This window comes from Juglans regia, chromosome 5 (assembly GCF_001411555.2).
Source record: "Juglans regia cultivar Chandler chromosome 5, Walnut 2.0, whole genome shotgun sequence".
Classification (NCBI taxonomy): Eukaryota; Viridiplantae; Streptophyta; class Magnoliopsida; order Fagales; family Juglandaceae; genus Juglans; species Juglans regia.
The window spans coordinates 16,976,058-17,120,236 of record NC_049905.1 but is presented as its reverse complement, the minus strand read 5'-3'; the positions used below and the strand labels follow the sequence as shown (position 1 = coordinate 17,120,236).

Genomic DNA, 144,179 nt, shown 5'->3' with positions numbered 1-144,179 from the left:
AGTATAGATGACACTATATATGATACTATATATATGTTATATATAGTCTAATATATTAACATAATATATTTTAGTTATAGTCCAATTAGATGACACTATATATGCTAGTACTATAAATGAGACAATATGTTGATACTATATATATGTTACTTATAATTTAATTAGTATGATATTATATATTCATATATACTTTACTATAATTTAATATATAATATGCTCGATTATATATTATAATATGATATTACTATGTTACTAAACTATAGTATCATCTAATATGTCTATATATATTAATGTTATTCTTTTATTTAAAAGTATAATGTAAAAAAAAAAAATATTATTAAACATTTACCAAACTATTCGAACTGTTAATAATAATCGTTCGAATATTTATGAACCAGAGCGGGAATGCATCCATTACCGTTCGAACGTACTATTTATCCGTTCGAACGGGAAACTTTAAGAGGGAAATTTTTGCCGCTTCATAGTTTCACGTTCGAACGGTTAGTAAACAGGAAATGTTATGCAAATACACGACAAAACCTCACAATCTCGCTTTCCTCCCGCCACTCTCAGTCTCTCACAAACCAGAGCTCCTTCGCGAACTAGCGCCATTTCCCTCAATCCAACCCCCAAATACTACTAATTTTCATCTCACTCAATTATTCTCAGATTAATTCGTTATTTTTACTACTTTTTGGGGAGCTCCTTCACATTGGGTACACGGCATATAATCTAATCTCCTTGCCTTTTCATCTCCCAAAACCCAGGTGTACTTTTTATATTCTCATTTTGGTTTGAATATGATATTTTGCAATGTTGGAAATTTGTTTGTTCTTGATATTGTTGTTTGTGTTGTTGTAAGTTCGTGATTAATGGCATTTTCCATTGTTAAAGACGACTGGATAGGCATAGTTTAACACTGTTCGAGCGGAAACTTATACATCAATGTATTTACAATTAGAAATTAGAATGTATAAGGATAGTTGTCCATAATGATTATTCAAAAATAGTTTAAAAATACTTAAACTAAATACAAAAACAAATACTTAATACTAATCTTTAAATTAAAATACAAATATTTAAGACTTAATAATATTTAAATACTTAATATTTAAATTTATAAAATGAAGTATTTTAATAAAAATACTACTAAATCTTTAAATACAAATAATTAAGATTTAATAATACTTAAATAGTTAATTCTAAATTAATAAAATGAAGTATTTAAATTAAAATACTACTAAATCTTTAAATTAAAATACGAATAGTTAAGATTTAATAATACTTAAATAGTTAATTCTAAATTAATAAAATGAAGTATTTAAATTAAAATACTACTAAATCTTTAAATAAAAATACAAATAGTTAAGATTTAATAATACTTAAATAGTTAATTTTAAATTAATAAAATGAAGTATTTAAATTAAAATACTACTAAATCTTTAAATGAAAATACAAATAGTTAAGATTTATTAATACTTAAATAGTAAATTCTAAATTAATAAAGTGAAGTATTTTAATTAAAATACTACTAAATCTTTAAATAATACTTCATAATTATGTTTTTTGTTGTATTGTTGTATAAATAATATGTTGTTATTGTTTACATATGTTAACATATCTTGCATTGTTTATTCATCAAAACAAACGTTAGACCCGTTCGAGAGTTATCAATCCGGATGAATGCTTGATAAATAACTCTTGAATTGTCCAGAGTGGACAGTTTGGGATTGTAAGATTATTCTCGCAAACTATCGAACTATATCTGTTATCATCCAACATTATGATTTTGGTAGATTTATCCTTTATTCTCCGAATATGCAGTTTCGGTGATGGTACAACGACGTGTTAATCGTCAGTACATACAACCAAACGAGCATATTTGGAGAACTATGGGGAGATGCTGCTGAAATTTTGTTGGACGTGATAGATAATAGATCATAGGTTGGCGACTATGATCTTACAATCCCGAACGGGATATGATCAACTACCCGGTGAAAGGTGGCATACTCCTTGATTGATACATGATACATGCTTGTTTGTTGATGCACACGCGACTGTTTGTAATGAAGATAGTCGGCATGGATCAGAGTTGGATACGAGTTAGCAATCGATTGGGTCAGAATTACAATGTATATGCTAAAGGTGTTAAGAAATTCTTGGAGTTTGCATTGGGTACATGCGATAGTGATGGGCGTATTAGATGCACATTCAGAGAATGCAGAAATTTGCGTTCTCAGAAGATAGACTTGGTGAGAGAGCATCTGTTTGTCAAAGGTATTGACAAGGGTTATACTGATTGGACATTACACGGCGAACCATATCCAACTTCATTTGAGGCTCTACATGAAGAAGAAGAGATCGATGAAGATATACAACCAGAGGTTGATGGAGATGAATACGATGAGGATATGGAGCAAATGTTAGGTGACATCCGTGCATGAATGTTTATGGATGAAGGTGACATGGACATATCAAGTTCAAATGACGGGGGCGATAACACTTTTGCACGATTGTGGAATGATTCACAGCGTGAGTTATATCCAGGATGCAGAAGACACAGTAAGTTGTCATTTACCATAAGACTGCTTCACATAAAATCAATGTGTCGATTATCTATTAAGGCTGTCAATATGTTACTTGAGCTGTTTAAAGAGTCACTGTCGACAGACAATACTTTACCTTGTAACTTCTATGAAGCAAAAAAATTGAAACGAGGACTCGGATTTAATTACAACGTAATACATGCATGTAAGAATGACTGCATATTATTTTGGCGAGAGAATGAACAGTTGAACGAGTGTCCCATATGCCACGAATCAAGATGGACCTCAGACAAGCAAAATATGCCGCAAAAGGTCGTACGCCACTTTTCATTGATACCTAGATTACAACGATTATTTATGTCATGCGCAACAGCTGTAGACATGACATGGCACTCATCAGGCAGAGTAAGGAACGATAATATTTTGTCATATCTTGCTGACTCCCAGGTGTGGAAGGAATTTGATCAAGAACACACATGGTTTGCTGAAGAACCGCGTAATGTGCGACTTGGGTTGGAAACAGATGGATTTAATCCATTTGGGAACATGAGTACTAGTCATAGTACTTGGTCAGTTGTACTTATGCCGTATAATCTACCACCGTGGAAGTGTATGAAAGATCCTTATTTCATTATGAGTTTGCTTATTCCAGATCTGAGATCACTAGAAAATAATATAGATATACACTTACAGCTATTGATTGCAGAATTGAAAAGATTTGTGGGAAAATGGAGTTGTCACATTTGATTTATCAACATGCAAGTCGTTCAAGATGCATGTTGCGGTGTTATGGATAATAAATGATTTTCTCGTTTATGAAAACTTGTCAGGTTGGAGTACTAAGGGAAAAATGGCATGTCCAACTTGTAACAAACATACCAAATCTGAATGGCTTACGTACGGGAGGAAATTATGTTTCATGAGTCATTGTCGATTTTTATCTGGTGACCATAGATGGCGTGGAAATTCTAGAATGTTTGATGGAACTGTTGAATGGGGCCAACCTCCACCATATTTGTCTGGCGAAAATGTACTTGCACAATTTATAAATGTTGGTTATAATGAATTTGGTAAAAAACAATGAAAGAGAAAATGAGTTACGAATGAGTTGAATTGGACAAAGAAGAGTATATTTTTTGAACTTCCGTTCTGGTCAAAGTTAAAATTGCGACATAGTCTTGATGTTATGCATATTAAAAAAAAATATCTGCGAATCCGTATTGGGAACATTGATGTCAATTGAAGAAAAAACAAAGGATACATTAAACTCAATGAAGGATCTGAAGCGGTTGGGAATAAGACCGGAAATGCAATTGCAAGAAAATGGTTCATCTGTCTACATGTCGATTGGGTGATATACATTGTCAAGGAAAGAAATGGTTACATTTTGTGAGTGGTTAATGAAGATTAAATTACTGGATGGTTATGCTTCGAATCGAACAAAGTGTGTGAGAACAAATGGTTGAAAAATAACTAGATTAAAAAATCATGATTGTCATATCTTCTTACAGCATATCTTGCCTATTGGTATCCGTGGGTACTTGACGAGAGACGTGCGCGTGACTTTGACTGAGTTTTGTACATTTTTTAAATACTTATGTGCTAGGACGTTGAATGTATAAGCTTTAGATTGAATGGAATGGGAAATTACCATAATATTGTGCAAGCTAGAAAGTATTTACCTTCCGTCATTCTTCGACGTCATGGTTCACCTAGCTGTTTATTTGCCACGTGAGGCTTAACTTGCAGGACCAGTTCAATATAGATGGATGTATCCCATTGAACGATAACTTGAAAAGTTGAAACGTACTATGGGTAACAAGGCCCGCCTAAAAGGATTAATTGCAGAAGCATATATTGACGATGAATGGCATACCTTCTATTCAAAATATTTCCACGGAGTTGACAATAGGTTTGATCGGCCGGAAAGAAACTTTGATGTTGACCGAGTAAGACAACGGAATGTGTTTTCTATGTTTTCCCAACAAGTACGTCCAATTAGTGCAGTGCGTGGTTATGACTTGTGTGGAAGAGAGTTCGAGAAAGTTAGTGGTACGTGCTAAACAATTGCCCTGAGATAGAGAACCACTTGAAGTAAGTTATAACTTTTTCTTAATTTAAATTTGCTCATTTACTTTAAAAAAATTCTAAGAATATAAAGATTTGTGGTAATCATCAATTTCAGTGATCATATTAACGTGCTCAAGGAACTGGGAGTAAATGATATAAATCAGAAAATGAAGAGGAGTTCCTGAGATGGTTTGAAGAACGGGTAATGACATTACATATGCTTTACTCAATAACCAATGAAAACAAATATTGATTTAAATTTTGATATAATATATGCTTTACTCAATATGTAGGTTGTACAAATGCATGCGAATAATCCAAACGATATATCGGATGAACTGTATGCATTGCCGCGTGGCCAATCGAGACACGTTGCTCGATATTCTGCATGTATTTCTCAGGTAAGTAGGTATCATATAATGGATCAAGATTGTTATAGGAAAACCCAAAATAGTGGTGTCTTAGTCGAAGTAAGTCATGATGGAGAAAATATTGATTTCTATGGGGTTATTGTCGATATAATTGGAATGAAGTATTTGGGGGAGCTTGCGGTGTATCTGTTTAAGTGTGATTGGTGGGATTTAAGCAATTCTCGAACTGGAGTCCGTGATGATAAATATTTTTTTAGTGTTAAACATAAAAAAAATGGTATAAAGATGATCATTTTATTTTGGCTTCTCAAGGATCTCAAGTATTCTACTTAGATGACTTGGAGTTAGGAAATCAATGGCAAGTAGTACAAAAATATTCTCCAAGAAATATATATGATGTTATCGCTCAAGCGAAAGGACATGATGAAGAAGAAGATGACCCATTTACTCAAGAAGTATACCAAGAGAGTCAAGTCGCCTTAAATTTGTTTGGAGATTTGAGCCAGTATGAGATGATTCCATTTAATAGAGAAGATATTGAGGCTGAAATTGTTGATGCGACAATTGAGGAAAATGTTGAATTATCTGAAGTATCTACAGATGATGAGAGCGAATTGTCAAATGAAACTGATACAGATTATGATTGACCAATTATGTGTTAACATTACACTTGATGACAAATATTTTACTTATTAAATGTATAATTGGTTTAAAATTATGCCACCAAAGAGGAAGGAAGTTCGCAACCCATCTCCACATATTTCTAGCTCTTATTCAGACTCACCATTAGAGATTGATTCTACAGAATAAGGTAAAAATCTAATACTCATAAAAGTTATTAATTAAGGTCATATAATAGACATATAATAGAGATTGATTACAATATTATATTTTATAGAGTCCACAGTATAATCTCGTCAAGGTCGAGGCACTACTAGAGGCGTGACGTTGGAAAAATATCATAAGGTGGGTAAGATCAAGGTTAACATTCCTGAAGAACATACCGGAGGCGAAGGACAACCAGCAGCTTGGCTTGAATCGCATGTGAGTGCTCTTACACGAACTTATGCATATTTGGCAACGACTTCATGAAAGAAAATCCCCCAAAATGTTAAAGAGTTTATCAAGAAGTGTTGTTTGGTAATGTTTAAAATATTGATTTAGTAGAATAAATTTCTATATTTTACTTAAATTTAGAATATTATAAATGATAATATGTTTATGAATATTTTTTTCAAGGATGATTTCGAATTAAATTTTGGTCGGAGAGAGGAGCGTAAGACTGTGGAAGAGCTTATGGGTAATGCATTCCACAAATATAAGGCGAGGTGTCATGTGCATTATAATAAGTTTGAGAACAAGGAAGATGCACGCCAACATCATTTTCAGGATGTCCGACCTTCTGAGTGGGAAAAACTTTGTGACGTGTTTGAGGATCCATCATATCAGGTATAATTAAATTAATTATTTTACTTGTCCTATTTATCATTTCGCTTCATAATATTTTCAACTTCTTTGCAGGAGCGAAGTTCTATAAACAAAACAAATAAATCAAAATTGAAGATTAATTATCATGCAGGCTCAAGATCTTTCCATCGCCTCTCTAAGAAATTGGTATTGCTATTTTTTTTATTGGATATAGTTAATTATTTGGATGAATCATAATGACTTTATATCTTAACACATATTTATTGTAGCAAGATTCATATACCAATTATGATCTGACAAAATTATATGCTGCATCGCACACTAATCGTAATGGAAAGTGGACTCATCTTGATGCCCGTGAAAATTATGTAAGTATTATAAACTATTTTAATTAAATATATTAGAATATTTATGATAATATTAATTCTTTATCTTATATATGTCTAGGATAAAATAGTTGCCCTACGTGCTGAGTCTGCGTCAGATCAAAATTCCTCAACAAGTGATATTGATATTTTAACACAAGTTCTGGGTCAACGTTCAGGATATTTGAGGGGTTTGAGTCGCTGTGTAAAGCCTTCTCCCTCTTCCTCTTCTTCCGGGTTTGCCTCTACGACTTCTATAATACTAGAGAATGCGAATTCCAAAATCGAAGAATTGACTGCAAGGCGCATGAGTTAGAGACTCAATTGGCAAAACAAGTAGACATGGAGATGCGCATCAAACAGCATGAAGAACAACAAGAAGAGTTCAAGAGACAGATGCAACTTCAAATGCAGCAGCTTATGCAACAATAGAGGCCTCCAAGCAACTGTTGGTTTTTTACGTACAGATTTTGGGATTATCTATTTATGTACGAACAATGCCAGTCTCATGGTTATTTTTTAGTCCGCACTTATTATAAAACTTTTGTGAGTATTAATCAGTTTCTAATATATTTTTTCCAATATTATGAATGTCTATTTGGTTTTTAATTATTGAGTTTAAATAAAATAGTTATCGTTCGAATGACCACATATCATTCGAACGCCATTTATTAAATCGTTCGAACGACCACATAACATTCGAATGCCATTTATTTTCGTAGCCTTCGAACATAACTTTTCCCTCGTTCGAACGCTTATACCATGTCCCTATAACGTTCGAACGGAAAGCTATATTTATACCGTTCGAACTGGTATCTAATGTATTTTTGTTTGAACGTATTTTGCAATTGTTCAAACAAATTAATACAGTTCGAACGTAAAATTGTAACAGTTCGAATGATATTCTGGAATGAATTTCAACCGTGACAAAAAAATTTCCCGATTCGAACGGTTTCCTTCAAATTCATCCCAAAAGATATATTTTGGGACGAAATGGTGATTTTCGTCCCAAAATATCTTCTGAGACAGTGTTGTTGGAACGAGCTCAGGACGAAATGACTATAATTTGGGATGAAAAATTTCGTCCCTAAAGAGCATTTCTATTGTAGTGCATGAGTTGCTCAATCCAAATTAATATTCTTATAATTTCCATTGAATTTTATTCTGAAGGCCTGATCTATTGAGATTATGATGTAGGAGGATCCGAGTCATATTGTACATTGATTGCCCTAAAATATCTTAAGGTGGCAGATCAGCGCAAAGATTGCAGGAAATCGTGATCTTTCCTTGATTTTGACAGTTTTGGACACATTTCGATATTTTAGTCATAACTTTGACTACAGGTATTAGAATCATGCATATGACCCCACTTTAGAAAGCTCTTTTCGGTGTGCACATCGTGGTCACCCAGCTATGTTCGGTGCGCATCTTTGTCAAGCCCAAAATCTATTGTTTTCCCCTATGAATCCATATTTTTAGTTATTTTTTTTTAATCTTTTATGGTAATATTTTATTTATCGTTTAGGAAGTGATTCTGAACCCGATTTGGGTAAGATTTTTGATAAATTATTTATTTTATTACATATTTATTTTTAGTGTAATTATTGGGATTTTGCTATTTTTGATAAAATTCTAATATGATCGATTTTTAGCTATTGCAGCCCGGCTTGTGGGTTGATTTTGTGATTCTTGGATTTTGAAAATTTTGAATTTGACATTAGAGTCGTTTTCTCTGTGTTTTAGGCGATTTTCTTGTCTTCCTTTCCTACAAATTATCTGTTGAAACTAACCTGCAGAATCATCTTTATTCTGTTCGGCATTAGGTTAGTTCCATTGGCTAAGTACCGATCGATCTATTTGGGCAATATTGGGTCATGGGTTCTGAATTATTAGTTTTGACATTTTGTAACCAAGAATTAATTCATGTCTTATTATATAATATTGTTCTTTTATTTTGATAAAATTAAAACGACGTAGCTAGCTAGCTATCAAACTTTCTCACTTTGACACACGCACACGTACATGACATGCATACACAAACAAAAACCACATGTACTATAGCTATATATAGCTAGCATGCAGCATGATCGATGCATCATGCATGCATATTGAATGCACGCATACAGTCTTCCTCATATAAATTATAAATACATGCATGCGCTTATATATAAAAGAAGAAAAACACGTACATGATCAAAGCAATATGCATGCTGACTAGCTAGCTAGCTTGTAATTGCTAGTTAGTTATATATAACAACTACCTGAAAGAAAAGAAAAAAAAGATCAGGATCCAAAAAAACAAAAAACATATCATATTGTATTCTTGATCAAATTGGTTGATATAGTTTGTATCTAATGATCTTAAGGGGCATCATCTTAAATATTGAATAAATGTAATTAGAATGATGCAGCTTGAAACATGATGCCTGTATTGAAGCAGAAGTTTGAATGTTAGATCATAATATATAATAGTTTAGCAGAATTAATGACAAAAAGTCAACCAGATTTAATTAATCCACAATTTTTAAATAGCTATTTATTAAAATATTTAAAAAAAAAATTCTTTGAGTGATTTTGTTTTACAGCTAGCAGCACCAGTACTTCTCATAGTGCTTGGTAATGTTTTCTTGTAATTGGGTGAAAAAATAGTGACAGTACTTGCATGATCATATATATATATATATATATAGTGACAGTACTTGCACGGTTACAATTTTTGTTCGAACGTATTTTGCAATCGTTTAAACAAATTAATCCAGTTCGTACGTAAAATTGTAACTGTGCGAACGATATTCTAGAACGAATTTCAACTGTAACAAAAAAAATTTCCGATATTTTGGCACAAAATGATGATTTTCGTCCCAAAATATCTTCTGGGATAGTGTTGTTAGAACAAGTTTGGGATGAATTTTTTTCATCCCAGAATATATTTTGGGGCAAAATGACTATAATTTGGGATGAAAACTTTTGTCCCTAAAAAGCATTTCTGTTGTTGTGCATGAGTTGCTCGATCCAAATTAATATTCTTATAATTTCCATTGAATTTTATTCTGAAGGCCTGACTTATTAAGGTTATGTTGTAGGAGGATCTGAATCATATTGCACATTGATTGCACTGAAATATCTTAAGGTGGCAAATCAACGCAAAGATCGCCGGAAATCGAGATCTTTCCTTGATTTGGACAATTTTGGGCACGTTTTGATATTTTAGTCATAACTTTGGCTATATGTATCAGAATTATGCATATGACCCCACTTCATAAAGCTATTTTTGGCGCGCACATCGTGGTCACCTAGCTATGCTCAGTGTGCATCTTTTTCAAGGCCAAAATATACTATTTTCCCATCTGAATCCCTATTTTTAATTAGTTTTTGCATTTTATGGTAATATTTCATTTATCATTTAAGAAGTGATTCTGAACCTGATTTGGGTCAGGTTTTAGATAAATTGTTTATTTTATTACGTATTTATTTTTAGTGTGATTATTGGAATTTTGCTATTTTTGATAAAATTCTGATATGGTCGATTTTCAGCTATTTCAGCCCGGCTTGTGAGTTAATTTCGTGATTATTGGATTTTTACAATTTTGAATTGGACATCAGAGTCATTTTCTCTGTGTTTTAGGCGATTTTCTTGTCTTCCTTTCCTACAAATTATTTGTTGAAACTAGTCTGCAAAATAATCTTTATTCTGTTCGGCATCAAGTTAGTTCCGTTGGCTAAGTACCGATCGATCTATTTGGGCAATATTGGGTCATGGGTTATGAATTATTAGTTTTTGACATTTTGTAACCAAGAATTAATTCATGTCTTATAATATAATATAATATTGTTCTTTTATTTTGACAAAATTAAAATGGCGTAGCTAGCTAGCTATCAAACTTTCTCACTTAAACACGCACACACGATGCATGAAATGCATACACAAACAAAAACCACATGTAGTATAACTATATATAGCTAGCATGCAGCATGATCGATGCATCATGCATGCACACATGCATACTGAATGCACGAATGCACTCTCCCTCATATAAATTATAAATACATTCATGCGCTTATAAAAGAAGAAAAAACACGTACATGATCAAAGGAATATGCATGCTGACTAGCTAGCTAGCTTGCAATTGCTAGTTATAACAACTACATGAAAGAAAAGAAAAGAAAAAAAAAAGGATCAGGATCCAAAAAAAAACTTAAAACATATCATATTGTATTCTTGATCAAATTGGTTGATAAAGTTTGTATCTAATGATCTTAAGGAGCATCATCTTAAATATTGAATAAATGTTAGAATGATGCCTGTATTGAAGCAGAAGTTTGAATGTTAGATCATAATATATAATAGTTTAGCAGAATTAATGATAAAAAGACAACCATTAATTAATTCACAATTTTTAAATATAAGCTATATTTTATTAAAATCTTTTTAAAAAAAAAAATAAATTCTTTGAGTGATTTTATTTTACAGCTAGCAGCACCAGTAGTACTTCTCATAGTGCTTGGTAATGTTTTCTTTTAATTGGGTGAAAAAATAGTGACAGTACTTGCATGATGATATATATATATATATATATATATATATATATATATTTATATTTATCTTAACTAATTTATTAGACTAATTGTACGTACGCTAGCTTAATTACCAATTAAATCCTTAATTTAATTGACTATATGAATTAAATTTCCTCTAATCACAGGCCGTATCATTGAAATGTTGATCAACTTCCATATTGTATATATAATAGGCAGCCACAGGCTTTTTGATTGTTAGCGTCTTGACATGCATGCATGGCATGGATATTTTATATATATAGATATATATATATATATATATATATATATATATATATAGTTGTAAGGAAAGAGCTAGAGCTATATATTAGCACTTTAAAGAACATATATAACATATGCTGAATTTACAGATATAATTAATATATAATACACTGGAACTTTGATTTTCTAATTTTTCCTCATTCTTGAAGCAAGTAGCTAGAAAGCTTTCTCGATCGTACGTACTACTCATAAAATAAATTTACATGAAGAAGATGATCATATATAACATTTCTAGATCAAATAACACAAGTTAATTCAAAAGAAGAAATTATGTCCTATCTCCTGATCGAATATCTAAAGTATCTCGAAGAAATCCCAACAGCGCGGCCATGAAAGAAAAATCAGAGGATAAGCAGGATTTCTCCATTGGACTTAGCATCAAAAGTTTGCGAAATGATTCTGCGAAGGATGATGCACAATTTGCAAATCCGTGGTTGTTTGGCACGAGATCATATCTTCACTCATCAAGCTCCTGCATGCATGCATATATGCATATATGCGCAGGTACAGAAAATAATTAAGAGATCATAATGTAAGAGAAAATGTAGAAGAAAGATTAGTTAAAGTGCACCTTAAGTATTAATTATGTCATCACGAATGAGTAAATATTGTAACGTACACTTTGTTAAAAATATAATACAAATAATTAAATTTATCTATTCTCATCAGTTTAAACTTTTAGGACAAATAGTATTGATTTTATATGGTATCAGAATATAAGAGGTCCTGAGTTCGATTTGATCTGACTAATCTATATTTTACTTTATTTAATTAAATATTTAATGTGTTGATATCAGCATACTTATTAAGGTAGCCGGAGTGTTAAGAATATAATATAAATAATTAAATCTATATCTTTCTATCACCTTAAACTTTTAGAACAAGTGGCCTACTGATTTCACATACTTGATTTACAAAGCACCAATAAATATTCCCGGCTGATCAAATGATGATATATCATATCACAAAATCAGTCACTGCTACCTTCATTAATTAATATTATATATATTGAAAAACTATAGTCTATATACCAATTAATATTCTTTTGATCATTAAGCTGACAAGCAGACAAAGAAGAGTTTATAAAAAATTAAATTTTCTTATTATCTTTAGAATTGTTTACTCTTTGAAACATAATATATAAAGAAATTAAGTATTCATCATGTATTAATTATATATATATTTCAAACTAATTGAGAATAGAATAATATATATTCATTAAATTAATTAATGGGGTGTAGTACGACGTTTGATCTTACGTACTCTCGAGGTCGAGATGCCCAAAGGGAACTAAGGGCTCGAAGTCGGCCATAATACTCTGCAATTACAAGAAAACACCGGGCTGCCTGTCGGACAGTCAATATGTGACGCAATTGATGAAGGGTTTGCTGTCTCAAATTATCAGCCTGCAGATAGATCAGTTTTCAAAAAAGAATGAACAAATAATAATTATTAGCTACGAGTTCATCGATACATTGTGTATATATATATATATATGAATTATGATTAATATGAATATCCAAGCAAACAAAATCCATCATTAACACCTATATATACATATATTATAATGCAAGTGGGGCTAGTAGTCATATATGCAAGGGCACATGATATATAGACATGATCATGATAAACTATACATGCATAAGAATTTCAAATCAGGTTGAAACTGATCATGAATGCGTCTGAATTATCTGATCTGGATTTGGACTATTCCCTTTATATATATATATATATATATATATATATAAATAGAAATTTTATAATATTTTTTGTTAATTAATTAATATTGATAAAGATAACCCACATGCATGGATCATTATTTCTAAAGTTTTGTTGATAAGTCTGGCCGCTAGGGTTTTTATTTCAACGGGCATCACTTTCAGACCAACTTTTGATAGAAACGTCCTTTAATTATACAATAAGATGAAAATACCACATCAAAACCCTAGCAGTCAACATCTTGCAGATGAACTTCTTATACTTAATTCCTATGGAAGAAGTAGTAGAAAACCCACCACATTATATACAATATGGCAGATCACAAACATGTATAAGTACTACTACTGGAATTTAATTAGATGATCAACCCTGAATTACAAATTTACTATACATATATATATATATAAATATATATATATATAGGTCGGTTGTGTTTGGATGTTAAACTGAGTTGAATTGAGTTGAGTTGAGATGATAAAATATTGTTAGAATATTCTTTTTTAATATTATTATTATTTTGGAATTTGAAAAAGTTGAATTGTTTATTATATTTTATGTTGAAATTTGAAAAAATTGTAATGATGAGTTGAGATGAGTTGAGAGTAGTTAACTAACCAAACGAAGCCGTAATGAACTTGGGAAGTTTGAATCGCGACAAAACAATTCTAGCTAGCTAGGATCGATCGAGACAAACAAGCTGCATGCTAGCTACGTATAATATATAATATTATAATAATAATAATATATATATTTATATATATATATGAACTTGAATATTATTTTAACAACGTAGTTAACCAACCAAATTAGCTTCACACACAAAAACAGCTAGGAATAATTATATAGATGTACGATTTAAGCAAAGGAGTAATGATACCCGGCCACACAACACATTTCACATTAATACATGTTGCAAAGCTAGCTAGCTTAATCAAGTACTACTTGCCAGCTCCATGGATCATGTCCATCGATCCATCGTGGGCATGCAAGCAAATGCTAGCTAGGCCGTGAGATCTAATTAATACCTTAATTTTTCTCTTCTTATATAATTAGGGGCCAATATGTATTAACGAGGCAATCAAGAGGGTTTAGGGTTAATGGAGGTGGGCGGGTACTGCAGCTAGCTAGCTAGGAAGATTGATGAGTACTAATATCGGATCTGTTTTGAGATGAGATTGATCATTCTACAAGAAAAATAAGCATTTATAACGAGTTATTTGCGACGAAAATGACTATAAAATAATTACAAGTACTTTAATCCATGATACTCATGCATGCATGCATCTACAATTTGAATATTTGCTGGCCATTATATATATAATTATAAGAAATTAGCTAGCTAACTGTATATACTAGGACTTTGATCATCAAAGTTTTTGAAAATTTGAGAACTAGTTAGTATACGTACGGTACCTAAACCGGGCTTATTTTCAACCTGGCCGCGCGGGCAGTGCATGGGCAGTACCAGGTCTAGCTATACGTATGAAATCATTTTCAGAGTCTCAACTAATTGTGAACAAAAAAAAGTAAATACATCTTTTTCTACAGCTTGCATGCATATATATTGGCACGTATAGCTAACCTAGCTAGGTCTCTACGTATACTAAGGAATTAATTAAGAGCATTGCTATTTATAAGCCCTACCCACCACAATATTTTATTTTAATTTTTTTTTTGTTTCATTATTCTTAAAATAATTGAATTATTCTACTCATTATCCATATAATACACATTTTGTAAGGAAAAAAAAAATTAAAAAAATCACAAAAAAGATGTATGGTATGTAGTTTATGAGGCTTATGAATAGAATTTTTCATTAATTAAAGGTCCTGCATGCTGATTGTAACATGATATATATATATATATATAATTAGTTTCTAAATTAACTTTGGTTTTGTTTAGATAGATCGAGCAAATTTTAGTACTATAGCCAGGTAGCCATGCATGCATGATTTTCTAATCAGTTTTAGTACTTTAGTAATATTCCTAATAATTTAATAAAATTAAAATTTACGAGTTATCATTATATTTTGATCAAAAGAGATCAGGACATCTTATGATCAATATCTATTAAGATATAAAATAAATAATAAAATCTATCTATTCCTATCAATTTAAGTTTTTGGGATAAATGATAATTTTATAATATCTCTCAAAATCGTTTAAATTTTAAGAAAAATACAGTACTTAATTTATACTTCTTCGATTAATTATCACTCTTTTTGCAATAATCTACTAAATTTCAAATTTGTTACATGCCCGGCCCCCATTCTTCAAATCCCACCATCCATTTTGGTATTCCGAATAATTTTCCCAAATTTTAAAACAAGCAAGCATATACATACATACATATAAATATATATATATATATATATATATATATAATTACCATGAGACGGTCTCTTCATCTATCGTTAAAGGATGTCATGATGACTAGCTATGGGTAGTACTATTAATTACGTATTGATCAGAAGAGTAATTATATATTTATGTCCTAACTAAATTCATGCACGTAATATATATATATATAAGAAATAGATCCTCATCAAGAAATAAATTTATCAACAATAATAATGATCGAGGTGGTTTAATTATTAATATTTAATTACCTGCCGGATAAAGCCTTCAAGATTGGCAAGCTTGCCCAAGGCAACAGCCATCTGCTGCATGCCGTCGATGACTGGCCCGGCCGCAATGGTGTCGATCAGAGACTGCTGGAGCTGTTCCTGGCCCTGGGAGAGAGCCTCCTCAGCCTGTTGTGTGGAATGTTGCAGCCGGGAAATTCCCATCACTTGCTGTTCTGTTAGTGGGTCTAACTGACCTATCAACATCTGATTAATCCCCAAAAAAGGTTTAATAAATTATATAAATATAAATCTATTTTTTTTAATTAAGTTTATATATATATATATATTATATAGCACATGAATTAATTAAAAGTATGGACATAAAATAGAAAACAAATATATATATATAAACCGTGATGAGTTCAGAGGGCCTGAAACCGCCTATCCAGAGGAAGCAACGCTCAACTGGAGACATCCACTGGCCAGTAATGAGGTGAAATACATCAGATTTGGCAGCCACTCCCTTGAGCTCGAAAATCTCATCGTAATGACAAACATATCCGTCAACTATTATTCTAAGATCACCGTCTGGCAAATGTGCATGCAGCCCCGTCCGAAGCTCTGCCATCAGCCGGTGGTCGTCCTCTATCCATCTTGCATATTCCATGTCAAATATTGCAGCTCCTACAATATCATATATATATATATATATATATATATACAGATCATTGTTTCTCGCAAATGGGTTACCCTTGATCATCATCTTCGATCCACTTATAATATTTACTCAACATGTACTAGGATACAATTACATTGTGAAGTGATCATGGATACATCATCCACGTGTTATAATTTTATTTTTCAAATTTATTTTTTAAATTAAATTATGTCACGTGGATGATATGTGATGTAAAGATTTTTAAATAAAATTATTCTATCCTATTTTTTATCTTTTACATCTAACAGTTTTCATGTGGACAAACGTACAAAAGACATGTACATGTATACACACATGAAAATGTTGGAAAAGTAGTACCGGCAGCTTTTAGTATATATTTGCATTTTCCTAAGAAGAAAATATGTTTTGTCTCTCACATTATTGTTGTTGACTATTTGTAGTATCGATTGGTTTAGGTTTGACTGTTAAGATCAATAAAAATAAATAAATAACTAAAAACCTATATAATCTTGAGTACGATTTTAGCTTGACAAAAGATTTAGGGAAACAAAATGGTGTTCTTTACACGCACTCCTTTTTACCTAATCACTAGCCACCACATGGTGTCTTCTTTACAAAATATATATATAGAGTAATGCTATACATTACACTCTCATCCTATTTTAATCATATTAAGTAGTATGTGGCACATTTATTACCATTAGATGATAAAAAAATATACAATAAATGATTATTTAATAGTGATAAATATGTCACATCATACTTAATGGTCGATGAAAATGAGATGGTAATATGGTGTATAGAATTTCCCTATATATATACATACCACAAAGGGCATTGCTTCTTGGAATATTCCATTAATTTAATATAAAATACATTGATCATAAGATAATTAATGTATCTTTAAGAAAACTCACCAGAGCTTAGATTTCCACAACCAGCCAAGAATAGCCCACCCTATAATTATAGTCAGACAACCCAAAATAATAAGATTATTTAATATTAATTAATTTGTCCATAATTTGAAACACTGATTCTTTTTTTTAAAAAAAAAACAAAAGAATATTTTTCAATTATTTGTAAATTAATATTGTAACAAATTAATTAAAGCAAGTATACATGAACCTGTGCTCGTGCTCTTTGTAGGTCTTGTTCAATCTGAGTAAGCTTTATTCTACTTGACTCTAGCTGTTGCACGTAAGCCTGGAGAGAGAGAGAGTTATCAGATTCTAACGTTTGAACCCCAAAGTTGAAGAAGAAGAAGAAGTGTACAGTGAAGTTAATGTTACACTTATGATTACCTTTTTCCTGAGGCGGCTTTTCCTTGCAGCTTCTCTGTTTTGAGCTAAACGTCTCAATGTCTGAAAGCATTAATGCTCAAGATTTCAGCTCAAAACTTCAATGCCATGGAATATAAAAGTTTTGAAATTTAAAAAAAAAAATATCAAGGAAAAACTTTTTATTGTATTGATGGAGGACCTTAGCATCAAGTTGTTTCTCAGAAGTTGAACCGTCTCCATTCCTCTGCAATGAAAAACCAAAAATATGGAAAAATATTAAATAAGAAAAGATCATATAATATGACAAATGATCATTTTTTTAAGGAAAATTAATTGTAAGAGCAGAGATGATATCAAGACTATGGAAAGTGACTGAAATAGATATTTTATATGTTATTTTAGTCTTTAAATCATAGGAGAGCTCACAGAATTTCTTGGAAGCATTTCTGATTTCTGATACAGATTTGAGCACTGGCCTTGAGGCAGGTAATCATCAACATAATAAGGATAGCAGAAGACATCATTATCTGCCATTTTTGTGTTTGGTGTTTTTTTGTGGTTTGTTCTAATCCCAAAACAGATGTAAGGCTAAAAACAAGAAGGTTTTTCAGATTGCTGTGATTTGGTTCCTATTTCCCAAACAGATCCAGGGATTAAAACAAGAAGTTTTTGGTTTGAGTTAAAGGGGTTGAATGAAGGGTGTCACTATATTATAACGAGAAAAGAGTGGTAACTACTGTGAAGATTCTCTCTTTTCTTTTTCTGTCCACAGTACTCTCTCTCTCTTCATGTCAGACATTCTTCAGAAAATCATTCAGAAATCAGGGAAACTCTGCACTTCTTTGATTTTCTGAGAGTTGTTGGGATCTGTGCTGTTTTATATGAAGATACGCCGAGAGGGGAGAGAGAGAGAGAGAGAGAGAGAGAGATCAAAACAGTAATAATAACAATAAAGGTACGACTTTTTCCAGAGTTTTGGGATATGGGATAAAGAGAGAACTGCAAGATTAACAGTTAAACGCAGAAGGTTAAGAACCTTTTCTAGGGATGCTTTGACAGCTGATTGATTCTGCGATGGTCCTGTTCTTGATATATCATTTGACATCTCTTGGTGTAGTTGTTGTTGCTGTTGCTGTTGCTGTTGAAGCTGTAGATGCTTCTGATCAAAAGCCTGCTGATCTGAGGAATTAGATGCCTTTCTACTGATGGGAGATTCTGGTTCGAACTGGGCCTCAGCTTTGCTTGAAAGAGTGTTCACTGCTGAACCTGAATCGGTACTCTCACCGCCTGATTTTGAACTTCCCTGTTGTAAGAAACGCACCAAAAAATAAATTTCTCACATGGGAATCGAGCCCAGAAAGAAGCATAGTCCCCACAACAGACTCACTTGCAGACAGGCCTGTATCTAAGAATCCATCCCAAACAACACATAATCAACTTAAAAAAACAAGTTTTCAAACGAGAATTTGAAAACTGTATCATGAAAGTGAAATGTTCAAATTGTCTATCGGGATGTTCTGCTGTGGTTGAACTTTTAAGCATGTTTATCTAGAATTCATACGACAATAGATGGTCAAAGACGGAGAAAGTAGACTATTACTCTTGGGGTGGTCTGGAATCTCATTGGCCATGAAGGGAACATTTCCAGCGTGGCTGCAGGCCTGCCTGTAAATAAAGCTGCAAGAATCACAAAAGCCAAATCTTCAGAGGATCACCAAAATTAAAAGGGTCCAAAGACTTCAAAGTTCCAAAAGGTAGAGGAACCTAATCCCCCCCTCTTTTTTCTGCAGTTATGGAGTCAGTAAATCATGCTGGGGAGGTCAGGTTTCTAAGTTTGCAGCCTCACGCCACCCCAGTCTCTTCTCTAGGAATCATTACAGTATTGGAAATGGTAAACCCCCCCTACTCTCTCTGCCTTCTGTAGACATATTCAAACCTCACTTTCTAGTCTCTATGCTTTTAGGAGTTGGTTATTGCCATCATGCGTCACAAAAGGAGAAATGATAGATAGATAGATAATAGAGAGGGAGAAGCATACGTGCTTTAGCTTCATCATTTCTTATCTTAACTCCTTGCAGCACAATTGCTTCTTCTAGCCCTCCAAAATCGAAAGCTGATCCTTCTTGATTGCTAAACATGAAAACAGACATGAGCAGAGAAGCAAACAAAGCCAAATCAATTTTTTACCGAGAAAAGAAGGGATTCCTTTTAGGATTTTGCATTAATAAATAAGATTTTGATGGGAAAACAATGAAGAAAATTGTCATCATACATGAAACTTGTGGAAGGAGCATTAAATCCATGAAAAACTGCATAAGGGAGATGGTGATTTGAAGGTCCTGAGTCCGATAAACCAGTCTCCCCAACTCTATGGCTCGCCATGCAAGACCACCTCAGACTATTTTCATTTGGAAGGAACTGAAAGGGAATTACATGTTGCAGAAACAAATACCATAAGAAAAACAATAAAGATCAGGACTTGGAGAAATATTCCCAATCTTTCATTTCTGTTTTACCTCAGTTTTGTGGAAGTTCAAAGAAGAATTATTATGTGCAGCAGAAGCCAGCTGAGAGATAGAAAGGGCGAGAGGGAGAGAGAGCTAGAGAGAGAGAGAGGAAGAGAGAGCAGCAAAGGATCAAAGATATCTTGTCAAAGTATATTTAAGTAGCCTTAAGAGGGTCCAGTCTTTTTCTGAGATGATATTTCTCTCTCTTTTTTCACCTTTTGATCTTTCATGCGGGGTGTCTCCATCTGTTTCTTTCCTCCTCTGTGAAGAAACCTGAGTGATTAGTCTGTTTAGGCTGCTTTATCATCCCAATGGTCATAAATATTTATGAGACTTTGAAACTCATCCCCACCGTACAGAAAATCTTGTCCTTAGCACTTGGCAGCCTCTCTCAGGTCCTCCCAAAGAAAAATTATTATTATTTTTTATTTTTTATTTTTGTAAGCAAGGTGATATTAAAGCTACATTACAAATATTCAGCATTCATCATAATCTAATTATGTAACACAGGTGGATCTGGGGAAATTCAGTAAACTTGGTGGAATTAGGATTAGGGAAATATTTTCAAGGGCCTTCATAGAAGCTGCCCATTGCGCCACATTGTGCGCACATCGGTTCTTTGTCCGATGAATTTTTACTATAGACCAGTTTTCAAAGCTCTCGAGGTTGTGCTTTATGTCATTGATAGTAGCTTGCATGGTCCAATCCTCCAAAGAAAAATTATTAGCTGAAATATGAATGACATTATGTAATTAAAATTGTTTAGATAAATATAAAATTAATTTTAAGAAAATAGACATAATGTATGAGGACAAAAGTGACACATGTCTGTATACTTGATAATTAATTCCTCTTGGTGTGAAAAAAAAATGGAAACAAAACAAAGGGTGGGGTCTTTGGCAGGAACCCACGAGAATCACTGACTCCTACTCCACTCTCTCTCTCTTCCAACCGCCTGTGTTTTGTGATTGGTTCCTTTACAGGGCTCTTCAGGGCTGCAAGCACTTGCAGAAGAAAAATAAACTTTCCAAATAAAAGTACAATAAATCCAACATTGAATAGGAGATAGAGACAAGGTTCTCTTACACAAAAGATGGTAAAAGAAGGGCAAGCAAAAAGCTCTAAAGATGTTTTCATGATCTTTTCACACCCCAAAGAGGGATATTGAGTTTACTTTTGACAACTACTAGATATATATATATATATAGAGAGAGAGAGAGAGAGAGAGAGAGAGGTATTTTATTATTATTTGAAGCTTCTGCTCATACCATTTCAACCATAACAATAGAATAATCATCCACAAGCAAAAACCTCCACTTTTTATAATATAATCCTTGCTATTGATCAGATGTATTTGATTGGAATTATCCCTTTTGTTGATGGGTCAACATCCATTTCCTGTCATCACCTAATACCATGCCATATTACTATTCCTTTCCGTTTGTAGAAGTTTTGGCATCCCTGTAGAGCTGGCCTGAAGCTGCTGCAGTTCTCTTCATGGCAGACTACTGTTTTCATCTTTTTCCTTGTTATGCTCGAGCTGATTCTGCATCAGGCCTCGTTTCGATTCTTTTCCATGTCCTAAAACATTGTTTCCTTTCATGAGAAACCTGATTAATTACTGATCATTTAAATTGCATCTTCTTTTCTTTCTTTTTTTTTATACATCCGGGAGAGGGGCGTTTCGAACTCCAAACCTCTATTTTTTAGGTTGAAGTTTATACCAATCAGACCACAGGCCTTTGGATTTTTGTTAAAAACTCTTACTAAGTTGTTGTCTAAAAATTAAAGGGAATAGAAAGAGATGGATGGATTAACTATATTATTTCTAGACTTGTTATATATTTTACATATCCATGGCCAGCATTATTGAGGAATATGTATATATATATATATATATATATAGAGAGAGAGAGAGAGAGAGAGAGAGAATTTAAAGTAATGGGAGTCATTATTTCTCATATTAATATAGGTTGGATGGAAATATTTTATGTTGTGCTCATCTACTACCTTTGTAGGTAATATGCCTCCTACCAATTATTCTTTTTATGATGAATGATTGGCCTAAAAAAAAGTGTTTGTTTCAAATAGAGAAGTGTTCATGGATTAGGTTCAAATTGTTTTATTTTTGTTTTTAGGTGCTGCCACTTTTGTTCCCAATAAACCTTACAGCATGTTCTTGTTATGGAAGGATATGCTGAGGAGCCTTAGATTTCTGTATCCATGGAGTTCCTTCCCTACTCTATCTGCAGAAAGGTGATTGGTCTGGATCAAATCCAAGAATTTATTATTATTATTATTATTATTATTATTTAAATTTTGATTAAACTGGATTAAGTCATTGCTTGTCCTCTAAGGAAGGAACTAAAGCTTATAATATTACTCGTTTACCTGTTTTACACTTGCTTTAATCTAGAGCAACTTGCATTTTATGATTAATTTACATCAATCCCACTTTTGGGTATCCAAGTTTTTTTAGAGTGCCATCATTTCAGCTCCTAATAAAGGTAAATGGAAATTGCAAATTTGAGATGAAATGCCATGAAGAGAAGCTAGGATTGAAGATAAATCATGGTGTTGACCTTTCACCTATAAGAAAGATCTTGGTGGCCAATGATTAGCAATGGACCCCAGATGGTAGTGAGAAATTATGATCAGTCAAGAATGAAAAAAAAAAAAAAAAGTAAATATCTAGACAAAGCAGTCCAAATGTCAAATCTACATCCAAATCACTCACAAAATTTTCAGCTAGTAATGAATGCAGATCAGTCAATTCCTTGAAATTGAGTCATTCCTGAATTATTCACGTTTGATTAGGTTGGTTAAATGGTGAAGTTGCTGACTCAGAGCAGCCTAAAATCAACAATTCAGTCACGGGGTGGTGCAACAATTCCTACTAATATATGGGATCGAAATGATAATGGGCGAGATGAGTCATGTTATTTTCCATGGAGAGAGGCCAGCTGAGCATGATAGGAATACAATTTGCAGAAAGCAGCAAAATTGGAAACTAGGAAGAGCATACCATATGTAACTATTTTTTACTTGAAATGATATTTGTAATTATGAAGTGTGTAAACACCGTATAATCTTTTTAAAAAAATTGAGTAAATACGATACTTATATAAAAAATAATACTTTTTTAATACTTTTTTTCATCCACGACTGTATGTAACGTTACTTTTTACTTATTGTTGCCAGAATTTCAATTGTATCACCGGATGATTTGGTGCTTCGTATCATCACAAACTTAAAAAAAAAAAAAAAAAAACGGTATCTCAATTTTATTATTTTTCTTCTATATTTAATTTCATAATTTGCAGTTGGTGTTCGTGTGGTAATGCATGTTCAAGCCCTGCCTACCATTTTGAATAGTGCAATGCATCTTCACTATGTTTTCTGAGGAAGAGAACGGATTATTATAAAATAAGACACGAATATACTTCTTTCCATCGCATGAGATGGGTTATGTGCTTGCTGCTGCTGCCTGCTGGTGATGTATTAAACAAGTATAGTTTCTTAGTGGGGTTGGTTTCAGTATTTGATACCTCTTAACTACTATGTCTTGTACCTAAGGACCTCTTACAAATGAAAAACTCAGACATTTGAGACCCTTTTTTAGTCAGATTCATCAGAACCGTTTATCTATTCACCAAAACCGATCTTGTCCGTCCAATCTCTAACAGAATATATCCAGTGATTTTTCCAAAACTCAGATATACCCATTCTCATTCATCAAGCCTTAAGCATTGCTGTTCCTAGACCCCACAACAGCTACTACCCAGATTTTCTGCAGTTTAGCTTCCAAAAATCCTGCAACTTCAATTTTGGTTTCAAGCTATCAATAAGGGCACTCGAGGTTCAATCTTTTCTTAAAAAATAGCTAATAAACCTTTTCCTTTATCATAACTGGCCAGCATTCCCCTAAATTTTGCTACCAGATTACCTTAGAAAAACCATGTCAAGGCAGATTCAACAGCTCCACCATTGTTACTCATCTTCTGAACAGCTATAACTTTCTAGCAAGGTATCACACTGGACTTTTCGGTAGCAACTTATAGGACTACACTAAGTTGAATTATAAAAATTTCCTGGAAAAAAATACATGATAAATTTCTCAAAAGAAGTTGCTATCAAAATGAAATTGGAAATGAGGGGAAAAATAAGTTAATTATGAAGGCATAGCATAGAAGTATCTTAGTCAAGCAACGTTTAGAATAATGCATACTAGTTGTATTGGTGAGAGCATAAAAAATTTTAACTAATGTAAATGGATGAATGTAAATTCGAATCACCGAATACGAACAAGTCATGTCGAAAGTATGGAGAATTAATAAATATATTTTCACCATCATCATCACCACAATTTGACACATTAATAAATATGTTTTCACCTACTAGTTAAGATGAGCGAGACAAGAATCATAAATCCAAACTCATTTCAGTTATTTCCTGGTCCAAGCATCAATTGTGGCTCTCACTCTCCCAGACAAACTTGCATCTTAGGTATACATGTAAATATAAAGTAGAGTTTCTCTATTCATGTAGGTATACATGTAATTTTTGTCAGCTGGTCTTGGTAGGGTTTAAGAGCCACCATCCACACAATGTTGTCCTAAATTATCAACTATGTTCACCTTTGAATGAAATATCAAGTTGCTGCTTTAGTAAAAGTGTTCTTTTTGTTTTCCAACAACCAACAATTCTTTGGAGGCTGAGCAGCTGACTAGTAATCTTGATCTCAGCATGCCATAAAAGATCAAGGCCCTAAGAATTGATTGGTCATCTTGGCCATTGCCATGAGTTTTGGTGATTTATGTACGCATTCAACAAATCCTGAACCTAGAACCTCACTCTCTCCACTCCATTCTCATGAGTTAAGTACCAATGAGCTAAAGCAACATAGGACCTCAACAAGGCTGCAGCCAACTTAGAATTGAGGAAAACCTCTTCAGGAACTGCAACATAGCAACACCGCCGCTGCCGCCACCAACCCCCCCAAAAAAAAAAAAAAAAAAAAACAGTGCAATTGAGAGATTTGATGGCCGACGTAAAACAATGAATCTTTGCCATGGCAAGACACCATAAGAAGTGTTTGTGTAAACATATCAATGGTCCATTTCAATTGCCCTGGCTAGTTTAGTTCACTCAATTTTTTATCGGCACCATGTGAACAAAGTCCCAACTAGTCCCGAGAGTGCACAGGCCCTCCTCGACAAGGAATTTTCCACAAGTGCACTTCGGAATTCAAAGAAAAAATTGTCCCAGTCCAATGGCCCCTAGAAATTATTTGCAGCCAATAGGATTCGAACTTTAAACCTGGAGGGAGCAGCATATCACCAAAATCAAGGCCCTCGCCACTTGAACCAACCCCTAGGGGTTTCATTCATATTTTTTATAATGCAATTTTTAGCTTTTGCCTATTGAAAAATGAACAGAAAGCGCGCCTCAGCTGCACTTTAGTCGTGGTACTTGGCTTTAGGTATCAGGGGCAGTACACTCTTACAGCTTCTCACTTCATGCATTAAGCACGTCTAGACTTTTAACAACACCCCTCAGTGCACAACATCTATTCTGATACCAAACTCAAAGATGACTCCACCTGATTTACTAGAGCACATAAGCAGATGATTAATTTCTCTGCCAAGGAGCAATCAAATTAACACAAATTCTATCATTGTTACTCATAAACTCGACCTGCTTTTTATTATTATTTTTTTATAGGTAAAAAAAGTGTTATTGAGGCAAGTAACAAAGGCATAGCCCAAGTATATAGGAAGTATACAAACAAATGCGGAAACCTAATTACAAGTCAGGAAGTAGAAAAAGACTTTTTATTATTTTATCATTGTTACTCATAAACTTGACTTGCTTTTTATTAAGTTTCCTTAAAACAACACTTCTAGCTATGCCTTTTACACATTTTTTAATTGTAAGTAGTTACTTTGTGAGCAGCTTAAAGATACAAAAATAGCCTGTCTTTCTATGTAGTCAAACAAATAACTCAATGAAAAATACATAATTAGATCAGCATTAAGTTGCATGAAGATTAGAAAACCTCATGATCAATCATATCATTTAGAGAGATACCAATGAAACTCATGAAGAAACATCACAAATGAAAAAGATTAAACAGGATCGAGTCAGCAAAGAATACCATGGGGAGGGGGAGGGGGAGAGAGAGAGAGAGAGTGTTGTCCATAGAAATTTAAGGAAAAGGAAAATAATCGAAAATATATTACTTCATTGAAAAATACTAAATTAATTGAATAGAAGAGATTGGAATTATCATGTATCAATACAATGCCCTGTCTCCATATGATGCATAATGTACCTGCATATGTGCCTAAGGCCCTGTACACAACAGACCTGAACCAAAAATCGAGTTCCAATAATGGCATTTTGCATATTTCTACTTAAACTCAAACCGCACCTCTAAATGCATGTATTTTCTCATGAGCTCAACAATGAAGGTCGTAAAATTTGCCAGTATCTGGTAATCCTCACGTCTGGCCTCTGAAATAAGCCCATGAATGACCATCTTCTTCAGATTTGGGAATCGTTTCAGCATCTCCTCCACCCAAAAGGAGAAAAATTCATCAATTACAATCCAACTAAGCTCCAAGACAGTCACATTTACCAAGTCAGAAGACCCTTCCAGATACGAGAGAGCGATATTATCTCTAAAGTCATACCTCAATGAAAGGTAAGTCAGCTGCGGGAAACAAACAGCAATTCTTTCCAAATCCACAACCTCATCTTCTTCATCAAACACCACTTCACAAAGGCGAAGCCTTCGTAGTTTCGATGATCTCAAGACAATATTGTAGAACTTCGGCCACCAAATTGAGAAGTTGCTGATATCTACAATCTCAAGATTTTCAAAATTCTCGCCAATATCAAGATGTAGCACACTAACATCATCAATCTTGAAGTGCTTCAAGGTGCCCTTTCCGACAAGTTCAAAAACCTCAAGGGCACAACCTTTCAAGTGCAAACACTCAATGCTATCTGCCTCCAATACAAACTTGTCCAAACTGACTGCTTCAACATAAATACTTTTTAACGTAGGACTGCTAAGCTCAACTGTCACTTGTGCATCTGACATTGCAATCTCTGGATTGACAAGTTTCAAAGTTTCAATCTTCTGGCAGGAACTGAGCAGAAGACTCAGATCCATTGCTGAAATACTGACATTACTTAAAGATAGAGATTTCAAACGAGGAAATCTTTGAAAATTAGGTTCAACACCAGTAATTGAATTATGGGCCAGGACCAACATTTTCAATTTTTGCCTGCCACATATTTCAAGAATGTTAATGCTTGGAGTAGTTTGAACATTATAAACCAATCGGCGCAATGTTTCCCTGGTATACATGAGCCAAGCAATGACAGTGGATGCCGAGAACTTATCAACACCATCCATTAGAATATATAGACCTTTTAATCCCGTGGTTTGAAATATCGTTTGAGTTATCAAGATTTGAAGTTGGCTAGTCTTCATATCTCGATAAACAGGCCAATCGTTGGAATTGAATGAGAGTGTGTGAAGGTGTTTGCGGTAAGCTTCTCGCCATTTACAACAAGTTGCAGATGCTATCACCACATCTCGTGCGGCTCCAAGCCTGGATAGTATGTTTCCAACAACTTCAACAGGAAGATGCTCCATAACTCAAAACAATATTAATAAGTTATTATATAGATAATTAATCCACCCACGGGCTTCCCACAAAAGATCAAGCAAAAGAAAAACGCTTAACTTGCTAGAAGCAAACAATCAACTTCCTTACAACTTTTGATAAACCTGGAAAGCCACTGCATATATCTTCTTTGCACACTCACTGACACAGAAGGTTGGCCCAATTAGCAAACAGAACAGCTACAACGGGGGAAACAATCAATTGATCTACCGAACTTAATGGGATCCTGAAACAAAAATTAAAAAAATAAAAAGGAAAATAATAAGCACATAGGTGCTTAAGAGATTTAAGAGGTATACGCTCTAACTAAATTCAAACCAAATGAAACCCTCAAATATATCCACAAAACTCATCACAAACCCAAAACTCAGCATCTGGGTATTCATAATAAATCAAAAACTAGCACCGACCACATTCAAATGAGTTGATCATAATCATCCAATAAAAATAAAGGTTGTAAAAGTCATTAAAACGTAACAAATTAAAAATGCCCAGATAAAAAAATATAAACGAATCAACGGGATTACCAGAAAAAATAAAAAAGATGGAATAGATCGGCTCCAATGGAACGGAATGGAAGATCGCTAGTAGACGGGTTACTTTTTTTTTTTTTTTTGTGGGCAAAAGTACAAGTTGTAGAAGGGGATTGATTGAGGAAGAAGTCGAGAAGAGCTTGATCACGGGCGATGCCAATGGGAGAGAGATCCACCACCCGGCAGTGCAGAGATAGAGGGGCAAACAAAGAGGCCCAAAACGAAAAGTAACAAAACCGGTTTCGGATTTGGGGGATTCGAATTCGACTGTACCCAAACCCAGGAAGAACGGAATCGAGTCTCGAATTTATTTGTGGTGTCGTTTTATTCAGAAGCAGCCCACCTAACCGAACTTGAGTAATGATTAGGGTGTAAACCGTCCGGTCCGAATGTCTCTACGGTCTGATATGTCCGTTCGGTTTGACTTAATTTTTTTTAAAATTTTAAAAAAAAATAAATTAATAAAATTTTTTATTTAAAATATTAAATTAAAATTAAGTAAATTATTAATGTGGATTACATTTTTAACTTATATAATTACTATATAATTAGTTAATTGATAGAATATTAATTTGTTAATAACACATTTAAAATTTTATATTTTTAATGGTGATAGGTTAGATGAAAATTACATAATTAATTATACAATTATTATATAAATAATATATATAATTTTAAATTCAGTCGGTTTGGTCCAGTCCAGGGTGGAAAAGCCATGGATTGGAACAGGACCGACACTGACCGGTCTTGGTCTAGGGTCGATATGGTCTGGACTGGACGGAACCAATCGGTCCGGACGGTTTCTCCGGTCCGAACTGACCAACTTTCACACCTGGTAATGATGACTAATGATAGAGATAGAACCTTTTTTTAATTATTTTTTTATGATTATATTTTAAAAAGAGTTATTCTGCTCATCATCCTTACATCACATACATATTAAAGGAAAAAGATAAAAACAAGTGAATGGTGTATGGATGATGAATATAATTTTTCTTTTAAAATAGAGATATTTTTATAAATAATAATAATATCTTGGAAAATGATACTATGCCCCCTAAGTTTACTCTCTCAATTTAACCGCTCCTATATTTTATTTTATTTTTAAATTTTTTTTACTTAATAGTTAAGGAAGTAATTATTAGTGTATTAGTATTTTTTTTTAATATTTAAATATGTTCAAAAACTGTTTAAAATAAAAAAATAAAAGAAAAGTGCAATTTGCACTAGGGGCACACTAAGTGGGCAAACTTGGGTGGCATAGTAGCACTATCTTAATATCTTTAATTTAAAACATAATTTTTATAAAATAAAATAATTTTATTTATTATTTATTTTTATGGTTGATATTCGAGCATCATATCAACGCCTAAGCCACCATGATGGGCCGTTCAATCGCATTGCTGGGCTTTGGCCATGCCGAAAAAATGCACCAATAGTTTGGCGCCGTCTGTTGGATTCAATTTATCTCTCTCTAAAAAAAAAAAAAAGAGGAGCGACGATCTAGCACACAAAAGTACCTCCAAAAAAGCAGATAAGCTTCCTTGTTACTCCTCTTTTTATCATTCATGTGGATTTTAACTATGCAAGGACCATCTAAAAAAGAAAAATATGTATAAAGGGCAAAGTGGGCTGCATGGCGTGTAGGGGTGCTACATGCACCTCTCGGGTGGCCAACCCCCAGCCCCACCCCCTCTGGACGGGTACCCCCTCTCATGGATGCTGAGGGGTGGATTGGCCCCAAGGGTCGTCTGCCCACCGCCCACCGTGTGGTATCGCACAATGAGAAAAAGACTCGGGGAGGGGAGAGAGAGAGAGAGAGAGAGAGAGATGCTGGGGGCAAATATTCGCTCACCCACGACGAAAAACCAAAACCAAAACCAACTGCGTGAAAAACAACAACCAAAACCAACCTAGAGAGAGATATACTCATTGAGGGTGAGTCACATGGCGAGAGGGAGAGAGAGAGAAGGGGGAGAGAGACGCAGAGGGATTGGCCGGTCTTAAAACAAAACCCTTTAATAAAAGGATGTTATTTTATTAAAGAAGATTTGTTTATTTATATATAATCTGGTGGACAGGGGTAAATCTCGGGAGGGCTTGGGTACAACCTAGCCCCCATCCCCCAAGCACTCAGATGCATGCGGGCATTCGCCCCCATGCCTCAAATTTATAGACAGGGTTCCAGGCAGGGGCTGGACCGGGAGGAGGTGGGGCCCCACCTCCCAGGTTACAAAGCAGGAAGGGGGTTTGTTTTAAAACTTAACCTAAGACAAAATAATATTGTTTTATTAAATAAAATATTTTATATATATATATATATATATACATTGGGCCGGTTAGACAGGTGAAAACCTGGGCATCTCATTAAGGTGAGCATCTGCCCTTCCGCCAGCCATGTGTGGGTGGATGCCCTTGCCTGCCCTAAGTGGGGGCCAGATGGGTAGGTCGAATGTGGGAGCCCACTCAGTTGGCCTAATGGCATGCACTGTGCACACCCAGAGTTGTATCAAAGTGTGAGTTTTCCCAACCGAGGAACTCACGAGGGCAGTCAAGTATATATGCCACCTCCTTTGCAGGGTGCAGGCCAAGTCTGACCATCCCATCGAATGGCCAGACAGAGACAACGGAGGTTTTACCACCGATTCCTCTGCCAAGTGTTCTAGAAGCTGATGGGAAGAATCTCGTCAGCCACCCATGAGTGCATGGCATATCCTGCCATGGGTGTTTGTGTGCGCATGGAGGCATGACGGACGCAGATCCCAAGCGCCAGTTGGGTCCCTTAGGCACAGTGAGCAAGGAGCCCACCGACTACCACACTACTTTTGTTCGCTGCCAACCTCTTAGGCTGAGCGGCAACTCCCTGGTTGTGAGCTTGTGAAGCCATAGACCCATCAACATTTTTTATCATTGTCATGCACCTAGGATGAACATTAGTGGGTAAGCAACTCGCCAACCATGAGGCCCCCTCGTGGCAGCCAATAAGCATGCCACCCAAAGAAAGCAGTGGTCAAGTCCTGGGCTTGCCCAGCGTAGCTCACCCATCGTGACAAACAAGGCAGTTGAGCACAATGCTCACCCTCTTAGCTCTCGACTTGCCTCAAGGGTGTAGCTCGTCCATGCCGTGAGCTCTCACCTTGCCAAGGCTTATAGGTTGAGCTCGCTAAGCTCTGCAGGGTGAATCTACCTCGGGCATGGCCACACCTCGCCTAATCCAAGCGAGCTCCCCCACTGTCTCACGATTTGTTTGTCAAACAGACAATCACCGCCTAAAACCTCACACCACCGGTGGGAACTACCTAAGTCACTACCTCACTTTGCCTTTTGGATCGGATTTGTGGCACAGACCCGAGCATAACTCACCACCATGGCAGTGCCTCGCCCTTTCATGCCTAATGTGTTTGCTAGCCACGGGAGCTATGCCAGCCACCATTGCTCTCCACCAACATTGTCCACTTTTTTGTAGGTTGAGCCACTGTCATCTCAATAAGCTACGTGCACCATTGCCTCTTGTACAAACCAATCCACTTTTGGCAGTGCAATGTGCTTCAAGTTTCCAACTATCTCCCATTTCTTTGGAGTAGTGGAGGGCAAGCACGAGACCATGCACAACCACTGTGCGTATGCTACTTAGCTAAAAAAAAAAAGAAGGCCAATGACTAAAGTGGTGTGAAGACTTGTACAAGTGTGAACTAATGTGACGTCCCCAACCTCCGCTTGGGATGGAACAAAGACTTAGAGCGTTGGGACATGCAACACAAGGTTATATATCACCGTTCATGACAGTTAATATGCAATACATCTTAAGATATAACTAGCAATATGCAATAATCGCAGCGGAATAAGGGTGACTAAATAAAACTCATGCTAGAATAAACTAAAACATCTCAATATCATTAATAACCATCATAAGTTCAAACCATAAGGCAGCATATCCTAAAGTGAGGTTGCCGAGTGATGTCTAGTGCAAAAGCCAATTGGTATGGCTCTCTTTAAGGGATGACTTGGGTCAAAATTCCCATGATGACTTGAGGGGCTCTTGGGGATTGGTGGAAAGGGGTGGTGGCATGTGGGAATGGCTCAAGCAAGAGCAGAAATTCAAATGAAAAAAATACATGAATGCCACTCGGTTGCTTCAACTAAGTTTCTAATGGAATTGGTTGGGCTATGGTTCGATTACTTGGGGGAATTTCGCCCCAAGGCTTGGTCTTGTTCATAAGAAATGAGATAATGTGTGATTGGTGAGATTATACCTGAAAATATGATGGAAATTGCGTGGGCTAGGGGGCTGGTTTGGTGTAATGCACATGAAGGTGCACGTGTGCTGATTGGTGGTGATTGAGCATTGACATGGCTTTACTTCTATTGATATATGTTGGGTCAAGATTAAGCTTCTAATTTGATCTAATAATGATGAAAAATAATAATAAAAACAATAAATTCCATATAAGAAATGGGATAAATAATTAAAAGGAAAATTAAACTTAAAACATGGTTTATAGATCACTCAGCATGTGTAAGTTGATTAATGCCCTTAACTCAAGTTGAAAACTTAATTATGGTCAAATGGGAACCTTAGGGGCATGGGGTACCATATGGGCTTGAGGGAAACTAATGGTATGGTGTATGTGGGCTTGAATTAGAAGTGTAAAAATGGAAGACAAGGCTTTTGGGCCTTGTTGGGCATGTAGGGCCATTTGTGTAAGTCTCTTGGTTGTGGACTCTTGGTGTGAGTCATTGAGTGGACCTTATGTCCAGATTTGAGAGCTCATCTAAGGTTGCAAAGGCCAACTAATACTGGGTCCAAAAAACATGTCTTTCTAAGGTTGTGCCAAAAGCATTTACTATCACTAAGTTAGGCCCAAAGGTTTCAAGTCTTTCTCATACTTGGGCCTAATTTTTAAGACTCTTTAAGAAAGGCCTATCACTCGATTCACTCCATAAAATCTAATGGGTCTAGGCTTATGGTGCCTATTCTTGGCCCATCACATCCTTAGTGATTGATGGTCCTTAATTAAACACTCTTGAGCTCATACCTAAAACCATTCATACTTAGCCTTTGCTTAGCCCAATAATAATGCCAAGTGTCACCCCACTATTGGCTTTATGGCAAATTAATCTAAAATATAATAGTAGAACCCTTCCAAAACTTCCAACTAAAATAAAAAAAATGTGGTTTTCATGCTAAAGAATAAAAAATTCTCAATAATAACAATCTCCTGCCAACTAGGATTAAGGGGACAAATGGTTAAGTCTTAATGGCTTTTTAGGTGGGGTGTTATAACTAATATATGCCAACCATGCAGGCACGCTTGAGTCGCCACATGCATGAATAGGTTGTAAATGGTCCGCATCATTGGAGCTCAGGTGAAGCATGACACAGAGCACATGGTTGTTCACCCGACACAACCATTTTTGGGACAAAGTGCCAAGACTAGTATAAGGTTAAGAGGAACCAAAAAGACACACGAACAGCTCTTCAACAACCATTCTCTACTAGACAAAAAGTGAAAAATTTAAAGGAGTAGCCCAATAGCTCGGGTTTGTGTATCTTGACCTTACTATATAAATTTGTTCGAGCTAACAAATTTGGTTTTGGAGGTAACAAAACTCCTTAGGTCTCCATGAGACCCCCAAAGAATGAACATATGGAAGCATAGAGATGGGCAAGTGGGTAAGTGACACGCATCGCTTGCCAGTCTTAATCAACAATGTTCGAACGTTCAAAGGTCGACCATGTGTCCAAGTGCAAGCAAAACAAAAACCACTTAGAAATAGAAAATCTCCATCACAAATAAAAAATACGCAAGGATGAGCAACTTCCAACATGCAAGAGTCACTCAACAGCGAACAATATTAGTCAAGTAAAAGTTGTATGCAGTGGCTAAATGCCCCTTGTTTGCCTTTCTCAGGCTTGTTATTTGGATATTATTTTTACTAAGAAATTTTACTTTTGGAGGTCTTTCCCACAAAACTTCTCAAGATTTCAAGGAAATATCGGTGGCTAAATGTCCCTGGAATGCACTTCACTTGTTGGTCTTAACTAAAGGCAAGTTTAGAAAATCCGCATCCCAAACAAGAGCCTTAGGGCGAATAAGTAAAACAAAGGGAATTCATAATGGCGACCAACCCCTGCTAGACAAAAACTCGAAAACTAGCCTCCTCACCTGGAGAACCAGGTGTCGAGGCACCCTTGAGCGCTACTCGAGCTCCTCAGCTCTTTATCTTCGCTAGGGCAAAGGCACAAGCCGAGCAACAACTCTCACCCTAACCTACAACACTCACGTGGACCTATAACGCTCTTTCTAACTAACAAGGGAACTTTACAAGCAACAAGACTTCTCTGAGGAACAATGCTCTTCCTAAGCTACAAGGCTCTTTTGAACAACATAGTCTGGCTAGGAGCACTAATTAGAGGGTAGAAGGCACCTCAGCATCCTATTTTCATTGGAACAAACCGCCCTAGAGCACTTGCTCAGGCACATCGGATCTCCATTATCATCAAGGTAGGTCACCCTCAAGCCTCACCTAAGCATCTTAAGCCCTTGTCACATTCCAGCAAAATGGCTCAAGTTTGCAAATCTCAAACTTATGATTATCTATACTAACCAATTTGGCTTTTGATGAAGACTTCTCAAAACAATCGAATTATCCTAGAGTTAGGCACTTGGACCTTCCACCCATTTACAAAGTCGAGTGTTAGAAACATGCATGCGATCAAGGCTAACATTCGCACCTCAGGAAAGCAGTTGGGCAACACCTCCCACTATAGAAATGCAGTCGAGCAATATCTCTTGCCACAACAACGCGGTCGAGCAATGTCTCTTCCCATAGCAATGCGGTCGAGCACTACCTCCCACCCATTTACAAAGCTGAGTGTTAACAACGTGAATGCGATTAGCGGTGACAATCTCGCCATAACAATCGACCAGCAGGTAGCCTCCAGGAACGGACCTTCGAGCTCCATAACCTCCTCGTGCGAGTTGCCTTTGGGAACGAGTCAACGGGCTCAGAAACTGCTTGAGATAGACCTAAGGAGTCGACAGGCTCTCTAACCACTTAAGTGTGGGTTACAACAAACAAACTATAACCTTAGTGCCAAAACAATAAAACAAACACGAAATCACCTCGAGAGGACAACAAATCCACTAGTGCCAGCAAAACCAAAAATGGAAACACACACATTCCATGATGTCCTGTAAATAGTCACACACAACCATCAATACGCTCCGTTATCATATATATGCTTATGAAAACAAGAGTCATAAAGGCCCATACTTAGCAACCCTTACCAGGATTTATGGTATCCTCAAGGTCCGCCCTCAAAGATCTTCTTTGCATCACACTACAACGAGAAACCAAGGACAGGTTGCTAGTATTTATCTTTCTACAGCTTCTATAGACCATCTCTATTATAATTAACTTGAAGATTCTCAATGTTTTCTTGTTGGGCAAGTCAACCTTAAGAATTATGGGCATCTATTAGGTATGAAATGAACCAAGCCCAACCCATGCAAGGAAACAATTACCAAATGGTGAAGGAAGTGATAAAGCAAAGGAAGTTGGCTCATACACATAAAGGTAAAAGCAACATGAAGCAAATAGTGCTCAATTGCTCCAGGAAATAGGAAAATGGCTATAGAAAAATGAGAGATTTGGCTACACATGGATTGAGGCTCCTCAGGTCTTCTCCCTCTAGAAGAAAGGCGTCTTCTTCAACCTCTATTGTACTGAGAGATAGGTGAGGCCATGAGAAACTGTAAAAATCATCAAACATAGTGAATTTGCCCTAAAAAAACTTGTAGATGTAGGAATGAATTGTGTCTCTCCCTTATTTATATTTTATTTATTACTCATTTCTATAGATGAATGTTCAAGCACTATATTAACGCCCAAGCTAGCAGTTCAATCGCATTGTTGGGCTTTGGCCATGCCAAAAAAATGCACCAACAACAGGAATATATGAAGTACGTTATTTCTATATTTTAAATTTGGATATATTAAAAAAATGAAATTTGTGTGAAAGATAAAGCAGGAATAATATAACCTTTGTTTTATATAAGTTGGATATGAAATGAACTAGGGCCCAGCCCATTAGAAGCCCATTACTAGAAATAAAAGGAAGACAAGAAGACAAGAAAAGTTTACCAATGAAAGTGATATAAGGTAAGTAGTATTTAGCCACTCCAAAACAGGAATGAGGCCTCTATAAAAGGAAGGGAGCATTGCAAATGTGAGATGGTCGGATAACTCTACAAGGAAAGGCTTCTCTACCATCTCGGGAGACCCTCTCTTCAGAAGGGAGGCACTTTCTTCAACCTCTCTGGAACCCTAATTTCTCCATTGTATTGAAAGCTATGAGAGGCCATAAGAGATTGTAGAATCACTCAATATAGTGGATTTCACCTCCAAATGACCCATAGATGTAGACTTTTATGCCGAACCACATGAATCTCAGTATCTCTCACTTTATTTACAATTTATGTGCTTTATTCAATAGTTATTGAATGGATGAGTATGTGATAATCGTATCAACGCCCAAACATCATCCTGGGCCTTTCAACAAATTGTTCGACTCCAACCCCATCGGAAAAAAGCATCATTAGTTTGGAGTCATCTGTGGGATCTGACAAATCATTCTTAGAACAACAGGTCGCTTTACCCAACAAAAGTTAGTTCAATGCAAAGGATGCGCAACACTTAACAAAACGTTACAACAAGAGAGGAGAAATAGAATCCCAACCATTTCCAAACTCGTCCAGTAGAGACTACTCCACACACACCTAGGAGATAGGATCATTGTCAACAAACTTTGTTCACTGCCCAGAAGTTTCCCCGTGACCACCAGCAAAAGCTACAGCAACCCTTGTTTTAAACACCCAAAATCGAGCAAGTTGAAACTAATAGAAAATTTTTTCTGCATGTCCTCCTCCATGAACGTGGCCCAGTCCACACCGATCACCTCAGGCCAGAAAGCTCCCTACACCTCAAAACTAGTCGCACTGCAGCCCTTGTTTTATACGACAAAAACAAATACGTTTCATTGTTATTTATCTTTATCTTTAATTCATTAGGAATATTGTGGAATCTCAGGCCATCGCTCAGAACACCCATGAGACAGCTCAAAAAATCCTAAGTGAGCAATGAGCTAGCCCGAGATAGAAGCCTGGTGGGCACCTACCACGTTAGTGCTCAAAAACTCTTGGGCAAGCAATGGAGCTCAAACGAGACAAAAGCCTGGCAGGCATCAATCATGTTAGCTCTCGGGCATCTCGGTCAAGCTCTTCAAACATCTTGTGTGAGCTCCATTGCTCGCTCAAGAGACAAGCCTAGCAGGCACTTAACCCTCCAGCACTCATAAAAGTCCCAGGCAAGCAGTAAAACTCACCCCAAGGCTGGGTATCAAGGCAGATACCTAACCTATACACGAAGGGAGCATTTTTGGGCCAGCAATGAGCCTGCATCATGGAAGGCAATGAAACTTGCCTCGAGGCACATACCTAGCAAAGTCAGGAGTTCACGTAGCTTGCCGAGCAATAAAGGCTCTCACTGAGGGACAATTCTATTCCCTGGAAACAAAGCTCTCTAGAGAAACAAAACTTACCCCAAGCAACAAAGACACTTGTCGAGCAACAACCTTGCCCAAAGCAACAAAGACCTTGCTGAGCAACAATGCTAGCCACAAGCTACAAAGGAACTTTTCGAGCAACAATACGCACCTAAGCAACCAAGGAGCTCGATGAGCAACAAATTCCTTACAAGCAACAAAGGATTGTGCCAAGTAACAATGCTTGCCCGAGCAACAAAGATCCCCCATAAAACAAGTTCGGGCAATCCAGCTCCCAAACAAGAGCCTATGGCCAAGAAATAGAACAAAGAAGATTCACAATGGTGAACAAGTCCGACTAGACAAAAAGCTTGGAAACCTGACCAACGGCAAAGTCACCCTCGAGTGCCGCTTGGGCACCTCAGCTCCTTATCTTCACCAGAATATACTGCCTTAGAGCACTAGTTCGAGCACGCCGAATCTTCATTATCACCAAGGTAGGGCTACCCACAAGCCTCACTCTAGTGAAAGAAGGGAAAATCCCAACAACAGGTCATCTCTGAGCCACAATTGAACACTCCAGAAATCGAGCCTTCACCAAACATCAGGCCACTTGGCTCAGATCTACAAGTCTCAAACTCATGATTTGGATTATTTACACTAACCAGCTTTGTTTTTGGTGAAAACTTCTCGAAACAGCTAGGCCGCTCTAGAGTCAAGCACTCGGGACCCCTATAAAAAAGGTAACCAAGGCTCACATACGCCTTTGCCATGACTGCCAAGCCTAGCATCATGCAATATGAGCCCCAGTTAGCAAGGCACAAATATGTCTTTGCCATAAAAGCATGGTCGAGCAAGCCTTATGCCATAAAAAAGCGATAAAGCAAGCCTCTTGCCACAAAAGCACGGTAGAACAAACCTCCCGCCACAACAGTGGTAGAGTGAGCCTCTTATTGCCTCAACAAGAAGTATCATCGCAAGCACATGTGACCATGGCTACCTCTCTCGCCATAACCGCCGCCGGTGGGTCACCTCTAGGAATGAGCTTCTAGCTCCATAACGGCCTTATGTAGGTTGCCCTCGGAAACGAGTTGACGAGCTTGATAGCTGCCTAAGATGGACCTAGTGTGTTAATGGGCTAAATAACCACTTAGCATAGGACAACCAACAAAGCTTGAGTTTAACACCAAAATAGCAACACAACCTTGAAACTATCTCAGAGGCAAGGAATCCACAAGCATCAATGAAAACAAAACGATTACCAAGTACGTAATATGCACTCCTTGCTAATGATCAACAGTTAGACAAGTTACAACCATCAGTATGCTCGATTATCATATATATGCTCAAACAAACAAACATCCTAGAGGATCAAATGCCTCATCAAGGTCCGCCTTCAAAGATATTCATTGCATCACACAACAGTTGAAAACCACAGACAGGTTTCCAAATTTTATTTTTCTACAGTTTTCGTATACTATCTCTATCATGGTTAACTTGAAGATTCTCAAGGTCTTATTGTATGACAAGTCAACCTTAAGAATCGTGGGCATATGTTGGAAATGAAATGAACTAGGGTCTATCCCATTAGGGTTGGGGGTCGGCTACTTGCACTCGGCCCGCCTTGGGCAGGGTAGCCCTCCCAATAAGAAATATGGGGGCAAATGCCAAGTCGGGGCACTATCCTTGCTTGTGTTTATATATATATATATATATATATATTAAAAGAATGAAACAACATCGTTTTGGGGAGTTATAAGTTCCCCAAAGTGACATGTTTCATTTTAGGATAAATTACCCCTTTCCCATGTCTCTGTCTCTGTCTCTATCTTTGTCTTTTCTCTCTCTCAATTCTCCTATCCTCAATTTCGCCATCGTAGTTGTTGTAGCTCACACCATTGTCGTCACCTTCATTTTCCTCTTCATCTCATCTTATAAGTAACCTGAAACCCTTAGTTTGAAATTTCTAATTGTTTATATGTTCAATAGAAGATAGAATTGTCTTCAAAGGAGGATGGCGTTATCTTTTGGATGGTGTGGATTTGGTTGTGTGTTCAATTTTGGATTGATTTTGGGAGATGATTTAGGGTTTCAACTCAAAACCCTAAATTATTTTAGGGGTTCAGATTAAACACCTAGATGATTTTAGGGTGTCGGATCTGAGACCCTAAATAATTATTAGTTAGCAACTTTATGAAGTTTATTTACATTTAGTGATAAGATTTAGTTTTATATAGTTTAGATTTTCATATTTTGTATTTATATATGGAACTTTGAAGTGAAAAACATATTTGGGGCCAAAATTGGCCCAAAAATACTCCAAAAAGGGATTTTAGGCTCAAAAAGGACCCAGTAAAAGGTTTTGGACCCATTGAGGCCACATGTGGGCATATTGCTCGATATCTAAGCAAGGGCACCCACCCAAATGGGATGGGGCAGAGGCCAAGGGACCAATCTCATCCCTCGCCCATGTAGGACTAAAAGGAATATAAGGAAGCCCATTGGAAGCTCATTACAGAGAATAAATGAAAAGATAAGGAAAAAGAAAGTTGACCGACGAAAATGATATAAGGCAAATAGGACCCAACAACTCCAAAGAATGAAGGACACATTTATAAAAAAAGAAGGGACCATTGTAAACGTGAGGGGAATCAGATAACTCTACAAGAAAAGGCTTATCTACCATCTCGAGAGAATCTTTCTTCTGAAGGGAGGCATCTCCTACAACCTTCCCAAAACCCTATTTCCTTCATTGTATTGAAAGCTATAAGAGGCCATGAGAGACTGTAAAATACTCAATATTGTGAATTCGCCCCCAAACAACATGTGGGCGTAAGCTTTTATGCTGAACCACATAAATGTTTGTGTCTCTGTCTTTATTTACAATTTATATGCTTTATTTGCTATTTATTTTATAGATGAGTATGCGAGAACCGTATCAACGCTCAAACCATCATCGTAGGCCATTCAACATATTGTTAGGCTCTGACCCCGTCGAAAAAATGCATCAACAATATGAATAAGAAATTTTTTGTTCTTGTATGCATTTTCTTTATCTTATGCATTTGTTAGATTAAAAGAAAACTATTGAATTTGGGTAATTGTAGATTTGTCTTTCTTTCTCAAAAAATAATTTGTTTGTATATATATAACTGAGATTGACATTTTTCTTTTGTTTTACACTAATTAATTATATTAGTGTTGACGCGTGTTTTGTAGCCACCAAGCAACAACAATACTCATGTACTTGTGAGGGGAAAGAGAGGGTGGCGCAGGGTGGCCGTGTTACCTCTGATGCCAAAGTTCGATCTTTATCCTTAGATCTAGGAAAGGTAAGTAAGGGGATGTGGAAAGTTAGAAATAGATACCGAGTGCATAACCCCTTTCCTGTTATCAGCCTTCTTCTATTTATAGCCGATTTTTCCATGGGGTTCTTTTATCGCTACAATTATCGCTCTTGTCCCGGACAGCATGACGTCGCATTTAGTGTGGCTGCTCCTGTTAGCTATAGGGATCTGACCTCGAGGCTGGCCACTTCAAGTCGCATTTAATGTGGCCAATCCTGCAAGGGATAGGATCCCAGCCTGTCTTTTCCCCAATAATGCAAGGTGACTAAAGGAACCGTCAGCTCCTTAGGTCCTTGGGTTCGCCTGGGCTTCCCCCCACTTCGGGTCATGGGCTTCAACATGACGGGTCTGGGCCCAGCCCGACTGAGTACAAAAAATTCCCCTTTCCAGTTACCCACATCCCATCACTCCTCCCATTGGGGCTTCTAAACCACCACGTTCTCCATATTTATCCCATTTTCTATTCTTGAACATCTTCTGTTTCCCTTCCCGCTTCTACTTTTTGGCTCTCGCATTTCCCCTTTTGTTTTTTCTCTTGTGCTTTTGATCCTAACTACTTTCTAGATCAATTAGTGATGGCTTCCAAGAATTCCTCCAGCAATGATTCTTCCCCTTTCGATGGGCACGGATGGTCCACAGTTGCTAAACCCGCGGCCCTTGATGTGCTTCACCGCACTTATGGAATCCTAGGGCCTGTCATTTGACGTCCTCATCGCCCTCGTCATCTTCGACCAATGCTTCAATCAAACAGGACTCTTCCTCAGCTTTTACATCCTGCGGCATTTCTAGGTCAGCCGGCTTCACGAGTGGCAGTCTTCCTCGGCAGTCAGGAAAGGGGGAATTATGCCCCTAAGATAGAGGAACCCACCATGTCGCGTGTTCCGGGCGCTTTTGGTGCCTCCGCCCTTGGGCCTCTTGGCGGGTTGGGACCTTAGAGCGGGGATGGCACTTCATCATCTCGCATTGCGGATGGGGGTGCCGACGCGGCAAAGGTGAAGGTGATACATGGAGTGATTGATATGCTTAACGACCTCATTTCCCCTGTAAGACTCTTCCCTTATCCGTTTGATGTGCAACTTTACTCCCAGTTTCTGGCGGTCTAACCGTTTTTGCTTTGATTGATAGGGATTTGAGTTCTTAGCGACTTGGATCGTGGATGGGCAGGTTGGGATAGAAAGGGAGGTCGAGGTCCTACAAATGTTGGGTGGTTGGGCCTACCGCGAGATGTTTAGGCTCCTGACTGCCCTTGAGTGCACTGAGGTGGCCCATGTGGAAATTGAAATTGAAAACAAGCACCTACATGAGATCATCAGGGACCTTCGCAAAGAGGGTTTCGATCTTAGAGTGGGCACAGAGGTGCTGAAGTAGGAGGTGTTTGGCCTTAAGGCTGCCGCCACAATGGTTGCAGAAGAGCAGATTTGGGAGGAGGAACAAATCTTTTGCATGGAGGAGGAAGCGAGGGCAACTGAGTAACGTTGTCTGGATTATGTTGCCATCCTTGCTGAAGCCACAAACTTCCACCACAACTTGAACATGCACCTTACTAAATTCCAGTCCCGAAGGGATACATTCACGGTACAGAACGCAGCACTTCAAAGAGATAGAAAGAAGGTCGAGGACTTGTACGTGAAACTATCAGAGTCCCATTTGTAGCTCAAGGACGAGTTGAGGTCCTGCGAGGAGAGGACAAAAAGTTGAGAGTGAGCTCGCTGCCGCGAACAAGAAGCTTGCTCGGATTGCTCACTAGCTCTGGCTAAATGTCTTCGCAACTAGGCTTGGAGCAGGAGATACTCCTTGGGTTGGAGAGGGTGAGAGGTCACCTTGCAGAGAACCCTCACAACTCCCTTGGGACTTTGGACTTGGTCCGCTTCGCTCCCTTTCTAGAGGATCATGAGTCCCTTGACTCCCTAGGGTGTGACCTGATACCCAGTGTCTTTCATGATCCCGCTTCCCGCCCATGACCACTAGGGATGACCCTCTCTCCTTTATTTTTTACCTGACATCCGATGCCGAGGGGCACTTTGCATTGACACAAGTCCTTGTAAACACAAGTATTCTTATGGAACATGGCTTTTGGTGCCTTTTTCCCCTTATGATTGTGAGTTTATGAATTTTTGGTTTGCTCCTAACTTTCTACTTATCTGGGTCTACCCTGTCTAGAGCTGGGTCTGGGGTTGACTGTGCTGAGTGGTGGCCAGGGGTTGCTAAGGCCCAAGCATTACCTTGGAAACTTGGGAGAGGTGTTCCCCTTACACTCGTTGAGGTCGAGTGGGGAGCATTGACCCGAGTAACCAGGCGAGATCTGAAATTGTCTACCCTGAGTGGTAAGGGGGATTAGGACACTCGGGAGATGTGTTCCCCCAAAGCCCGTCAAGGGTCAAGAGTAGAGCATCGACTCGAGCGACTAGGCAGGATCTGAAATCGACTGCATTGGTGGCATCTAGATGCTGAGGCGCAAGCGTGGAGCATCGACCTAAGTAACCAGGCAAGATCTGCAATCAACTGCACTGGGTGGCGAGGGGGAACTAGGACACTTGGGAGAGGTGTTCCCCCTATGCCTTTTGAAGGTCGAGCGTGAAGCATCGACCCGAGCGACTAGGCGGGATCTGGAAATGACCGCATTGGGTGGCATCTAGATGCCAAGGCGCGAGCGTGAAGCATTGACCCGAGTGACCAAGCAAGATTTGCAATCGACTGCATTGGGTGAGGAGGGGGGACTAAGAAACTTGGGAGAGGTGTTCCACCTACGCCCGTTGAGGGTCAAGCGAGATGCATCTACTTGAGAGACAGGTGAGATCTTGAATCGATCGCATTAGGTGGTGTCTGGATGCCAAGGCTCAAGCACAAAGGATCGACCTAAGTAACCAGGCAGGATCTGTAATCAACAGCACTGGGTGGCGAGGGGGAATCAGGACACTTGGGAGAGGTGTTCCCCCTACGCCTGTCGAGGGTCGAGCATTGACCTGAGAGACCAGGCGGGATCTAGAATCAACTGCATTGGGTGGCATTTGGAAGTCAAGGCGCGAGCATGGAGCATTGGCCTACGTAACCAGGCAGGATCTTAAATCGACCATATTGAGTGGTGAGGAGGGACTGGGACACTTGGGAGAGGTGATCTCCCTATGCTCGTTAAGGGTCGAAGGCAAAGCATAAACCCAAGCGACCAGGCGGGATTTGAAATCGACTGCACTGGGTGGCATTTGGATGCCAATGGGGAGGGGGAGTCATCAAGCCATTCAATCCGCATGCACTTGTTTCTCTATAAAAGCATCAGTTTTTGTCATTTCTCGTCGTCGATTCTTTACATTGGGAGTCATCAAGTGCAAGAGAAGAAAATGAAAGAAAAGAAAGGGGGGACTCAGCTTGTTCAACCCAAGGTGGCATCGGGAAGCATGAGGCCAACCTCCCTCACCTATTATGAAGACTTGAGCTCGCCAGGTTCCTTGACTCGTAGTTCCTGAACGTAGCACTCCTTGGCTACCACTTGTTGACTGTGCACCATTCCTACCCCTTTCTCTGCCTAGAACTTTATTTTCAGGTGGTAGGTCGAGATAACCAGCTTCAAGCTATTCAGCGTCAGTCATCCAATGAAGGCGTTGTGTGAGGTGTAGGCCTTAACTTTGATGAAGTTTGCCATGGTGGTCATCATGCATCTTCTTGTCCAAATGGTGATGAGGTAATTGAAAGGGTCTAAATACTCCCAACGGATTGCAAGGTGTTAATATGGTCTCGGCCCCCCATAGTCTAGCAAGACCTCTGAGGCCTAAATACCCATCTAATTTGATAGAGTTCGAGCTAGACTGATAAGGAAGGTTTCTGCCCATTACCTTGGCGCAGTTAAGGACATTTATCCATTCAAAACAGACAAATAACTCTGAAAGACTGAGATTCAAGTTTCAAATGACAGATAAGGTGGTTAAACCCAAAGGATGAGAAGAAAGCGAAATGTCTATTTAAAGGAATCAAGTGCGTAAAATACTCCAGAGATCAATTGGCCTAGAATTTACTCCTATTATTACTGACTTAGGCATCAGAGGCTCTCACTCTCCACCCTGGTGCCTTTTATCCTTTGGTTGCAGGAGATCGAGGGTGCTAAGTAGTGAAACACGTCCTCATCAGTTGGCGCCATCTATGAGATCTCTATATCTTACAAATCAGCGTGTTTTTCACATACCCATCACCACTCGATCTCAGGCAACTAGAGATCAGGAAGAGACTTCAATAAACATGGAGGGAAGACTTGTAGAAATGGAAGAAATAGTGAAGAAACTCACCTCGGAAGTAGACTCGTTGCAAAAGGAGAACGAGATCCTCAAGGTGCGGAACAGACCGTCAGGAGAAGATGCAACACCCAGTCAAGCTGACATAGAGGAGACAAAGGTAAATAGTGCGGGCGCCGGTAAAGGCCATCAGGAGGATGAAGATACGAAGAAGATGCACCATGACTTACGTAGCTTGATGGATAAATATGAAGAAATGACCAAAAAGATAGGGACAACCTCAATGGTTGACCAATTGTTAAGCAGCACCAACCTACCCTACACCTCAGAGATCATGGCAGTCCCTTCTTCCACCAAAGTTCAATGTCTCGTCGATAGACATGTACAACGGCTCCAAGGATCTGGTGGAACATTTGGAGATTTTCAAGGCCCATATGACTCTCCATGGGTTCTCGAGAGAGATTGCATGCAGAGCTTTCCCTTTGACACTAAAGGGAACGGCTAGAGGATGGTTCAAGGCACTGCGACCGGGCTCCATTGAGAATTTTGAAGAACTCGGCAAGCAGTTCAGTACCCAATTTATGGTTAGTTGGCAGAGGAGGCCACCGGCGGCATACTTATTGATAGTAAAACAAAAGGAAGCCGAGAGTCTGAAGGCATACTTGGCACGATTCAATAAAGAGAGAATAACGGCAGAGGATCAGGATAAAAAATCATGTTGGCTACATTACTCGGGGGAATATGGCCGAGGAGCCCTTTTATGGCTGAGCTAGCAAGGAAAACCCCATCCACCTTATGAGAATTTATGGATTGGGTGGGTGACTTTGTGAATGCTGAAGATACATCGATCGCCCTCACCACTCGACCAGGGCAAAAAGAGGAGAATGCATCAAGGGAGGGCCCTAAGAAGACTCAAGAAAGTAGCCAAAAGCCAAGGAAGAATCAGTACGAGAAAATGCAAGAAGGCGGGAGGTATAATAGTGGTCACATTCACTATTCCAGTACACGTGACCAGAGAAAAACAAAAGAAAGTAGGTGAGATGAGGATCATGGGTGGCGACAGCAAAGGTACTGCACGTACCACAAAGCGAATGGCCATCAGACTGAGGATTGCCATACACTCAAACAAAAAATCGAGGAACTAAAAGGAAGTGGAGAGTTGGAGCTTATTGTGGCTGAGAACACATTTCCGCCATGACGCTGGAATGACAATAAGCAAGAACACGAGGATAAACAGAGTGGAAGCCTGAATAGGAGATCCCCTAAAAGGGCAAGAAGGTTGCAAGAACCAAGAAACCAGCAGCCTAGGCAAGAAATAGGTAGGCGGAGGCCACCTCTGGGAGAAATTCGTACCATAACTGGTGGATATGCGGAAGGTGGACCAACCTCGTCAGGGAGAAAGGCTTATGCAAGATGAGCAAGGTACAAAGAAATTTACAATGTAGAGAGGCTTGTTAAGCAGGCACAGACACAGAACTCACCCCAAATTTTCTTTAGCAAGGAGGATTCCAAAGGGGTGGTGTACACACATGATGACGCGATAGTAATGACAATGTTGGTCGCAAATTATACAACAAGAAGAATATTGATAGGCAACGGGAGCTCGGCAAACATTTTGTTCTAGGATGCTTTCATAAAGATGGGTTTAAATGTTAGCCAACTTCGCCCAGCACCAACCACACTAAAGGGATTTACGAGGGACCCAGTTCAACCCATGGGGTCCCTCACACTACCGGTATCAGTGGGAACTAACCCTTGCATTGCCACCAATATGACTGAGTTACTGGTGGTTAGAACTCAATCGTCATATAATGCCATAAAGGCCGACCAACATTGAATGTTTTGAAGGCGATCACATCCCCTTATCACTTAAAAGTTAGGTTCCTGACGCCATCAGGAGATGGCGAGGTACGTGGAGAACAAGTACTCGCTCGAGAATGTTATGTACAAGAGTAAAAAAGGGGAGAGTGAGATGTAAAAATACTAGAGTCATGAGAACATGGCAAGGAAGTCTGCCTGCCACCTCCACCAACAATTCTTATGATGGAAGCCTAAATGAGGGACAAGGAAGCGTTGAGACAAGGAGAGGCTAATGAACCGTTGGAAACCGTGTCTTTAGATCCAACCCAGCCAAACAATCATATAAGGATCGGGACTACGATGACGAAAGAGGAAAGAAATCGCCTCATACAACTCCTTGTCGAGCATAAAGATGTTTTCGCATGGAATCACTAGGACATGTCGGGAATCAATAAGGAAGTGATGGAGCATCGACTGAATGTCAATCCGGACATGAGGCCTGTGAAGCAAAAGAAGAGAAATCTCAGTACAAAAAAATATAAGGCTATGGTAGAAGAAGTGGATCGTCTATTAGCAGTAGGGTTTATCAGGGAAACTCAGTATCCAGAATGGCTGTCAAACGTTGTTCTAGTGAAGAAATCCAATGGCAAATGGCAAATGTGCCTCAATTTCACGGACCTAAACAAAGTACACCGACAAGATAGCTTTCCACTTCCCTGGGTAGATTTGACAGTCGACGCCACGGCTGGTCACAAGATGTTGAGATTTATGGATGCCTATTCCGGATACAACCAAATCAAAATGAGCCTTGCAAACCAGGAGAAAACGACCTTTATAACCAACCGGGGCTTATACTGTTATACTGTTCTGCCATTTGGATTAAAGAACGCAGGAGCAACCTATCAAAGACTGGTCAATAAAATGTTTAAAGAACAAATAGGCTGGAACATGGAAGTGTATGTGGATGACCTACTAGTAAAACACATGGAGTTCAAGTAGCATGTGAAAGATTTAAAGGAAGCTTTTGGCGTTATACGGCAGTACAAGATGAAGCTCAACCCGACTAAATGTGCGTTTGGAGTCGAATCGAGTAAATTTCTGGGCTTCATAGTATCTGAAAGGGGTATCGATGTGAATCCTGAAAAACTCAAAGCAATCATCGAGATGAAGCCACCCACGACTTTCAACGAAGTACAAAAACTGGCAGGAAGGATAATGGCTCTCAACAAGTTTGTGTCCTGTTCAACTAACAAGTACATGCCCTTTTTATAGGTATTGAAAAAAGTGCAGGAGTGGGATACGCGATATGAAGAGGCATTTGTACAATTAAGAGAATACCTCGCTCACCCGCCACTACTTAGTCATACTAGGCAAGGAGAGCCCTTGTCAATCTATATGGCTGCCACTCCGAAAGCAGTATCCGCAACCTTGGTCAGAGATGAAGGGAAGGATCAAAGGCCCGTATATTATGTAAGTAGAGCTTTCAGAGGAGTAGAAAGGATATACCCGAAGATTGAGCTAATTGCTTTCGCCCTTGTAACATCAGCACGACGATTACGCCCTTATTTCTAGACCCACCCCATAAGGGTTATCACTTCAACACCTTTGCAAAAAGTACTGCAAAGACGCGACACTTAGGGGCGCCTAGGGAAATGGCCTGTGGAGCTGAGTGAGTATGACATCAGTTATATCCCCAGAACTTCTATCAAAGGGAAAAGTTTGGCAAATTTTGTTGTAGAGTTAACGAATTTACTCGAAGAGACACCAAAGGCACCTGAGACGAAGTCGTGGCTCATACATGTCGATGGCTAGTCTTGCTGAGCAGGAGGGGCGTGGGCATCCACATGGTCGCAGAAGATGGTGTGGAATCATTTCATGCCATCTAACTGAACTTCAAAGTGACAAATAATGAAGCAGAATACGAAGCAGTACTCATGGGCTTGGCCATAGCTAAAGCATTAGGAGGGTAGGCGTTAGTAATTAAGGCGGACTCTCAAATGGTGGTTGGCCAACTAATGGGGGAGTACTCAATGAAGGGACCAAAGCTGGTAAAATACCTTCATTGCATCCAAGAGAAATCCTGACTATTCCAGTATTTCAAAATAGAGCGGATTCCAAGAGGGAACAATTGGAAGGCGGACCGACTGGCAAAGGTAGCATCGACAGGACAGGAGCAGGTCTTGCCTTGGGAAGTTGCCCTCAGAGAAGTAGATATGGCGGCCATAGGGGATGAAGTTTTTGCGATTGATGGAAGTTTACCTGGATGGGTAGACGACATCACTCAGTATTTGAAAGATGGTGACCTACCTGCTTCTCGGGAGAAGGCAAGGAAGATAAGAAATAGGGCAGCCCGTTTCACCTTGATAGATGGAACATTATATAGGCAGGGCTTTTCTAGCCCACTACTAAGGTGCATCTCAGAGGAGGAGGCCGAGTATGTAATGAAATAAGTGCACTAGGGTGTTTGCGGGAATCATTCAGGAGGAAGGTCACTAGCAGCCAAAATCATGAGGGCAGGCTATTACTAGCCCAATGCTTTGCGTGAAACAAAAGAGTTCATCAAAAGGTGTGCCCAGTGCCAGATACATGCACCAGACTCGAACATGCCACCAGAAGAGTTAAGATCAATGACAACTCCATGGTTGTTTGCACAATGGGGGGTAGACTTGGTTGGCCCTATGCCCCTAGTAAAGGAGGGACAAAGTTCATCATTGTTGCCGTCGACTACTTCACAAAATGGGTAGAAGCTAAGGCAATAGTAACAGTGACTACGCAAAATGTGATGAAATTCATCTGGAAGGTGATCGTGTGCAAGTTCAGGATTCCTCAAAGCATTGTCTCTGACAATGGCAATCAGTTTGATTCGGAGCATTATCGCAGATGGTGTGCGGAGCTTGGGATTAAAGTCAAATATTCATCTCCCAAACATCCACATGCGAACGGGCAAGTCGAGGCAACCAATAAAACTATAGTCGGAATAATAAAAAATAAGGTTGGCGAAAAGAAAAAGACATGGGCAGATGAGCTCCTCGAGACACTTTTGGCATATAGAACAACATCAACAGGTGAAACTCCTTTTGCTTTGGCATATGAAACGGAGGCCATGATAAATGTAGAAGTTGGGATACCAAGTCATAGAAGGCTCCATTTCAATGACTGCGAGAACGAGAAGAAGCTAGAAGAGCATCTGGACCTCCTCGAAGAAAAAAAGGGAAATGCTGAAACAAGAGTAGCTACTTACAAGAAGAAGACGAAGCATTATTTCAACAAAAGCGTAAGACCAAGATCCTTCAAAACAAGCGATTTGGTCTTAAAGGAGATAGGAGTAACACGGCGGAAGGAAAGTTAGGACCAAGGTGGGGGGAAGACCGTACTTGGTTATAGGGACCAATCGTCAGGGAACCTATCACCTAAAAGATACGGCGGGACATGAATTGCCGCATCCATGAAATGCTGAGCATCTAAGGAAGTTTTATATTTAAATATTTCATATTTTTCCTTTTTATGGCTAAGACCATTTTGATTAACTGTTATTTTTTACGGAGGTTTTCATTTCATAACATATTATGACTATTGTTTTCTGAACTCTCCTTGAAATTAAGTAGTCGGGAATCTCTCCCACCACACCGTCTCGGTAAAAATTGAGCTGTTGAGCATCTCTCTCGCCTTCCTCCAATCGGTAAGGTTACGCGGTTGAGCATCTCTCCCACTACACCTCCTCGCCAAACCTTGAGCGGTCGAGCATCTCTCCCACCTTCCTCCAATCGGTAAGGTTACACAGTCGAGAATCTCTTCCAATCCACCTCCTTGCCAAACCTTGAGTGATCGAGCATCTCTCCCACCTTCCTCCAGATGGTAAGGTTACACGGTCAAGCATCTCTCTCCGCTGCACCTCCTCACCAAAAATTGAGCGGTCGAGCATCTCTCCAGCCTTCCTCTAGTCAGTAAGGTTACGCGGTCGAGCATCTCTCCCATTGCACCTACTCGCCAAAAATTGAGGGGTCGAGCATCTCTCCCGCCTTCCTCCAATCTGTAAGGTTACATGGTCAAGCATCTCTCCCGCTACACCTCCTCGCCAAACATTGAGAGATCGAGCATCTCTCCCGCTGCACCTCGTCGCCAAAAATTGAGTGGTCGAGCATCTCTCCCACCTTACTCCACTCGACAAGATCACCCAGCTGGCCAAGACAAGCTAGGGATTTTCAAATAAGTTGAAGTCATTTTCATTCATGTTCACCTAAGTTGATTCCATTAAAATCTAGGCGAACTGTGTTAACCATTCATTTAGACATAACATGAACATTCATTTAGACACAAGTACACATCTAGTCAAAATATAAGCATAAAATCTTTCACCCAATCCATTTGGCTCAACGATAATAGAAAGTATTCCCAAAACTAGAATTTACAAAGTCAAAATACAGATCATTAAAAGGGCATATTGCCCGAAACAAAAGTAAAGACAAAACATTAGAAGTAAAATGTCAAGAAGCAGGTGAGGGAGGAGGAAAGGCGTCAGTCATCACGTCTCGCCCAATGGAATCAAAATAATGATAAGCAGCCGGACTGGCACGAATGCCTTTCCAATTTAAGGTATGGAGATTAGTCTGATGATGTGCAAGAAGAAGTGACCGCAACTGTTTGATACCAAGCTTGAAACCAATCCCAAAAGTGCGATCCCGAATGGCTCGGGTAGAGTTGATCTGAAGGATAAGGCGAGTAATTTGTTCTTGCAAAAGACCTAGTTCCCAATTTAGCTCAGAGATTCTTTGCTCAGAAGCAGCCAAGGCTTTCTTATTGCCCTCCCAGCTCTGATTCAACATCAGCAAACTACGATCGTGTTCCCTAAGGGCACTCTTGGTGGCAGCCAAGTCTTGCTCTGCCTTAGCCTTCTCACCTTGAGTAGCACTCAATCTCAGGATGGTCTCTCGCCGCGCTTCCCCAAAAGTAGCCAAACACGTAAAGTAATGAGCTTTCTCCTTACTCAAGGCCTCCACCTCTTACTCCATCTCATTCAGGCGGGCAGCAAGATTACTTTGTGTGTATAACTCATTTTCTTCAAAAGTGCTCATCAACTGAGATTGGAGGGAGGCAACCTGATCTCGATGAAGGGCTTCAACTCGAGCAAGCTCCAAAACTAGCTTTACATTCTCCTCCCGAGCAGAAACAACAACCCCATGTGCCCGACCGATAAACGAACGCATGGAGTCATTTTCCTCTTCAAGCTCCACATGATCATTCACAAGTATCTCAGCCAGCTAATCAACCCCCTAAAAAAAAAAGTGATATGAACCTGTGGGAATGAATTCCCTTGAACCCACAATCAATTTGAAAACTCCTCAAGAAAGCCAAAATCAAATCAATGGATGGAGAACCTAGACCCGATGAGAACTCGTTTCAAGAACCTAGATTATATTAAAATCTAGACCTGTTGAAGAACACGTCTCAAGAACCCAGATTACAAAGGAGGAACGCCACAAAGGTTGTGATTTACCTTTGATAAGTTCAAAAGTTCAATTAAGAACAAGAGGAGTAAAACTCAACTCACAATGAATAAATTCATCAAACTTCATAAACTGAGGCTACAAAGAGTATTTAAACCAAAACATAATTAAAACCCTAACTAAAATAAAGTCCCTTTTACCCAAAACGCCCCTGGATGAACAGTGCCACGGCTACAGTAACGCTACAGTAAGCTCTTGAAACCCTAGTTCAATAAAATAATAATTTTTCCAACATGCCCTTGCATAGGCCCCCTTAAGTCTTTCCCGTAATAATCCCAATTATTCTAAACTAATAAATAAGTTATTTAAATGAATAAAATAAATTGAAAGCCTTCAAGTGCCCAAAGCCTTTAAGTCATGTTGTTGCCCTTTCCATAGCTTATCAAATGAATCAAAACTGAATATTCATTCTTTAAGCCCTTGAACTTATAATTGACTCATCTGGAACTTGAAACATATCTTTAAGACAAGGCCCACCTTGGTTCCCATCATTCCCCCTCTCCTCAAAAGGATTCGACCTCGAATCTCCACCTGGATCAAAGGGAAAGAGGTTGGTAACATTGAAAATAACATAAACATGATACATACCTGGAAGATCCATTTTATATCCATTTTCATTAATTTTCTCAAGAATTTGAAAATGTTGATTCAAGCTACTCCTATCATTAACAAGCAAAGCATCAAAGTTAAAGGAGTAAGTGGATTAAAACTATAAACAATTTCAAATGGAAAATAAGAAATAGTAGTATGAAAGGTTTTATATGCACACTCTAATAAGGGCAAATGATACTCCCGAAAACGTCCATGTAACAATTCAATGAATGGCAAATGATACTTCCCCAAACGTTCATAAAACAAACCTAAATCTTTCCTTACACCAAAATGACCACTCCAATTATATGCAAACTCAATGAATGGCAAGCAATACTCCCACAAACGTTCATGCAACATGTTAATGAATGACAAATGATACTTCCACAAACGTTCATGTAACACTTCAATGAAAGGCAAATGATACTCCCACAAACGTTCATGCAATACATCAATGAATGAAAAATGATACTTCCACAAACGTCCATGCAACACGTCATTGAATGGCAAATGATATTCTCAAAAATGTTCATGCAACATAACAAAAGTCTTTCTTACACCAAGGTTACCCAACAAACCACCATGTCCATCAAACACAAGCAACTTACGCATAAAACTAGTAGGTACACAAAATCTATTCCATCTAAACAAGTACTAATCTAGTTTATAGAACTTACCAAATAATGTTTTCTCACATGTTCCATACACACTAGCAAAGTCATCATCATTAGCATGCAATTCCTTATCATATTCAAGTCTCAACAATTTTGCATCTAAAATGAAGACAAGGACATACCTTCTTGTTAAAGCGTCAACCACAAAATTTTTCATACCTTGTGTGTATTTGAATACATGAGGAAAAGTCTCAATACAGTCCTCCCACTTAGCATGCATTCTAGTCAACAACTTACCTTGTCCCCTTAAGTGTGTCAATGACTCATGTTCTTCAAAGAAAGGTCTGGTAGGAATTCTCGCACCTGGCACAAAATCGATGTAGTGATCTATCTCCCTAATAGGTGGCAATCCACTAAACACACTGCTAGGAATCAGGACCGTGTATCCCTGCAACAAAGAGATAACAATACTAGGCAAATATACGTCAAGTTCGTTAGTATTAAGACTCGCCTTAGCATAAAAACTCAATTTTCTCTTTGTTTTTCTCTCACTTTCTTCACTCTCTCTTTTCTTTCCACTCTCTTTTTCTTTTTCATTCTCTTTTTTTTCCTTTCACACTCTTTTTCCTTTTCACTCTTTTTTTTTTCTGTCACTCTCTTTTTCTTCATCTTTTTTTGTACTCTTGACCTCACAATTATTTTTCAACTCATACTCTATTTTTGTTGTGGTATTAGTCTCACCCTCTTCTTTTTTCTCTCTCATTTTTCTCTCTTTCTCCATTTTGGTCTCACTATTTCTTTTCTTCTCAATCTCACATTCACTCTTGTTTTTCAGCTCAATTTCACTTTCACTCTCACATTCACTCTTCTTTTTGAGCACAATCTCCCTTTCACTTTTTGTTTTTTGATCACTCTCTCTTTTACTCTTTAATTTTTTATCACTCTCATTCTCATCCTCACTTTTCACTTTCAGTTGGTCCCCAAGAACCTGCGTTGGAGTTAAAGGTGCAAGTTTGATTTTTTTTCCATCATTTTCAAAACTATACATGTTCTTTAACTCATCATGGATCACCTTCCTATCATACTACCATGGCTCCCCCAACAAAATATGACCAGCATGCATAGGCACTACATCACAAAGGACCATATCCTGGTATTTCCCAATTGAAAAAGAAACTAATACTTGCTTATTTACCCTAACCTCCCCACAATCACTCAACCACTGCAACATGTATGGTCTAGGGTGTTTCAAGGTACCTAAATTCAATTTCTCAACTAAAATAGTACTAGCCAAATTAATACAACTTCTTAAATCAATGATCATACTACATACCTTGTTGGTGATGTGGCATCTAGTATGAAAAATGTTCTCACTCTACTGCTCTATATCATCCATCTTAATTTGTGTATTGAGTGCACGCCTAGTAACAAGAGCATCACCATACTCTTCTTTCTCATACCCATTTTTTACACTAGGCTCATGCCGCCTCCTATCTCTCCCACCTTGCAGATTTCTAATCACTGCTTCTTGATTATCCATACTATCTCTCACTTCACCCAACACCAAGTTCAACCGCTCAAACTGTTGTTGCATGGCTTGCAATACAAAGGATGAGTTATCTGCCACACCCTTTGGTAATGAGTCACTTCTATGAGACATCATAATATGCTGCACAAAAACAATGTTAGTGGAAAACCTCACACACTCCCTTACGTGTTTACACTCGAATAATGGCACTCCACTCATGTGTCACTCTTAATGGCTTTTTCCCGATAATAGTCTCGCACTCTCTTGCATTTTACTTCAATAGTTTTCCCACTCAAGTTCTTTAAGAACTAGTTGGACTAAATCAAGACAATACAACCTTGTATTATTCCAACCAGTAATATAGATCAAAGAAACAAGGAATGAATAAAATGACACGAAACTCAAGGAATTTATACGAGGGAAAGAGAAATTATAAAATAAGATACCAATTAGAAAGATGTAATCAGCTCCTATGATGATAAAAGCTCAATCAACAAATACTTTATTTCTCTTTGTTGTAACTACGTAGCAACTTTGAATATGCTACCTTCTCTTTTCTTCTTCTTCTTTTTTTTTTCGATTTTTTTTTTCCTTTCTTTTCTTTTCTTTTCTTTTCTCTAATTCAATCACAAATAGCAATATTCAATTGTGAAAATCAAGCAATTGAATTCAAGCACAACAATGAAGTAGAACAGAATCAATGGAACGGCACTCCAAGCAACAAATAAACTTAGAGATACAGGAAACCCTAGAATTTTAAAACACTAGGTGATGCAAATTTCAGCCAAACCCAAAATCCTAAGAATTTCGAGAGCCTACTTTTTGTTTCTTTTTCTTTTGTAACCCTAGAATTAAATTAAAAAAAATTAAAAATTAAAAAATAGAATCAGACCTAATTGAAAACCTTGCTCTGAATACCAAATGATATGAACCCACGGGAATGAATTCCCTTGAACCCACAATCAATTTGAAAACTCTCCAAATCTTCGTTTGAACGTTAATGGACCATTGTTCAAAAGTAATGGGTATAACATTCAGACGATAGTTCGAATGTTAACGAAGAAGCGTTCAAACGCAAATGGTACTTCGGAGGTTTGTTTAAACGTTAATCGTTTAAACATTCGAACATTTTGTTCATCTGAGGGTGAGTACGTTCGAACATTGAGTCGTACGTTCAAACGTTATGTTATAATTTTGTGTAATTACGTTCGAACGTTGGTTCGAATGTGAACCAATGTTCGAACATTTTTTATTTACATTCGAACATATAGATTAGAAATACTAATTTCATAATATTAAAATTTAGACATTTCTTCAAGATCATTATCCCTCGTTATCTACTGATAGAAAGCTTGTTCACATATTCTTCTATCTCTCTCTAGTTTAACAATATAACACTACTATTTGTTTGAAATTGTTAATTCATAAAAATATAAAAATTAATATTTATGAAATCAAAACTTCAGATTTTTCAACAGGCAACAAAGTATTTTAAAGTGATTTTGGATTAGCTAGGGCTATCCTATGCGAAATATTATAATGATTGATCTCGGATTATTATTCCTAAATTATAATTTTAATTGTTATTATATATCTTAGGACATTGTTAATTAATACCTATGTAATTTTAATTGTTATTATATAAATGTTATTATATAATTTTAATTATTATTATTCCTAAATTATAATTTTAATTTTTATACTTAATTGAGTGAGTTATTTATTTATATAGATAATAAGTATATAATTTCTAATTAAACATTTATTTGATCCTTATTTATTTACTCTCTATTTTATTTCAAATAAGTATATTTATTTATTCTCATTCTCTACTTATTTGGTGGGTTCAAGATTTATTTCTTGAAGAGTATTTTACTTTATTTATTTATATATATATATATATTTAATAATATAATGGTTTAAAATCTCACAATGATAGGAATATTTAATAAGTTATTATTAATTATAGTTATTATATGTATATTATATTTTATATATAGTTTAAGTTATTTACTTATAATTTGCATAATATCCAATATATTCACAATATCAAACATCTTCACAATATTCAAACATATTCACAATCAATTATATAACATATTCACAATATCCAAGCAATATATTCACAATATCCAACATATTCACAATTTCCAAACATATTCACATACTCACATTTTCACAACAATATTCACAACAAAATGTAGAAATATAGCTAGCAATTTCCTCATAATATTAATCCCCAACAAATGTCAAGTTTCAAAAATTCTCAAGAAATAATCTTTCAAACAAAAACACAATACTAGTTAGTACAAATTAAATAATATATAGAAAAATAACAACATTCTTCAAAATAAATAAAAAAATATAATACTAACCTCACAATATTAAACTCTGTCTCTCTCTCCCTCTCTCTCACTCTAACTATCTCTCTCACTCTCTCCCTCTCTCTAACGCTCTTCTCTCTCTCTCTCTCTCTCTCTCTCTCTCTCTCACACTCTCACTCTATCTCTGTTTTAGTGAAGTAGAGTTCTCCAAGTGAAGAAGACACGGATTAAACGCCCCAGACTTGTCTGGGGCGACATTATTTTTTTTCAAAATTTTTGGTCGCTGCAATAGGTCTTTTGTACTCCAGCGACAATGTATTGAAGGCGTCCTCGAGCTATTGCAGCGACAAGTTAAATGAAAAGTCGCCGCATCAAATATTAGGTCAGTTCGTAACGTCATTATATACGTTCGCACGTTACGTGAAATTTTGGTTCTCGCTAAAAGAACCGCCTAATTTTTAACACTCACAAACGTTCGAATGTACAATAGTTCATGTGCGAACATTACGATAATAATCCCAAAACAAGCACAGATCACGCGGATTAAGTTCAAATGTATAATTCAAAATGTTTGCACGTTTTGTTGATGATTTCATAGGTGTGTGACCCATAATTCACACAGGAAAGATCCCTCCATTTTTCCATTCATGTTTGCACATATCGTCGTTACATTCGCATGTATATGCATCTACGTTAGAACGTTAAGTATACACGTTCTAACATAAATATCATCAAATAATGCGGGAAAAGATACCGCCAAATTTTTCAAAATATTCGCACATGTAAATCCACGTTCGCACATCAGTACAAAACGTTCGAACGTAGATTTGTATTGTTCGAACGTAATTCACATATTTATATATTTTTTAAACAATAGTGGGTTATATAACAATAATGGTATGCATTATATATTATTCGTTTATATTATGTTAGTACATAACATTAATTATTAATAAGAATGTTATTAATTACATAACAATACCAGACTAGCATATATAGTATATATACTATACTAGTACACTATGTACTAGTATAACTTATATACTAGTACATAATGGTATTAGTATAGCATATATTATTAGCTTATAATAAGTTAATACATAACACTAGTTGTTAATTACATTTTATTAAACTACTTAACAACACTAGACTAATATATATTGTATCTATTTCTTACTAGTGCACTATGTACTAGTATAACTTATATACTAGTACATAATGTTATTGGTATAGCATATATTATTAGCTTATAATATGTTAGTATATAACATTAGTTGTTAATTAGACTTAATTAAATTAATTAACAACATTAGACTAATATATATTGTATATATACTATAATAGTGCACTATGTACTAATATAACTTATATAGTAGTACATAGTGTTATTAGTATAACATATATTATTAACTTATAATATGCTAAACAACAAAATTAGTTGTTAATTATGTTAATTACACTTTATTAAACTAATTAACAATACTATACTAATATATATAGTATATATACTAGTGCATAGTGCCATATGTACTATTATACTAGTACATAGTGTTATTAGTATAACATATATTATTAGCTTATAATATACTAGACAACAAAATTCGTAGTTAATTACATTTTATTAAACTAATTAACAACGCTAGATTAATATATATAGTATATATACAAGTGCATAGTGTCCTCTGTACTAGTATATAAGTTATACTAGTACATAGTGTTATTATAACATATATTATTAGCTTATAATATGCTAGACAACAAAATTAGTTGTTAATTACACTTTTTTAAACTAATTAATAACACTAGACTAATATATATAGTATATATACTAGTGCGTAGAGCATAAGTATAGTGTATATATAATATATTATTTGGTATGAATTATAAAAAATTTATTATAGAGACGTTCGAATGTACAAACATAACGTTCGCATGTATTTGCCATTGAGTAGAAGCGTTCGCACGTACTAACATAACGTTCGCATGTAACGAGAATTAAGTAATTAAACATTCAGACGTTATAATTGAAACATTTGGATATCTTTCTCTCTCATCAATTGACGTTCACACGTTAACTATTATACGTTCGAACGTTAAGTGTATAAAAGATTAAGTTCGAACGCGAAACGGCACAACTCACATTTCTCTCTCACTCAATCCGTAACCTCCGTTGCATACCATCGCTTGCACCGTTGCCGTTGCCCTCAAACTCCGCCACAACTGTCACACAAGAGATAGGCATCCCTCTTTAACCTTTGGGTACATTTTTTTGAATGTTTAATGGAGATTTCGGTGGTTTCCGAAAACCAATGGTGGCCAGACCTTCATCGTCATTTTTCCGCCACTACGGATTGTCAATATCCAAATGGTCACCATAGAAAGTTTTCTTGAAGTTTATAATTCATTTCTACGGTGGCATTTAGCCAGTTTCATTGTCTTTGACGTGTACGGGAATGACTGAGTTGACTCACCCATTTCTGTATCATAACGTTTGAATGTTACGATATAACTTTCAAACGTTATATCTTCCAAATGAGAAAGACGACATACACGTTCGCACGTTAATCATATAACGTGTGAATGTTCTACAGTACATGAGAATGTATTTAGTATGCATGCGAATTTAAATTGTACATGCAAACGTACGCTTGTAACGTTCGCACGTATGATTGTTCATATTCTTGAGTGGCACATACGTGCGAACGTTAATATTATGTGTGAACATTATTTGTAATTCGCACGAATGTAAAACCTTTCAGTTGTCATAAACCAAATATACGTTTGAACTAATAGTTATGTACGTTCGCACATATTATTAAATACGTTCAACAGCTTCATCACGTGCGAACGTTATATGCTTTATATGTTCCAATGTGTATTTGAGCCGTCACGTTTGAACATTTATCATATTACGTTCAAATGCTTATACTAGATAATCTAATGTGTGAACGTAATAACCAAAACGTTCGCACGTATAAACTTATCCTTCGAACGTTAAATTTTACATTCGAACGTGTACCAGAAATAATTTAGACTAGAATACATAATATGATTCATAATATTAATATTGCTCAATGTTTTTTTTCTTTCAAGATATGGCTCATCTTCTGACTACTAGGAAAGGGGGGAGGGAAGGAACAATAGAGGACACATCTCGAATCGAGACTCAAACAATGATTTCTAAACGAGAAGTTATGATCAACCACTTTCACGAACTCATATGGGAGCAGAAGAACGTTCGAGACGTGTTCGTTATGAGAGGTTGGATGAGTATCTGCACATTGAGGGGTATACCCCTCAATGGTTCGAGAGTTTTATATGCATATGTGCTCCATGCCTAAGGATGCATCCTCTCATACTGTAACACTACGCGGTGTTCAGTTCGAGGTCTCGGTGGATGTCATTACCTAGCTTTTGGGGATCGGTCGCGTAACTGAGATATTGACTGCAGAAGATGCTCAACCTATGGATGGATCCCGAGTAGATGCAGATGTAGGCACTTTTGCATCATCTATTGGCCCAGTTGACCGGTTAGAGGCTGGGGATACTGATGAGGAGGATGGCAATCGAGATGAGGATTTCTACATCCTCACTGGGACTGACCGAGATCGGATTGATAGGAAGAACTCCTTCAGCCAGGTACAGCTCTCTCTTTTTTCCGCATGTTGCATCTTATTGTTGCAACAAATGTAAATCCTTGGGACATAAGGTCACATTTAGCCGGAAACGCGCACAATTACTTATACAAGTAGAACGTGGAAACCTGCCACTTCGTATTTTTTAGAGGATTCGTTATGAGACGAGCGTCGTCTCCACAGAAAACCTCCCATATGGAGTCCTCATTGCCAAGCTATTATTGGCCCGGAGTGTGCAACCCATGGTGGAGGAATGAAGAACAGACTAGATGAGCCCCATTGAAATTACCACACACCGTCGGAGCATTGAACAGGGGAAGGGGCATGCTCGACGTCAACCTGGCCCTGTATCAGATCTTGTTCCTCCAATCCAGTTTGAGCCACATGTTGGGAGTACTAATCAGCCGCCGACGGGTATATCTATGGGAGATGCGCGGCCTGCTTAGATTGATGCGATGATTTCAGATATTACTACGCACATAGACCGAAAGATTGAGTCAATAGAACAGAATGTTAGAGATTTTGTCGCTGATGTTCTCCATTGGATAGATATCCCAAATGCAAAGGTCAACGCATTGACTGAAGATTTTAATAAATATGGAACTAACACGTTTTGAGTATTTTGTACTTTATTTTTATCATATGTAATGAACAATATTATTGTTTAATATATCTATTGTTTTTGAATTTCAATTCCCAATCTTTTTTAATGTTAGCTTACAAAACTTTAATATTAAATCACTGCATTTCAATTCTCAATCTTTTTTAAATCAATTAACGTTCGCACGTGAGAATCAATATCGTTCGAACGTTGGCACCAAAATTTTTTACATTCACACGTAAATAAACCCCACGTTCAAATGTCTAGGGAACGTTCTAACGTGAATATGTATACGTTCGAATATAATGGTTTGGGCACTGTCACAATTTCCAAACCGTCACAAAGACTAATTTTCGTTGTAGTGGGGCAAGGTGGAGACCGTGCATGGGTGGTGGTGCTGCCGCTGGGTAGTGGCTGAAAAATAAATCAATAAAAAAGAAAATAATTAATTAATTAATTTAAAAAAAAAATAAAACTAGAAAAAAAAATAAAAAATAAAATATTAACGGTGTGTTGTGCATGTGAAGAAGCATTACACAATTAAATCACAAGTATTAAAATTAAACATAAATTATACTACTAATGAATTTACATCATAACTTGGATTTATGCCTCTTATCTATTTTTTCATCTAAAACTAATAATTAAATAATTAAATAATTAAAAATATATTGGTTCTAAATGTATTAAATATACAATAATGCAGCTTAATCAATTACCGTATTTTTCGACAAGGTAGAATCGTCCTGCCCTGACGCCACGCGTCAGTTTCTTCACCTTTTGATTTTCCGTCCTCGGTACTTGCTGAATTTGGTAATATTTGAAGTGAGGACGCTCAGCTTCTACCAACACCAGATATCTCTTTAATTTCTCACTCTTAACAACAAACTCTCCCTGCACTTGGTTTAATACCATTTGAGAATCGGCCCACACTTCGATCTTAGCGGCACCTAAAGCTCTGGCCACCTGCAATCCTAAGAGCAACGCTTCATACTCTACTTCCTTATTTGTTGTTTTAAATGTCAATTTAATGGCATAATTGTGTTCTTCTCCTTCTGGCATCACGATGTGCACCCCCGCTCCCCCTCCAGCCCGTCAAGACAAGCCCGTCAACGAATACTTGTTAGGACTTTATAGGGTGCGCACCGACGTCCATTGTCGGGAACCCGGTAAACCCGACGACAAAATCCGCTAACACTTGTCCCTTTATGGCGTTTCGAGGCACACACTCAATATCGAACTCGCTCAACTCCACTGCCCAATTCATGAGACGTCCTGAAGCATCTGGTCGTTGTAATACCTTCTTTAGCAAAGTCTCTATTAGGACTCGTACTAGGTGAGCCTGGAAATACGGGCGCAGCTTTCGCGTGGTCACTACCAACGCAAAAGCTAACTACTTTATGTGGGGATATCGGGTTTTAGCACCCCGATATGCCCAGCTGACATAGTAGACAGGCTTTTGTATCCCTTCCCCCTCGCACACCAGAGCTGAGGAAGCTGTCTGAGGGGATACGACCAGATATAGGGTCAAGGTCTCCCCGCTCTACGGTTGGCTAAGGAGCGGAGGGCTCACAAGGTACATCTTAAGGGCTTTGAATGCCTAGTCACACTTGTTGTCCCATGTCTTCACCTTCCGCAAGACTTTCAAAAAAGGTAGACACTTGTTGATTGGTCTTGAGACGAACCTGTTGAGGGCGGCGATTCGCCTAGCCAGCTTCTGTACTTCGTTTATGTTGCGTGGTGGGGCCATGCATAGGACGACATCCACTTTCTTGGGATTAACCTCAATGCCCCGTTTGGACACCATGAACCTCATAAACTTTCCCAACCCGACACCAAAAGCGCACTTTGCCTGGTTTAGCTTCATTTGGTACTGCCACAGTATCTCAAAAGCCTCTCTCAAGTAGTCCAGATGCTGCTCTAAGGTCCCGTTTTTTACCAACAGGTCATTCACGTAGACCTCTATATTTCTTCCTATCTGATCTTTGAACATTCGGTTAACCAACCATTGGTAGGTGGCCCCCCGCATTTTTTAGACCGAAAGGTATCGCCTTATAGCAGTACAAACCTCGGTCTGTGATGAACAAGGTCTTCTCCTTGTCTTCAGGCTTCATACAGATTTGGTTGTACCCCGAGTAGGCATCCATGAAACTGAGCATACGATGACCTGTCGTTGAGTTGACGATGAGGTCAATGCGAGGAAGCGGGAAGCTATCTTTCGGGCAAGCTTTGTTGTGGTCAGTGAAGTCGACACACATTCTCCATTTGCCACTCAGCTTTTTTACTAATACCACCATTGCCAACCACTCCGGGTAGTGAACTTCTCAGATGAACCTCGCCTTCAACAGTTAGTCCACCTCGCCTTCAGCAGTCGGTCCACCTCTTCTGCTATGGCGGCGTTCTTCTCCACACTGAGGCTTCGACTCTTTTGCAGCACCCCTCTGGCTTTTAGGTCCACGATTAAACTGTGATGTATGATTTCAGGCGCTATCCCGAGCATGTCCCCGTGATTCCATGCAAACACGTCCAAATGTTAGGCGAGGAGTTGTCGCATGGCATCTCGAGCTTTCTGTGTCATTTCGCCGCTAATCTTCACCCTAGCCTCTGGCCGATCTAGGTGGAGGATAACGAGTTCTAGTGGTCCAATGGTCTCTACCTTTCAGAGCTCCCGTTCATCTTGAATTTCGCTCGCAACTTCCACGCGATCGAGGGCCAAAGGCCGAACGCCGGTCTCCTTCGTTACACGTTGAGCTTTATTTATGCATGCCTAGTCTTCTTCTGTCGTAATTTTTTCGTTCCCTCATGACTGGTTCTCCGTCTGGTCTACTTCCATGTCTCGAGTCGATTCAGCGATCCTTTGAGTTACCTAGAATGGGTTACCTCGGATGAACGAAGGACACGCAAGATCTATTACGATCCCACAGACAATGCCACTATTAACGTCGTGTTTCGCACACCTTTGGGCCAAGCTCCAAAAACTCAGGTCTTCGAAAACCTGCACATGGTAGAAAATATTGTGGCTTTGAGAGGGCGGCCTTGGGGCCGATGAACCTCCAATGCCAAAGTTAGTAAATATTCTTGGAGTGTAGTAAATAAGTAAGAGAGTCTAGGAATCAAAAAGAATTTTTCGGTACCTGGGATTTGCTATTTATACCATGCCTGGGGATGGTGCAGATAGTCTTTTCCCACAAAGTTCAGGCTTCTCTTTTGGTGTCTACTGTCAGACTTTCTTTAATGTGGCGTGGCTCCATGTCGGTTTTATAATCGTGGCATGTGACTTAATTAGCAGCGCCATTAATGTGGAGTGGTTCTCTGGGCCCCGATCCGATTTATATGAACCATAGATGATCTGGTGCCGATAAATCGAGGGTCCCCCCAGTTCTCCTTGTGTTTGGTGTACATTCTGTTCCCAAGGGTGGTTGCAGTGTGTCAGGTCGTTCTGTCTTGTCGATCAGTCGGCGCCCTTCCCTGGTTGTCGTTTCGTTCCTTATTTGGATAAGAGACCTCATTAGGCTGTGTTCCTGGTCGAGGCCTCGTGGGCCTTTCCAAGGAGAAAATTCCCCTTACATATATAATATCATTTAATATATAGATAGCATAATAAGTCAATAATTTCGGTTATATAATATATTATTATCAAATATAAATTATAAATATATTGTAGCATACATTACTATATATTATATATATAAGTGTATTACAAGCATATATAATATATAAGTTATTTTACATATTATAATATATAAGTTATTTTACATATTTTACACAATAAGAATACTTTACAATATGTGTTATCATTACCTAATATAATGAAAATCATATTGTTTATATAGTTAATGATATACAAATATTGCTTGTTTAATATTCAAACCAGTATTAATATTTAGGAACATCTCATTCATTAAATGAACCGAGTATATTCTAGTTAAGCTCGAGCTAACTGAGTATATATGAGTTGAGTTCGAACTGTTAACAGGCTGCTCTGTTTATTTGCAATCCTACTCTTATATCTAGTTAACTAATAGATAATTAAAAATAATAATAAGTAATTATTTATTATTTAATATCATATTGAAAAATTAGGAATATAAATTAGTTTTTTTATTATTTCAAATCACACAAAGATGTAACATATTTAAAAAGTATTTCTCATGTATAATTTTTAACTACCACAATCATTTAGGCCCCGTTTTGATTGAAAAATGGTCATATCTTGTATCATCTCATCTCACCGCATCTCAACATTCAAACACTACAAATACAAATACAAATACAAATATAAACACTTTTCAATTTTAAATTTTTAACTTTTTTGTCAAATCAATATCTAGTCGTTACAATTATTCCGAACTTCCAAACAAAACACAAAAAATAATTTTACTTTTTCAAATCTCAAAACAAAAATAATATTAACATTTAAAACCTCATAAAAACATCTTAACTCAAATCATTTCACTCTCATTCTCAAATTTATCATCTTATCTGAACGTCTAAAAGGCTTTGCCAACTTTTTTTTTCTTTTGTATTTTTTTAGGAAAATGTTTGGGGGACTGATGAATTGGACCCCCCAAACGGACCGATGCTTGTTTTTTTTTATTTAATGATTCAGGAAGTGTTTATTAATGAATTGATGTATTTTTTAAATATATATATATTTAAATATGTTTAAAAAATATGAAAAAGAAAAAGACAAAAAAAAAAAACAAAACATAGTTATTGGTCTAGCTATGGTACTTTTTATGCCCACAAAATGTACCCATTCATATATTTTTATTATTTTTTTCCTTGATGTTAAGGAAGTGATTATTAGTAAATTTATATTTATATTTTTTTTCTTAATGATTAAGGATGTTTAAAAAATGCTTAAAACAAGAAAAGAAAAACAAAAAAACTCATTTGCACTAGTAGGGGTGAGCACCAACTTAGTTTTAGTCGGAGTTGGATTTCCCTAAATTCGACTCCGACTCCGACTTCGATTTTGTCAGAGTTTAAATCTAAACTCCGACTTGTCAGAGCAGAGTCAGATTTTGGCTTTCAGCTTTGGGGTTCTTTTTTTTTTAGCTTCATATATAGCCCATTTAAAAAAGAATTTTTTGTGGGCTTTCAAATATCAATTTTTTGAAAAAATTAAAAATTAAAACTATATTATTTACTACTAAATTACTTCTATACTAATATATAACTTATTTTTATACTAGACATATAGTATAGTGACTAATTAAATGTTATCATACTGTAGTATTACATATTATTTTTAGTGTCTAACTACATGTTATTATACTATAATATTACATATTATGATATTATATTAGTGTCTAACTTATTTATAACTGATTTCTATACTAGACTTATATCTTGTGTCTAATTACATGTTACTATATTTTAGTAAATTGGTATTATGTATTATTAACTTATTATATTAGACTTATAGTTATTTATATACTAGTGTCTAATTACATATTATTATAATTTAATAATTTAATATTATGTATTATTAACTTATTATACTAGGCTTATTTTATTATATTAGCTTATTTAAATAATAGTTGTCTAATTTTTTTTTTTTTGAGAAAAATTGTGTTGTATTCATATTCAATTAGAAGTCACTACATTGTTCAACTTATCATTAGAAATCAAACAATTAATCGAGTCGGGCCCCTCTTCCATCCAATATTGTTCAATAGTAATGTTTAACTTATTTCTATACTTATCTTTAATTTATTTATATTATAGCGTAAGTATAAAAGTAAAATTGTAAGACAACTTGTGGTTTCAGTCTCATTTTTAAGCATGCATAAAAATTCAGGCATATAGTTATGCAACACAGCTATATCTATATCATCCACATGTAAGGATTACCGAAGAAGGTGTCACACTTTTTTCTGAGATGGAGGTCTAACTTATATCATTTCTTGATGTAGCATTACTACTTACGCTCAACATCCAGGTCATCCTCTCATAAGGTACGAATGTAGTTACTTCATATCATATTTTATCAGTTTTCAAGTTTTGTACCTTCTTCCTCGACTCATTTTTTCATACTTACTTCATTATAGATTTCATATTACTCAAAATTCCTGTCATTATTTACCAACTTCCTTAGTTGATAAACATGCCATTGTGTGTTCACCATGTAATGGTGAATTGGAACAAACCCAATCTGGGGTGTTTGATATCTCACTCCATGTGCAATCGTTGGTTTCATTTGAACATATATTAGATTTATATGGAGAATGAGACAATCGATTCGACCTGGGATGGAAGCTTATGGACAGATGGGTTCGAGGATTTGTTGATAGACATGTTGTATGAAGATACCCTGATGGGTAGACTGAGGGGAGGGAGGATCACGAACAGTGATCATGTAAGGCTTGTTGAAAGGTTGTCTGCAGTTGGGACAAGAAATTTTAATTCTGATCAAGTTAAAGGCAAACTAGCTCTTCTCAAACGCAGACAACGGGAATTTACGGATCTTATGAAGCAAACTGGCTTGGGGTGGGACCTAGAGAGGAAGGCACCAATAGCTAGTGAAGAACACTGGGCAAATGCCCTTCGGGTACTACAATCTATTTAAGTCATTTTTAAATGCTTTTAGTACTAGAGATGACATCAATAATTTGATGATGTTAATTGTTAATTCTAATCACTCTGTTCTGCCCTTAGGTTAGACCATCATGGAAGCATTTCAAGACGATGGGATGCCCAAAGTATGAACAACTTTGCGCAATATTTGGTTGTTCTGTTGCGACTGGTACAATGCATCGTGTTTCGACAGATCCGGCCCCAGACAGTGACGATGAGCGCTTGCTTGATGAAGAGATGGGAAATCGTGGGACACCACTCACTGATGATCATGCCAACCCCTAGGGCGATCCCTAGGTGCAACCGAGACCCTTCTCTGCCTCCTACGCCAGCGGGTCTCGTAGACGACAGAAAGGAGGGCCCACCCCAGACCCAGCCATTCAAGTGCAAATGAGCGAGACCCTCAATGCTATCAGACCCAGTGCCAAAGCTAGAGAGAAGGCAACGATGGAGTACACCAAGTCAAGGAAGCGCAGTAAAGACAACACTAGCATGGAGTCATCTGGGGTGTTTGATCTCCAAATGCATTGTATGAAACTGCTTGAAGAAGTTGAACCTCCCCTACCGCCCGAGCAATTTAACAAGGCATTTGACCGATTGTTGAGCCCAAAAGTGCAGAGGTTGTTTGTGTCGATCTCGGATACTGGCAGAAGTCAGTGGGCTTGGAGTTTGCACTGATCGGTCACGACGGATGATGAGTTTCATTTATGAAGGCCTAACTATTGTTTTCTTTATTTAAATTTTTATTTGCGGGATGTTTCTGTTTTTCAATTCATGAACAATAACTTATGTTAAATTGCTTTGTATTTGAGTACGTCTACTCTGTTAACATGCATTGAACTTCTTCTTTCCCTGCACTTTGTGATATTATATTCCATGATGAATTTATTTTACGTGCTTATTGTGATTATGCTGATTAGGATTTTTACATAATTCCATGATGTTATGCATTTGACATAATTCCAAAACGTCTCAGAGCCTCCATATTTAAATAAGCATGAACAAGGTCAATTTTGAAAAGTAAGATAATAATTTTTTTTTTCCACAAGCATTCCATCACGCATAATGGAAACTAATAGTAGTTCGAAAGAAGCTCCATCAATGGAGACAAATAGCGAGATGGAGGATACATCCTCAAGTACTTCTCAGAGGAGCGAGGCGAACAGTGGAATCTGCCCATCTCATTCGAGTGGAGATGAATCCGCAACGCAGGAGGTGAACATCGTGTACATGATGTGGATGGCATCACAGTTGTCTAGAGGTTGAGTTCGAATGCCCCAACACAATATTGGCCTACCGATCAATATATTCAAGCAATCTTGAATGGTAACTCCAGAACTTGCAAAACAATGTTTCGAATGGACATGCAAGCCTTCCGTTATGTTTGTGACCTCTTACGAGACTCATTAGTTATGGACCGTACGGAGAGAGTGTCTGTCAAGGAATCAGTAGGCATATTTTGCCTTCTTGTTGGACATGCACAGGGTCAACGAATCGTTGGGGACCGATTCCAATATTCAAGTGAGACAATTAACCGCCATGTGAAGACGGTGATGCGGGCACTACATCAGCTTGAGAGGACTGTGATTAGGCGCACAAAGACAGATGGGGTCCATCCTTACATTACGAAGAACCCCCACAATTATCCATGGTTTGAGGTATGAACTTTTCTATATCTGCCTTATGGTTTTAAATTTGTTGTGCACGTATATTTTCCATGGTAGAAAAATATTTGTACAGTTAACGTATTTTATATGATAATGGTTATGTAGAAATGTCTTGGTGCAATGGACAACACCATGATTGACGCTGCTGCACCATCTAGGCTGAGTAACGCATATAGAAATCATCGTGGTCGAATCGCACAAAATGTACTATGCTTATGCGACTTCAATATGAAGTTCACATATGTATATACTGGCTGGGAGGGAACAGCACATGATGCAAGAGTATTCCTGGATGCCTTGAGTCGACGTCGGAATTAATTTCCATGGCCACCGGAAGGTAAATGTTGTACTTTATATGATAGCTAGTTACTTTTAATTATAAGTTGGTAGACCAATAATTGATTATTGGTGTAATTCGCGTTGGTTGTGTCAACTGTAATTATTCACTTTTGCAGGTTATTATTACCTTGTCGATTTCGCATTCCCATGCATTGAGAAGTTTATGCCTCCATATCCACGAGAGAGGTATCATCAGTCTGATCGTTATAGCGGTCGTCAATTCCGAGGATATAAAGATTATTTCAACTTCTGCCATTCATCGCTGCACAACATTATTGAACGTACATTTGAGTTATTGAAAAACCGATTTCAAATATTGAATGCGATGCCTCGATATCGCCCTACACGGCAAGGAATGCTTGTTACTGCATGTTGTACGCTGCACAACCTTATTAGAACTGTAACGCCCAATGATGAGTTCATTCAGGCAGCACTGGCGCTTCAGTTTAGTGAAGAAAATACAACCGGGAACTCTGAAGTGGTTGACATGTCCCATGAGTCAGCCGAAGCTATGGCATCACAGAGAGATGCGATTGCGATCCTATGTGGGAAGGTAGGTTTGGAGAATGAACGTGTAGAAGTTTATTTCAAAACAGTTTATGGTTTTGTAATATTTAGATAATTATTACTGTTGGGAATTTTATATTTTGGATTGATTTAAATTTTCCATATGATATATATGTAATATATATATAAATATATATAATATATGTATATTTTCATATTAATAAAATAACAATCTGTTGAAGGCAAAAGTACTAGTTATATGATATAGTAATAAAGGTACAAAGCATTATTTATATGTTAAGGTTGTCTTCAATTATTAGACCATATGATATAATTTTGAGACAAGTCGGTATATAACAGAATAGATTGTTATCAACCAAAAGTCCAACTCAGAAGCAAAAAAGTAAAAAAAGACAGTCCAAGTCAAATGTTTGGGGTGCGTTTCACCCGTGTTTAGATGCTATCCTCTACTGGGGCATACATGATAAAGTCGTTTACCCAACTTTTGAACTAGATAAATGATAAAAAAAATCCTGACACCTAAACGGTGAAAAACAACCAACCGTTACTACTTATGTTGAGCGTAGGTACAGAATAAAGTGTCTTCTGCTAACAACCGTTCGGTTTACATTTCATAATAATGATTTAATGGGAAATGATTAAGGTAGCATTAACTGACTTACATTATCATTAAGTTTATACATTTTAACACTACATAATAAGGTAATAAATAAAACCCAAGATGTGATCAACGCACATTTGTACTTCATCTTCATTGATTGAAACTTGCTATCCTCTATTCTTTTTTGTTCAGCCGCTAATCTTTGACTTCTCCGTTCTGCTAATTGCAACGTCCGCTTACAACAAATTGGTAGCGAGATTGAAACATCAACCCACTGGAAAAATTCGCACTACTTTTGACCCTTATAATATCGACAATTAAAAAAACACCTCCCAAAACTGATGGCCTTGGCCGACGTCCGCAGTTTGCATGGCATGCCACAATAACATTGAGGTATTTGTCCCAATAGCAGCTACTCTTTTGGCCTCATAGCATCGGTTGAATTTATGGACACACTGCTACTAGTTGCCATAGTTCTTGCACAAAAAGTTAAAACGAGAAAGTCAACAATGTTGGAAGGAAATGGTTTCTCACATTCCTTCCAACATATACATTCCAAACTAGAAGAATGTTACATGCAAAATCAAGAGATGAAATCACCTGGTGGGCTAGCTAGCTAGCTCTCTAGTCTTTATTTGAGCTTTTTGGACTTCTATACTACTCAAGTGGCAAAATCACACAGAGTGTTCTTCAATTGAAGCAGTTTCCAAAATGACCTTGTGGGCTAGCTAGCTAGCTATCTAGTATTTCTTTTCCTCAAATCATCTTGCTTACATTTTAAGATACATACATATATATATATATATTGCTATATGCACTACACTAATGGGTTGCACTTAATTCATATGGATTTTTAACGAGAGATTAACGTCCAGAGTATATATCATAATAATTATGGGGAAAAAATTATAAGACAGTGTGTGAATTGGAGTACGATTATGGAGTTTGACATGTCATAAAACAACAAAAGGACGAATAAAAGACGAGATGAAAAAAAAAAACTGCAACTATTCATGAGATATAGAACAGAAATTTCAGAATTATTGTATTGTTCAAGATTCCTAAAATTTCAGAATTTATTAATAATTGAGTAATTTTAGTGCCTAATTCATCAAATATAGAACTTCATCAACCAATGCAATGCAATCCCATTGAAGTCCAATAGATACATGAATCATCAAACCAACATTTGGATGAGAATAGCAATTGTCCATATATATACTACCCACTAATCTCATTTGCTTCTTTAAACCCATCTCAGAAATTTTTCTGCTTGTTTGTTTATTTTAGGGAGACCATATTCAGTTTCAGAGTAGTTTGGTGAATGAAAACATTCAAGAAGAAGCCCGGAGACAAACAAGCACCGACTCAGCCCCCAAGTAAAACACTGCTAATTAATTAATTGCATGATAAATCTGCTATTTTTAACCCAGAACATTTATATCATCCAATCTCTGATTAGAAAACCCAAAAAAGAACGATATAGATACATATGTATTTGAATGTGTCTAGATGCAAATGCATGTATTTAATAAAAACAACAAAAATGGAAAATAAGCAAGCAGCCAAATCTTGGCTTCTACTAAAGGAAAACCACAGACCGAAATACGTGCAAGACAATAACAAATAGAAAAATGTATGAATTGAGAAACCCCACAAGGGTGATATCAAAGCAGTCGAGAATCTCAAAACCAAAAAGGAGCAGAACTTGAATCTTTACTTTGGAAAACCTAAATTTCATCACAATAGAATAGTAGCAAACAATAAGATGCCTCATCAAACTTTCGTAGATTAAAACAATCAACAGAGACCCATAAACCTAAAACAACCAAAACCTGAATGTCGATGTCAAGCAAACCAATTGCATCACAATTGAAGGCTAGAAAAATACATGCAACCCAAAAATCACAATAAAGACTTGGGTATGAAGGAACAAAAATGGTCAAATGGAATTCAATAAATCATATAGCAAAAAACGCAGGTGGGTCGGGGGGAAATTTTGAGGACTCAACAGAGAACCTCTTACTGCTTCAAGCACTGAGCTCAATCAAGAAACCCCTTGTTGCTAACGAGAAACTTGTGGCAAACTCTATTTTTACTAAAGACTTCACCAATATAGTAGAGAATTGTGTACGAGGAAATCCCACTTGCTTAGCAGAGCTTCCCAGTGAACCATGTTTCAACTTCCCTGAGAGGGTTCTTAAATAGGGCTCTCCCCGTAGAGAAAATGGAAAGCAAATAAAGAATTAGCCCATTCCAACTCAAAAAACGCAAACATTAAAAGCTCGGGGAACTAAAATAAAAATGGAGCAGATACGCAGGATTCACAATCCAGGAGAAAATCCAATAAACACCCAAAATAAATAAGCATCAGAAGATTTTCATTGATCGAGTCCAATGAAGTGCCAGGGAAAAAGGGAATTTTAATAAGACTCGAATGACCCGTAGGATATGTGACAAGAATTTTGGGAAATGGTGCGCGAGCACAGACCAATTTAGCATCCACCATTAGAACCGGAACCCTAACATTTCGAGTGCACACGAGACTAGATTCCAGTTGTTGAAGACGCTCAACAAAGTATGTACAACAACAACATCTTAAAATCAGATGACATCACACTGAGATCCCAACCACTGTTTGCATTAAATCCAACCAAATCAATGTTTTCAACCGAGATTCGAAACCCATTCAGAAAACCCTAGTAGGTCGAGGGCTTTGATTTCGTTTTGCATCTAATCAAAAATAGGGGAACTTACCTGGTTCTCAACTTCGTAGTTGTGTCGGAATGATTGAACTCGAGAGTCTGCAAAGGAATCACGTGCTTGCGTCCTTCGATTCAGCTGGAGAGGGAGGGTCTTGAAACCACGCCTTGCCGGGAGTTGAAACGCTGGAGTCGCGGTTTCACTTGAAGATCAAGTGAAAGTCTGGGTCTCACTTGTGTTCAGATGAATATTGAAATGCAGGGCGCGGAACGATGATATGGGGTTGGAGGGGAGACAGACGAGATGGGCGAGGAAACTGTTTCCCTTTTGAGAGGAAAGAGATGAATCGGTGAGGGGAAAGAGATGAATCGGGAGATGTAAGGTCCCGAGGACAGGCCAGTAATGCAAACACAGTAGGACCCACGATTTTATGTTTTTGAGAAAGATAAAATTTTCATTCAACTTTACTTCCAAACACATCTAATTGTGAGACCCATAAAAATTCTTTAGATCATACAAAATTTTCACTCTTCTCATCTTTATATTATTTACAAAAATCTTAAAATTTATATCTCATCTTACCCTCCAAACCGGTCCCAAATCATGTCAAATTATTTGTTTGTCCATTTATGTGTTTAGTTTTACGTAATTATTTTTTATAGCTGAAGTATTTTTCTTTTTTTTTTAACCCACCCGCAGAAGAACACATGTTCCTTTTCAAAATTTCTCTTCCCTGCAACGCTCCTACCACTCTCTGACCTTCTCTCTAGGTCTCTTTTGCTGGCTCAAGGTAAAACCCACACCACCGTGTTCTCCGCATAAATTGTTTGCGTTTGGACTTGTAACGAATATTTTCCATCGCTTTGCTCTTGTTCGTTTTGAATTTAGTGATCGGAATTGTTGTTTTGATTTAATCTCTTTTCGAGTTGACCGTGTTTGAGATTTCGAATCCGTTGAGTATCTGTTTGCGGGAGGGATAGCATTGGCTGGTTGAAATCTGTAATGAGTTTTGATCTCTTCGGATTCCCCTTTTTCTTTAATCCTCCCATTCTATCGCTCAAAATCCTTGCGTAAAGAGAGAGAGAGAGAGAGAGAGAGAGAGAGAGAGACCTTGTAAAAAGTGGTTCAGCTTCTCGCGGAACATACGCGACACAGCTACGCCACCAAATCCAATCCCTGGAGGGAAGGTCCCAGAGCACTAAGAAGAGAGCAAGTGGGCCTGAGTGTCCCGTCATAACAGAGCTTATGACGGTGTACTGTCTGGAGGTGCTGTCAGAGAAAGGATCATTCGAGCCTTTTTGGTGGAAGAGCAAAAGTTTGTAAGAAGGTCTTGAAAAGGAAAACCAAGCCCCAAGGAGTTAAGCTATATGGTTTAGCGAGTTTCAAGCAGCTTTAGCGTAATTTTGACTTTGGCAGAGTGGCGAACTATGGCGAAGTAATTTGAGGTGTTCTGATTTGAATCTTCTTTTGCATTTAGGCTAGTTTAATGCATGATTTCAAGCTCCCATTTTGTCGACAAATCCACCGTTCTAAGATTTTTTTTTGGTTAAAATGTGATGTGATACTATTTTTCTGCTAAAAGAATAAAAATCTTTGGTTTGGCCTCATTAGTCAGATTTTAGTCTTTCTTTTGAATTTTGAGATTTTTAATTTCTAAAGCTTTCATTTTTCTATACATTTATAAAGTATGGGGGAAATGTTTTCTCTAATCGAATACATTGTGTATCTTTCATGGAAGTCTATTGGAAAATTGAATTACTGACATTGGGTAAGTTTCAGCCGAAGTTTGAAATCTTGTTGGAAAAAAAAAAACAACATTGATTCCAGTTTAGGAACTACTTAGGCCTTAGATTGCGTAATTGGATCCTAGTAAAACTTGAGGGTTAAGGACTTATAGTAAAAAGGGATTTATTCTTGTTTGTTCATAGTGCTATATTGCATAAATGACTTTAAAGTTTTATAGGAGAAATTTTAAAACATGCATAAGTTATTGTCAAATAAAGCATGTGTTACATGCATTATTTATAATGAATAGGACAATTTCTAAGAAAGGGATTATATTTTTTTTATTGTGCAAAGAAACGAAAGAAAGATGTAAAGAATGGCACGTGTTTAAGGAAAATGAATATTTTGAGATTTTAATGTCCTAATGAATAAGCCTGATATTGAGGCTGAGATGGAGTGCAACCACTACGGGTGATCCATTGCCGGAAAGAAATTTCCACCCATGTGTTAGTTTGATGGACAGGAAAGTCACTCAACCTGGGGCAAGGTTGAGAAGGGGTCCCTTCTGGTTACACATGGCCCCTGTATACAGGGAAAAATTTTATACTGGCCAAAGGTTAACAAGTGATAGATTATAAAAGTTCCGAGCATGTTAGGGAAGTAAGAGTAGTTTGTTTATTGTGGACAATGTACATTTATGTATATTTTAAGGGTCGATAAATGTTATGAGTTCAGTACTTGTCTATAATTATATGCATCCACTTCAATTGCAAAGAAATTCAATAATATTCCAGTAGGCTGTTTCATGTATGTGATGAAAGTGTTAACTTCCCCAAAATATTTTTAACTCAACTGTTTTTAATTGGTTGGGTATATTTTTACTGAATTTTCCACTCACCCGGTCTTATTTTCCTCCCCAAATGCAGGAGCATGCAAGTACGAGGCTGAAATGTCTAAGGATAGATGGGGATTTTTATCAGAAGAGCTTAGTAGGAAGATTTGTTTAATAAGTTTTGTCATAACACGCAGAGTTTTATGAGAATGATAATGTCATTTCACTCGAAAGCAATCTCTCTCTCTTCTATATCTATGTCTAAACTCTCCCAAATCAAGCTCCTGGTGATCCTTTTCGCAGCACTAAGCTTCACAGACCGCTCCGCCACAGCTTCTCCGAATCACCATCAATACAATATAGGAGATCTTGTACCCTTATATGTCAACAAAGTGGGGCCCCTCAACAATCCTAGGTACCCCAAATTCTGAGTATATCAACCTCTCCATTTCTCATCTGAACTCACTTCCAATCCTATTATGTATACATTTTGATCTTTACGTTTATTTGTGTTCTCTCGCAGTGAGACCTACTACTACTATGACTTGCCATTCTGCCGCCCAGGTTAGCTACTTCAGCATGTAATAAGATTTTAGCGATCTTTGTAGTTTCCTTAGCCCTAAATATAACTTACATATTCTATGGGTGTTTTTATTTGTTGAGCTTTGCCATGTTGAATGGCCAATCATGTTGCCCTCTGAGTCAGATTGTTCGATATGAGTAACCTATATAAAAAAAAAAGAGTGCTTGAAATGAATTCGTGTTTACATGTGGTAGTTGTTAGACTTACATTTTGTGCTACTTTTGAGTAGTAGAAGTTGAGTTTTCTACGTTGTGGCTTGCAGATCCAGTAATCCAGAAGAAGGAATCCTTTGGTGAAGTCTTGAATGGTGATCGTTTGACCAATGCTTTATATGAGTTGAAATTCCGGGAGAACATAACTGGGAAGACCCTTTGCCAGAAGAGGCTTAGAGTTCCTGAAGTTGCAAAGTTCAGGGATGTTGTCAGCGAAGATTTTTACTTCCAGATGTATTTTGATGATCTTCCATTGTGGGGGTTCATTGGGAAAGTTGAAGAGGAGAGTGAGATTCTGGGTGAGGAGGGCCCTAAGTATTATCTCTTTAAACATGTTCAGTTTAATGCTCTTTACAATGGGGACCGAGTTGTAGAAATACGCGCATTTAGTGATCCTAATCATGTTGTGGAGATAAAAGAAGATGCTGAAATTGATGTTACTTTCACTTATTCAGTTATTTGGAATGAGAGCGCAGCCAAGTTTGAGAACAGGATGGACAAATATACGAGGACTTCATCAGTGCCAATTATCCGCCAAATTCATTGGCTCTCATTCATTAATTCAATTGTTATTATTGTACTCTTGATGGGATTGCTTGCCTTGCTTTTAATGCGGCGTCTCAAGAATGATATGAGAAAGTAATTGCACTGCTCAGCCTTCTCTGTTTTGGGGGCCAGCTATGTAGGTGGTTATTTTACTTTTTCTGCCTAAACTTCTTCATTTATTTCAGGTGTGCCGATGGGGACGAAGAAGAAGAAGATAAGGAGGTTGGTTGGAAATATGTTCATGGTGACGTCTTTAGACGTCCTCCCAATTTGTCCTTGTTTTGTGCTGTCTTGGGTGTGGGTACCCAGCTGCTAACCCTGTAAGACACTTTTAACCATTTTCTTAATTCATTGTATCAGTGTATCAAAACTACATTTGTGCAATATATACTTTGAGTAGCATCATCCGGGATTTTAGGTGTCAGGGGACACCTTATTAGATAGTACTCTACTTGCCTTTCGTTGACATTCAGAGTTACCTTTATTCCATGCCCTGCGGTAATATGGCATTTTATGCCTAGTTAATATTTTCATTTTCCAATTTGATACCTCCAGAGTTCATTATGATGTTGGATGGTCTATAGTGTCTTGGTGGACCTTGATTGGCAGATTTCTTGCATCTCTATAGAGCTGGTACTTTTGCTGATGGATGTCATCTTCTCTAAGCTTTTGTACTTTGGATCCAGCTTAATGAACTGCGACTGCATTTTTTTTAATCGGTCTGTGACTTTATTAATGCATATCAGTCGGTCTATACTAACTAGCAAATCGTGATGGGGATAGAAAGGGGTGTTTCGGCACTTAACATCATGTATGCCATTCAGGCTAACAGTTTTTCAATATCTTTGACTTATGAGAATACAAATTGAACGTTTTTTTCATCTTGTCTCTGCATTTTCCCTTCAGGGTTTTTGTCTTATTCTTATTGGCATTTCTTGGTGTCCTCTATCCTTACAATCGTGGAGCTTTGTTCACATCTCTCGTCTTGATATATTCACTTTCATCTGTGGTTGGTGGGTACGTTGCTGCTTCTTTCCACAATCAATTTGCTGAGGCTGGATGGGTAAGAGCTCGATGTTTTTTCAGTGCATTGTTTGTCTGCAATTTCCTTCGTAACTTGTTATCCTTGTGACAAAGACAATATTTGATTCCAGGAAAGGAGTGTTCGTCTTGTTGGGATTCTGTATCTGGGTCCGTTTGTTGTGACAGCATCTATTCTTAATACAGTTGCCATATCTTATGGAGCCACAGCCGCACTTCCATTTGGCACCATTATATTGATTCTTCTTATGTGTACATGCGTTGCTATTCCATTACTTGCCTTCGGTGGGGTGATTGGATATCGTTTTAGATCTGAATTTCAAGCACCTTGTGCCACAAAGCGATTCCCCCGAGAGATTCCACCATTAGCTTGGTACCGAAAAACATCTTGTCAAATGTTTATTGCAGGTCTTCTATCTTTGAGTGCAATTGTCCTTGAGTTACACCACTTATATGCAAGCATGTGGGGCTACAAAATATGCACACTTACCAGCATTTTATTTATCACCTTCATCCTCGTCATTCTACTAACTTCAATGCTAAGTGTTGGCTTGACATATATTCAGCTTTCTGTGGAAGACCATGAATGGTGGTGGAGGTATGTATAGCACATGCAATATACTCGTTCCTTTCAGATGATAATTGGGTTCTGAAATTGTCACTCCATAGCTTGAAAAGTAAAAGTCAAGAATTTTTTGAGGATGAATATGGCATCTTCTGTTTGTGAGGCTTGAAATAATAAATGGTCTGTTCCTCACATCTTTTCAGGAGGGCTCAATATCAGTGGTTTGGCCAAATTTTGAACACCGTAGGACCGTAGGTCATGTTTGAACACTAACTAGATGAGGCAGAATGATAGTGAAATTTTTCCTGTTTAGAGTGAAACGGGCTGCTTGGTCTCAAATACTTCATCTGCATCTGAAGGCTCTGACCAGTTTATTATAATAGACCATTTATGTTTTAAGGATCAGATGGTCATCTTTTTATTTGTCTTTCTGGATTTTGGAAGGATTTTTTTTTTCTTTTATTGCTTCGTACTTCCTTTTTTTATCTATAGCAGTCAACCTCCTTCTATTTCCATTGCAACAAAAACGTAAATACTGTACACAATTTTAAGCAGATGTATAATTGGAGTTTTGGGATAGCTTCTTCGTCGAGGGAAAGACCATGAATCTTCTGCTTTATTTTTGCATTATGTTTAGTGTATTGACTGCATGTTTTCTTTGGCTGATGCAGATCGATGTTGTGTGGAGGCTCGCCGGCCATTTTTATGTTTGGCTATAGCATCTACTTCTATGCCAGGTCAAATATGAACAGTTTCATGCAGCTGTCCTTCTTTATTGGCTATAATGCTTGTATGTGCTATGCATTCTTCCTGATTCTGGGTACAATCAGTTTTCGTGCTTCGTTAATGTTTGTTCGTCGTATATACCAAGCTGTTAAAAGCGAATGAATATGCTTTTCTGCATTCAAGTGATGATACAATGCTCCATCTTTCTCTTCTCCCTTTCCCTCCATACATACAGGCGGATATGCATTTGCAACATTTACATAATAGTCTATCAAGATTGTAACATTTACAAAATTCATTCATATCTATGAAAGCAATTCCGTCACTCACTCACTGACACATGCATAATGCTTGTGCATAGACGCGCAGAGATCCTGCACCATGTATTAGTTTGATTGAAAGTAAGATCAATTGCACTACTTAGTTTGATTGGAGAGATCTGGTGTTTGTGCGTTGAGATCCTGACACATAAGATGAAAGAGTGAGCGTTGACCTCAGAGTAGGATCGAGAGATATTGGCTGTGGAAATTTGGGTTTTTTTTTTCAATTCTTAACCCGTTATGGAATGTGGCTAAAATGGTGAGATTTTCATGCTTATTGAAGTTGATTTTGAGACAAAATGATGCGAATGTTTGAGAGTTGGAGAGAATATGCGTCTGTGCGATATGAGAGAACTTGAAAGAACAACGAGATTCTAAATGGCCTAATATGATTTGGTTTTATTTTAGAAATGTTTTATAAGTCAACATTAAGTCCGGTTTGGAAGTTGAACTGAAGTGAGATGAATTCAGTTTAAATTGAGTTTAATATTCACATATTATATATTACATTTTTTTTTCTCTTATCAAATATGTAATATTGAATGATGAGTAAAAGATTTTAATTAATATAAGAAGAATAAAATAAAAAATAAAATATAATGTGATATGTGGAAATATAAGTACCAAGCTATATTTTTAATGGCCAGAAATAAATTGATGCAAAAAATTGATATTTGTTGTCGAGTGGGGGAAAAAAGAGTTTTATCTGAAAGAAATATACGGTTTTGGTTTTTTATTTTATTTTTCCCCTTCGTTTTATTTACTGCCTCTTTCTCTCTCTAGAAGAAAATAATTATAGGTAATAAAAACTTTCTTTGAAAACAAAACCCAATAAGTCAACATCCATTGTTATTTATTTAATTTTTTAGCTGAGTAAGAGCAACATCTCTTTCTAGGTAATATCATCACCATTTTTTTCATAGAAACTTATTTTGTTGCTTCTTTTTGTTTTTTTTTTAATCATTATAATGTACAGTTGTTTAGTAATTATCCACAAAAATTATTTTGTCCTTGAAAATAATATCTTTATTATGATAATAATTATTAAAATATATACTTTTATATTGTTTATTTTTATTATTATAAGGAGTAGTGAAAGATTAATGAATTTTTTCTGGTTAGTTTGATTTCAATTTGTTAAAAAAAAAAGAAAATATTCTAGCTATAAGAAATTACACAAAAATAATTTCACAAATTGATATGGTTTGATGTGGTTCGTTAGATTGTAAAGTTAATTTTGTTATAAAGTAGATCTAACAGATCAGATGAAACCACGTCAATTTGTAAGATTATTTTGTGTAATTCCTTTATGAATGTAGCAGTGCTAAAAAAAAAAAAGAATTTGTGATTCAGTGGTGTCTTTTATTGAAAATGTTAATATAGTTATAGAGTGTGCAAGCGCCGCATACTCATTTTAAAAAAGAATGAATAAATATAAAACTCACATAAAAATTATTTTTTTAATAGTTGACTACACTCTTCTTTAAGGGAGTCCGCGACATTTCTACACTTCATAACTATATACAATATTAATCTAATATTAATTAAATTAAATCATATTAAGCGGACAAACCTCTGAGTAATTATATTCTCTATACTACTATATATATTTTGAGATAGAATAAAATAATCTAATATAGAAGAAATATAGAATAATTATTCAAACAATCAAAACATATCAAAGCTGGGCTTTGAGACCAAATTTGAATAATATTACTCAAAGCCCACATCAGATGTGGGCCATGAATCCGAGCTGGGCTAAGGTCAAGGCCACTCACCCAATGCCCAGCCCACCATGGCTCCTGACCACTCACCCAATGCCCAGCCCACCATGGCTCCTGACCACTCACCCAATGCCCAGCCCACCATGGCTCCTGACACAAGTACATTTTTCTTAGGGTTTATCAGCCATGCCCGTTCTTCCCATTGCTATATATGCTGAATGCTTAGCCGTCAGAAATCCCGATAGAGTCGTGGAGTTCCTCTTTGTTCTGGGTAACTTCTCTCTCTCCCCTACCTCCTTGCTTCATTTCTAGATCTGTAGTCCTCTTTTTGTTTCCCGAGAAGTCACGGGAAATAATGTGTAGTTTTGAATGTTCGAGTCATGTGTTTTTATTTTTCGATCTTAAATCATAATGTATCTGGATGTATATTTCTGTAAATTGGCCTTCCTTTTGACGTTATATGGTTTTGTTTGCAGGAGGAAAAGATTTTAGTTGGACTGTGGAAAAAACAGACTTTCAAATATGAGGTATTCGAAATCTCAGCTTGTGGGTGTCTTTTTTTCGTATGCCGAATCATGTCAGGAGGGTCTAGCTTTTGGAGTTTTGGAAGTAGTAAATGTGGAAGCTTTTGTGATGATTAGCAATGCAAATTGAATAATTGATAATAATCGGATGAGATTTGATGGGTTAAGACTATTGAAATTGTATTTCATTTGTTTTTGAACCTTTTCATTTTATGGTTTTTGTTAAATAACTTTGTTGGATTTTATTGTTTTAAATACTGGTAGACTACTTATCCCATATGCAGAACATGTTTCGTCCTCTCTCACCTCTCACCGAAGCTAAACTTGCCCATTGATGGCTGTAGGCTAGTTGTAATGATCTCAATACTGTTTCGTTTTTCTTCAGTAAAGCTGCGAATAGAGGTTGTGTATGCTTGTGTTAGTCAGTCTCTTTGTTTATTGTGGCCGTGATCTGTTGAAATGTGTTGGCAGAATCATGATTATGTTGCTGTCGATTATTAGTTTTTATTAGGACTGACGTTCAATGGTGTTGCTTATAAACTGAACATTGAAGGCTAGTGTTTTCTCTTGCTCTCAGTCCCCCAAGCACTTCATTATTCTGTCGTCGTTAGTAGAAATCTTATCTTGTGATAATTATGAAGGAAGTAATCAAGGTGATGCATTTTAGTATATCTTATCTGACTTGTTTGATCCTTTACAGTAAGCTTCAGAGTGATGCTGTAAGAGAGGCTATCTCGACTCTCTTTAACGGATCCAAAGATAAGAAGCGTAATTTCACTGAGACCATTGAACTCCAGATTGGGCTGAAAAATTATGATCCCCAGAAGGATAAGCGATTCAGTGGTTCTGTTAAGTTGCCACACATCCCTCGTCCCAAGATGAAAGTCTGCATGCTTGGAGATGCCCAACATGTTGAAGAGGTACTGATACCACTGTAGATGGCTGGAACAAAAAAATTGTAGCAACTTTTTTATAGGTTCCATCTCGAACAAGGCTCCACATCTTTACTTGTTTCCTTATATCTTGTAGATTCAAGTGCCTATAGTCTTTTGGTTTCTTTGATGGTTGTACTGATTGTCGTTGTCTCTGAAGTTTGTTATGACCTCTTATTCTGAGCTTTGTCATTTATTAACCTAATCCATGTGATGGGGACGTGTTACGTGGGCCGGGGTTTAACCGGATTAAAGACATTTTGCATTTGCAGTCTCTGGGATTACTCATATTTAAAAAAATAAATGTGCAATGTTATTAAATATTTTGGAAAGAAATCTGTCTAACATTTAGAAGGAAAGGAAAGTTTTTGTACGTCATATAATTTTACATATTGATATTATGGATTTTTGCAATGTGTACTTGTAAATACTGCACCTTTTGAATTTCTCCTGTGAGATATTGTCAATCGATAGTAAACACTTCACATTGTTTTCCCATTGAGAGCATGAAGGGGAAGATATGTCTGAGGAAATTGTACATAAAAACATGCAGATGTCAATATCTTAGCAAGTGATTACTCCATATTCATGTTTGGATATCTGCTCTCCGGCAACCATCGTCCCTACCACATCCCTATTTTCACTCGTTAGCATTATTTACTTGGTTGCTTTTAGTATACAGATTTAAAGTAGTTCTGCTAATTATTGGGTGAGTGCACTGATTCTTCTCTAGTTTCAAGCTTTCTAAGTGGTGTGCATAAAATCTTGCATTTGTCTTTCTGGTGGTAAGTTGAATTTTTGTTACGTACTCTTTTCCACGCTTGCATTTATTTTTCCCATGTTTTCTAACTTTGTGTCTGCTTCAGAATAAGTTGTTTTACATTATTTACAATGTCATGCAGGCAGAGAAGATTGGTCTAGATTATATGGATGTGGAAGCACTGAAAAAGCTTAACAAAAACAAGAAGTTGGTTAAGAAACTTGCCAAGAAATACCATGCCTTTTTAGCATCAGAAGCTGTCATTAAGCAGATCCCTCGTCTTTTGGGCCCTGGCCTCAACAAGGCAGGCAAGTATATTATATAAATATATTACACATCTCCTTTTGGCTGTTATCCCTACAGGAAATTTTTTAATAATGATTTTGTTTTGGCTTGTGTATCTTTTTGTTGTTTACATTATTTGATGGTTTAAAATATAAGCAATATGGAAATTAATTAGTTATGCCTTTTTTTTTCCTTGTCACTCCTTCATTGAGGTGTTGTATTTGATATTGGAGATTATATTTTGAGATTTTATTTAGCAGCAGTAGATGCATAATATATTTTTTACCTTTTGCCTTTGAAGACTATTATTACTTGGTAGACTTTTTTTAATTGGGCCTATTGGGGTGCGATTCTGTTTGTTTATTATTGACACAGGCAAGTTCCCAACGCTTGTTACTCATCAAGAATCAATCGAGTCCAAAGTTAATGAGACGAAAGCTATGGTTAAGTTCCAATTGAAGAAGGTTCTTTGCATGGGAGTTGCTGTTGGGAATGTTGCAATGGAGGAGAAGCAGGTCTTCCAAAATGTTCAAATGAGTGTTAATTTTCTTGTTTCATTGTTGAAAAAGAACTGGCAAAATGTAAGTTCTCTTTCTCTGTATTCTGTTAACTAGATAACTGTTTATTTTTTATAAGATAACTGAATTTCTTATTAGAAGTAGACTAATTTAACCTTCTGTTTGAGTTCTTTGGACACCTCTGTCTCTTTGATTTTTTCTCGTCATCAGAAAAAAAATCATATTTTGATCTGTGTCTGAATGATCTATAAAACGACCATGTGTTGAGTCTTTTGTCTGAATGGTTCCTTATAAATGGCCCTGTGCACAGTAGTAGTCACACTGTTCACACGTTTACCACACTCTGCAACAAAACAATAAAATCCAACCACTCATTCCAAAAGATTGACCACAACTTTCTACAGAAATTTGGCTGACATTTTTATTTTAAAGCAAATAGGGTACTGTTTGTCAAGAGTGCTTTCCTCACCTATTGCCTTTTGGTAAACTAATGATTTGGCTTTATAAAATCATTTATTATCTACAACCCGGTTTCAATTGAGAACTCATCTCACAATTATTCATTACTATTCACAAATTTTAACTCACAAATCTCACAACTATTCACAAACCATCTTTACTCATCTCATCTCATCTCTCAATCCAAACAGGGCTTAATCATCTTATTGGGTACCAGATAATGCTCTGTGTTTTGTGTTTCGTCCTCCTTTTAGTTTGCATTCTTAAGAAGATCTTCATTCATGTGTTTTGACTTTAAAATTTTAAAGTATTACATGTTTCATTGTGTTTTGACATTGTTTTTCTTGAAATCAGGTGAGGAGTTTGTCGCTTAAGACTACCATGGGGAAGCCAGTACGCGTATACTGAGTTCTTGGCAAGGGAGTTTCGTAGGAAAAGCTTATGCGAGCTGTAATACTACTACTTGCAAGTAATATTTTTGTTTTTCAAATGGTCAAGGTTTCTTGTTGGTTGGCTGTTACCTTCCTCTGTTCTTCGGATAGGTAGATAACATATGGTCTTAAATTCGTTTTGTTGAACTTATGATGCATTGTTGAATGTTTTCTTGAAGTTTGGCCATTTCTACTGCATTTTTCACACCGATTCTGGACGTAATTACGACTGGAACATCCACAACTGTTATTTGTTCGGGTCAACCCGGCAGTCACAGGGTGGCCCCCAACTGCGCTACCCACGTGGTGATGGCTGCAACGGCTGAGATGGCAGCCACCACTGGTGGTTGTGTTATCCCCCCCCCCCCCTAATTTTCAATTTTTTATAGTAAAAAATTATTTTTTTATGATTAAATTCAAATTTTTTAACAATTAATTTGATTTATATTTTTAGATTATAGATGATGTGGCATTTTTTAATTGGGCGGTGTTTTCCATTAATGTTGATAGATGAAAAAGTTAACGGATGGATCTATTTCTAAAGAAATATTTTAGCCACAAGTGGATTATACAGAAGTAATCTTATAAATTGACGTGTTTTATGTGATTTGTTATATTGTAAAGTTATTCTTATTATAAAGTAGATTTAACAAATCATATGAAATTACGTCAGTTTATGAGATTGTTTTTGTGTAATTTTTATCTATAGTAGTCATTATTTCTAAATAATTGAAATTATAGTCTTATATATATATATATATATCTATATAAAGAACACATCAAAATTGGTGGGAACAATTGGTATATTAGGGTTCTCCCTCAAAGGAAAATTTTGATAATAATAATATTAGTTCATTTATAATGGTTTAAATTTTAAAATTATGAGAATCGAATTTAAAACATTAATGTGATAAAAATAGTTTTTTAAAAGTATAAGAATATCATTGCAAGGGTTTTTGTACCAAATGATTGTAGATTTAGAGAAATATGAATGTGTCAAATTTACATTAAGATCTCATTTGGAAATTACTAGTTCTAGATCTTAATTTATTGTAAGGTTGGGCTCTGATTCTGATGGAGTCGGAAAGCTCAACTCCAACCTCTAACTCTGATTGAAGCTCCGAAGTTGGAGGTCAGAGCTCTGATCGCAATGGCTTAATGAGCTGCTATTTTGGACTGGGCCAAAAAATACTAAAAAAATGGACAATGTTTGAGTGCCTATCAAATGCGCACATTAGTAAAAATGAGTTTTTTTTTTTTTTCTTTAAGCATTTTTCAAACATCCTTGACCATTAATAAAAAAAAATAAAGATATATATAAATTTACTAATAATTACTTCCTTAATTATTAAAAAAAAGTAAAAATAAATAAAAATATATGAGTGAGCTATTTAATAGCCATACTATCATTTTCCAAAAGAAAAAACACCTAAATACAATGATAGGGAATTTACATAGATTACAATTTATATATTTAAACTCAACAAAAAGTCAAAAAAAAAAAGAAAGAGGAAAAGATCTAAATCAGAAGCTCCTAAATCCATAGAATGATAAATATTAAAACACCTAAATCCATAATGTAAATTAAAAGATATCATCATGCAACAATAAAAAACACCTGAATCCAGTTTTTGTTTTTTTTTATTTTAAATAAACCTAAATCCTGTTAAAAAAAAAGCGCCTAAATTCGTAGAATCATAACCATTAAAATCCAATCATGTAAGCAGCAACACAAGATCTAAATGCGCACACTTGCAAAATGCAAACAATAAACATCACACAAGAACACACTCACTAATGAGTATTTGCAGCTGTAGACGGTTATTACAAAGTTATAACTTACAACTCCCTCCGTGACTCCCTCCCCTAATCCCATCAATTTAACAACCAAAGTCACAATTTTATATGGACTTACACTACCATCACCAAAGTTACAAAGTATCGTAATTAAGTTAAATAATTAAAGAAGTAACCAATTTCTCCAACTCTAAAAGCATCCAAAAGTATAGTCCCAACCACCACCATGGTCCACTACCAAGCACCCAAGTAACAACTCAAATTTTAAGTATCTTGCATTGTTTTAGAAATTAAACAAAATTAGATATTACACTACTTAACTAAAGGATAATACAAACAATAAAGTTGGCATAAAAGTTAATGATTGATAATCATGATTCATCTACCGGTCTCTCTCCCATAATGGTCCGTTTCAGTCCTCTGCAATTATTGTGGGGTTCATAGATAGGTTTGCAAAAACATAAGAATTATAAGTTAAATAATAAAAATATCTAATTAGTCACTTAAAAATGAAGGCTAAAAGTCTAAAGTTGCTCGACTCAAATCTATAACTATCGGCATCAAAAACACTATCTAGTCCAATAGACATTGACCTTAGCCAGTTTTGTGTGCAAATGAGGGATGACCTTCACATTTCTCGGAGTCAATGAACTCATATAAGTATCCAACACACGATTTCTGGTGCTAAACACAGACTAAAGGCAACCATAGTGATAGGAATAACCAATACATTCCGGGCTACTCGGGAAAGGACTGGAAACTTGGTGGAATGAACCGTTCACCAAGTTAAGATATCAAATGTATCACTAGGTGTCTCGACTTTCTCCATAAAATATTGTTCAATCTTAGATTTACACTGTATAATATTTCTTGATGCTCGGATTCAATTTCATGGAATATAGAAAATCTAAGATCCCAATATTTAATGTTTCATGTTAAAATATTTAACAAGTAGTAGTTGTTTTGATTAGGAAGCCTGGTTAGAATAGATCAAACAATGGACAACTCAAGAGGAATGGTATCGATGGAACCCCCTTTCAAGCCTGGCTAGTAGCGGCCATTTTTGTAGTAAGCATTCATAAGCTTTCAAGCCTAGCTAATAGTTATCGTAACATGATAAGATGCCATATCGGAAGGGTAGTTTTGAGAAGAGATAATTGTTGATCTTGATCAGCCTAGAGTTTGATATTTTTAGTTATATAAATGACTGTCTATTTAAATGATAAATATATAAAATTATTTAAAATATGTGATTAAATCTGATCAAATCTAAAATCAAGAACAGTAATAATTTTGGGAGAAAGTCTTTTTATCAAGACTATGCTGATACTAAGCTCTTCATTGGGTTTTCTAAATGACACGAGGAATGGGTTTATCATCTACAAATTTGGATTTTGATAATTGATTGTGTATTGTTTCCATTTGTGTCCTTTCGATTAGGCTTTGTGATGGCTTGAATTCTATCTGTTAACTGCTTGTACTATGTTATTTTGTAAAAATAATTTGTTGACCTTTTTTTACATACCAACATTGATTGCGTTTGAAATGAAGCCAAAGTAAAGAGCATGCAGGAGCGACACTTGAGATGCTGGCCTTCAGAAGAGATTCTTAAGACCGTCTAAGAGGAGGGTTTAATGGAGTTCAATGCCATGTCCTGGAATATATCTCACATGTGAGCCTTTTATTGATGGTTGTGTATCTTTTTTTTATTAGCACCAAGTGTCCGGAAATAGCATCCTGACTAATCTCGGGAGTGACAGGCCCTCGACAATAAGTTTTTTGTAAATGCACCTCGGGTAATTCAATGGATAAATCCTCTAGTTAGATAGCCTTTAGAGATTGTTTGCACCCAAAGGAATTTAAACCTGAAACCTGAGGAGCATACCCCCAAGCCAAGGCCTTTACCATTTGAGTCAACCCTTAGGGGTTGATGACTGTATCTTACTACCTCTGTGGTGCTCCTCCACGGTGTTCTTTGAGTGACTCAGTCATAGGTCTTTTTTTTTCTGCAAATAGAGCTTCGTTACATGAAAACAGAGTACAACATAGTTCATCCTAATTACAGCATTACATAACATATTATAGCCCAAAAGAATTAACATTAGAGACTGGTGGGTCTTTGCCACTATGAAAGTCTAGGAGGCAGAGGGAATAGAAATGAGAGGTATGCTTACATGAAAGGTTATTGGAAGCTGTCCATTGCGCAAGAGAATGCGCGCATCCATTTATATCTTAATAAATTTTTCTAGCTTGCCAGCTTTGAAATTGTCACTCCATAGCTTGAAAAGTAAAAGTCAAGAATTTTTTAAGGATGAATATGGCATCTTCTGTTTGTGAGGCTTGAAATAATAAATGGTCTGTTCCTCACATCTTTTCAGGAGGGCTCAATATCAGTGGTTTGGCCAAATTTTGAACACCGTAGGTCATGTTTAAACACTAACTAGATGAGGCAGAATGATAGTGAAATTTTTCCTGTTTAGAGTGAAATGGGCTGCTTGGTCTCAAATACTTCATCTGCATCTGAAGGCTCTATCCAGTTTATTATAATAGACCATTTATGTTTTAAGGATCAGATGGTCATCTTATTATTTGTCTTTCTGGATTTTGGAAGGAGTTTTTTTTTTCTTTTATTGCTTCATACTTCCTTTTTTATCTATAGCAGTCGAACCTCCTTCTATCTCCATTGCAACAAAAACGTAAATACTGTACACAATTTTAAGAAGATGTATAATTGGAGTTTTGGAATAGCTTGAATTCTATCTGTTAACTGCTTGTACTATGTTATTTTGTAAAAATAATTTTTTGACCTTTTTTTACATACCAACATTGATTGCTTCACAAATGAAGCCAGAGTAAAGAGCATGCAGGAGTGACACTTGAGATGTTGGCCTTCAAAAGAGATTCTTAAGACTGTCTAAGAGGAGGGTTTAAGGGAGTTCAATGCCATGTTCTGGAATATGTCTTAGATGTGAGCCTTTTATTGATGATTGTGTATCTTTTTTTTATTGGCACCAAGTGTCCAGAAACAGCATCCCCACTAATCCTGGGAGTGACAGGCCCTCGACAAGAAGTTTTCTGCAGGTGCACTTCGGGTAATTCAATAGAAAAATCCTCCAGTCAGATAGCTTTTAGCGATTGTTTGCACCCAAAAGAATTTAAACCTTAAACCTAAGGAGCATACCCCCAAGCCAAGGCCTTTACCATTTAAGTCAACCCTAGGGGTTGATGACTGTATCTTACTACCTCAATAGTGCTCCTTCGCAGTGTTCTTTGAGTGACTCAGTTATAGGTCTTTTTTTTTCCTGCAAATAGAGCTTCATTACGTGAAAATAGAGTACAACATAGTTCATCCTAAGTATAGCATTACATAACATATTATAGCCCAAAAGAATAAACATTAGAGACTGGTGGGTCTTTGCCAATATGAAAGTCTAAGAGGCAGGGGGAATAGAAATGAGGGGTATGCTTCCATGAAGGTTATTGGAAGCTGCCCATTGCGCAATAGAATGCGCATTGATTCATATCTCGATGAATTTTCCTAGCTTGCTAGCTTTGAGACCTGCTCATGAGTTTCCTTATATCCTTTATTAAAGGCTGAACAATTCAAATTGCTATGATTTTAGGATCATTCACTGCTTGTATGGTGATTAATGAGTCCCCTGCAATTACAACCTTTTCAATGCTGCTTTCCATTGCTTTCTTGACTCATATAAGCAGTGTTGTGGCTTCTCCTTGATTAGGGTCTTGGCTAGGGATGAGTTTTGTCTGGACAAAGACTGGTGTGCCTTCTTCTGATCTACAGATGGCAGCTGCTGTACTGCCAAAGTTTCTGACCGCCACATCAAAGGTTATGGTATAGTGATCTCTAGGTAGTGCTCTCCATTGGTGGCTTTCATTCACCTGTTTAGTGCCCCATGCATAACAATGCTTAGTGAAAGTTTCGATAGTGCCATTAACAAAACTACTAACACAAGGTTGGGTGTCTTTATGGACTTTCTTGTTTCTAAGAAACCATATGTTGTCCATGGCTATGATAACAAAGATTTGGAAATGATGCTCATCACTAGCGGGGATATTCAGGCTCCTATATGAGGTGATTATACATTCTAGCCAGTCTTTTATTTCCCTACTTGAAAAGTTAGTGATATCAATTAGCCAAGGTGATTGTCTCCAAAGAATTCTTGAGAAGGGGCAAATGAAGAAAAGATGGCTTTGAGATTCTTCCTCAGTTTTGCATATAGGGCATTTAGTGTCCTTTTCACTCAAGGGGATAAACCTTTTCAAGTTATTATTGGTGGAAATGATGTTGTGAATAAATTTCCAACAGAAGAATTTGAGTCTGTTCTAGATTCGAATTTTCAAAAGTTTTTTCCAATTAGTGAAATGGTCACTAGAGTTAGTGTGGACTTGGTTCATGGAGAGGGTTGCATATGCTGATTTGACTAAAAAGTTCTCTGAATTATGGTGCGTCCATCTGATCCTATCTTTTTGGTGATGGTAGTCAAATTGGGCAAGAGGTATTTTCCTAATCTCATTCACAATGTCCTGATGAAAGAGGGCTTGAAGTATAATTGTATTTCATCTTCTCGGTTCCTCCATTGTAAGTTCATAAATAGTAAGGTCAGGGCCCTGGTGAATGTAAATTGATTTTGGGCTGGGTTGATAGGATGGGAGAGTAGGGATCCAGGGGTTAGTCCAAACTTTAATACCCACTCCATTGTTGACCTAAAAACAGACACTAGTTTTTAGGAAATCCTTTTGCTCAAGGATCATTTTCCAAATCCAAGAATCAGGGGGTTTAGGACTGATATCGAAGAAGGAAGAATTATTCAAGTATTTCTCAATAAGCATTCTCTTCCAAGTGTTGTTACTCTCATTGACCATCTGCCAACCTAGCTTGTTAAATGAGAGCACTGTTAAAGTCAGAAGTGTTTCTTAGTCCAAGGCCACCTATTGATTTAGGTCTGCTGATGGTCTTCCAAGATTTAAGAGTGAAATTGTGAGTTTTTTGATAAGGGAATCCCCACCAGAGTTTCATAAAAGAAATGTCAATGAAATGGGCGACATCTTTTGGAATTGAGAGGGCGGCCACTTGGTAGGAAGGAATGAAACTTGCTACTGATCTTATTAAGGTGGTCCTACCAGTTTGAGAGAGAAGCTTAGACTTCCACCCTGCCAATTTATGAGTGATCTTTTGATGCATTTCTTCAAAGTGTTTCTTTTAGAGGCTTTGAAAATGATGGGCAGACCCAAGTATTTTATGTTAGAAGAAGTAGGTTTGAAATTTAGGATATCTTTCACTTATCTTCTGGAGTGAGATGGGGTATTGCAATTGAATTGGATTGAGGACTTAGCTGCATGGATTTTTTGGCTAGACCAGAGGGAGTATTTATCAACGCATTTTTTGAAATTTTGAGCATTGTTTTTTAAGGCTAAACCAAAGAGGATAAGATCATCTATAAAAAGAAGATGGGATATTTTGGGTCCATTTCTACTAATAAAATTCCTCTGAGATGGCCTAGACTTTCCACTCTAGTGATCATTCAAGTTAGTACCTCAGTACCAAGAATGAAGAGGAAGGGGGAAAGAGGATCCCATTGCCTAAGACTTTTGGATGGATGAAAATAGCCAAAAGGATTGAGACATAATGCTAAGAAGGAAATATTACTCCATGAAGTCAAAGACTTTTTCCATATCTATTTTAATAGCCATAAACCCTTTTTTTCCTTTCTTTTTCCTCTTGATATGGTGGAATATCTCTTGAGCCATTATATTGTTTTCCTGAATAATTCTCCCTGGGACAAAGGCTGTTTGGTAAGGAGAAATGATTTTGGAAATGATCTTTTTCTGCCTGTTGGCCAGTAGCTTTGCAATGACTTTGTAGCATACATTGGAGAGACTAATTGGCCTAAACTGATGAACAGTATTAGGATTTTTAGTCTTTGGGATCAGAGCAATGTGTGTGTGGTTTCATTCCTTGAGCAACTTCCCATTGATGAAGAAATTCTTAATGGCAGCATTAAAGTCATCCTTGATTATCTCCCAGTAATGTTTATAGAACATACCTGTAAATCCATTAGGGCCAGGAACTTTATTTAAGGTAGTTTGTCTCAGGGTTGAGAGGATCTCAGGATCGGAAGGGATTTCACAAAGGGGCTGGTTCTCCAAGTCACTGGTTTTGTTAGCGAAAAGGTCATTCAAATCAATGTTTAAAATTGGATTAGAAGTAGTGAATATGTCCTTAAAGCGCTCAAAAAAACTTATTCTGGATCACAGAGGTCTCAGTTGTCTATGTTTGAGGGTTTATTTTAAGGCACTCAATGGAATTGGTGCACCTCCTATGGTGGTGGACATGTGGAAGAACTTGGTGTTTAGATTAGTTGTGGTTAGCCAACTTAGCCTAGCTTTTTGCCTCCAGAGGGTCTCCTATCTTCTAAGTTGTTCATTGAGGTTAGCCTTGGATTAGTTGTGGTTAGCCAACTTAGCCTAGCTTTTTGCCTCCAGAGGGTCTCCTATCTTCTAAGTTGTTCATTGAGGTTAGCCTTGATTTCATTTTCTTTGCTCATGGGCTAAATGGTTGGATCTTTGGATTGGATTTGTGAAAGTTCCTGTATGAGGTGTCTAATGGCAGTTTGGATATGGCCAAAATGGTTCCTATTCCAGATTTTCAATGCCCTTTTTACCTACTTCCTTCAGTTTTTTTGAAAGAGTGAAGCTAGGTGATCCAGTGAATTAGTTGTTCCATGCCTTTAGGATTACCATCTAACAGGAGGGAAAATTCTTTGAATTTAAAGGAGGATTTGTGTTGTTTTCTCCCCGAGGTATCAAGTAAAATGGGGGAGTGATCAGATGCACTGATTGGGAGATGTTGTAGATTTGCATTAGGGAAAAGGTTCATCCATTGATGGTTAGCAATCCCTCTATCAAGTTTTTCCCTTATGTTACCTAATCCCTATCTGTTATTAGTCCAAGTGTACTTGGGACCATGGAATCCAAGATCAATTTTGTCAGTGTTATCCATATAGATTCTCAATCCATTTCCTTATGAGGAGCAGGCAAAGAGTCTCCCACCTATTTTTTTAGTTTGGCTTAGAATTGAGTTAAGATCTCCAATATCTAAGATAGGTCCATTGAAATTATTAACAATTAGGTTCATAGTATCCTAAAACTTCCCTTTTTGACTATTTTGAGTAGGGCAATAAACGAGATTAAGAAGCCAAGGATTGTGAGTAGGGTCAGAATACACAAACAAAGACATAATACTTCTATTAACATAAACTAATTCCATATCTAGGCCATGCTTCCATATGAACAAAAGACCTCATTTTCTACTAGTGGGAGGAACTTCTATATACATGGAGAACTCTAGTCTATTTACAATGCTAGAAATATTTACATGCATCAAAATGGTCTCCGAGATAAAGATAGCATCATGATTGTAGGTCCTGATGTTAGCCCTCAAGTTCTGATTGCATGGGGTTGGGCTATATCCCTGCAATTCCAAGAAAATAGCTTTATTTATGCTTTGATGGCAGTTTGAGCCCTGCCACACCAACCGTATCAAAAAAGTGAGTCTGAGTCTTATTACCAGATGGGTGGTCCTCTTTCTGATAGGGAGAGAACTTGAGTCTTTTAGATTTTCTGCAGTTGGCCTCATTCCTCTTATTCTTTGCTAACTGGATGTACTTAGCAATGGGCACATCATTTTCCTCTATCTAAAGTTTGAGTCCCTTCTGTTCAAGGTTGCTCGAATCCCCTTGTTCCTCTTGAGTCGATACCATTCCTATCTTTGAATTTGATGGGTTATTCAGGAGTGAGTTGATGAAAGTTGGTTTGTTTGAGGAGGTATTTTTGTTACAATGTGGGTCGAACAGATTGAGCTTTTGTGTTGGATCAGTTATGTTGTCTGTGTTACTGAGGATATTTGCGGTGGGCCTGATTGCTAGGCAGGACTTGCCAGATGGGCTAACAAGGAGTGAAATTGAGTCTTGCTTTGGGTCCAGGTTTGTTGGGCTTTGAAGGTTCTCGAATTGAGAGATGATTTGTTTGAACATATTGGAATCTGAGGTGTTGTTCTGCTCAGTGAGGGAATTAGTTGAAGACGAAGTGATAGGTGAGGAGACTTGTGGGCTGAGTTTTAATGCATAAGGCTTGATGTTGGCCATTGCATCACCAATGTGATAGGGAGGTCAGCTTGTACGATCTGGGTCTATCTAGGGGACTAGATGTGATAGTTTTTACTGTTTTTAAAAGCATGCTGATTGTTTGTTTGCTAAAATGGATACTTGGCACGTGCCACTGATTGCAGTTTAGAGAATCCCATTCCCATGTAGGTTTGGCTTCCATGGAAGGGTGCACCTCGAGCTTCTAGCTGGATGCAATGTGGTCTTGCATCAATATTTTAATCCTAGCATAGATTCTGATTCACAGTATGACTTGCTCCTCTTGTATCCTACCATTTCAGCTGATTGCATTCCTACATGCTCATAATGGTTAGCAAAGATTAGGGTTCTTCTAGGAAGGAGGGGGGGTGTTTCTTCAAGAGGCTGGATCTACTCGCATCTATGGTCCAAAATTAGTGACCTCAGTTTGAACTTGGAGGAGAGAGCAGGCTTGTTGGATATGGCCTAAGCTACCACAACAGTAACAAAAATCTGATAGCCTCTCATATTTGAAACTTATCCAAGTGGCAGGCTTTCTTTTTCTTGCTAGAGGAAATCTATCTGGTAGAAGGTTTTCTACATTAATCTCAACTTGTATCCTCATGTACCTTCTAAAGACTATGCCTGGGCTATATGTTTGTTCCACTTGGATGAAATTTCCTAATTTTCTTCCTATCTTTTAGCATTTGGTTTGTCATTAACACTAATGGGATCCCATGGATTTGAATCCAAAATACTGGCGTTTTTAAATCTAATTCCTGTAAACTCAAACCTGGAGGCCAGTCATGTATCAACATGTGAAAACCCTTGATGTTCCAAGGTCTATGATCCATCACTCGATTCTTCTCTTGTTGAGATGAGAAGGTAAACAAAAAAGTGTTGATGGTCATGTCTTCAATGGTTAGTCCAATAGCAAAGCTCCAGATTGTCTTTCTGGTAGAATGAAGGGTATTCTAATTGAGAGGTTTGGATGACACTATCCTACCAATGAGTGCATAGTTGGATAGGTAAGCAACAAGTTCAATTTTTGGTTCCAGATTCAGTTCTTTCCAGTTTGGGGTTATGGATGTTGAGGACTGACATTCTGTGTCAGGGGTGGAAGTCATTACTCGAGGTTTGGGTTCTGGAAATCTGGTTGTTGATCTTTTGGTTTCTTGTGAGTGGCAAATTGAGAAGTTCGTGTGTGAGATTCTAAATAAAGGTGGTAATGAGATGTGGTGATTAATGAGGAATGCCCATTTTGGGGTAGTTAGTGAGACTTCAATGCTGATAAAAGATCTGAGGAGGTGGTTGGTGTTATTTGATTGAATTGGTTTTGATCTGGGGAGATTTGGTTGTTGGGAGATCCTTAGTCTGCAGCACTTGGGGGCAGTCATTTTCTTTTCTGGTTTCTTGTGAATGACAGATTGGGAAGCTCAGATGGAAGTGCTAGTTAATGGTAGTAATGAGATTTGTTTGTGGTGTTTAATAAGAAAGGTACTTGTTTAGTGTTGTTGGTGAGGATTTGTTGCAGCAGCGTGATCTGAACGGTTGTATGGGAGGACTGGTTGGTGTTGTTTGGGAGAGCTTGTTCTGAGCTGGGGAAGCTGGTTGTTGGGAGATCCTTAGGATGGGTTTGACTCACTAGGGAGGTGGGGAGAGCTCATCTTGGAGGTGGCCAAAGCTCCAGTCATAGGTCCTGTTTTGCTATTGTTTAAGCAATAATTCTCAATGAGTTTCCGTTGGTGGTAGCAGAGAAACTTTAGTAGTTTGTAAACCATCGTCTTAATACTTCTGGCCTGGCCTCAAGTGTCATGTTTTGTAGTTCACATTATAAATCTTCATGATATTAAATTATTAAATTTCTGGATGGTGATTTCATTTTTCTGCAGAAGTTAGCATCATTAGTACAATACATTCTCGCAGTTCACAAGTTTTATATTATGAAAAAAGTTGCCGAATGTCTTTTCTGGTTTGTGGTTTGATTATGCCATGCCGCTGGACAAGGACAAAGACGAGGAGGGTAGAGGAAGAAATCCTTTTGTTGAATCCAAATTAATGTGTTTTTTCTTTACCCCTTTCTTTCTACTAAAACATGACATTAAACATGATATTTAAGATAGTGGGCAACAGCGCCAAGAAGACATTCCTCTCTCCAGTAAACAATACTCTTTAAGGTATTTCCCAATCGATATAGATATTAGATACAGAGATTCCCTTCAAATGCCAACGAAAACTTTCACTTCAATTTCCAACTTGGCCAGTAGCTAGTCTACATCTTCATCATCATCTTCAACAATATTTTCCTCATGATCTTCCTCATCTTGGACAATATCTTCCCGATCTTCATCCTCGTCTTCCTGGTCTTCAGGATCTTCCTCGTTGTCCTGCTTTTTCTTGCCATCACCACTTCCTGAGAATAAGAGGGGAAGAATAAATGCAAGTTCTTGACAAAGATCTAATAGACTAGAAATTTTCAGCCAAGGGCAAGGAACAGAGGAAGAGTGATATGTGACAGAAGTATTATAAAGAATAAATGAACAAATAACAGAAGAATAACATATTCATTCATATGTCAAAGAAGTATAACACTAATATGTAGAGGAAACAGGTAAAACCAGAACAAGGGAGAGCCTACGACAAAGATCATAAGGTGCCAATTATCTGAAATCCTGGCTGATTGTACAGGATGATAAGGTTTAAAGGGAAAAACAATATGCAAATTGGAGAGAGATGAGAGCAGTAACAGGCAAGTAATCAATGCTCTTAACATGGGACAAATAGGTCTTGGGAGCCAATATACAGATAGCAAGCCTCGAAAAGAATGGGCCAAGGCAGGCTCCGAATCAGGAATTTTGTCTACAAATGGGGAAGCAATTTAGGTAGTATGTGAGGGCCTCAAGGAAATAATTGTATGCAACATGAATGAGACGAAATCACCAACTCAGCAGAAAATGATTGGTGGTGGAATGGCAAGATAAGATTATGGAAGACCAGCAGAAGGACTTTATATGGCATTCGTGTAGTCAATCATCCATTGACGTCATATTCCAACTGTGTTATCATGTTTCTTTCGACCATATAAATAATCTCCTTGCTAAAGGAGAAGGAAAGTAACATGTTATAAAAGAGAGAACATACCATATTCACTGAAGATGACTCCACCAGAACACAATCCTTCCTCAATCTTGATGAGTTGAAGCGTCATTCTGGGTCCAATCTCTTGAAGCTTGACAGCACTTTTTGTAGATGCCCGATTAACTCTGCCAAGATCACTAGCCAGAGTCACAGTCGCTGCTTCATCATCTGCTTCACTTTCTGATCCATACCCAGCCCTAAGTCACAAGGAAAATAAATATAAACCAAAATAAATAACCAAGAGTAACCAAGAGATATGTATATCTCTCTTTGTTTTCATTCCTTCTCTATCTTCCAATTGGTTTTTTCTTGTATTGATGTAAATCAAAGATGATGAATAAAGACCACAGTTGACCTCAAAAAGAAATTCGGAAATTCAAAGCCATCCTCTGATGTGTCATCAAACCATTGCTCTCGTCGAAGGAATTAAAACAAGTATAAAACCAGAACAAAATTACTGATAAAAAAAATAACAAAATTCAATGCAATACAAGAAACTAAAGCTTTTTAATTTAAAGAGGATGTCCGTATCTTTTTCTTCATCTATTCTAGCTTTGATTGCCTTCCCCTTATTCCTTATCAGAGAATCAAAATAAAATTATAAATGGAAAAAGGAGAAAATGACACTTGGCCAGAAATCCTTATTGGAAAACTGATACTCTGTTCATACACCCTTACAATAATAATATGAAGAAATTTTTCTGGTTTCTTTTTTTTTTTTTTTTTTTGCTGGGGTGATTGTAGTCTCTAGCATAGACCTCAGGAAACACAAACAATGGATAGTATAATCTCTCAATTTCAATATTAGATGCAAACGAAATTTCCTTCAAGAAGATTAAAATAACAAGAAAGACTCCTTACTTTGTGACAAAGTCACTCACGTCTTGAAGATTCCTCAAATCGGGGACTTGATGGTTCTGCACAAACTTCCTAATTCTACGGGAGACACCAACAGGCTGTAATCTTATGGAATAGTGCCGAAAATCAATGAGCTTTGTGTCCTTGTTGTAATTAAGCAACACAATTCTCTGGCAAGATGAAAGCTTGACCTGAACAGTAAAAGAACGTTCAGAGGGGATATAATATCATGTTGAGAGGCACAGAAATCAAATTTGTTTGAAAACTCACTGTGTTTATATCAATGGCGGGAAAGATGTTCTGAAACATTATTGTTGTAAGCTTTAGGTGCTGATCACCAGTACCAAAACCAGAAAGAACAATCTGCTCATAATATAAGTAGAAATTAACACTGGCATAAGTTAAAGAAACAAGCATGCGTCATCTGTTTTGGTAAAATTAGGCAACGGCATAGCAGCAGCCCTTTCCTCTTCAGAAGTGCAGATATTAACAATGGCTAATAGAAGAAAGGCATTTAAGGTACAAATGGAGGGGGATGGTGCCAGACATTCAAGAAGTTGTGAGTAGCAACTATGAGTTCTTCAGACATATATATTTTAATTAACATGGTATGTCTTGCATGTTAAAGACTGGTAATGTTGCAGATGAGGAAGAGGAAATTGCATATACGTAAAACAGCTATTTTAGCATTTTTTTTCTTTACTTTCTCTTAAATGTTTTATCAAACCAACAAAACTCAATTTGTGTGTACTACTGTTTGGGTGAGTATATGAAATTACCAAAGGAGCATTTTTGAAAAGATCTTGAGGGCATCTAGGACGCAGTTGAGATTTAATGACATCAACAGCCAATGAGTATTCATGTATTTTAAATGTAAGAGTGGGGCCCTGTGGGGTCCTTGCTACCCGCAAGTAGGGTGCTGTTGTAGTTTTTGAGATTATGAGGAAATGTGTTACGCCCATAGGACCAGCAACGTTCAAAAAGTCTTTGAGATTATTTCGTTTCTTCTCCTGCAATAATAATAGGAAATTAACAGAATTAGAATTACCAAGAAATACAGCACAACAACATTATGACTGGAAATATAGACAGAATTCAGCATACAGACTGCTGAGAATTCCTTAAGGTAAAGACACGATATTTATTAAAATGAAACCGCCGTTGATATGTTGTAAATGACTTCTTTCGAGTCTTTAGCAGAAGTTAATAACTCTTCTCTAAAGCATTATATTATTATGCAAAAAGTTTTACCCCCTTATTGTGTAGGAAAATATTTTTTTATAGCTAATCAAAAAGTTTTATTCATAAGAAAAGAAGCCATAACACAAGTACACAAGATGTATATAGTGTAGTAAAATGAATTTACGACTCAAAATTCATTTCTTATGAATTGTGTACTTCCATCGGTCTCATGTCGCAAACATATATGCTTCAGGAGACAAAGAAACAGAAAGCGAGAAGGAAAGCAGAGAAAAGATAATCTTTACCTTGAGATTGAGGGCAGTATATGGAAGCATCAACTTTCTCAAATCCATTTGAAGTTGTCTGAGAGGACCAGGCAACTTCCCTCTTGAAAACACAAAGCTCATTGGAATCTTACTGCCAGTGATATGATCCACAGTAGGTTGCTTCTTCTTTGCAACCGGCTTCACAATCACCTTTTTCTTCTGCTTAATCCAAATGACAATTAAGGAAACCAGGAAACACTATTACAAACTCATTTCTTTCCCAATAAATGGAAGAAAAAATTAAAAATAGAATATATTGAAATCCAAACACTAATACAAACTCGTTTTGATAAGTCATTGGCATTTCGTTATAATTAAAGAATCAAGATTCTAATCGCCCACTGTGGTGCTTGAACCCACGACCAATTCTATCTCCCAAATAAAACCAAAATATATCCTAACAACCCACAGTTCATTTTCTTTTCTTTTCTTTCTTTTCCCAGCAGCCAACTGCAGGGAAGATTAAGCAAAAACAAACATAACCAAATTCTACTTACATTTTTGAACCGAGCCATGCTTCCAAGAATCCTTCCCGATTAAATAACTTGCACACCTAAAAAAAAAACAATATTTGGCATAATCCAAAACATAAATTATCCACGATTTTATGTAATTATACCTAACTAGACATCAATCAAGAACCAGCACAACTACAAATACTTGATAAGGTAAAAAAAACAACAAATAGTAGTTGAAAAAAATTATAAAAAGCTCAAATAAAGTAAAAATTAAAAAAATACGATAAAATAAGATAATGTAAAAAACAATTGAAGCTTGTAGCTGCACGTACTTGATAAGGTAAAGATCAGTACCCAATAAAGAAAATCATGTGACATTCTTGTGGATGCAATTACTAATTCTTACATGGAGTAACTTTCTATGTAATTAGCAAAAAAAAAATATGAAATCGAGGAATTTCTACTATTTATTGATATGACATATTTTAAATAATTTTATATATTTATCACTTAAATAGACAGTCATTTATATAACCAAAAATATCAAAATCTAGGCCGATAAAAATCAATAACAATCTTTTCTCAAAACTGATTTGGCATCTAATCATGTTACGGTAACTACTAGCTAGATTTGAAAGCTTATGAATGTTTCCGACAAGGCCACTACTAGCTAGGCTTGAAAGGGGTTCTATCGATACCATTCCTCTTCAATTATGTTGTAGGTGAGAACCTTTAATCCTCTCAATACTTAAATAGACTTCTGGTCATCATGAAATCTAGAGGTATTTGTGTCCCACTAAACTCATTAACTAAAGAGATATATTTGAACCCATAGAGATATGGATGTGTGGGACATTAAGTTTTAATAAAATAAGAAACTGAAGAATACAGATCACAATTAATGCTTTTAGAACAAAAAAACAAAAGCATAGTACACTACAGAAAATCATGTACAGTCTCAACTCGCAAGAGGGGAAAAATGTACGTGATACAAGTAAAATTGGGAGAAATCGATGTTTAAGAATTATATTATTTACTTGAAAAAGTACTATTTCCTCACATGATTTTGCCGATGCTAACACTGATCGGTTTCCAACCCACTACATATTCAAATAGTATCAGATCAAACTAGATCACCTTATGATCAATATATATAGAGAAATTCTACACATCAGCCACTATTCACTTTCATACCTCACATCTATAGCTTTTTTATTTTTTTTTTTTCATAGGGTGTGGGAGTATTTTTCATAGGGTGTGGGGTAATGAATAGTGGCTAATGAGAAGAATTATATATATATATATATATCAATAGGAAAAAGTTCAAATCTCATAAGAAAACAACTTGGATCGTCACAGCCAAAACAATATTATCTATAGGTATATCGAGAGAGAGAGAGAGAGAGAGAGAGAGAGAGAGTATGATATTACAAAGTTAGCGAAGATAGAGATGCTCACAGTTATATGGTTGCAACCATGCAAACCAAGAAAACATCTAGATATTTTGGCTTTGGATACCTTATTTTTTGTGTTTTTGGGTACTAATTAGTCATACCAACTGTGATTATAATCACCAAACCCACAGCTTTAAGTACTTCTTGAACTCTATGTAAACTGGCTTTACTCTCTTATCAATGACCAAATCCCTTCCTGAGATAGGATCGATTTGGGATGCCAAAACCTGTGGTGGCAAGTTTGTTAACACAGCCTTAGAATTCCACTTTACAAATTGTAACACAAATCCACACACCCAAATCATGAAACATCACTAGAAACTGAAAAAGAAAATCAGTTCAAAGTCGGAAATAATAAACCAACAATAAACCACGTCCACAATGACCCAAAAACGACCCAGAAACATCTATAGCCAAGCAATCGAAATACTTAAAAAATAACCCAAAAACCCACACCGAAACCAACACCGATATCATACATTAATCAAAAAGCAAGGAGTATCTAGCAATACCTTAGAGGTGGGAGTGGGGGCGGCGTGAGGCTCTGAAAGGTGGGACTGGGAGTGGCGGCAGCGAGAGAGACTATGGGTGCGATTTGAGACTCTGAGAGAGAAGGAGACCGAGAGAGGTGGGAGTGGGGGCGGCCGGCGACGTGACGAGAGCGGCCAGAGGTGAGAAGGGCAATGAGGTGTGAGGGCTGGCTTTAGGAACCTAACGGGGTTGAACTTGAAGCGGGATTTGAGACTGAAATATGACGTGCTGTAGAAGTGGCATCTCGAAACGGGGTCGTTTAGGACTTGGAGGAAGACGCTTCGTTTTGGGAAGAAGGAACAAAATACGCTATGTTTTTTATGTTAGTGGAGCTGTTCATTTTGGAAGGGCAAAGCTGTGCGTTTTGTGCTGGGAATCACAGCTCATGTTTTCTGTCATTTTATGTTCTCTGTCCTTTTATTGTGTTTTTGGGGTCTGGAGTCATTTGTCTTTTGTCTAGTTATAGATTTGGATTGTAGGTTGAGCACCTCGAATATAGCTCTTATCCCTTTTTATCAATGCAAGCTTATGACTTTAGAGTCATTTTCACAAAAACCTTTCGTTCCCTTTGATTTCTTTACACCAGATCTTATTTATTTTCAAAAAACATCTCATCTCATCTCATCATTACAACTTTCCTAAATCTTCACACAAAATAAAATAAACAATTCAAATTTTTCAAATCCCAAAATAAAAATAATATTAAAAAATATATTCTAATAATATTTTATTCAACTTTTTAACTTTAATCTCAGCTTATCTCATCTTTGAAAACAAGCGAGCCCAGTTTACCATTTATATTAACACAACCCACAATTAGAGGTGTAACCGGTCCGGTCCGGTTTTGGACAAAATCTAAGACCGAACCAGTATGTAACGGTTTTGTATTTTCCAAAACCGATTACGCACCAGTTATCATCCTAAACCGGTACTTTCGGTTTTACCGGTCCGGTCCGGTTTAAGGATTTTTTTAAAATGTAAATTTCACAGTTTGTCATTAAAAATAGTGTTACATGTACTTACATTTTTAGATTTATTTTTCATCCATTATATAACAACACTACACATGCATTTACATTGCAGTCGGCTGCAACCAGATAAGGCAACAGCCACCAGATCACTACCAATAGCTGGCTTGGTCAACACTCAACAGCAGCAACCAAAGCATCATTCCATTACTTCAAACAACATCAAATTAAAACATGCACACCAATTTCCAAGCATTAATCCGAAAACCCTAATATCACAAATCTGAAAACCCAATCACAGATTCACAAAAATCCCAATATCACAAAACCCAATCATAAAAACCCTAATATCACAAAATCCAATCACAAAAATCTTAATATGTAATTTAAAAAAAAAAAAAAAACTTACCGAGGGGCGAGGGGGCAGATTCTGCAGAGAGACGAGAGAGTTGAGATTGAGAGACGGGAGAGTTGAGAGACAGGAGAGTGACTCAGTGAGAGACGGCCAGACGAGGAGAGTGAGAGACGACTCAGACGACTCGAGAGAGTTGAGAACTTGAGAGACGAGAGAGTGGTCCAGTGGAGAACTTGAGAGACGAGAGAGTGAGAGATGGCCAGACGGGAGAGTTGAGAGCAGAGAGCGACTGAGCGAGAGACGAGAGCGTGACGCCGTGAGCTGCGTGAGAGACGAGAGAGTGAGAGTTTGAGACGAGGGAGTGGAGGCTGGAGCTGCGGAGAAGACGAGGTCGAGCGAGTCAGAGACGAATTTAGTTTTAGGGTTTTAACTTTAACCGTTTAAATGTCATGTAAACGGCGCCGTTTAATTGATTTTTAATGTGTTTTTTTTTTAAATGATATTATTAATTTATTTTCAATGTAATACATTTAATAGACTATAGTAATTTAATATAACTATATATAAATATTTGTAATACATTTAATATACTATAGACTTATATATTAGTATAGCTATATAATATATTAGATTATATAATATATTAATAGTATTAATATTAGTCTATTAGACTATTAGTATAGTTATATTACATATATTAGTATTAGTTATAGTGATTTAGTATAACTATAACTATAGTCTATATTAAACTATTAATATTATTTAAATAGTTATAGACTTATATATTAGTATAGCTATATAATATATTAGACTATATAATAGATTAATAATATTAATATTACCCAATTAGTATAGTTATATATTAGTATTAGTTATAAACTATATATTATAATATTAGTATAGCTAAATAATATATCAGTCTATCAGACTATATAATAGTATTAATATAAGACTATTGGTATAGTTATAACTTATAATTATATATTAATGTTAGTTATAAATTATATATTTAATATTAGTATTAGTTAAAAACTTTTAGTATTAATTATAAGTAAAACTATAGTCTATAGTCTATATTAGACTATTAGTATTATTTATAAACTTATATTAGTATTAACATTTAATGTAATAATTTATAAATTATAATATGAAATTATTTCATATATCTGAATATATATATATATGAAATTATAAATTAACATTTAATGTATAAATTTATAATTATACATTATATATAAAACTTATATATATTAATATTTAATATATATAAAATATTTTGTATAAAACTTATATATAAAAATATTATTTTTTATTTTTTTTAATCAACCGGTCCGATCCGGGCCGAAAAACCCCAGAATCGGACATGAACCGACCGGTTTTTACATTTTAAAAAATAGTTCCGGAACAGACCGGTGAATGGTTCGGTCCGGACCGGTTTTCCAATTTGAGTTTACAACTTTACACCCCTACCCACAATTTATTACATCAAGAGAAATGCTACACCCATAAAGGAATTACAAAAAAGTAATTTCACAAACTGATGTAGTTTCATGTGAGTCGTCAGATCTGCATTACAATCTGATAGACTACATTAAGATACATCAGTTTGTGAAATTATTTTTGTATAATCATTTTGTGGTTAGAGTATTTCTCTTACATCAATCTATATAATACACGAGTCTTAACACCGACGGTCGTGACTTGTGAGAGAGAGTGAGAGTATGAGAGAGTCCTCATTTAGACGTTGAGATTGATGAGTCATATTAGTTAAATGGTTTGAATTAAAATGTTTTAGAGAGTTTTGAGAAAAGAGAGGAAAATAGATTAAAACGGGTCACTAACGGGTTAAATGGGTTAACACATTATTGATCTGTTTATAGATCATGTCTTAATGGGTCAATCTATTTTGACCTGAATCTGTTGACATTTAACCCAAATACGCTAATTTCGCATGGTATTTGTATTGCATTTACGGGTCGCACGATCATATTACATATTACCACTCCTAGATTTTAAAATGTTATTGTCTAGAATGGTTGACCACAGGATATTCATGTGTTGCAATCTTCCAATTGTCAAGTGTCATGAGGAATGCCATTTATTTCCTTTTTAGCCTTAGGCCTAGTTTGGATAATGAAATTATCTCAGTTCATTTCATCACATCTCATATCATCTAATTATTACAATTTTTTCAAACTCTCAAACAAAATACAATAAACAATTCAACTTTTCCAAATCTTAAAATAGAAATAATATTAAAAAATAATATTATGTAATATTTTATTCAACTTTCAATTTTCATATCATCTCATCTCATCTCAATTCACTATCCAAACCATGCCGCATACATCATTCTTTTTTTGTGAATACTACTTGTTTTATATTCAAGGACAAATTATTCAAAAAATGACACAGTGTTTTCTTACAATTATTTTACAACTCTCTTTAAATAAAGAGTAATTTTATATAATACAGTTGTAAAGTATGAGTATTATCTTATAAATTTGTAGGGTTGTAAGACTATTGGACCGATAGTCTGAGAGATCGGTCTCGAGGTGTGGTTTTTTTGGACTGGACAGGACCTAGACCAACAAAATGTGTATATATATATATTTAAATACTTTTTCATATAAATAATATATTATTTATATATCAGTTGTATAAGTTAATTATATAATTTTTATCCAAGAGATCACCATTGACCATATATACAATGAAACTATTTAATATTCATTAATTATATATAAAATATTAAAGAAATCACTTAATTTTGATTTTACTAATTTAATTAATTTTTTGTATTAATTTCTTTGTCAAAAATAGAAAAAAGAGTTTTAAAGGTTGATAAAAAAAAAAATAGAGTTGTAAATAAGTTGCAAAAGGTGTTGTATCACAATTCTCTACTCAAGCATATTTTAAATGAGGGATAGTTTTATAAAATAACTTATAAAAGTTACATTATTGTTTTAAAAAATTCAATTTAAAATATGGTTGGTTGTATAAAAAATTATAAAAAGAGTTATACGTATATCATTATTTGAAAATAAAAAATAATGGTTAAAATTAATCTACAATACAGCCTTTTAGAGTCCATTTGCTTTTAGGATAAAATTGCCTATAATAAATTTTAGGATTGTAATCGAGCTTACTCAAATAGCATGAGCTGGATGGCTTAAGATTTTAAAGGTGCAAATCGGTCAGTCCGGGTCGGTGATGGACCATTTTCAATCCATCATTTTCTTAGATCGAACACCCATAAGGACTGGACTGGTAGCTATCGGTATGATCTGGTCAGGTCGGTTCAGCCTAATTATTATTTTTATTTTTTTAAATAATTAATAAAAAAAATTTAAAATACTAAATTAAAATTAAGTGACTTATTAATATGGATTATGCAACTAACTCAATAAAAAACTATTTTATATGGTCAATGCTAATAAATTAGATGAAAATTACATTATTAATTTATATAATTACTATATAATTAAATAATTGATATTATATATTAGTTAATTGATAGAATATTAACAAATGTTAATAACATATTTAAAATTTTATATTGTTAATGGTGATAGGTTAAATGAAAATTGCATAATAAATTATACAATTATTATATAAATAATATATATAAAATATATTTTTTATTTTTATTTTTCTTTCGGTCCAATCCGGTCTGGTCCGTAGTGGAAAAACCCTGGACCGGGACCAGATCGAAACTTTTCGGTCCTCTAAAACATGGACCGAGACTGATCGGTCTCAGTCTCGTTCAGGTTGGTTTCTCAAGTCCAGACCTACCATTTATCACCCCTACTTAAGAGATTACTAATACATAGATTGATAAGGCAATTTTTCAGATGAATGGCTTAAGTTCTCCTAGGCCAAATTGCTTCCTAATTGCTTTCTTTCAGAACCACTGGGAAATAGTTGGTAAAGGGGTGTGTTCAACAATAACTGCAGCTTTCAGGACAAATTCTTGGGCCACTGATCTAAATGATACATTCATTGCCTTACTCCCCAAGGTCACAAAACCAACCAAAGTATCTGAATTTAGGCCCATCAATCTTTGCAATGTACAGTTCAAGACCATAGCCAAAGTATTAGTAAATAAGCTGAAATCCAATCTTCCTTCTCTCATCTCCCATACATAAAGTGTCTTTGTTCCTGAAAAACTTATTATAGATAATGTAATTGTTGCATTTGAATCAATGCATACCATCTGTAATAGTCACCAAAAATTCAGTGGATGAACTTTTTTAGACTTTAAGAACACGTGAAAACCCCGGAAAGATCTCACGAATCGAGCAATCACGTAAGTTTTGTCAGCTTAGTAAGTTTCTTACCCATTTTAGTGACAGAAATGCGATTTTTTTTATTTGAGGTACTTAAGAGTATAAGATTGAGAATTGGTTTGCGCCATTAGTCTCATATGAATATCTAGGATTTTACGACGTAGTAATACGATTTTCGTTTTCTGGATGAAAGCTGTTCAAAGATGTATTTTAATTTATTCAAGGTGCTTAGGAGTCTAAATTTGTGAAATGAATTGCACTATTAATTTCGTAAGATTATTTAGGATTTTATGATACAAAGTTATTTTTACTATTTTTGGAGTGAATAGTAACACCTATGTTAGCACTTAGTCCAATCATTTTCAAATCACACTGTGAATTGCCCAAGTCAGTTTAGAGAAGTTTTATTTGGATATTTGACAAGATTTTAGCTACACTTTATGAATTGGTCTACATTCAAATTAGTAATGAGAATCAAAGGTTTAGTTTAACTGCTGAAGTATTTAATAAGCTCCTAGCACTTGTCAATTCAAATTCATCTACTTAGAACACTAGTACATCCATAGCAGCAATAAATCTAGCCACTGCCCCTCAATTTTCTGGTAACCATTTTAATCAATGTAGTTCTGCCTCTACCAAGTTAAATTCTAAATTCTTTTGGATCTTAGATACCGGTGCAACAGATCATATGATCTATTCACCTCTATTATATCTTCTACTCATAAACTAGTTACAAATTCCATTAATCTTCCTATTGGAAAAACTGTTCCAACATTATATACTGGAACTGTAAGTCTTTCTAGCACATTACATTTAAATAATGTTTTGTGTGTTCCTAAATTTTCATTCAATCTATTATCTGTTTCTAAACTAACTAAAGAATCTAATCTTTGTTTATCCTTTTTTGGTTCTTATTGCCTTTTACAAGACCAATCAATGAAAAAGATGATTGGGATTGCCTTTGAGAAACAAGGACTTTGTCACCTATCTCAAGCTTCCTCGAAAGCTAATTCCTGCCAGCAATATCAGTTTAATTCTACACCAATCTTTACATCAGCCACTACTCAAAACCAGTCAAACCTTTAGCACTACAGATTAGGTTATGTCTCGAATTCTAGAATACATTTTCTTAGACAAATGGACAATTCAATAACATTTGATTGTACAAATGTCTGTGAAATCTATCCACTAGCAAAGCATAAAAAGCTTTTTTCCCTGTATCACAAAATATTTCTAATAAAGAGTTTGATTTGATTCATTGTGATATATGGGGTCCATTTGCCACTATCTCATATTCTGGTTTTAAAATTTTCCTAACTATAGTAGATGATTTTACAAGATGTACTTAAGTGTATATGCTTAAAAATAAATCTGAGGTTTCATCTTTGCTGCCAAATTTTTGTAAAATGGTTACAACTCAATTTAACACTTCTGTCAAAACCATAAGAACAAACAATGGTTCAGAATTTATCCTTTCAAAATTTTATAGTGAAAATAAAATTTTACATCAAATAAGTTGTGTAGAAACCCCACGACAAAATGGAGTTGTTGAAAGGAGATATCAACACTTATTAAACACTACTAGAGCTTTGATGTTTCAAGCAAACTTACCTTTAATTTTTTAGAGTGATTGTGTATTGACTGCAGTACATATCATAAATTGAATTCCAACTCCTCTTCTCCAAAACAAAACATCTTTTGAAATGTTATTTCACAAATTACCAAATCTTTCTCATTTAAAGGTTTTAGATGCTTATGTTTTGCATCTATAATTGCTAATCACAGACAAAAATTCGATCCAAGAGCAACTAAATGTCTATTTTTAGGATATCCTTATGATGTCAAAGGTTATAAACTCAAGGACTCAAACAAAAACATAATCATTATTTCCAGAAATGTTGTGTTTTATGAAACCTTTTTTCCATTCAAAATTCTTCCAATTAATTCTAAAATACCTACTTTTTTGTTTCCTTCTTCATAATTCCAACACGATTCGTCTCATATAAATAATCCTATCCCTTTTTATCAAAATAATTCCTCAATGAATTCTAGTGAATCAGATTCCTCTCATATCGACAGTGACCATCAACTGACTTAGCAAATTTCATTCCTACTAGTTCATATATCAGAAAATTATCCAAAATTAAACAACCACCAAAATTTTTGCAAGATTATTATTTTGGCACTGTCTCATTGTTTCCTTATGCAAACAACTCATCTGCTTCTATTGGTTGCTCCTCTAACACAGGTAATCTCTATCATATATCATCTTTTAATTCTGTCAGTAGACTTTCAGCACCACACAAAAGCCTTTTTAGCTTCAATTTATGTTACCAAAGAACCCAAGACATACAAACAAGTTACAAAATTACATGAATGGCAGGTTGCTATGAGAAATGAACTTAATGCTTTAGAGTTAAACAAAACCTAGGAACTTGTTACTCTCCCTAAAAACAAACAAACCATAGGTTGTAAATGGGTTTTTTGAGTGAAATACAAGACTGATGGAACTATAGAAATACATAAAGTAAGTCTGGTAGCCAAAGGCTACACTCAACAAGAAGGATTAGGCTTCATTGATACTTTTTCTCTAGTGGCAAAACTTACTTCAATTCGGTTATTGTTAGCTGTTGCTGTTATTAGGGGTTGGCATATTCTCCAATTAGATGTAAATAATGATTTTTTACATGGTGAATTACATGAAGAAGTCTACATGGAAGTGCCCCTGGTTTGGATGTTAAACAACCCAATATAGTTTGTAAACTGTTAAAGAGTCTCTATGGCCTAAAGCAGGCCTCTCGACAATGGTTTGCAAAACTCTCTCAAGCTCTTCTTGATTATGGCTTTACTCAAGGCAATTTTGATTGCTCACTTTTCATTAAGAAAATTGCCACTTCTTTCATAGCATTACTAGTATATGTAGATGATGTTCTACTAGCTAATGATAGTCTAATTGAGATTCAGCAACTCAAGATATTTCTGCATGATAAATTCACAATCAAGGACTTGGGGCAGCTGAAGTACTTCCTGGGATTGAAAGTAGCCGATCAAAGTCTGGAATTTCTCTTTGCCAAAGAAAGTATGCTTTGGACATACTTCAAGATTCATGTCTCATAGGTTCCAAGCCAGCTACATTTCCAATGGAATATACTCTTAAACTTAGTGCAGATGATCCCAATCTTTATGAGGATGTCTCGAGTTATAGAAGATTAATTGGCAGACTACTATATTTGATAATTACAAGGCCTGACCTGGCTTATTCTGTTCAGGTTCTTAGCCAATTTCTTGCTAAACCAGCAATGTCTCATTATCAAGCTGCCATTCGTGTGCTTAGATACTTAAAAACAACACCAGGCTAAGGGTTATTCTTCTCTTCATCTTCAGATTTAAAATTGACAGCATTTTCTGATAGTGACTGGGCAGGTTACTTAGACACCAGGAGAAGTGTTACAGGTTATGCAATTTTTCTAGGAGACTCATTAATCTCATGGAAATCGAAGAAACAAACCACAGTTAGCCGATCATCGGCAGAAGCAAAATATAGGGCTCTTGCAGCCACAACATGTGAGGTGCAGTGGTTACTTTATGCTCTTCAAGATCTCAGTGTTGATCATCCTCAGCCAACAATGCTCTACACTGACAGCAAATCAGCTTTGTCCATTGCAACCAATCCAATACAACATTAGAGGACTAAACACATTCAAATCGATTGTCATCAAGTTAGGGAAAAACTGCAGCAGAATGTTATAAAGTTTTTTTTTATTCTCTCAAGGCTACAACTAGCAGATATCTTTACAAAACCTCTCGAATCATTGCCTTTCAATCATAATTTGTGCAAGATGAACATTATAAATATACATGCTCATCTTGAGAGGGGGGGGGGTGGGTGTTGGAGTATAGCCTCTCATATCGACAGAATGGAATTGAAGTCTAAGGAAGAAAAGCTAAAGGCAAAGAATAAACCAAAGAAGACTTAGATACTGTTATTTTTGTTCAATTCAAATTACACAAACTCTCAAGTTCTCCCAATTTCCTTCTCTATTTTCCCAATTTTCCTCCTCTATTCATCGAGTTCTTAACAACTAACTCTTTATCCCTGAAGATTCAAGTTTAAACACTATATATTTACACGTACATGCATGGATATATGCCTCATGATCATCTACAACCCTTGGCCAAGACATGCATTGTTAGAACCCAAGGTGTTCTTCCTCATTCCAAGCTTATATACATGATGCTTAAATGATCTCTGTCAACCTTTTATATATATCTTAAGCACCTCTGAACACACATGCATGATTAGGTATTAAGGAAACTTGAACTATATATGTGTGTGTGTGTCATGTGGTACTGGTCGAACTTATAAGTTATTAATCTTCATGTTTTTGCAATTCCTACTTAAGAAGGGGTAAAAAAAAATCAATACGTAAAATATGAATGAACCTGCATAAACCCACCATCAAGTTTTTACTCGGAAATAAAAAAGAGATAAAGACATTCATTTAGTGTTGCTCGAAATATTCATATGGGCTAACTGTAATAAATGTTGTAGATTTGCGCTCACTTGATATGTTTATCTCTCTTTCACATGAAGAGATATTTTTTCCAAAAGTAATGACCACATATCTCGTGTTTAGATTGCGTTTTAATTCGATCAATACAATTACAAATACATGTATGATCTTAATTATCTTCAAAATCAAATACAATGTGGTTTAAGTTAACAAAAATGTCTAATGATCTACAGTTTTCATCTTTGAGTTATTCTTATAATTTGGCATGTAGTCATGTGAATAGAATTTTTCTATTCATAAGTCTCATATACCACACACCACATTTTCTTTAATTTTTTTTTAATTTTTTTCTCTTACAAAATGTGTAGTATATAGATGATAAGTAGAATAATTTAATTATTTTAAAAATAATAAAACCAAAAAAAATAAAAAAAAATAAAAAATAAAAGAAATTGTGATGTGTGAGGCTGGTGAATAGCAAAACTCAAATACAAACATTTTTCAATTTCAAATCTTCAACTTTTTTATCTAATCATTATCTAATTATTAAAATTTTTCTAAACTTTCAAACAAAACACAATAAACAATTCAATGTTTTCAAATCTCAAGATAAAAATAATATTATAATAATATTTTTATTCAAATTTTTCTCTCATTTTCCAAAATCTCATAAAGTATCTCAATTCAAACCATTTCATTACTATTTATAAATTATTTCATTATTATTCACAGATCATCTTATCTTATATCTCACTACCCAATATGCACCACCATTGATAATAACTATTGTTAGAAGTGAGATCACCGTCAGTGTAGTTTCCTGTAAAGATTGTGTATTTAAAGTTTGGTTCATGCATATTATCTTCTGATGTTGACTCCCAAAGCCAAAAACTAGAATGCTTTCATTCAATTCCGAATCATCTTTTTTAACCTAATATTCTACTGTTCTTATTTACTTTTCCTTGTGTATGTGGATTCTTAAGACAGTCTTAAATATTCAATAAATGTTTCAGAGTCCATGTATAGATCCGTTTGAAATTTAAAATCATCTCAATTCATTATTATAATTTTTTTAAATTTCAATACAAAATATAATAAACAATTCAACTTTTTTAAATTTTAAAATAATAATAATATTGAAAATAATATTCTAACAATATTTTATCATTTCAACTCAACTTAACTCAATTCAATTTAATATCCAAACGTAAATGTGATTGAAATAAACAGATAAGAGTAAATGAGGCCCGAAACAAAAACATCCTGAGCTCATCGCCTATATTGTTTATAATATCAAATATTCAATAAATATTGTAAGATTCATCTTTTATATATATAAATATATATATATATGTCCGATTCATAAATTTGGATATGTATCTTGGTCCACAAATTCATGCCTGATCAAATACCTTAGTCTTATATTTGTGAGTTTTGTGAGAATAGAATTTACTACAAGAAAATTATTTATTTGCGATTAGTTATTTCTATCGAAATGACTATTTTCAACTTGTCTATTTGGAACTTGTACCTAGCATTACTCTTTCAACTAAAATGAGTTTGATTTCGTCGCAAACAAATGGTCACAAATATCCGTTTTTCTTATAATGATTCTACTACATTTCCCGAAAAATCAAACATTGGTCGGCCCGGTTTGGATTATGAAATGTCCCAACTTATTTCAACTCATTTTATCTAATCATTACAATTTTTTTAAGTTTTTACACAAAATATAATAAACAATTCAACTTTTTCAAATCTCAAAATAATAATAATAATATTATAACAATATTTTATTCAACTTTCAACTTTTATCTCAACTCACTATCCAAACATCCCTTAAATATTGTTGAGATAAGATAAGATCATGAGTTAAGATGAAAGTTGAAAGTTGAATAAAATATTGTTAGAATATTATTTTTTAATATTATTATTATTTTGAGATTTGAAAAAGTTGAATTAGTTATTATATTTTGTGTGAGAATTTGATACAGTTATAATAATTAGATGAGTTGAGATCAACTCTGAATCCAAACGGGATCTAAATTGCTTTGGAGGGAACTCCCAATATTCCAACTTTTCAATTCTAATAAAATATTAGGATGCACAAGTTTCACATATTCTCACTAAAAAAAAATGAAGTCCGCAATTAAAAAATAGATTTTTTTCTTAAGATTTTAAATTTGTCTATTTTTCAAAAGATATGTGTGAGGGTTGCTTATTTTAAAACTCTATAAATCATTTTATATTTAAAACGAAAAACAAAAACAAAAATCAATTCAAACTACAGCTAGCATGTTGTTAAAGTGACAACTCACCACTCACCTCCTGAATCAAAGATTCTATTAAAAGCTCCCCCTCATAGTTCAGATTAGATAATAAATTAGATAGGAAAATGTCGATATTGCTCTCATGTATGATAGAAATAACAAAATTACTTGGGAAAAAAAAATATAAACGAAATTGGGGGCTAGGGCTGTAATCGAACTGAGTTGAGCCAATTTTTGACTTGTCGAGCTCGGCTCGAGCTCGAGATTTCTTTTTATTCTTTGTTTGAGCTCGACTAGATAAGTTAAACTCTCAACTCGAGCTCAAGCTCGAGCTCGATCTCGTTTCACAAATGAGTTTGAGTTGAGCCGAGCTCCAGCTTGAACTTGAATTGTTTATTTTTTTTATTTTTTGAATAAGATTTAGTAATTAATAAAATAAATAAATAAATAAAATCAAAATATCTAATATTGAAATTATACAACTAACAAGCAGAACCCCTATAGAATTATAAAATTTTAAACAATTTATAAATAATTAATTTCTAACTAGTTGATATTTATCCAAAGCCTATATATATATTATTAATACATACACTTAATATTATAACATATATCTATTTTATATATGATTCATACTAGTATATGAAATTATTAAATTTTATCGACTAATTATTATACAAATTATAAAATATACTTAAGAAATATATTCACTATATAGACATAAGTAATTAGATTATATATTATATATTTAATTATAAAAGTGGTATACTTATATTATTAGTTACTACACATATATATGTATATATACATAGGTGTATGTATATATTTATCAATATATAAATGAGTTTTAATCGAGTCGAGCTAACGAGTCGAGTCGAGTTTTGTCGGATATGTGTCATTTATAAATCGAACGAGTATCTACTTTTATAAATAAACTTTTTTTTTTTACAAATCGAGTTCGATTCAAATTTAATCGAATGAATACTAAATAGACTATCAAATAGACTGATTTATTTACAGTTCTATCGAGGACCCAACCTTAAAAGCTACAGCCACGGTTCCCGTAGCCATGATCATGCCTCCCACGATGGACCACCAATTATTTTAACTTTCTTTCACGTAAAGCACAATTATGTCTTTTTATTTAGAAAATTGCTAAATGCAACCGGCTCATGCAACCGAATTGTAACCGCCACATTAGTTTAATGAAACGGTGTGTTTCATTTAAGAGAGAACTGTCAACCGAAGGACCAAATCTTGATCTCAAGTGAAACGGTGTGTTTTACTTTTCCCCTTCTCCCTTCTCCCTTCTCTCTACGTCCGTCCCCTTCTCCTGAACCCTAACACGAAGCTCGCACACGAAGAAAACACATGAAGGCAGATTTGTTGGAGACACGGATACCCACACGAAATGGAAGGAAGCGATTTTTAGAAACTGGGCAATCAATCAAGGCCTTGAGGTAACCTTCCCGAGTTTTTTGATTTCGACTTCGCAACAGATTTCATTTGTGAATCTGGGCAATCAATCAAGTCATTGAGGTAACCTCCCCGATTTTGATTTTGATTTTGATTTCGATTTCGATTTCAATTACAAATAACATTTCAATTTCAAGAGTCTTGGACTAGAAATTTACAATAATATAGCAACAACATGAGAAATTTTGGTCTGTCAGATTTGAGAAGATATCTTGATGGAGATTTAAATAGTTGTATTAACTGTTAGCTGAAAGAGTGAAAATTTGAAATCTGTTGCTGGTTGTTTTGCTGGTTGTTGAGACAAAATTTGAAATATGCTGCACATCCATTTGTTGAGTGCTCTATTGTTGGTTGTTTGCTGGTGGTTGAGACATACATGGTCCATAAAAATGAAAAAAAAAAAGACTAAATAAATGCAGTTCAAGTTAATAATACAGAACATGATTTAACTGAACCAACAATGAAAGCTCAAACAACAATGTATTGGACACGTTCATATATTTGGTAAGCAAAGATACATTAAACTATATCTTAATTATATGTGACAAGCCAGATCCTATATGTTTCTGGCAAGCAAAAAGAATCTTGCTTTGCAGTTTCATCACATAAGGAACTATATTTGGAATTTCTATTCATTCTTATGCATGAAGTTAATTGGCTCCATCTGTCTTCTGCATCATGGTTTTTCTTGCATCTAATTGCACCAAGTTAATTGCATTTTCTTATTGGCGGATTAGTAATATAATTTAATGTATCTCAAAATGAAATCTGTTCTTGCTTGTCGTGACCATTTTGTTTGTTGTTGAGTTTTATTTTTTTGGTTGTATTTAGGCATTTGAAAGGGAGATTTGTGTGTGGGTGTCTTGTCGTGACCATTTTGTTTATTGTAAGTTGCAAAGATTGAGAAAAAGTGACAGATAGTTCATTTTCTGGTGAAAATGAATCCAGTTTGTTTTTTCTTTTTTCAAGGGACAGAAGAAAAGGAATGGATTGTAGAATGTCTATTTCTTCAAAATCTTTTGGTTGTATTTTTTTTTTTATTGAGTTTGTTCGATGGTATTACCGGATTCATTCTCACCAGTTTGATATGAAAGTGGCACCCCATTAAATATTATGAAGATCATACTTGCTTTTAAGCACCTATAATTATATTGATTAAATCTGCATTCTGTTTTTGGTATGTCCAAAGTGGGAATAGCAGGATAACTAATTAGATTTTTTTATGACTTATGAGAAAGGTGTCTCAAACTTATTAAATTTTGTATAAAAACATACTAATATGATTAATCTGGAATAGTTATTACTTTTGAATACTTCCCATGCACTTTGGTTGCACCTCTCTGCACTTTTAATAAAATTTTTGCATTAACTGTCTAAACATAGTAGGGAATTTGTTATTTACTCCTCAAAAATGCAACAAAGCCTGTCTAGATTATTGTTATGTCAAAAGTCAGTACTTTGTCCTTCAGAAAATACATATTTGAAATCACTGGATCGAAGTAAGTAGGCAAAAGGTGTTGTCCTATTCTAATTAGCTAATGTCTTGCTTTAGCCAGATTTGAACTTGAAGGTTTTCAATGGGAATTCAATAAAGCTAATATTTAGCTGCTTCGCCCAATAGAATATGTTAATGGGTGAAGCAATAACAAATATATTTGTTGCATCTCACAGTTTGGGAAAGATCCTTGCATCTCACAATTGGAATTCAATAAAGCTAATGTCTTGCTTTATACATCAATACTATATTTGTTTTTTCCTTCCCATTAAAAGATCCTTGATGTTAGCAGTTTGGGAAAACTTTGTCTCATATTTTGACTGTTTGAGCTTTCATTTCTGGTTGTTGAGTGCTCTATTGCTACACATGCATTTGTTGAATGCTCTAAAGGTAATTACATGACTTCTAATGTAACATGTTTAATAATTGATTAATATTACGTACATCTAACATTTTTTATATATGTTTGCAAATATCAGGGATTACTATACTACAAGTATTTCAAGTAGGCAGATAGTGATCAATACATAGAGCCTGGATCTACAAGAAAGAAAAAATGAAATGTTAAGGAAGGAGAAAGAGGTTGAGCAGAGACTCCGCGATATCAAGAAGAGGGAGATTGAGCTCCGTAAGATGGCGGATGAAATAAGGCGTTTACGCACACTACTCCGACTGTATTAGGCTTTTGTAGTTGTTGTGTCATATTGCTTAGTAGTATTTAACTGATTTTTGGAAGGCTGTATTGGGCTTTTGTAGTTGTTGTGTCATGGTTTGTAAATCATGGAAGAAACTCTTGTAATCAGAAACTTGTGCAAAAATCAATGTGTCATGTTCTTTTTGTTTTTGTAAATTATCAGGAACCTGTGCAAAAATCTATGTGACTCGTTCCTTGTTTGTGTAAATTATCAGGAACCTGTGCAAAAATCAATGTGACTCATATTCCTTATTTTTTTTTTGTAAATTATCAGGAACCTGTGTAAAAATCAATGCGACTCATGTTTTTATTATTATTATTATTGTAAATTATCAGAACCTGTGCAAAAATCAATGTGACTCATATTGACTCTTGGAATGCCTAACAAAAATGCAAAAACTCTTGGAATCATGGGTACTTGAATCATAAAGCTATCCATTAGAATATTATTAGCTCAAAAAATACAAATAATTACATTATCTAGTTATCCATCATAATATTACATTCAATACAAAAAGCTATCCATCAGAATATTACATGAGCAAGACAAGCTTATGCCTTTCACAACATGAGCAAGGTATTTCAAGATCCATTTGTCCACATATTTCCATCTGCATATTTCCACATATTTCCATCAACAAAAAAAACTATTTATCAGAATATTACATTCAATGCATCCAATACATCCAATACACAACAAAAATGTGTTATGTTTGTGTTTCCATGAATTACAACCAAAATATACACATTGGACATCAGAATATTATGCAACCATCTCATTGCTCCGGTTGTGATCCATCCAAGTCAAGTTGCACCGGTTGTGATCTATCCAACCCAAATTGCATCTGTAGCAAATAATATTCAAATATTAATGTGATATTCATATTACTATTTAAATATTCAAATGTTAGTGAACAAACGCTTTGTTGACTTGGAATCACTGTTTCTCGGAGTTGGGTTCCACTTATGTCAAAAGCTGAGTTGTCTGGAACAAACTGGTGATAAATACTCGTCAGGAAACGGGAGAATATTGTAATTCAAATTTAAATATATAACTAATAATATACCTGCATGCCACCTGCTGTGGACATATCTATCTCTGAAGGGCCAAATAAATTCCTGCAAGTATCCATAACTGGTGTATCTCGTCCATCTCGCTAATAATCAAGTAACAAATATCATTTTTTATTAGATTATATTTGCATTAATAAAATATAAAACAAACATGTAAATCTTTAAAATGTGCACCTGTTTACTTTTCTCCTTTACTGGTGCTTTCTTTATCTTCGCTTTAACCTTTCGCATGTCTTTCTCCATCCTAGATGCTCTCCTCAAAGATGGGGGTCTGCCTTTTCCTCTCACAACATGTGGACTAAGTACTTGCTTTGAACTACCAGCTGTAGGCGTGTCTTTCGTCGTACAACCAACATTGGAATCCGTTAGGGTGATCGATGGGGGTTCTTGGTTGTCCACAGAATATAAGTCAATCATTGCATATAACTTTGCAGTTGCATCCTCAGTATGCTCTTTCGAACCCGCTGCATGAGTAATCATTTTATAGCAAATATTCAATAGACTTGAATATCTGTTAGCATCTGCCCGCTGATCCCCTACGTCATAGCTGCTGTGGATTAACGTGTATCTCCTTTTGATGTCCTTCCGCCATCAATCTAAAATGTATCTATCTGGTAATGATTTGATCCCGTTACACTTGAATACGGCCTAAAGGTGCCTACACAATATCCCCTTCATCTGAAATAACCCACAAGAACACTTTGCAGCTGCATCTTCCTCACTAAAGTCCACAGAATGTGTAACCAACTTAGTGAACTCTTCCACACAAACTTCATCCTCTACCAGATAGGTTTTTACTACACCATCCCTCTTAAGTAAAACTGGATCCAAATCGATGATGCCGGTAAGTTGCTGTTGAACTTCCCTGAATTTTGCATTCGTGTACAAATCTTGAAATATCTTTTCAATTGGAGATCTAGATATGCAGGGAATTGTGACATTGAATGAGTGGAAGTCCGCGCTATTTTCATTCTCAATTTTCTTTTTCAGCGCGTTGTCAAACTGGTCCACAAACTCTTTCAGGTTTGTCTTAGAATGCACATAAACATCAAAAAATGCATTCATGCTCTCGCTCCGCTGGGTTGTACTCATTCCAGCCTAAAAAAACTCTTTCAAGAATGCCGGTACCCAATGCTCACGCTCAGCGAATAGACTTTGCAGCCATGCATTTTCATGCAAGTTGTACGTGGTGATTAACTCATCCCAACATTTCTCAAACTCTTCAACAGTTTGAGTGTCATAGACACATTTCATCAATGCGCTTTTCAGCCCACTTTTGTAGGAACCATGGGAGCCAAGCTTCTTAGGGATTTTTTTCAGTATATGCCACAAACAAAATCTATGTCGGCTTTCCGGAAAGACAATAGAAATTACATTTTTCATCGCTCTATCCTGATCTGTGATAATAACTTTCGGAGCTATACCATCCATACAATGCAACCAAGTTTGGAATAACCATACAAAGGTCTCCGTATCCTCACTAGAAATCAACCCTGCTCCCAACAAAATTAACTGGCTGCGGTGATTTATACCAACAAATGGTGCAAATGGCATACCATATCTATTCGTCAAATATGTGGTGTCGAATGTAACCACATCACCAAAAAACTGATATGCTGCCCTACTACAAGGATCTGCCCAAAAGACATTATTTAACCTCCCGTCATCATCTAAATCCATCAACGCAAAGAACCCTGAATTTTTGTACTGCATCCTTAAAAAATACTCTTGAAGTGCTCCAGCGCCACCTTTCCCAAGTCGCAAATGCCTTGCTTTGTCGATGTAATTACGACAATCTTTTTCTAAAAAATGGAGGTTCTCGAATCCTCCCGCGCCAACAACAAGACTGCCAAAGTTCTTATTCATTCGGATGTCAGCCAAGTTATTTGTATCTAGGACTCTTTTTACAGTCTCGCTAACTTCTCTATTACAACGAAAGAAGCGAGATTTCTGTGGACTAAGGCCGTGATTATGGATATTATGAACTGTTGTCAACCGCACCTTTCTCTCAACTTTTAAGGCATTAATCTTTGCCTTACATTCTGTCTTTCCTGTCTGATGTGGTTTGGCGAGATTCAACGATTTATTTCGGGCCTTCCCACCACGGGCACAAGCAAGGGTGACATATCTAACAGTCCCATCATCCGCCTTCTCACTCCTTTTTGTCATCACCCCAAACCCACATTTTTTGCCATATTCCTTATAATAACTCAATAATTCTTCAAAAGAATTAAATTCCATCCCCAACTTTGGAACCTCAATTTCATAACCACCATCTTTTTGGACACACTCAGGTGTCCTAGCACGACCATCCTCTTTACTTTCCTCATTGACTTTAGAGGAAGTACATGGCGCTTCAGTTTCCCTACAATCGGGTGTATCCACTATACAAACTCTTGAGCTTGTTGCGGAGCTTGTAGTGATGTGAGAAATCGGAGGTCTCATCCCATACTGAAAATGGTAACCAACATTCTGCTTAAAACACAAAAATGAAAGCAATTAAACTTCCAGAAAAATATAATGTTAAAAAAAAAATACACAAAAAGAGTTGCATCACCACCTGAATGTTGCTTGGATATTGGTTGCCATCTGGGTATGGCATAAAAGCCGGTGACCATGCAGACGCTAGTCCATGCCAACCGTGCATATAATTTGAAAGGTTTGGAGCAGTTGAAGGATTTGAGCTAGATGGTATAAGAGGAGATGATTGTTCTCTCCTTTTTCCATGCTGATAATCCCAATGAGAGCTATATATTGGTGCTTCAGTATAACAACCTATGTTATTCAATTCAAATTAGTTGTAAATACATCAAATATTAAAAATGAAATTGATTGATATGATGTTATCATATAATTCACATGATCTTATATATATATATCAATAATGTAATTAGTATAAAAATAAACAAATTTATAAGTAAAATGATTGATGAGCACAAAAAAAAAATTATATTATAAGAAAATGAGTAATCATATACATACAGTCACTTTTACAACTAAGTTTCAAATCTGGCTAAAGCAAGACATTAGCTAATTAGAATAGGACAACACCTTTTGCCTACTTACTTCAATCCAATGATTTCAAATATGTATTTTCTGAAGGGCAGAGTACTGACCTATGTCATAACAACAATCTAGATAGGCTTTGTTGCATTTCTGAGGAGTAAATAACAAATTCCCAACTATGTTTAGATAGTTAATGCAAAATTTTTATTAAAAGTGCAGAGAGGTGCAACGTAAGTGCATGGGAAGTATTCAAAAGTAATAACTATTCCAGATTAACCATATTAGTATGTTTTTATACTAATGGAAATATGTAAACCTAAAAATAGCCGGCCACAAGCAATCTAAAATTTTTCAGTTTAATGATATAAAAGGTCCTGGTAAATAAATCTTTAAGCAATCTAAAATTTAATAAGTTTGAGGCACCTTTCTCATAAGTCATAAAAAAAATCTAATTAGTCATGCTGCTATTCCCACTTTGGACATTCCAAGAACATAATGCAGATTCAATCAATATAATGACAGGTGCTTAAAAGTAAGTATGATCTTCATAATATTTAATGGGGTGCCACTTCCATATCAAACTGGTGAGAAGGAATCCGGTAATACCATCGAACAAACTCAATAAAAATAAAAATAAAACCAAAAGATTTTGAAGAAATAGACCTTTTACATTCCATTCCTTTTCTTTCGTCGCTTCAAAAAAAAAAAAAACAAACAAACTGGATTCATTTTCACCAGAAAATAAAAATCTGTCGCTTTTTCTCAATCTTTGCAACTTACAGCAAACAAATGGTCACGACAAGACACCCACACGCAAATCTCCCCTTCAAATGCCCAAATACAACCAAAAAAATAAAACTCAATAGCAAACAAAATGGTAGACACCCACATGAAAATGAGGGCTTGATGATTTTGATATTACTGAAGCTAGCCACAAAGACAACACGAAACTACAAAAAATACAAGATTGATCTACAAGTTCTTCATGCTCACGATGAGATTTACCTTCTTCTCCGTCAAACTGGTCGAATAGAGATGGACCACAAAAAAATGGGTAAAACTGGCCAAACTGGTACCCTATGATTCACACACGGAGATGACGCAGTGAGGAAGGAAACAGAGCTATGATTCACACACGGGAGATCCACAAATGATGACGATGATGTGAGGAATAGAGCTGTTCTTCATGTTTTCTTTTACTGTATTGAAATGAATCTTCCCTCCCGTTTCTTGCATTTGTTTTTTTATTTAGATGACGTGGCATAATGCCACATCAGCCGGTTGCCCAAAGGTTGCATGAGCCGATGGTATATAGAAGAACTCTTTTATTTATGTCATCCTTTGAAATTATCCAATGCTTCGATCTAATCGCAAGTTTGGAGGTGAGATAAGAATTTTTTATTTTATTTTAAAGTTTAAAATATTATATTTTAATATTATTATTATTTTGAGATTTGAAAAAAATATATTGAGATTTGAAAAAGTTAAATTGTTTATTATATTTTGTATATATGGAGTTGAAAAAAATGTAATGATGAAATAAGATAAGATGAGAATTTTATATTTTATCTTGTATCCCAAACCTGCTAAGTGACAACTCATGACAAACGACACGAAAAGTTTGGTCGTGTACGTGCTTAGAATAAAATAATATTTTATATTAAGATATAAACATAAATAATTGATTCAATTTAAATTGATGAAATAATTATATAGATGAAATAATTATATAGGCCAATCTAGAGTTGAACTAAAAATCTGTGCTTCGTTATCACGTGAAATTAACATATGCATTAAAAGTTTAAATGGATATTTGCAATAATAGAGTATGTAAATTCTGTATAATTTTTTTTTAAAAATGTAAAATTTACTCTCTTTTTTTAAATAAAATGTACGAAACTTACATATATTAAGATTTTAAATATCATTTTTTTTTGTAATTTACTCTAAATTCGAGTAGTCATATAATTAGTTTTTGGAAAAGGAAATTATAAAAATGCTTGAAGCATTATGCGCTATGCGTCGATAGAAATTAAAACCAAGTAATGAGTTTCCAACTTCATCTAATTTTAATTAATAATCTCACTATTATTTATAAATAATTTTAACTCATTTTATCTCATCTCACTATCCAAACGGGCTCTTAAAATTTATAGTATTTAGACGGGCTTGAAAAAGCCCAGTCAATAAAAGAAAAACTGAATAAAAAAGAAAACTTAAGTCTTCTCTTTTTGAAAATTGGCTTCAAGTAAAATATTTAGAAATTGATTTTCAATCTGTCTCAATTAATACTCATTTCTTCCTAATTGATTTTCTCAATTCCCTCTTTCTCCAATAAAAGATAATTAATTTATAACTATTTTAGAACTATATATTAAATGAAGGGTAATTTTATAACATTAAAATTCATTTTAATGAGGTTGCATGATTGTATTAGTTTATTGTAACATGGTCCATTTTTGGCCATTTGTATTTTAATAAGTTATAATTTCTTTTCAGATTTTTGAAATCTTTAAGTTTTTTTTATAACTTTTATTTTAAATTTTCAGTACTATTTTATAAAATTACAAGGAGTAAAAATTTCAATTAACAAGCATAAGGAGCGACTTGACTATAAGACAAATTCCACGGGGACTGATTTTGAACTTAATCCTACTTAATTTATAAAATGTTTGTTAAGTATAAATATTTGACAATTAATACCACATCTATGAGTTTTTCTATTCTCAAGTCGATGTGTAGAACATACCACTCACATCACTTAAACGATAAGTCTTGATTTGTAAAATTCATATTTTAAGATTTATAAAAAGACAAATTCTATTCTATAGCCAAGGGTTGTAAATTAACCAGTCTGGATTGGAAAATCCGACCGGACCTAATGATTTTTACTCGGTCTAGACCGGACCGATAACACTAATGGTCAGTTTCGATCCATTAGTTTTCAAAATTTCAATTCTTGGTCCAGTCCCTGGGTTATGGATTTTTTTTTTTGGACCGGACTGACCGAAATACATATATATATATATAATATTTTTAATTATTTTTATATAGTATTTTATATAGTAGTTGTATAACTTAATTATGTAATTTTTATCTAATCTATCATCATTAACCATATATGTTAAATATACTATTAAATATTAACTAATATGCTATTGGCAATTAACTAATATATTATATGATTAATCAAAACATGATATGCAATGATACATACTCTAGTTTTCTAGTATTTACACCTAATTAAAATAGTTAGATATATTTTTTGTAAGATACCTAAGTTACAAATATGAAATATCCATGGTCTAATTATTCATTAACCATATATAAAGTATTAAAATTTTAATATAGGTCATTATGTATGAACTATCGTAATTCATACACATTCTATTGAGTACTAAGTAACATCATTAATATAATTATAATTAATAATTTTATTAATGAGTTGATTAGATAATCCACATTAAAAAAATCACTTAATTTTAATTTTATTATTTTATATAATCTTTATCATTTAATTTATAATGTTGGGCCGAAATACACAATAGAAGGTAAGTTGGGTCTTTAACAACAAGTGGTCCATTTTGTACTTGTCCGGGCCAAAATGGACTGAATGAACCGAACGATCGATAGATAATGGTTCGGTCCGATCTATAGGTGTAATTGGTATAGTCTCGAGGTGGAAAATGGGTGGACCAAAAGTTTCGATCCGGTCCAAAAATCTCCCATTGGACCAATCGGACCGGACCGATTACATCTCTATCTATAGTTGGTGTATAGAATATGTATACATAGTAAAGTACTTACATGACATAATTTGATCTGATATATAAATTTTAAAATTTGAATATTACAAATTAAATCTTACAATTTAAATAAAATGAATTGTGTGCTCTACACATCGACTTAAGAATATAATAACTCTTATAAAAAGTCATAATTAAATAAAACATTATGCGCACCAGACAACAATTTGCTAAAAAAAGCCACTATTCGTGTCGAAACCAACAAACCCAACAATTCAACCTTCCATTTTGGTTTCCAAGCATATATAATATCTTTCACGATATTTTTCTATGTATTTCCTTGTGAATTTATTTTTCTAGAAATATTAGCTCATTCTCTCTTTGGCTCATCGTCCTGAGAATTTAATTGCATCAAAAGATAGAAAGAGTTTCGGGAACTCCTCCAATTCAACCTTCCATTTTATTGTTTATACTATGTATGAACTCCTCCAAGCATTGCACTTTTGCCCAAGCATTACGATGATTCATTCTCGATTATATTGTTGGCATTCACCCTCACCCTTAACGGAAGAAGATGTGAATAGACAATAATATTTATAGAACATTAAGATTATGTCTAAACAACTTAATCATTAGTTTGGAGACCTAGATCCCAACATCGCCCCCACAACCGTCCGCCCCACCTCGCCCACTGGCCAACCACAGTAAAACAACAACAAATCTACAGTAAAACAACAACAAATCTACATATCCATCCCTAAATCCACAAATCTATTATCTAACAATAAATCCAATAAATTACAAAGTACAAAAAATCAAACACAATGCAAGAGAAGAGAGGAGAGGAGAGAACTGAAAACTTAAGAACGACATAGGGAGAGAGAGAGAGAGAGAGAGAGAGAGAGAGAGGAGAATGAGTTAGGGTTTTCTAGTTTATATACTCATTCGCAAGTATAAAACGAATTTGTTTATATATATATATATATATATATATATATATATATGAATTTGGGCTTGGTGAACAGGGTAAACCCCTGGGCCCAGCCTGGACCCCATCCCTTGGCAGCCAAAAGCTTGCGGGCATCCTCCCTCACACCGTCCATTTACAGATGGGGCCCCTGCATCGGCCAGGCAGGAACTGAACGTGTGGTCGGGGTGGAGGGTGGCAGAGTCTCATTGCCTACCCCTACCTTCTCTCCTTAGCGTGGCCACCGCTTGATGGCACCTTCTCCTAGCCACTGCATGTTCCACATCCGCGAGAGAGAGAGAGAGAGAAAGAGAGAGAGAGGTGGCAAGTGCAAGGTTGCTAGTCAACCCCGTGAGACGATTTATGTGGGTGTGACGACTTCTAACTTGCAGTGGCTCGAAGAACGCAATAATGGTCCCAAAAAAACAATGGCGAGTAGACGTCATGCTTGCCGGCATCCTTGTGATGCCACAATGATGAGTATGGTTGGCAGGTTGTTCAACGTGACGTAATCCTATTATTGATGACAAAAACCATCGTCGAAGGGCTCGTCAGCTTGGGTGCGAAGATATATTTATATATGGAAAATGTTAGGGAACCCCTTTTGGTTTCCCGTTTAGACATCCCACTTGACGTGTAAAGGCCACTTGGCATTTATGCTTCTTTTTACTCTCTCTCTCTCACTTGCCTCGCGTGACTACCCCTCCCCTCCCCTCCCCTCCCCTCACCTAGTTCATCTCCCTTCCCTCGAGAACGACCCATCCCTTCTCCTCCATCTCCCCGACCTCCATCTCCGACAACCGACTCCGACCTCCATCTCCCAACCTCCATCTCCGACAACCAATTTGGCTTCTTCAAAACAATTTTGGGTCATTGTTTTTTCCATGTAAATCTACTATTTCCAGGTAAATTGATAACCAACACCCAACTCTTTTCTGAGTTTTATAAAATAAATCAATAAATAAATAGCCCACAAGTAATATCTTTATTTTTTTTCTCTGCCAAGATTCCCCTGTCCAGTTCCAACCAGAATTTTCGAGATAAATTTGGCTTTCATTGGATTGTCAGCTTCAAATTATTGTATGCTTCTCACCATTTTTAAAGTTCAATGTGTTAATATGTTTGTGTGTCTACATGTGTGTGTTGGAGTTTGAACTCATATCATACCCTCGGACTCAGGACTCTGACATCTCTTTGTCTTTATTGTTTTCCTCACTAACTTGCAAGAAGCAGACATCAATGATTCTCCCCGCATCTTTTCTGTTTCCTACAAATTTTCAGCACCATCCCTATGTCCAGTACAAACACTTTTATTCGAGACTTCTGCACCTTAGTTTGTCTCGGAAAAAAACAATGACCTAAAATTGTTTTGAAGAAGCAGAATTGGTTGTCAGAGATGGAGGTCAGGGAGATGGAGGGGAGGGGATGGGTCGTTCTCGCGGGGCAGGGGAGACGAACTAGGTGAGGTGAGGGGTAGTCACGTGGGGCAAGTGAGAGAGAGAGAGAGAGAGAGAGAGAGAGAGAGAGAAATAAAGTGTAAATGCCTAGTGGCATTTACATGTCAAGCCAGATATCTAAATGGGAACCCAAAATAGGTTCTCTAGCATTTTTCTATATATATGTAGAGAGAGAGAGAGGGATTTTTGAAAAATGCTGGGGGCGAAGGAAGAGGAGAGAGAAGGATCTGAGCACACTAACGGGCTTTTTAAAATTCAAAGAGAAAAGCCAGACTTTTTGAAACGTTGATGCTAAGGGATAAGAGTATCATTATTCATCCAATTTTCATTGGAATCTAACATTAAGAAATCCGAATATCATGAACGCTGTCTTAGAGTTTCTCTTTCCGCAATAGTTGGTACCATTATGAAAGTGTTATTATGATTGCATCTACTTCAAGCAAAAGATAACGAACAATCATCAAGACATAAAACGAACTAATGAATTAAGTAATTATGCGGAATTAGGTTAGATACATGACCATAATTTGTGATGATAATTAGTTGGGTTAATGAAATAGGTGTAATTGCAAGATGTCATTTTCTTTTATAGAAATTATAGTTACAATCGTGAATATGTAAGTGTCATGTAATTACTTTGAAAAAAATGAATAAATACGAGATCTACATGAAAAAATAATAATTTTTTAATAATGGATCACACATTTTTTAAAGCGACTATACGGTATTTACGCACTCTACGACTGCATTTAGTATTATTATTTTTTAATTTAAAATTAGCTATATATTTACATTCTTATAATTAAAACACCATAATTATTGATAGCACGTACAATTGAAGAGTACTTTTTTTTTCTCATTTATTGTTGGAACAAGACGTTACTTTTGTGTGATAATTTAGGTAAATTATCGCTTAATACTTACACATCATGAAATAACAATAGAAGAGACAAGCCCCCATGATGAGATCAAGAACTCATTTTTCTTTTGTTTGCCTTTTATGGGTTCTCTCTCTCCTGATGGTAAGGAATTAGTTGCATGGCAATACCAAGAACCAATTTTCTTTTTGCTCTGTTTTTTTCTTTTCTCTCATCATCATGTAAGAATTTTACTGTATATCTCTCTCTCTTCTCTTAAAGCTCACCATACAATAAGATTGAAAATGAACCATCATGTTCAATAGCCTGCTCGACACTCGTTTGATTAAAAACTCGAATTGAACTCAATTCTTGAGAAAAAAAGAATTCGCATGTGAAATCGAATACCCGCTTGATTAGTATATGACACATTTCCAATTAAATTCGACTAAGTAAAGGCTCGTTAAGGTATACTCGTTTATGCTCGACTCAATTAAAATATGTTTATAGATCAATAGATGTGTATATGTATATATATATATATATATATTAGTTATTAATAATATAAGCATCACACCTTTTATAATTAAATATATGATATATATATATATATATATATAACCTAATTACTTATGACTAGCCACTTAAGTTTATATATTGAATTTACTTGATAGCTTTATTTTATAATTTATAATAGTCCATTACTAAGATTTAATAATTTCATATATATGAATATATGAACCACATATGAAATGTTGATATATACTATTATATTATGTCTATGGTATTAATAATTTATGTAGACATATAATATATGCTTATTATGGATAAATATCAACTAGTTACATATTAGTTATTTATAATTTTTTACGATTTTCAAATTCAATAAAGGATCTATTTGTTAGTTGGAAAAATTTCAGTAAATTAAATTTTTTTTTTTTTACAATTTCTCTAATTCTTAACTTTTAAATCTTATTTAAGAAAAAACTCGAGTCAAACCGAGTCGAACTCGAGCTCGAGTTGGAGGCTTAGCTCCTCGAGCCAAGCTTAAACAAAAATTAGATAAAATTCTCGAACTCAAAACTTTCACATCTAAGATCGGTATATAATAAGATTGTATTTAAAGTGGCGACAATTGCCATATTTATTGACACTCAAACTCAAATCAAAATAAGAATAAAATGTATAATTTATTACACATTTAATATTAGTAAAAATATTTCTAGAAACAATAGTAATTAGTGAGATATATCATTTTAGTGATTTTTTTAATATTTACATTGTTTATGGAGATTGAAATTAATAAATGTGACACGTGCTGTTGCTGAGATTTCGGCCGACCTTACTGGTACAAGCCACTAGCCAGGAAGCCGAGGCGGTCGCCAACACGTGCGCACAAACTCAGATTATCTTTTTTTATCATTTCTTTCATAGCATTCGGTTCCCAAAAACTAATAATAATAATAATAATAAATAACTTTTCTTGTTTCATACACCTATGAGACCAGCATAGTTCACACGTGCCATATCTATTTTTGTTAATTTCAAAACTTTATTGCTATTGGGCTAAATTTATTTTTAAAAAGTAATGCCCTACATCGTACTTTTATTCTACTTTCGTCACATTTTGTAAAATATGACACATTTATCAGTATTATATGATAATTATTTTATTGTATGATTCTTTATCATCTAATGATTATAAATGTGTCACTTTAATTTAATGAGATAAAAATAAGATAGAAGTGTGATATATAATATTTCTATTTCAAATAATAAAAAAACCAGTGCTATATTCGTTAGAATGATGACAATGGTAATTGCATGTGATACACATATTATAGTCATGGTAGTAGTGTTGTATAGGACTTTAGTATATGATGTCAATAGGAAAATGAAATGGGAGGATATAGATGATGGTAGCATGTAGGGGTGGATTGTGGGTAATCCAAACTTGGCTTCATCCAAACCGTGACCAACTCAATAGAGATAAACAAGTTTTTACTTAAGAGTAATGTTAGATATAATTTTAAGGTGTACAAGTCTCATACATTCATTTAAAAAAAATATATAGTCCACTATTAAAAAATTAATTTTTTATATAGGTCTTATATATATATATATATATCCATTTTTTTAAAAATTTCATTGATAACTTGTAGATTTAGGCTTGTGATACGTGGGTTTTGTATATCTATAAATTTCGGGTTCTCGCCACCCAAATGAATTCTTTGGGCAATTGGGGCAATTTTGGGGAAAATCCATCTTAGGCTTTGATGGTTATATCTTTTTTGTTTGGAGTGTTATTGAGAATGCATAATATATGTATCCCTATTTATAAGTGAATGATGCTAGAGAAAGAATGGAAGTACAATAAATTAATGATAATAATTTATAATTGATTTACGCAATAAATTAAATATGGTAGAGAATAAGTCATAATATCATGATACATATACTAGAATATTAATATTTTATTATAAGTATGGTAATATTCTAACACCATGGCAAAATAATGGTTTATTTGGAAAAAAAAAAAAAGACGAGACCCCAAATTTATTGATTACCCTCACTTATGGCGGAAGAAAACCGTGATTACAACGTCTGATACCTAAGTGTTACAAATATATATAAAAAACCTCAACCTAGGCATCATAAAATACATTGCAAAGACATAAAAAACCGAAACAACTTGCAACCTGCAAAACAAGACCAAGGAAACTCCAGAAAATACACTGTAAAGACATAAAAATCTAAACAACCTGCAAAACAAAGTTAGTACGCATAAACATTCAAATGAAACCCAAAGGGCATCAAACATGTGAAAAAGGCTAGAGACGAATACGTGGAAGACCCAGTTTGTCGAGCCGAATGATACCCTTCAAAAGGCGTGGTAAATCCCACTCATCCTCATACCAAATATTATGCCCCTCTTTACCCTGACGGGCTAGAAGATCTACAGCTTGATTACCCTCATGAAATTGATGTAAAACTAGAACATTAAACCCCACAAGATCTTTTAGCATTTCCTTCCAAAAATCTCATAAATACCAAATAATGCACTTTTTGCTGCAGAGCCAATTCACGACCAACTTGGAGTCACTCTCAATAATAATGTTTACCAAGTTAAGCTTTTTACAAAGAGCAATATCTTCTCTAACTGCCCTGACTTCTGCTTCATTATTGGTGCCAATCCCAAAGCAAGCCGAAAAAGCTCCCTTAACTCTCCCCGTCTCATCCCGGATCACACCACCTCCACCACTATTCCCCGGGTTACCATAGCAATTATCATCACAGTTTAACTTAAACCACCCCTCAGGTGGTTTCTGCTAGGCCACCAGCTTATGGCTCCTAATCGAAACTGGCACTACCTTTAGGTCAATAGACGATAGAAACTGCTCCTTAGCTAGAGACAAAGTCCTTGTCTTGCTAATGTCTCCCGCCAGCCTATGAAGCCAGAACTTAACTGCGACCCAAACATTTTGGGCACTTTGAGGTTTTCCTTCCATCCTAACCTTACACCTGCTATGCCAGAGTTTCCAAGTAATCAGACATGGCACCAAACCAACCAAAAACCCTTTAATCGACGATTTTTTAGCACAAGCAAACCAAGAGGAAACACGAGCCCACCAAGTGACAGTATGCATACAAGACACTCCGAAATCTATACTAGCAATCTCCCAAACTTGTCTGGCTAGATCCCCAGAGCGAAGCACATGATCTAAAGTTTCACATTGTTTTCTCTTGCAGCAGTCACAACTAGAAGCTAATGCAATCCCCCTATTTTGCACTCGTACATCAACTGCACGACATTTAAATCTCGCTTTCCAAATGCAAACAGAAATCCTTAGGAATACTATTATGCCATATCCAATCCATCCAAGGAACTGACTCACCCTTAACCTGAATTATCTCCCAAGCACTAGAAGAAGAAAAATTACCGTTAGTATTAGGCTTCCAAATAAAGATATCCTTCCCCTCCTTACCAGCCACAATATTGGAAGCAATGATAGCATCCCTATTCTCCCCAACCAAAATGACTAGCAAATCAAAATAATGGTTTAGTTGATGGTTTCCAATAGCCACGATCTTGGTCGTGGCAATGGCAAAAACTATGGCATCTATGGTAATATAATGACATCATTAATATATACATGATGTGATTTAGGGTATGGTAAGATCGATGGCTATATATAGCGACAACAATATCAGTTGTAAGATGTTGTTGTAATATTCTTCATATTTTACTAACTTCCAATTCTTACGGTTGAGTTTCAAGGAAGGTGCATGTGTTAATGAAGCTAATGAAAAATCATGAGCAGCTAAAACTCTCAAACAAATGAAGGAGTACTCTGTCTTCTGCAAAAGGTAACATGACTGTTGAAGCTTAGCAACCTTAAATTACGGATGGATAGGAATCATAGGATGATAATAACTTGTATTGATATAACATAACGAGCTCTTCTGCGTACAAGCGGATTTGCGGACCAATCTGTGTACTAATATTGAGGAAGACTATTTTATCAAATGTTCATTTTCAAATCGGCATTGTTTCATTAAAATCTACATTTCCACCTTAGTATTGGTGCACGTATTTGTGTGCAAATCTACTTACATCTAGATTTTTCCACAACATATTTCTCTTGATGAACAAATAATTTGGTTGAAGACATGGTTACAAACTTGATTGTTGCAGTCTATTTAATATGAGTTGTGGTTATCGAATATATTTATATATATTTATAGCAAAAAAGGGCATGTTTGGTTAAGCTTTTTTTAAAAAGAAAAAAAATTCAAAATAAAATTTTCTTCTTTCAAAAGAAATTTTCTTCTTAACATTTCATCCAATCATTTGTTTCAATTTCAGGGGGAAGAAAAACAAATCAAAAATTAATACAACTGTTAAAAGAATATCTTTAAAAATTATATTTAAATAAATTTTCAAAATGTCAATTTTGATCAATATTTTATATAAAAATAATGCTAGATATAACCGAAAGCGCCGCCGCACACTCTTTTCGAAAAAGAGTGAAGTCTACTATTAAAAAATTAATTTTTTCATGTGATCTCATATTTACTTTCAAAATGAATGTACGGTACTTATGCACTCTATGACTATAAGTATTATTTTTCTATTATCAATTTTTTTTATTATAAAAAATTAACTAAAAAACAAACACGTATCAAAATTTTAAAAAATTCCTTGACCAACGGTACCTAAACTTTTCAAACCTAGATACTCATGTCCAGTAAGCTTACAGCTTTTCAGAGACCATAGGACTTGAGATCATTTGTACGATAATTTAGGACATTAGACTTTAAAGCTTAGTGGTTGCCGACCTAAATTACAATAAATAAATAAGCCTATGGTGTAAATATTCCACCAAATCAAACATGTTGACTCTTCGGAGATACTTAGAATTACAAAATAAATAGAAGAAGCGAAATAAGTATTAAATTAAAATCTAACCAAAAAAATAGGAAAAAGAAAAGAGAGGAAAAATGAATGAGATGCACTTTCTGCTAGAGCACTCTCGAATAATTTTTTTACAAAATGTACAGATTTCATGCACCCTTTAAAAAAAAAAGTGTGATTTACAAACAATGCTGTGTCACACTTATTAATATATCATGTTAATGAATGATTAAACAATAAAATTAAAGATGAATAATAGTATTTAGTAAAAACAGAACCAACTTATTATCTTGTTAAAATTTAACAATTAAATTATCATAAAATATGTAACATAATATTAATGATTATAATTCCTTTTAAATCAAGATAGCGAGCAATAAAATTATAAATAGTCTTTCTTATTTTTTTTAAATGAAAATATCGTCATTCATTCAACATGAAAACTTACATTCATGACCGGATATATATAGGGATATCCTCATATCAACCATTACCTCATAACAAATTAATACATTTGGAGTTCTACTAGTACACTATTTCTTTTTGTGACTGGTTTGGTATTCATTACTAATGATACTCTCTACAAATAAACGTCCAAGAGACAACACTCTGTCTAAACAGAGCTCAACCTCACTCTTCATAGAAAGAAATGTGTCAACCTCTAAATATAAACGTCCAAAAGATGAACATTTTTTTTTTACTAAACAAAAAGGAAAACAGTAAGATAAATGCGAAAAAAGATGAATTACAATTTGGACCAACTCTGGTAGACTTTGAAATCTGTGACGGCCCATCATGAAGACACTACACTTGTATCTTTTTAGCCACAAAAGTCAGATCTAAAAAAATCTGTTGGTGAAGATTCCGGTAATCCAGCTCGTGAGGCAAGAAAAGCTGCTGGAAGGGTAGCACGTGAGAACCATGCGCAGTTGTGAGCGATGCGTGAGGACCACGCGCGGTGATTTTCGCAAAACCATCACTATCCTCTGAATGATTTATGGCCTAAGAGTTTTCTTGTGATGCGCATCTCTCGAAAGTTGAAGAAAAATTGTAGATTCGTCCTTTTCGACTTTGAAGAAAAAAATAGAATTATCTCGATAGATAAAGTGGGTAGATAGATTCAAGCAAGTTTGGAGATGAGATGAGAATTTTATGTTTTGTTTTTAAGTTTAAAATATTATGTTTTAATATTATTATTATTTTAGGATTTGAAAAAAGTGTATTTGGATTTGAAAAAGTTGAATTGTTTATTATATTTTGTATGAGATTTGAAAAATGTGTAATGATGAGATGAGATGATATAAGATGAGATGAGAATTTTATGTTTTATCTTGTGTCTCAAACCTGCAAGTTCTCCTCCTCCTCCTCCTCCAACAAAACTCAGATCTAGAGATTTTTACGCGATGGAGAAAAAGAATGAGAAAGAGAGTTTGCCTAGGGTTTTTTTTACAAGAGAGATCGCCCTTTCTTACTTTTCATATCAACAACATTAAAGTTTCACAATATGACCAGCTTGTCTTTATTCTATTTTATTAAATTGAAAATTGAATAATAGTTGGAAATAAAATGGCGCCAACTAATTCTATAGTCAAGGTACAAAATTAACGAGAATACGTGGGAATACAATAACATTTTTCTAAGCTAATATTAAAAAAATTTAAAATTGTGTAATATAACCACAATATTGTATATTCAATGAATAGAATATAATTTGATTTAAAAAATAAATTTTAAAATTTAAATCTTACAAATCAAATATTATCATTCAAATTATGTGTAAAAAATATTGAGAGAATAAAATAACTCGAAAATATTGCGTGATTGAATTTATATGTAAAAAATTTACACAATCTTTTACTATTCACACAATTTTTATATATCATATTTTTTTAATTTTTTTATCAAATATTTAATATATAAATAATGAATAGAAGAATTGAATTAGTTTAATAGAATAAATTTAAAAAAATTTTAAAAATAATATTAAAAAATTTTAAAAAATATAATGTGCGGAGATAAAAAAAAGTTGTTTAGCATTCAATTATATATCCCAATTAAGAGAGCCCGTGCTCTGATCCTTTATAATATGAGCGCACGTTTCAGTGCGTACGCGTGTGGGGGTGGTGTTGGTTGGCTGAAGAGTGAAGGCCAAGATCAGATCGATAATGGCATGCAGCTCTCTCTTTCGAGCGCTCTTTCTGCTTCTCACTCTTTCAGGTTTGTTGGCATTCCGCTTTTTCAACTAACTTTCTTTTTCTTTTGCAAGTACGTTTGGTTCACAAGAAAGTGGAGGAAAAGAGAGAAAGATTTAATACAGAAAAGAGAGTTTGAAGTTCTAGTCTTGGGTGTTTCTTTGCTAAAAATCATGTCCAACTGGGTGCAATACAAATGTTCTTCCTAGCCTTTTTTTTTTTCCTTTGAAACAAAACAAGTACAGCCTGGATGGGTTATTCTGCAGCATTTGTATCGTTACCTCTGTTTTATAAGCAATCACAGAGTTATTTGCTTCTTCTTCTTTCTTTTAATTAACAGCCCTGTTTTTCGATACAAGGGAAGCTTTTATAAATGGATATGCATTTTTCTGAGTTTCTATCACTTGGGTTCAGTGCTTGTTCTCTCTCCTTTCCCATCTCTGGAATATGCCAATTTTTCTGAACTCTGATGATGGATTGCTTATTGTCGCTGTTACTTGGAAATGCTTGTTTTCATGCCCCCAAATCTATTATTGTCATTGGGATTTAGTCTTTTTCAGTTGTTGAAGACTAATTGCTGGATCGGAGAAATGTTTTCTTGATAAATGAGATATATATTTTTGACACCTTCATCAACTTTAACTTTCTTCTGGGTTCATCTGCAGATGATATGAATTTAAAATATTGGCCAAACAAGTGGTGTTATAATTCATATCTGGTTTTCATTTTTGATCTGTATGCTGTTCTTCATACCCTTCTAACTCTGTTCCTCGCACTTTCAGATTCATTTGTCCAAATTTTCAGCTTTGGAATGGGAATTAACTATGGACAGATCGCGAACAATCTCCCATCTCCCTCTCGTGTTGCCATCCTCCTTGGATCTCTCAACATCAGTAGAGTGAAACTCTACGATGCCGATCCAAATGTCCTGCTTGCCTTCTCCAACTCGAATGTTGATTTCATTGTTGGGCTAGGAAATGAGTATCTCCAAAGCATGACGGATCCCATTAAAGCTCAGATTTGGATTGAACAGCATCTGTTACCCCACCTTACTCGAACCAAGATCAATTCCATCCTTGTGGGAAATGAGGTTTTCAACAGCAATGACTCTCATTTATTCTCTTATCTCCTCCCAGCAATGCAAACAGTATATCGTGTTCTTGTCAATCTTGAACTAGATAAGCAAGTTGCTGTCACAACTGCTCATTCTCTTACGATTTTAGGAAACTCCTACCCTCCTTCAGCTGGAACTTTTAGGGAAGATCTTGCTCAATATATCCAACCCCTTTTGAAATTTCATTCTGAGATCAATTCTCCGTTCTTGATAAATGCATATCCATATTTTGCATACAAGGATAACCCAGATCAGGTATCCTTAGAGTATGTGCTGTTTCAGCCCAACCAAGGGATGATTGATCCTAACACGAATCTGCACTATGATAACATGTTGTATGCTCAAATCGATGCTGTCTATTCGGCAATGAAAGCAATGGGGCATACGGATATTGAGGTTAGAGTTTCGGAGACCGGTTGGCCATCTAAGGGGGATGCTAACGAGGCAGGAGCTACACCACAGAATGCAGGATTATACAATGGTAACTTGCTGCAGAGAATAGCACAGAGGCAAGGTACTCCAGCAAAACCGTCAACTCCGATTGATGTACACGTTTTTGCTCTTTTTAATGAGAACTTAAAGCCTGGACCAGCGTCAGAGAGGAACTATGGCCTCTACTATCCTGATGGTACACCAGTTTACAACATCGGATTGCAGGGCTATCTCCCAGAGTTTATCTCAGCATCTGATAAGAATGTAAGACATGCAATCTTTATCATTTGTACTTTGATTGAGGTTTTACCAATTTGGATGGTCAAATGTAAAGGAAAATAGACACAACTTTAAATTTTCATGTGAGGTCGGGTCTGCCTGAAAATTCTATACGGTCAACTGTTGCAAGACCCCCACATGATATACATCTCTCTTCAGAGTATTGGACGCAATTGGAGAGGATCTCTATTCCATCATAATGTATCTAATGCTTAGCTTTCTATTTCCTTCCCCATATTTTGCAGGCTCTGTCAATCTTCAGCTCTCTGGTCTTTCTCATTGCATGCTTCATCTGTGCGTAAGCACTTGTAAATCTTTCAAAGGGCAGGAGATATCAAGGGAGGAAGAGAAATTCTGGAGATCATTCCAATGCAAGAGGAGTTACTGTAGGTGAGTAATCAATTACTTTTTACCTTGCCAAACGCACGTGGTCTGGTTGACATAATCTCAGTCTCTAAAATAGAGGTCTGGAGTTCGAAACCCCTTCCCCAACTCAAAAAAAAAGAAAAAAAAATACTTTTTACCTTAAGAATAATGCCAACTGTCCCAATTCATGAACCTGACAGTTGGGTCCATGACTTTCGTCTTCTATTCTAAATAATGACATGTTTATTGCATTTATCATCTTCATTTATCGCTTGCCACACAGTCCTGATAGGAAGTTGAGATAGGTCGGTCCAACAACAAAATTTGCATTTTTCTGAATTTTTCTGAACGTTCATAACTCGATCATACACTAGAACAAATTAGAAAAGAAATATATGGAATCTTTCTTTTGTAGAAAGGTTTTAAGCCCCGGCATCTATAAGGTAGTAGAATCTGTCCACCCTATGCATAAAGCAAGTAGAAACTTGACATTATACGTATGATAATAGAGTTATAATAATTCAAACAGCAAATAATGAAGAAAATTGCATTTTTAGCACTGTTTATTGAAGATAGGGTAGCGGGTCTCCATCCTCCTTATCCCACTTATAATGGTGCACGTTAATCTTGTAGTGGACAAGATTCTTATTGTCTTCAGCTAGACAAAAGTCCAATCGTAAAAGAAGTCTAAAGTCCGTCTTTCTACAGCCGTTTTTTATTTTTGTGCCTAAGCAGATGTTGAGCTGAGTTGAGATGATTTGAGTTCTTTATAAATAGTAATAAGTTGAAATTGTGAAATGAGTTTTCTGGATCCAATTAAGATGAGTTTAAATATGTTTGGATGTTAAAATGAGTTTAGATGTATTTATGGGAAGTTGAAAAAAGTTATGGGTCCCACGTGTAGAAAGGTATTGAGTTAAAAATGGTTGTGAGTCCCACGTATAAAGAGTTTTGAGTTGAAATAAGTTTAGAAATTTTAAAGTTAGGTGTTTGGATGTTAGATCCAATTTAAAATTAGACTGAACTTCAATTCATGTTCAGTTTAGAAATTCTATGATGGCTGCCTCCGTGTCTGTATCTTTTGCTCTCTATTCCCAAAAGAGAATTTGTAGGGTCGACCTTAGTTGGAGACATCCCATTTCTATTATTTGTTCACATCAACATGATACCCAACATTCTATGGTGGGTATTTTCTGAATAGCAAAAGGTATGCTGCATTAATCAAATCAAGGTCAATATGCCTTCTAAAAACATCTTTGAAATATTCCATAGCATTAAATATTGTGTTTTTGGTCTAAAGCCAAACTAATTATACTAGAAAAAGTTGGCAATATATTCGTGTTCAATACTAAGAATATTTAATTAAATAGGATTAAATTTAGAGTCAAAATTCGAACTCAAAACCTCCTGTCTGTTAAATTATTCTACTAAAGTTATTATAAAAATCCCCAAATAGAAATCAGCCAAATAGTTCCCTATTGGTTTTCTGTTATTGAAAGGATAATTGAGCCACAAGGTGGGCCGGTGCCGGTGGACAATCAACATCATGGACCATGCGTATGCACCATAAGATTCTTACACCATATCGGCATGGCCTAAGAGGATAAGATTGATAAATAAATGGATTGCATCCGGGATTTCAACTCAAGATATAGTGACTGCCTAGCTAGCACATGATATGATGATCCCCAAAATTAGTATAAATTCAAGTAGTTTCTGAGTCACTAATCCATGGAACGAGTAAACCAAACATGATAGTTTGATACACTTGCTTCAAAATATGGGCAATTGCTTGTTTAAAATACTCCAAAGAAAAATAAATGTATATTTGCAATATTCCTGTTCATGTGATTGAGATATTGTTTGCATCTGTGCAGGAAGACAAAGGGTAGCAGAGCTTTTTATTTCTAACATCAAAGTCATTAATTCAGCAGCGATGAATTGAAGTTTTTGGTCAAAATATTTTATTTTAGTCATTTAATTATAGCCAGTAATTCTTCTAAATCAGTAACAATAATTCTGAATAATGTATACAAAATTCTTTAACAAAAATCGATCCATTAATAAAGGGGAAGTTGGTGAAGATTTTTAGAGTTTGTATAATGAATAATTCTACTATGCCGCTTCATTTTATCTCATCATTTTGATCTTTTATGTATTTAATTTTGTTTTTTAATTTTTTTTTACTTACCATTAAGAAATTGACTATTAGTGTATTGATATTTTTTTTATATTTTTTAAAAATATTTAAAAATGTTAAGAGAATATAAATATGAAAAATTAAAAAAAATAAATTTCGCTTAAAGGACATGTCCAACGGTCACTGCTAGTAGACACCCTAATAGCACTCTTGTATGATTATGGGTATGACAACATTTTTACAGAGACATTGCAAACATTAAAATATAC

At 35.7% G+C, this 144,179-nt stretch overlaps 8 protein-coding genes and 2 long non-coding RNA genes across 18 annotated transcripts; 5 read left to right on the top strand and 5 right to left on the bottom strand.

The window, feature by feature from the left end:
* Positions 1–11,701: 11,701 nt before the first annotated feature.
* Positions 11,702–20,492, bottom strand: LOC109013359 (transcription factor TGA9-like). The gene is made up of 13 exons (XM_018995415.2): positions 20,381–20,492; positions 20,137–20,282; positions 19,903–19,994; positions 19,465–19,541; positions 18,901–19,167; positions 18,064–18,108; positions 17,886–17,945; positions 17,710–17,787; positions 17,502–17,541; positions 16,318–16,589; positions 15,948–16,169; positions 12,883–13,025; positions 11,702–12,091 (listed from the first exon to the last, which is right to left on the bottom strand). The coding sequence occupies exons 2-13, from the start codon at positions 20,244–20,246 to the stop codon at positions 11,998–12,000; spliced, it is 1,500 nt and encodes a 499-aa protein (XP_018850960.1). The 5' UTR covers positions 20,247–20,282; positions 20,381–20,492; the 3' UTR covers positions 11,702–11,997.
* A 6,103-nt stretch (positions 20,493–26,595) lies between these two features.
* On the bottom strand, positions 26,596–28,895 carry LOC109013358 (F-box/LRR-repeat protein At1g67190-like). The gene is made up of 2 exons (XM_018995414.2): positions 28,599–28,895; positions 26,596–28,297 (listed from the first exon to the last, which is right to left on the bottom strand). The coding sequence occupies exon 2, from the start codon at positions 28,038–28,040 to the stop codon at positions 26,784–26,786; it is 1,257 nt and encodes a 418-aa protein (XP_018850959.2). The 5' UTR covers positions 28,041–28,297; positions 28,599–28,895; the 3' UTR covers positions 26,596–26,783.
* Positions 28,896–69,962: 41,067 nt separating this feature from the next.
* Positions 69,963–71,525, top strand: LOC109021457. Its single transcript, XM_019004074.2, has 4 exons — positions 69,963–70,112; positions 70,382–70,555; positions 70,670–70,871; positions 71,020–71,525. The coding sequence occupies exons 1-4, from the start codon at positions 69,963–69,965 to the stop codon at positions 71,523–71,525; spliced, it is 1,032 nt and encodes a 343-aa protein (XP_018859619.2).
* A 419-nt stretch (positions 71,526–71,944) lies between these two features.
* Positions 71,945–75,178, bottom strand: LOC109021461. Its single transcript, XR_002001089.2, has 2 exons — positions 74,790–75,178; positions 71,945–72,508 (listed from the first exon to the last, which is right to left on the bottom strand). It is a non-coding gene; the product is annotated as an uncharacterized LOC109021461 (long non-coding RNA).
* A 217-nt stretch (positions 75,179–75,395) lies between these two features.
* On the top strand, positions 75,396–81,399 carry LOC109021459 (transmembrane 9 superfamily member 5). Of its 3 annotated transcripts, XM_019004084.2 has the most exons (9): positions 75,396–75,525; positions 77,387–77,707; positions 77,816–77,856; positions 78,138–78,386; positions 78,543–78,726; positions 78,819–78,953; positions 79,540–79,696; positions 79,788–80,272; positions 80,911–81,399. In XM_019004084.2, the coding sequence occupies exons 2-9, from the start codon at positions 77,496–77,498 to the stop codon at positions 81,125–81,127; spliced, it is 1,680 nt and encodes a 559-aa protein (XP_018859629.2). In that variant the 5' UTR covers positions 75,396–75,525; positions 77,387–77,495; the 3' UTR covers positions 81,128–81,399. The 3 variants fall into 3 exon arrangements, with proteins under 3 accessions (XP_018859629.2, XP_018859625.2, XP_018859626.2); XM_019004080.2 differs by having other exon boundaries at positions 75,397–75,525; positions 78,138–78,726; XM_019004081.2 differs by lacking the exon at positions 75,396–75,525 and adding an exon at positions 75,535–76,180 and having other exon boundaries at positions 78,138–78,726.
* Positions 81,400–83,195: 1,796 nt separating this feature from the next.
* Positions 83,196–87,120, top strand: LOC109021460 (60S ribosomal protein L10a). The gene is made up of 6 exons (XM_019004087.2): positions 83,196–83,280; positions 83,486–83,536; positions 84,234–84,453; positions 85,368–85,533; positions 85,886–86,091; positions 86,842–87,120. Exons 2-6 carry the CDS (start codon positions 83,532–83,534, stop codon positions 86,893–86,895), a joined length of 651 nt encoding a protein of 216 aa, XP_018859632.1. The 5' UTR covers positions 83,196–83,280; positions 83,486–83,531; the 3' UTR covers positions 86,896–87,120.
* An 11,780-nt stretch (positions 87,121–98,900) lies between these two features.
* On the bottom strand, positions 98,901–106,535 carry LOC109021458 (peter Pan-like protein). 4 transcript variants are annotated; one of them, XM_019004078.2, is made up of 9 exons: positions 106,181–106,535; positions 104,277–104,499; positions 102,858–102,913; positions 102,340–102,519; positions 101,632–101,862; positions 101,123–101,215; positions 100,856–101,043; positions 99,998–100,191; positions 98,901–99,269 (listed from the first exon to the last, which is right to left on the bottom strand). In XM_019004078.2, exons 3-9 carry the CDS (start codon positions 102,873–102,875, stop codon positions 99,124–99,126), a joined length of 1,050 nt encoding a protein of 349 aa, XP_018859623.1. In that variant the 5' UTR covers positions 102,876–102,913; positions 104,277–104,499; positions 106,181–106,535; the 3' UTR covers positions 98,901–99,123. The 4 variants fall into 4 exon arrangements, with proteins under 4 accessions (XP_018859623.1, XP_018859624.1, XP_018859620.1 ...); XM_019004079.2 differs by having other exon boundaries at positions 104,337–104,499; XM_019004075.2 differs by lacking the exon at positions 104,277–104,499.
* Positions 106,536–118,474: 11,939 nt separating this feature from the next.
* On the top strand, positions 118,475–121,094 carry LOC118348470. Its single transcript, XR_004801535.1, has 2 exons — positions 118,475–118,738; positions 120,650–121,094. It is a non-coding gene; the product is annotated as an uncharacterized LOC118348470 (long non-coding RNA).
* Positions 121,095–121,400: 306 nt separating this feature from the next.
* On the bottom strand, positions 121,401–124,127 carry LOC109005763. Of its 2 annotated transcripts, XM_035690148.1 has the most exons (4): positions 122,113–124,127; positions 121,932–122,021; positions 121,785–121,859; positions 121,401–121,709 (listed from the first exon to the last, which is right to left on the bottom strand). In XM_035690148.1, the coding sequence occupies exons 1-4, from the start codon at positions 122,416–122,418 to the stop codon at positions 121,641–121,643; spliced, it is 540 nt and encodes a 179-aa protein (XP_035546041.1). In that variant the 5' UTR covers positions 122,419–124,127; the 3' UTR covers positions 121,401–121,640. The 2 variants fall into 2 exon arrangements, 1 of the variants encoding a protein (XP_035546041.1); XR_004801534.1 differs by lacking the exon at positions 121,401–121,709 and having other exon boundaries at positions 121,795–121,859.
* Positions 124,128–139,489: 15,362 nt separating this feature from the next.
* Positions 139,490–143,868, top strand: LOC108983737 (glucan endo-1,3-beta-glucosidase 14-like). Of its 3 annotated transcripts, none has more exons than XM_018955482.2 (4): positions 139,490–139,604; positions 140,362–141,389; positions 141,650–141,794; positions 143,648–143,867. In XM_018955482.2, exons 1-3 carry the CDS (start codon positions 139,553–139,555, stop codon positions 141,704–141,706), a joined length of 1,137 nt encoding a protein of 378 aa, XP_018811027.1. In that variant the 5' UTR covers positions 139,490–139,552; the 3' UTR covers positions 141,707–141,794; positions 143,648–143,867. The 3 variants fall into 3 exon arrangements, with proteins under 3 accessions (XP_018811027.1, XP_018811026.1, XP_018811025.2); XM_018955481.2 differs by lacking the exon at positions 139,490–139,604 and adding an exon at positions 139,668–139,884 and having other exon boundaries at positions 143,648–143,868; XM_018955480.2 differs by lacking the exon at positions 139,490–139,604 and having other exon boundaries at positions 139,903–141,389; positions 143,648–143,868.
* The last annotated feature ends 311 nt before the right edge of the window (positions 143,869–144,179 follow it).

Excerpts from the sequence above, each read along its gene's own strand:
- LOC109013359 (XM_018995415.2), bottom strand. The coding sequence starts at position 20,246 with ATGGCGAGCCATAGAGTTGGGGAGACTGGTTTATCGGACTCAGGACCT. Across the intron at positions 19,542-19,902 it reads AAATGATGAAGCTAAAGCAC|CTTTATTTACAGGCAGGCCT; the intron begins GTATGCTTCTCC and ends TGATTCTTGCAG. Across the intron at positions 17,542-17,709 it reads TACAAAGAGCACGAGCACAG|GGTGGGCTATTCTTGGCTGG; the intron begins GTTCATGTATAC and ends CTATAATTATAG.
- LOC109013358 (XM_018995414.2), bottom strand. The coding sequence starts at position 28,040 with ATGGAGCATCTTCCTGTTGAAGTTGTTGGAAACATACTATCCAGGCTT.
- LOC109021457 (XM_019004074.2), top strand. The coding sequence starts at position 69,963 with ATGGAAACTAATAGTAGTTCGAAAGAAGCTCCATCAATGGAGACAAAT. Across the intron at positions 70,113-70,381 it reads ATGAATCCGCAACGCAGGAG|GGTCAACGAATCGTTGGGGA; the intron begins GTGAACATCGTG and ends GGACATGCACAG. Across the intron at positions 70,872-71,019 it reads CCTGGATGCCTTGAGTCGAC|GTTATTATTACCTTGTCGAT; the intron begins GTCGGAATTAAT and ends TCACTTTTGCAG.
- LOC109021459 (XM_019004080.2), top strand. The coding sequence starts at position 77,496 with ATGAGAATGATAATGTCATTTCACTCGAAAGCAATCTCTCTCTCTTCT. Across the intron at positions 77,708-77,815 it reads GGGCCCCTCAACAATCCTAG|TGAGACCTACTACTACTATG; the intron begins GTACCCCAAATT and ends GTTCTCTCGCAG. Across the intron at positions 78,954-79,539 it reads GGTACCCAGCTGCTAACCCT|GGTTTTTGTCTTATTCTTAT; the intron begins GTAAGACACTTT and ends TTTTCCCTTCAG.
- LOC109021460 (XM_019004087.2), top strand. Across the intron at positions 84,454-85,367 it reads ATGCCCAACATGTTGAAGAG|GCAGAGAAGATTGGTCTAGA; the intron begins GTACTGATACCA and ends AATGTCATGCAG. Across the intron at positions 85,534-85,885 it reads CCCTGGCCTCAACAAGGCAG|GCAAGTTCCCAACGCTTGTT; the intron begins GCAAGTATATTA and ends TTATTGACACAG.
- LOC109021458 (XM_019004078.2), bottom strand. Across the intron at positions 101,863-102,339 it reads ATACTGCCCTCAATCTCAAG|GAGAAGAAACGAAATAATCT; the intron begins GTAAAGATTATC and ends TTATTATTGCAG. Across the intron at positions 101,044-101,122 it reads CCGCCATTGATATAAACACA|GTCAAGCTTTCATCTTGCCA; the intron begins GTGAGTTTTCAA and ends TTTACTGTTCAG.
- LOC109005763 (XM_035690148.1), bottom strand. The coding sequence starts at position 122,418 with ATGATTACTCATGCAGCGGGTTCGAAAGAGCATACTGAGGATGCAACT. Across the intron at positions 122,022-122,112 it reads TAAAGGAGAAAAGTAAACAG|CGAGATGGACGAGATACACC; the intron begins GTGCACATTTTA and ends CTTGATTATTAG. Across the intron at positions 121,860-121,931 it reads CCACAGCAGGTGGCATGCAG|TTTGTTCCAGACAACTCAGC; the intron begins GTATATTATTAG and ends ATTTATCACCAG.
- LOC108983737 (XM_018955480.2), top strand. The coding sequence starts at position 140,250 with ATGAATTTAAAATATTGGCCAAACAAGTGGTGTTATAATTCATATCTG. Across the intron at positions 141,390-141,649 it reads TCTCAGCATCTGATAAGAAT|GCTCTGTCAATCTTCAGCTC; the intron begins GTAAGACATGCA and ends CATATTTTGCAG.